Here is a 144,179-nt window from a genome sequence, read left to right as displayed (position 1 = left end):
ACAGCACCTGCACTCCCCCACAGAGCATGCGCACGCATTCGAACCGAACATCCGCCAGATGTCAACGAACCCCCACAGAGTATTATCTTTCATCACGTCCACATATCACGCAGAGCAAAAAATTCAATACTCACAGATGTCGACGCTCCCACGCAGAACCACACAGCTGCCGACAGCACCTGCACTCCCCCACAGAGCATGCGCACGCATTCATCCCCCACCACAAACACACCGCTACTATATAAACCACAAACACGCACACACCAAGCACAGAGCAGCAACGACAACACAACCAGAGACATCACCCAGTACAATCGATGATGACGTCACCAATCACCTATACAAACAATCGATCAATCAATCTATATTATTATCAATAATATTAACAACTATAATAAGGTTTAACAATACAACAATCTACAAACATATCATTTACCCCACCCACATCAATCACTATATTATTAGAACACCCACAACCCCTCCTTATTTGGAAACACCCAGTACAATCGATGACGTCACCTATAGAAACAATCGATCAATCTATATTATTATCAATAATATTAACAACTATAATAAGGTTTAACAATACAACAATCTACAAACATATCAATTACTATATTATTAGGACACCCTACATCTCCTTATTTGGAAAAAATATAAATAAATATGACACCTGTCAATCAATCAATCACTATCTTAGGTTAACAACACCCACATACCCTTACATACAACTCCTTATTTGGAAACACCCCCACCCACACCTAATTTAAAAAAAATCGATTTTCACCCAAAAAAAATGTATTGATCACTTATCGATTATTGGAAATCGATTAAGGTAATCGATACTGATTGGTTATCGTGCTATGGCTACCCCTTAACTACTATTACTGCACGTACTGTGAAGAATGAAGTTGTGAAGCGAGCACAAATAACAAGAAATAACTTGTCATCAGAGTTCATGGGGAAGATACTCCCTTTAAAGAGGATTTCTTGGAATTAACGTGCAATTTATTACAGATATGACAGTACAGCTAAGGACGCTCACCGTTAAAGAAATACTTGTATCTCACACAGGTGAGAATATTAGAAGACTCATAAATTGTGTGTTACATGATTATCACATTGATGTGTCACAGATATACTTCCTGACCTGTGATAATGGCAGTAATATGGTGAAAGTCGCCACCCTGCTCCATGATGATCAGTTGCAAGGAGGGGAAATAGTAATGGAATTTGAAGAAGAAAATAACTCAAAGGGCCAAGACCTAGATGAGGAAAACATCAACAATGGGTCAGTCCTTGACGAAAATGAAACTCAGGAGGAAATCATTATGTCGGGATTGGAGGAATGTGCCACAAGTGGCTTCGCCCTGAGTTGCATTCGTTGTGCTGCACATACGTTACATCTTGATGTGGCTGACACCTTGAAATCAACCGAAGTGTCAGGACTAATACAAAAAATTAGGGTCCTATGCAAACGACTGCACACATCAAAAAATATCAAATTGATTCACGCGTACAAACTCAATATTCCTGCACTTGACTGCCCCACAAGATGGAACTCATGCAAACTCAATGCTCGAGTTTTTGCTGCTACTGCAGAATTTTTGTCTGGACAACTGGAATCCACATGAGATAGACATATCCAAGGATGATTTCTGTGCCACCAAAACACTCGTTGACTCTTTACCCAGTCAAGGTGGCTATGGCTTCCTTACAGCGTGAACAGCTCCTCATGGGACACCTTTTTGGAACTTGGGTACAATGTAAACTCCGTACAAAGCGCGTTGGTTCCAAAATCGCCAAACGGCTTGTGCTGCACATGGAAGAAAGGGAAGTTAAGCTGTTCCAGAATCCTGCTTTTGTGGCGTCTGTTTATATGGACCCAAGATATCTCTGTCTTCGTTCTGAATCAGCCTGTCTTACTGCAGAAAAACAAACAATGGAATTGTGGTTGCAATTAGAGAAATGCAATACTAAAGGCAATACTCTAGAAGCTGATACTAGAGACACCGAAGATGTGACGGCAGATATGGACGAGGAGGATGAACAGGAGTTTCTTTTAATGAAAAAGATTCGAATCGAATTACTGCAGACGGAGGTCAGTCGAAGAAGAATATTCTTCTCTTGTTGAAGGTTTTTCGAGCTACGACCCCACGATTGCCAAGAAACAACAAAGTATTAGAATTCTGGGATAGGAGAAAGCATTCCATGACAGAACTTTATTCTGTTGCCATGGTGGTTTTGGCTGCACCAGTTACCCAGGTAAGCGTGGAGCGATTGTTCTGAAGTGTGAAGTTTGTAATGTCAGATTTGAGGTACAACCTTTCCTTTCCAACACTGGATGATCTCATGGTCTTGGGGACGAATGCTTTATTCCAAAAGCGTTCTGATCAGCACTTGCCAGCCTTAAACCAAGATGAAAATTCTTTCAGTTCCTCTATTAGCTCCAGTAGTGTTTACGAGTTCGTCGAGGAGGAAGGTGAATAGTCGTTGTCTTTCATGCTCCTCACATGTTTGCTGTCGTTTTTCATAATTCTCGTTTGGAAAGACATTTAAAAGATTAACATTGTAAGATTTATGTATGACCTAATTTCCTTTTTTATTCAAAATTTAAATAATAGCTGTTAAAGTGCAAATACTATGTTACATATGAAGAGGAGGAACTCGTACTACAAAATTATGACATATATCATTTACAATCAACCAAAGTTTGTGAAGCATATTTTTAAGTGCTTTTTCTTTAATCCATGGTTATTTGTAGGTGTGAAGATATCCATCGAGGATAGATGCTTATTGCTTTTTTCATAAATTAACAGTTCATACACTATTTTATTTTAATTTTCTATTTTCAGGAATTCAGAAAACCAAACAAAATTATGTAATTACATACAAAAGAGTAAATGCCATTTTCCATGAATTGGAAAATTTGCTCCCATAGCAAAATCTAATGTGTATTAATCTTATTGATGTTGTAGTTTTGCGGGAAAATGGACACACTAATGAAGCTAGCCACAGCTCACATAGAATTGTATCTGTTTTATTAACTACAATTTGGTTGCTGTACTGTGATGACATACGCTACTTTCATAAATGTATTTGTTTAACTACAATTTGGTTACTGTACTGTGATGTCATACGCTACTTTCAGAAATGTATGTTTGATTAACTACAATTTGGTTACTGTAATGAAGATAAGTAATTATTTTCACAGTTAATTTTCATCCCATTGTTTGATGCCATTTTGAACTGAATCAACTGCGGTAAAAGTGACGCGGCGGATTCATATAAACTTTTCGTTTTCATTTCACAGATAATTACAAAAAAGTACAATTGTCAGTACAATGTGAGATACAGTTCTTAAATGAAGAAAATGTAAAAGTTACTCAGTATTTTTCTCGATTTCAAACATAGCAAAACGCGCCCAGATCCTTAACATTTGGGTCTGGAAACGGTTTAAGTTCGAGAACTGAAACTGAACTGAAAACTTTCATTCCTGGCCAAACTGGAAGTGACAGTTCAGACCATCCAATTACAGTTCGGATAGATATACTCCGGTCTCGTTCCAATTTTAGTTCGAGAACTGAAAATGAACAGAATGGTTTCATTCCGGGCCGAACTGAATGTAAAACATCAGATCATTCCAGTTCTGGTTCGGACATATATACTCCGGTTCCATTCCAGTTTCAGTTCGAGAACTGAAAGTGAACCGCAATGTTTCATTCCGGGACGAACTGAAACTGAAACTGAAAGTAGGTTTCAACTGCAGTCCCTGCTTAAAACAAGCTTTTACATGTTTGGGTCTCAATATAAATGTTTGTCATAAAATATGAAACAAATGTTAATATCAAAATATTCAATGTTTCTGTACAATTAAAAATCTTTAGTGTTCACAACACTATGCAGAAGCATACGACGAATTACGTGAATTTGTGTTTATATCCTGTTTAACAGAGCTTTGAGATGGAAGCGACACGTAGCTCTTGGAAACCAACCCTTAGAAGTACATGCAACCTATCGAATCGAAGCAACATAAGCTGCAAATGTCGCTTGTCACTTGGCCTGTACCGTTTTCTCAGGGAACTTTCAGACCAAAGCAACAAGTGACATGTGTCACTTGGAAGCAGACCCTCAGTAATCCATTCAACCTTTTGAACTGAAGCACGACAACAAGCTAAACATGTCACTTGCATGTTGTTCAGACTATACTGTTTTCTCAGTGGCGTGCATCGTGCCGCTTCGGTCTGTTATTCTTACATGCACGGTGAATGTTTCGCTTTATACTGAAGGAGACTGTGTCGCTTGTCATGTGTGACTTCAGTCTGAAAGCTCCTTCATTGGCACGCATCATGTAATCTTGGTCTTGTTTGTGCATGTGTGGTGGATGTTTGCTTAGAATGAAGGGGTCTTTGTCTCGTCAATGTGACACCCTCCACTGTCATGTGTTGCTTCGTTCTGAATGTTCTCTATACTTAACAAGATTGTTAACTACTTCATCAGAGATTAAGATCTAATTTAACCTGTAAATCACAAGAGAACAAATTGCAAGTACTGTTGATGGTAAAAGGCCGGCTTTTTGATAGAAGGTTCCTTTTATAATCATGAATGACGACCCTGGAGTGGAATAAAGTAATGCTGTTGCCTTGTAATAAGAAGAGGTCCGAGGCTGAATTCTCTGTGGAGGCAGAGTGCTTCGGATCTCATTTCAAACTTTAGGTCTAGTCCACATATCTTTAATAGATTATTTTTCGCCATTTCCGCCATCTTATTTGCTTCTACTTCAGTTTTAGTGGAAGTGTTTTTCAACCGCCAGGTCGCAAATGGTCCGTTGCACCCAGGGGTTGACGACTAATTTTTTAAATCTAATTTTATATTTCAGAGCAAGTCTATACATAATTGAACTATGATTATGGCATACTTGATATATTAATATTAATTAAGGTTGAATATTAATTTTCATATATACTTGAAAGATCAGAAATGTATTTATGAGTGAAATTGTTGGGATCAGGGTTTCGACATGTAAGAAATAAATTTACTGGGCTGTGGTCTCACAAAGGTTGAGAACCAGTGCAACAAGCAGCCAAAATACATCACTAGTTGCTCCGTTACTAGGTTTAGCCGCCATTTAACCAAATTATACATGTTGTTCTGAAAGCCAGAACACAAATATACAGGGTGAGCACAAAACCAGTCCCTGGATTTAATACCAAAAGTAGTTTTCTGCGGAAACATTCACACAAGTTGCATAAACTCATAAAGTTCTTGGTGGTGTTCATTGGAATTACAAACACCCAATGTGCGTGCCAACTGTTACGCGAGAAACATCGAGACGGTAATCCAGCTCCAACCCCACCTTCTCAAGCGTATCCGGTGTAATGAAGTTGACAGCTGCACTGATGCGTTCTTGAAGATCATTCAGGGTTGTGGGTAGTGAAGGTACATAGACCTGGTCCTTCACGAACCCCAAAGGAAAAAGTCACACACTGACATGTGCGGTAATCGTGGGGGCCAGTTGCACAGATTTTGATCTTTGGGTCCAGCTCGTCCTATCGATCGGTGTGGGAGGTTGTTGTTCAGAAAGCTGTGTACAGATTGATGCCAGTGTGGGGGCGCTCCACCTTGTTGTACAATGCAGTCACCTCTCTCCGCAGCAAGTTGAGGAATTAACCAGTCACGTAGCATTGTCAAGTAGCTTTCACCTGTGATTGTTAGCTCCTCAAAGAAGAACGGACCGTACACTCGACGCTCTGACACTACACAAAAAACATTCACCTTGGGTGAGTCACGTTGCACATCGAGAGTGGCATGCGGAAGCTCGCTTCCCCAGATCCTAACATTATTTCTGTTCACTTTTCCACTCAAGTGGAAGTTCGCCTCATGACTAAAAATATCTTTCTCAGAAAGGTGTCCTCGTCCTCCATTAAAGTGTGAATAGTTTCGCAAAACTCAAGTCGATTTACCTTGTCTTGTGGATACAACTTTTGAACCAATTGCAGCCGGTACGGGTGAAACCGCAAACGCTTCTGCAAAATCTTGCATACGGTTGTTTGTGGCACCTGCAACTGCCTGCTAGCTTGACGAATTGATTTCCTCAGGCTGCGTACAAAGGCTTCTCGCACACGCTACACAATTTCCTCAGAGACGGACGATCGGTCAGAATGTTCTTTTGTTCGATCACAAATGCACCCTTTCTCCACAAATGTTTTATGCCACTTCAAAATGGATCAATGTGTGTTGGTGGATCAACATCAAAATTCCTTTTAAATGCACGCTGCACTCTCACAACACTGCTTGTTTTGGCAAGTTCTAACACATACCAGCTTCTTTGCTGTGGGGTGAACGACATTTTCGATGTCACTGCCCTCTAGCTGCCAATGTCACAACTAGCGATTCTGAAAAGAAAGATATGAAAATATTTTGAGTTAACTGAGCTTTGGATATCAATTTTATCAATATATTCAAGTAACTATTAATTTTATGACATCTTGAAATCAGGGAGTGTTTTTATGCTCACGCTGTATATTTTACTGAACACAAAATTTAGTGTAAAGAGATTTGATACTAGTTTTTCAAAAGGTAGAGCAGTATTTCCTTTTTTGCTTCATGTAGAGGAGAAGGTCTAAATATGGGCGAATGTTTAAATATGGGTTTTGGAGTTATCAGCGCTCCCGGGTGCTGCAGCCTGGCAGAGGCTATGGAAACTGGTTATCTGTCAAGGACAAAGGTTGCGACGCCAATTCGCAAGAGAAAGTGGTGGTTAGTTTATGCCTTGGACCCTGTTATAGAATTGTGACCTCCGAAAACTTTGTGCAGGTATGTTTTAACTCAGCGTTTTCTGAATGATCATCTGCTTTGTATAGTAGCATGTATGTATGTATGTAGCAGTACATAAAACAAATGTGGGCTTTTATAATGCCATGATTTGTTTGTGAAATATATCCCACAGAGAGTGAAAATGAATTGAAGAAGAAAAATAGCGTGATGGTCTAAATATGGGCTATGACATGAGGTCTAATGTTGAGATCATATTTTGAACAAATATTTGGATGATTTTCTTAATTTCGATTTTTCCATTCCGCTTGATTTTCAAAACAACAGATTATTCATAAATATGAATTTTATAATGTTTTAGCGATAAATGACTGTTCTTTTAAATTTTAATTGCTTTTTGTGATATTGCCACTAGTAGCCCATATTTAGACCACAATTTTGAAATACATCATTTTACCACTTTTTGGAAATTACTTTTTTTTTTAAAAAAAAATGAAGACCTTCTATAATTTAGCATGCTATTACATTTAAGTACATATTTCATATATATGCATTTTAAAGGCAGGTGCTTGATATATTAATTTTCTTCCTCCAAAAATTACAACATATTTCATATTGTAAATTGTATTTTATATTTAGAAATGAGTGTCTATTTTATAGCAGGGAGATAAACGGAAACCATGGAACAGGAAATATACTGGCAACTTCTGTATTTTCATTGATTTGAGACACTTTTGTGAAAAATGTTGAGAAAAGCTCAACCAAAAAGGCCGAGAAAAAAACTACGTTTTTTTCCAAAAAAGTCGGTTTTTTCCGACCTCTTCCAACTCTACATGTGAGGAACTACAAGAAGTACTCATCAGACTTCTACGTGTGCATTCTACAAACTGCATAAGGATGCAGGGACGTCGCAACTTATTTTGGAGTGGGGGGCAGGTTTTTAAAATTGATCAACCAGTTTTTACAATATCTCTCCCCACATACCCCATATATATGTATTAATTATTATTAAATAGCTTATTATATTTTATTGTTATATTTATGTATTTATTACATAAATAATAAATATATGGTTATTGAATATATGAAATTCCACAGTGGCGAAGATTCATAAGAGATAAGAAAAGGCCCAGAGGTCTCTATTACAGATTATTTTATTTCTTACAATTCCATTAAACGGCGCTTAATACAAGAAAACTAAAATATTATGTCTTACGATAATTACTGCAAATTTCCATCCTTGCCTGGTACTAGATCTTCGCATGCAGTGTTTAATGATTAGTAGACTAACATAACTGAAAACACGCTAATTTAAAAAGGGGACAAAGTACACGTGAAAACGTATTGAGAAATACCATGTTTCTGAAACTTTCTGATCGATGTGTTGCAAAGAAAGTTGCCAGTGTTCTCATTTACCATTTCATAATTTTATAAAGAAGAATTACATGAACGAAACAGTTAGAGAGAAATAATTTAATGATAGATTTATATCATTTTACTTCACATTTCTGCCTTTTTGACTAATCGCGAAGGCAGTCGAGGAGATTGAGGCAATATGGTATCTCTTATTTTGTAGGATCTATATTTTTCATATTTTAGCATATAAAACATTTCTGCTTCTAAAATGACGTACAAAAACGATTATTTCACCTTTTACTTATATTTTCAAATATCAGACTGCTATTCAGAGATTGAGATTAAGAAATGAAACTATCAGCGATTTGAGAGCATTTGCTAGGCTAAAGTTCTGCAACGAAAAGTTTCAAATATAGTGCATGGCTGAAGAGGGCCGAGGTGTCAAATATGGGGCAAGTCCCACGCTACGCCAACAGCTTTAAAATTAGATATTTTTATCAGTAATTATCAAAGCTGCTAGGTACCTGGTATTACATTTGAATGAAATCAGTCTGAACTTTACATGTCTTTTCAGATCAATGATCCTTCTCAGATGTTTCAGATTTGAGAGAATACCCTAAAACTGAAGACGAGAGGGGCGATCGTCCCCCCCCCCAAAGTCTAAAATATCGATCATGCCTCGACCTTGCCACCTAAAACTAAACAATTAGGCTACTCCTCCCAACGTAAAAATAAATCGCCCGTGAACATAAGGATAAATGGTGTTACCTCTCTCTGAGGCGTAAAACTATGCCATCAGCCTTGCAAATGACGTTTAAAACAAAGAGTAAACTTTTAATAAATCTAAATGGTCAAGTTCCTCCTTTTCCACAAGAGAAGGTGGTTTCGTACCATACCCGTTCGATTAAGAAATATTGACCCTGGCAGACCTTGTCAGCTCCTGCTCAGAAATGTGTTGGGTAAGCCTTTCACAGGAAATGGTAAGAACACTGGCCTTTGGCAAGAAGTGACGAGAGGCCAAGCGAGGGTTTAAATAGGTGCGCATGAGAGCGACACGAGGTCTTTTAATCTGGAATCATCGGAGAAGCAGGAGCTGCTGGTCTTATTTCTAAACCGAACAGGGTAAGCTAGTCTACACCCATTCTGCCATTCGCATTGCTCACTTCAGTCTAAACCGAATCATGAGTCTATTTTAATGATAAGTTAGATATTTGTATCTGCCCGTTCAGGGCTGTCTCTACCATCAACAAGTATTAATCGGGAGGGGCAAGTTATATCCCTATTTAAGATCCCCGCTTTCATGTTGGAACGCTACGTGGTGGATTGATGCGGTCCTTTTCATTTTCTTTTGGAAATGAAAAGCGTCACGCCTTGTTTTCTTAAACAGACATAAAAATTGAAAGGATAGGCATCGCTAAATGTTGGAGTTGCGGAATTTTTCATTTATATCATTCGAAATAAATGAAAATTGAAATTTGTTAAATAGTGACATGTCAGAATTGTTTTTTTCTCCGCGAATCTTTATTTTTGGGGCAAGCTTCGTAGTACGCAGCTTTAATGTTAATGATGGTTAATGTCGACACTCGGCTTTAATTCAGAGTCCTTTCTCACCACACCCACTCAATAGGCTAATCACCCGCTGCATTAAAGCACATTACAATGCGGAGGAAACGAAAATAGAATGTTTATTTTGGTAGCCACGGGCAATGAGGCAACAGCTCTGCGCCCTTGCTTCATCGCGGTTTTCCGCGTCGGTGCGATGTGGCATAAGGTACGTCCGTCATTCCGCGCGCCGGAAGGTTCGATGTCGGACATTCGAGTGTCATATTCCGCCCAGAATTTGGCCGGCCCGGGCACGTCTACCGACTAGTCCTTGTAATTTCGCTCCTAGTAACGCCGTGGTTCGCTCGAACCCGGTACCTTTGGTCAGGCCCTGATGGTTTTGGTTTGAGTTGCTGTTTTAAGTCCACTTTATGCACAGTAAGGCTAATCGGGACTGGACCTACAGTTTAAAGTGGGATCCGAACCACTTGTGCCTCCACCGGGTATCGAACCCGGGACCCCTTCAGGCCCTATGGCTATGACAGAACTACCACCTGGGAAATTTTCATCAATTCACAGGATTTTATCTAAATTTTGAAAGTGGCATTTTATTTTGATGACCCTTGTCCTTGCAGTAGTCTCTTGAAATACAATTTGGTATTTTTTTACATGAATTTGGTGCGTGACTTATGATAGTTCGGCTATAAACGATACGACTCAATCACATCACACCATGGTGTGTGTACTTAGTGGGTCACAGCAGAGAGTATTGCTGAAGTAAATTGTGTTTTTTTTTAATTAATTAAAGTCCTTTCAAGTTTCAATTTCATTTTTATTTATAAACAGACCGTAACTTGTTAATGATCCGAAAAGTAACGCCAGTTGTGTTTATGTGTTTTAAGTTTAAACTGTTAAAGATTATCGCAAGGAGGATATTTAATTTTATCACGTATAGTTTTGAAATGCACAAGGTTCAGTGGTCGACTCACTCGTAATTAAAATGACTGAAATCTCCTCGCCCCGAAGATGGGAGCCTTGGTACTAATAATTGTAGTGCAAATTGATAAGGAGATAGTCGAGAGAATACATGAGGCAGTCGCAGTGCATTTATATTTTACCTTATTTAAGGATTTTTTTTTTACTAAAGTAAAGTTAATATGTGAAAAAACGAAACGCTAATTATATTTCTAGGAATAGAGTAGCAATTATATGTCCGCTACTATACGCTGGCGTAAGTACTCAGAGTGACGCTACCATTCGTTTAGAGTATAACCCGCTCGTTGATTCAATGTTCTAGCTAAGGAATAGTAATAGGTGTTTTTAGTTGTACGCGCAGAAATACCGGTAGTGAAATATAAAAGAGTGCGCAAGTGTTTATATATATGTTTTAAGGAATAGAGGAGCAATGATGTCCGCTACTAAATGTAGTAAGTGTGACGCTCCCTTCCATTAGATTTAAGGTTAATTATGTCTTCCCCTACGAATTAATTGTGTACAGAGGTGCCCGTAGCAAGAGGAATGACACTGTCATTGTAGAGCAATGACATAAGAATGACTTAGTCTGCATGACTTTTAGTTTGTTAAAACACCATAGTTAGGCGTAAGCCAACTTGTAATGAAAAGTAGAACCAAACGTAAGCGGTATTCAAGGCGTGGAGTATTTCACATATTAACGAGATTTTCTTTTGTTATTATTAGAGCCCGGAAGTTCAGGCATTTATTTTCGTTAAAATAGGTAGGCAAAAAGGCATTTATACTGTGGAAAATAGGCACTAAAATGAAAAAAGGCACTAAAAATGAAAAAAAGGCAAAATAAAGCGAAGAAAGGCACATTTGGAAGTCACTTACTTTTATCTATAATCTCTGGCAAAATGTTAAATCTACATTGGGAAGGGCATTTAAATTTTCTCCGTCTTGATTACACATAACTACAAGTTGTTTTTTTAAGTTCTCAACATTCATTGATAGTCGTCTGTCAGAAAGAATGCTCTTCATAATAGAAAATGATCTTTCTACTTCGACAGAAGTTATTGGAGCATACATAAAACAAGCTAATGTAGCTGGACTCATTTTGGTAACAGCATTTTCACCTTTTAGAATATCACAAATTGTTTTCAATTTTTTTAAAGTCCTTATTTGCACTCACTACACGTTTGTACTTTTCCGCAACAGCTGACCCCTTTTCTCCTGGCACTTCCATCATCTGCTGCATAGATTCCTCGAAGATTTTCATGGATGCTACAAGAGTCTCACCTCTTTTTTCTAGCTTTGTAATTGTCTCTGGCAATGCACAATAATGTGAAAAAATAAACGATAGTTCATTCTTCAGTTCGGAATAGAACAGGGGTTTTTCACTTCACGAATTGAAGCCGCTTCATTTTCTGGAAGAGCATCGATCACCTCACTGATTTTTTCAAGGTTGTTAGCATAATATATAGCTGCTGATATCCAGGTTCCCCATCTTGTCAAGACTGGTTGCGGAGTAAACTAAGCTCAGGCGCAACTTCCTGAAATTTTCGGGTTCGAGAGGGAGATTTCAGAAATATCTTCTTTGTGTTCGAAATCAACCTCTCCACTTCAGCAGACAATCATGCACAAGGAAATGTTAACCGAAAGGCAATATTCTATCTCAGCAGGAAATACTTTTTTCTCACACTTTTCTCCTTCAGCAATGTTGAAACATGCGTGAGTTCAATATTACTTAAATAAAGCGAAAATTATTCACATAATAAACGGAAGAAAAATAAATGCCAACATATTTTTTAAAAAAATGGTCAAATTTCATTGAAAAAGGCAAAAAAAGGCATTATAATTAAAAATAGGCAGTGGGGTCCCAAATAGGCAAAATAGGCAAAATGAAAAGGCTTCTAAAACATTGGAAACAATATAAAAAACGTATATCCGGAAAATTTTTATCAATATATGCAGTAGATAAAAAGAGGCATTTTGCCAAACTTCCGGGCTCTAGTTATTATCCATATATTGTCTCTCTCAGCTATTTATTAAAGGATAGCTTAATATTCCTCCTTTTGCATTTTCTAGCTCTGAATTTTAAATACCTTAAATTTCATGTGTATTTATATTATGATATTTATATTTCAAGTTACGGCATTCCTTAATGTTTAAATAAACACTCTTTAGCGTTATTCAACAGATTTCGTGTGGTTACTTAATCGCATCGCAAATCACTAAATCGCGATAAAAGTTAAAAGTTTTGGAAAATAATTGCCCAAGGGAAATGGAACGAGTAAATATGTCTTCAAGTGTACAATTTTTAAATATATCCCAGTCGGATAGCGACTCTTGGCACAGTGGTCCCAACCAACCCGTTACATGTCGAAATCTTGAGTCAGTTTCTACTTTTGAAGACCCTTTTTATGACGAAGCAGGTACTCCAAACGAAATTTTTCCCACTTGAAATTCCCCCGTCCGTCTAGATACATTTAATGTTGCATGTCAAATTCTTAATCCATTAAAGTTAGATGTTAACACCTCATCTCGCTCTGTTCAAACTAATCCTGTTAAAGTAAAGAAAGTTAAAGGAGTTACGGTGAAAACACAAAACGTAGATGTGTCTCGAACCGACGACCCCCAGCCCCACTCTGAACCAATTGTCCCCTTCATTCAAAACATGTTTTACGACGACATATAATCAAGCTGCTTTTTCCACGCACTCCCCTAGCAGTTATGCAACCGAGTTCGTAGCAGCTTGGGGCGCCGAGCAAACTTCTCCCCCCTTTTTATTTCCCTCCGCTTTTATCTCGACGAAATCCAGGTACATCAAGAAACAAAAGTTCATGAAAGGTACTCTCTTCCTCTTCCTATTTGCTCCTTGGCACCGCCTCCCTCGTTACCAGTCCTAAGTTTCTATCGTCGTGTTCCTTGCAGAGAAAGAACACGTTCCTGTTATTGGTCATCACTCACGGGAGCTCCGCCCATCCAGAACGGCCGCCACATACCTTCCCCCCTTCCCCCTCTTTCCCCCCGACTGAGATCAAACCTCCAGCAGAGTTGAAAGATGTCTTTAGCTAGACTCCTCGAGTTCCTGTTTTACGCTGAATTGCACTTCCCTCGCAGTTATCATCGTCGAGGCCACTTCGGTGCTCAGTTTCTACTCCAGATTCGAGTTAGCGGAAGAAACATATCCTATTTCAGTCTCAGAGAGAGAGAGAATTTGATGACACCTTTCTTTTTGTCAAGTGTCGGGATGGATGCGGAATTTGTTGTAGATGAACTTTACACTCAGGTGGCTTCGACACTAAAATTCCTAGCCTCCAAACGAGGTGTTAATAAGAGCCTCTTCAAGGGCGCTTATTTATGCGATTTTTTTTCTCGTTCCTTCAGAATTTTCAAAAGTTTCTCGAATGAAATTAATTACTTCTTACAGATTAATTTCGTGTTAATCTTCGTAAAGTAGGTAATAGTGAGTAATTGTGTTTATATTTTAATCTCCCACACGTCATAGACTTTAGTTCAAGTAATATCATACGAAAGGAACGTGATTCCCAGGTTATTTGTAGGGGTGAGGAAATCGTCGCACAACATCAACCCGGCTAATTGTGACTGCCCATGCCAAATCCTATACCTTTTCTCCCGGTTCCGGAGTCATGATGCTTCATTTACGGTTCCGTTTCAATTTTTTTTCCTAAAGCGACCATAAAAAGTAGTTTTTTTGTTTACCTTATTAGGCTAAAAACTCAAAAGACTGGATTTAGATGCCTACAGTTGTCATGGGTCAAGTGTAATCTCTTACGCGGCGAGCATTTATGCTAAGTGACAAAGAAAATACACGGCGGGCTATAGTATGACGTAGAGTAGTTTTTTCCTCTTTTCTGTTTAACGCAATGCCTTATATTTTTTTTCCTTTATTCTCAGAACCGTAAATTTACTTCACAGATAGCCAAGAAATGTTTTGTAAATCAATAACCCAGTTTAGTTTCAGTTTTGAATTTACATTTATCCTATTACTAATTTGGAACTTCCTTTTAACTGTTTATTTATGCTATACGTCAGGCATATGCAAGCTCAAACCAACCTTGACTAGTGAGCGTTAACAATGCGTCACTATGTCGTCTTGATTTATTCATCAATTTTATTATGTATCTTTCGTAACTAATGATCCTAACTTCATTGGAGCCATATCATCTACTCTTTTATTATATCTTAATCATCCCGAATCTACTTGTGGCTAGGTCCGTTTTAACAGTTGTGACGTTACCAAATTTTGGGTTAATTATTTTTTTCGTCAGTTCCTTATTTTTTACAATGCTTTGACATTTCTGACATGATATTAATGGATTTCGTCGGGTTACTTTTCTGATACCACGGGGTATATTTTATACCATCTACATATTACTTTTATATATTTATCAATATTTAATCCTAGATATTTTCGTTTATTTCATTGTATATTGATCATGTGCCAACAAAGGGCATTTAGTGCCATGTCATAACTTCAGTTTATTTTGCATATTATTCTATATTTTGGGAGAAGCCAGGGGCTATATAATTTAGTCAATATATACATATATTACTTTTGATGAAGTCATATTTTAATTTTAATGGTGTTCCAGGGTTAAGGCGTCAAACTATATTTTCCGCCATTTATTTTATTTAGCCTTCATTCAAATTTTGTTTTATAATTTATATCACTTATTGGGCAGTTTATTTTTTGTTTATTTATTTCTACTCATGATTTTCACTTGCCTATAAAAGACGATTACTTTACACATTTTTTATATATTTAAATATTGACTGACTGAGAGCAATGTACTTTTCCAATGTCCTACCTGTTTCCTACCCTGTTCGGAAATTCCACGAGTTCAAGGAATTTCGAAAGTAGTCAGGCGACTTTTATTGAGGCCGGAAGAAGAACGCATTCCTGAAGGCTTTGGAGCTCACCAGCCTCCTTTGGACTTCAGCAGTGTATGTCACCGGTGTGAGAGCTGAAATCGCCAGGGATTTTCACCTCAAGACGCCCCTGCTGCTGTTATGCATCTTGGATAATCACGGCAATCAGAACGACCTATCCCCTTTTTTGGTCGTCTCCGCCCGTTCCTATTATCTACCACCAATTGGGACCAGCGTAGCAGCAACGGAAATCCTATCCCAAATGACATCCCAGGATCGGAACATCGTCAGAAACATCAGAAGAAATTTCATCTTACAGAGCAACAACCCCCACACGACTATAACCCCCTTAAGAAGAAGCATGAGCATTTTTCATGTACATCGTCCCTTTTGCTCTGTAAGGCCAGGCAGTGTACTTCACGGGCATACTGGAACTTTCCGGGTACAGTCAACGACCCAAATGTGTTGAGACACCCCCTGTGGATCAGCAACCTGCCAGGCCACCTGTGAACAGTTTCATCCTACCAGTGGCCATGTTTAGTGTTCCCCTTCCTGGGATGACCGACGCGTCGCAACCCCCGGACACTTCGCATACTGTATGCAAAGGCACGGTACACCTCCGTTTTCGTATGCACCCAGTGTACGACATGTGTCGCCATACGATGTGTGCCGGAAATATGGAATGGCGTCTACTGCAAACTTTCGGGGGCCTATCATAACCCCCCCCCCCCCAGTGTTCGCCATTGGACAACGCATATTTTGGGGCTTGCAAACGCTACTTGGAGTGGTTCTCCATGGACTACCCTGTGTTCACCCGCCACTGCCAACGTGTTTCATCTGACCTGTGCTGAACAGTATTCCTGAACTTTCCACACCAGGATTCGAACCCGGTCCCCCAGTGCAACTGTGATCGGTCCAGGACCGTGCATCTCCCGGAACAATGCTCCGTACCCCAGGAGTCTGGGGTTTGCATGTGTCTGGATTGCCCTGCCTTCTGATTGCGCAGGCCATAGTGTGCACGCATAGTGTGCTACGAACGTCAATAGCCAGTGAAAATTTATTCTTCAATTATATTCTTCTCTTCGTGTGGTTGCGGATAGCCCATACTGCTTGTGTTGTTTCTTTTATTGGCTTCATTGCATCCATGTCAATGCCGCGCAGTCCAGTGGAGATTGGTGTTTACCACGGTTTTTTTTTTTCTCTCGCCTCGAAAGATCAATCTGATGAGGCAGAAGACTGCGACCATACGGCCTCAAGGTTTCTCACGGCTTACGTTCGGCGCTTAGTTAGCAGTTGTTCAGATGCCATTACCAATCTCTCCGAGTTGTTATGCGAAACGCAGAAGCCATTCGCATGTCTCGGGTTACGATCCAGTGTGATGAACTTTCTGCTGACTCTGCGGACCTGCGAACAACACTTGCTATTGCATGTTGATATACCGTCAGCATCTCTCATACGAAAGACTCTTCCAGCGTGTGGCTAATGAAAACAAAGGACTTTATTTCAGCAGCCAAGCTTGAGCTTAATTCTGTTCCATTTAATTTTCGGTGAAGGGTCTCCGACATTTTTTTTATTCTTTTTATTTTATGTAATCTTTTTTCATGTAATAAAAAAAACTTTTAAATTTTGGTGAATGGCAGAAGGTTCAATTTAAACTTTTAATGATTACAATTTCAATTTTAGAAATTGTCTCGCAAAAGGAGTGTCGTAGCATACCCGTTCAATTAAGAAATATTGACCCTGTCAGACCTTGTCAGCTCCTGCTCAGAAATGTGTTGGGTAAGCCTTTCACAGGAAATGGTAAGAACACTGGCCTTTGGCAAGAGGTGACGAGAGGCCAAGCGAGGGTTTAAATAGGTGCGCATGAGAGCGACACGAGGTCTTTTAATCTGGAATCATCGGAGAAGCAGGAGCTTCTGGTCTTATTTCTAAACTGAACAGGGTAAGCTAGTCTACACCCATTCTGCCATTCGCATTGCTCACTTCAGTCTAAATCGAATCATGAGTATATTTTAATGATAAGTTAGATATTTGTACCTGCCCGTTCAGGGCTGTCTCTACCATCAACAAGTATTAATCTGGAGGGGCAAGTTACATCCCTATTTAAGATTCATGTTGGAACGCTACGGTCTATACACTCCAAAGTTTGCAGCATTTAAATCCGAATGGGCAGAGAACTGATGGTATATCGAGACGAAACTTGTCTGTCTCTAGTCTCGTCTTTTTCTGTCCTTTCACACAGAAAATATAAATTAGTAAAGAAAACGGAGAGAAGTAAAATTTACAAGTCTTTTATTCTACAGGGTTAGTCAAAAGTATCGGCGCAGGCCAGATATAACGAGATGCGTGGACGAGGAAAAGCACATGTTGCAAGTGGGTATTGGTGCGGAAACTACATTGAATTGGGGTGTGGCCATCATGACAGCCATCTTGGATTCCGCCATATTGGATATCACACAATATTTTCAAATGGAAAGGGGTATGTATGACACATCAATTTAGGCTAGAATCGTCCCACAAACGACAACCCGAACTCATTTTGGACCTATCGCCATTCTTGGAAGAGATAGGGTGTGCTATGTTTGACTGCAAGAAATGAGATTTTTCTGAAATAATTGTTTACTGTATTCCTGTGAGTAACTGTACACTGCAAATTACAGAGGGTATGAACAAGAAAACATAACACTGACTTACAGAATGCCTCAAAGCAAGTGCTCAAACTGCTTCCCGTCGGCTGTCTGACAATATGCCGACGGATCGTAAAAACTGCAAGGTGCACATTGTAGCATATCCAGAGAAAGTCCTCTTGTTTCGTCCATAATGTGATTCCGTAGATCATTCAGGGAGTGTGGTTTGGTGCGATACATTTTGTCCTTCATGTGCCCCCATAGAAAGTAATCCAGGGGTAATAGATCGGAGGATCTTGCAGGCCATTCGATCATACCTAGTCTTCCAATCCATCGTTGTGGAAAGGTTTCATGTATGTATTGTCGAACATAGTGTGGCCGCGCTCCGTCCTGTTGGAACCAAAAGGTCCTGTGTGCACACTTGCATGGCAGGGACAATCTGTTCACGAAGCATTGTCAAATACTTCTCACCTGTCAGATTGCCGTCAATGAAGAAAGGACTAAGAATGATGCCTCCCATCATTCCTACCCAAACATTCAGTTTCTGTGGATACTGGGTATGATGTTCCATCATCCAATGCAGGTTTTCATCGCTCCAATAGTGACAGTTATGTCGGTTCACCTGCCCGTTTAACGTAAATGTCGCTTCATCAGAGAATACAATGTGAGTGAGGCGAATACTATCGTTATAGATATTTCGCATCATTACTTCGCAAAATTCAATACGGCGATCAAAGTTATGTTCCGTTAGTTCGTGCACTAAACTCACTTCGTAAGATTAAAACTTACTGCGCACTAAAATTCGTTGCACTGAACTCTTTGAAATGTCCAGCGTGTTGGAAACGCTGGTTGTTGATGTACGCGGATTTTCCACAAAAGATTGCAACACACCCAAAGAAACTGCCTCGTTGCTACACGATTTCTGTCTTCCTGATCGCACACGGTCTTTAACATTTCCACTTGCTGTAAAACATAGAATGGTTCTTTTGACCGTTGACTTCGAAATTGGGTTACGTTCAGGGAATGTAACATTAAATAACTGTTGCACCTCGGTATACGATCGCTTGCGATCTCCATAGCCACGCATCATTAATAACGTAATACGTTCTCGTTCACTGAGCTCCATTTTGACCACTGACATGGACACAAAGCTCCTTCCTTGGCACAATACTCACCAACATGAGCAACATGCAGAACGTTCGCAAGGACGATAACAAATGCAACTGACCTTCAAGGAAGTTGACTACAATCTACAAGGGATATGTAGTTGCGTCCATATCCAGACGAACACTGTTATTGTTGTCCGTGGAAGGGAAAGTAAAACAAATACGTACATGATGCTATTCATTCGTCGAATACGATTGTTAGCTACAAAAGAGTATGTTACTATGTTGTAAGGAACAATTGTTTCGAATGGCATTCTTTAATTCGGTAATTTGCGATATTATGTTGTTTTCAACAAACTATCAAAACAACCCGGGAAAAGGACTAGAGGCAGGAAAGGAAGAAACGAAGAGAAGTAGAAGTCACGGCCTCGAACAAAGGTACCATCCCGGCATTCGCCTGGGGGAACTGAGGAAAACATATCTCCCGAACTATCACCCCTGGATTACTTTATTCGGGCATATGAAGGACAAGGTGTATCGCACCAAACCACACCCCCTGAATGATTACGGAATCGCATTGCAGACTAAACAAGAGGACTCTCTGGATATGCTACAACGTGCACTTTACAGTTCTTACGATCGGTTGGCATATTGTCAGACAGTCGACGGGAAGCAGTTTGAGCACTTGCTTTGAGGTATTCTGTAAGTCAATGTCATGTTTTCTTGTTCATGCTCTCTGTAATTTGCAATGTACAGTTACCCACAGGAATACAGTAAACAATTCTTTCAGACAAATCTAATTTCTTGCAGTCAAACGTAGCGCACCCTATCTCTGCCACGAATGGCGATAGGTCCAAAATGAGTTTGGATTGCCGTTTGTGAGACGATTCTAGCCTAAATTGATGTGTCATACATACCCCTTTTCATTTGAAAATATTGTGTGATATCCAATATGGCGGAATCCAAGATGGCTGTCATGATGGTCACACCCCCATTCAATGCAGTTTCTGCACCAATACCCATTTGCAACATGTGATTTTCCTCCGTCCACGCGTCTCGTTATTACTGGCCTGTCCCAATACTTTTGACTAACCCTGTATATCAGGTGATTAAGTGCAGTGCACTGATCTTCCGAGGTGACCTTGCAGTCGGTCTACTTTCTGCAAATCATTTACACGTAGCCTATATATGCACAGTTGTATCGCTTGGTGCGGAAGGAAATCCAAACTCATCACTACAATTTCCAGAGTAACTGCAGAAACACAACTTCTGCTGTTATTCTACTCTGAACAATGAATGTGTCGTCTGACCAAGTCTAAATTTTGAAAAGAAAGGGCAGATTAGCGTAGACTTGCATTTCCAAGAACCTCCAAGGTGCACCTTTTCTCATGGCCGATGGCCTTTTGACAGCAAAGGGTTCCGTGTTCGGAAAGTGCACAGGAAGATTTAAAGTTAAGCTATCCTCTGTCTCCCTACCCCGGTGTATTGTCATATGTAAGGACACTTGTAGGTACAAAACCTGGCAGGAAGTCTGGAAACAGAAGCAACGAATTCGTACGGGGAGATTGATTGCAGAGACCTGACTGCGATGTCACGTGCTTCTTGCTGTTAACGGAAATTTGAGTGCACGTTCACAAATCTAATGCAAAAATATTTTTCCAAATATTCTTCAAAACCAAGATAACTTGAAATAGATATAGTTTAATTCTTTAGGGCGTGACTGGGGGAAGGGGGGCAAAAAGACAATCGTGCCCTTCCTCTGTGGTCTCTTCACATACTGATAGGACTTGTGGGTAGAGGCGGGAAGAACCCAAGGAGGAACTTTTGTTTCTTGGCCATTTAGATTTATTAAAAGTTTACTCTTTGTTTTAAACGTCATGTTCAGGCCTGATGGTTTAGTTTTAGACCTCAGAAAGAGCTAATACCATTTATTCTTATGTTCACGTGTGATTATTTTTTTTACCCGTACATATAGCACAGTACCATGAAGGCACATGTAAGGGTTGTGAGGGAAGGGCCCACACATTCTCAATCTAGGACATTTTGGTGGTGATGTGATCAGCACCATGCTCCAGATGCCTTGCCGAGTACCCCGGTACCCATTGATTTGAGGTTCGATGAGCCCTGGAACCGCTTTATGCAGGGACAAGGATGAAAAAATTCCGACCTTAGATCACCCACCCTGGAAATCGAAACCGGGTTTCAGCGTGGCAGTCAGCCGCCCTACCGACTAGACCACCCCGTCGTCTCGAATTTTTTTTACCTACAACTTCTTACCTAGAAAGCTCAAGCTTCACCTGCCCCTGGTTTGGAGTCCTTGCATCCGTATAATGTAGTTGTAGGTGGAAAAGAAAATATTTAAAATTAAGCAGTTATCTGCTCCCTCCTCCCTTCCAATCGGGGTACGCTAGATTTATTGTTTCACACCGATCGCACCTGGACGTACAAAACCTGGTAGATACAAAGAAAAGAGGATATTTCCACCTTACACTTGATTTGCGGAGACGTTGATGCAATTGTTATCTGCACGTAATTCTTCCTGGTAGCAACTGAGTCCACCTTCATTTAACTAGTGCAAAAATATTTTTTTCCAATTTTTTCCAAAACGAAACATAAGATGGAAAAAATATAGTCTCAATTTTAGCATGCGACCGGGTACGGGGGGGAGGGGAGGGGGCAAAAAGACTATCTTGCCCCCCTCGATGATGAGTGGGGGCAAGTCGCCCCCCCCCCCGCCCCCCGGTTCCGACGTCCCTGTAAGGATGTATACCTTGTGAATTGTAACGCAGAAGCTGACCCAAGATAGTGCAAATAAGGAATTTAAAAATCCCAAAACTCTCAGTGTGACAATTTAAATGAGACAGAACTTCACACTGTTCACCTTCACCTTCATTAAATAAACTTATTTTTATACATCAAATCCCTGTGTAATCTGCAGTGGCTTTTCACGCTCAAGACCATTATAACCAAGCACGAGGTACCATACTCTGTCCCTGGAATCTATGGAGCAAGCAAACGAAAGCAAGTCTCGACGCAAGTAGTAACTCAAGAGGGCTCGACCAATGAAAACTTGAGAGTAAACGGGATTGCGTGGAGGGGGAAAAGGGACTGCCTTTAACAGCTGTTTGCATCACAGTGTGCAGATTTGCTCTGCCCTCTCGCTTTCTCCCCATCTCTACAGTTATGCGCGGCCATGCTCCAGAGATTCCCGGGATAGAGTATAGGTGTTTGGTATTGAATGGGAAATCTTGCCTGTACTACTACATTATCCAAATGTATGATTTGAATTGAAGTCCCGATCAAAAAAGGAACATATATTAAGAAATACATATCAAAATATTTTGTAGAACAAATTTCAGTATTTTCGTATATCAAATAGAGTAAGGTGGGGCAAGACTGCGTAGTTTGAGTTCATAATTTTATATTCAAGCTATGAAACTACAGACACACATGAAAAATGCAATACACATTGCACTATCCTTTGCTGACTCACAGTAAATTTCCGAAAGCTGAATGAACAATATTTCTGCATGAAACAATTACAAAACCGTGACCATGCAAATGCACAGTCTTACCCGCACCGCGGGGTAAGACTGCGCACTTTCTACACAGAGTCACATTTGTATAAAAAGAAACACAAATCACCTAAAAAAGTTCTTCTATCATATGGGACACATTTCTCGTGGCATTCTCACAGTAGGCACAGTGAATCCCATCCTTCACTTGGGTTAGGAATCGCTAACACAAATCACAAATAAAGGTTCCTGTTTCATACGAGGTGCAATTTTCATGCCACCACTCGTCACATGTGGAACACTGGATCCAATCCTCTACTGGAGGATCGCTGTACTTCTCATTACAACCTGGGCAATTGTACTCTTTCTTCTGGCGTTTTCTGCTTGCTACATTAGTTCAACAACGATGTTCCGTTTCTGTTTCCCCTGAACTTTCTTCTTACTCTTCTCAGCCAACGAGGCTTCCAAGTTGACTTTGAATGGAGATCCAGTTAACACCTGAGACTGTCTTCCCTTTCGTCGGCGGTGCTGAATATGCTCTGCATGTGGAAGTGGTGATATTTGGTTAACGGAAATGTGCCCGTATGATCCAGTATTGTTAACCCCACTTGTTGAAGCTGCTCAAATGGAGTTGGAGCTGATACATTTGTCACAGTAGAGGGAAGAAACTCGTCCTCAGTGAAGATGTCTTGATTGAAAGAGCATAATCCAGTCACTTCAAAGCCCTTCATGGCATTCCCAACTGTGGCTGCCTTCCCATATTCCTTTGTAAAAATGGATGCCACTTGGAAAACTGTGATTGGGCGACCCGGATGGTTACTCATCCACTTATCACACTCAGATGAATGAAACGACTTCAGTGGACCAAAAAATGATCTAATGGCTGGGCCTTGCAAGCCACACACTTGTGGGGTAAAATTGTGCACGTGCGCAGTCGTTCCCCGTGCTGCTTTCCTGAACAAATCACGTGATGTTGCCCAGCCATTGCACAAAGCAATGGAAACTAATACACAGGTGGACTCGGCATTAACACAGCTTCTTCTATCCATCAACATCGTAATATTGTATACATTCACAGTGACGTAGTACTCAAAACACGAAGTACCAAAATAAATAGCAAACACCCTCAAAATCTTTTCACTTACCTCTCTCAGCACAACGAATTTCAAACGTATCTTCACCACTGTCCACAGCTAACTACCATCTTGGACGAAGTAACGGTGGCGTAGTGGTGCAAACTGTGTGTGATTTTCACCTCGAAAAACCGGTGCGCAGTCTTACCCGCCGTGCAGTCTTACCCCACCTTACTCTACAATGAATGTGTTTTTCTTTCAAATAATAAAACAATTTAATACAGTATAAAATTCAATAACTCCTACGTTCAGAAATCAAATTGGGCTGTATAAAAATTGTATTTCTTTTTAAAATGTTATTAAATATAAATTAATAAATACAAAAAATCGTATAATAAGGGTTCAGTTCATCTAAAGTCTTCTAACAAACATCTCGTAACCTTACAAGATATAAAATACTATTGTTCACTTCGAGAATTTAATAAGACTTTCAACTTGCCGTTATTCACATCAACTATTATAAATAGAACGTTTTTTCTACAAAACTACTATTTCTTATTTTTCAAAAATAGATTTATTAATATATTATTGAAGTTTGCACTATTTGGACCATTAAAAACTGAAGTTGATAGGTGCCACACTGTTCCCGAGATATATCAAATCAAAAATATCCAATATGGTGGACTCTTTTCAAGATGGCGGCCGTCAGAACACAGATGGTGATTGGCTACTTTACTGAACATATCTTAAGTGGTACAACAATTAATTATACCAAGTCTCTTGCTTTTATTAAAAAGTCAATGATTCCGGACTGCCGGACTGTGATAAAGACACACATTCTTGGTACTATCCTCCATTTGAAGACAAATTTTATGGTGTACCCTTCATTAAAATACATTAAAACTTATATAATTTTAAAGCTTATAAAATAGGCTACAACTTTTATTCGAAAGAATTTCCATGCATTTAATTGGTTCAAAAGTTAAAAGGCAAAAATTTCATAAAGTACAAGAATAATTCACTTTTTGAAGACCATTTTTTAAATTACGGAAAAACCACCGACATTATCGAAAAATTAAACAGAATCTTTTTCGTAGCGCATTTAAATAGGATTCAGACCGAAAACAGGTGACATGCCTACGACGATTGGTTACGGAGATATAGGTCAATAACTGAGTGTCTGCGAAATTGATGTTTGGGAGGCACGGGGGTGGGGGGAAGCACCGCGAGGAGGGATTCTGTACTACTAGTAGTGTTCTAACAACTGACCAAAATTCAGCTTTTATGGAATTATTCCCGACATGAAACCCTTTATGACTGGGCTAAAAATACTTTCTGTTGAATTATGACAAGTTTAGGTATTTTTCGATCCAACTTGATGAAAGTTCTTATTGTGTTTTAAAGAAAATAATAAAAATAATTGCTTAGAGTGAATGGCAATAATAATTAAGAATATATTTTCTAAATTAGTTTGAAAATAATTGCAGACTTTTTAGATCATGCCTATATTGAGTGGAAATTGATTGATTTGCTTTATTTTACTTCGCTTCTTGTGCCACTTTTGGCTCATTTGCGAAGATGGGGATGAGTGATGATAGGTATGATGAAATTGATGAATGGACACCCACAAATATCCATGCCCAGGCCAGGATTCGAACCCGGGACCACTGGCGTTGTAGCACGATGTGCTAACCACTCCGCCACGAGGGCCGGCAGATTGAGTGGAAAGTTAGTGCTTTGAAATAATTCTCATTTCTGAATTGTATACCTTAGTGCCAAAAAAAAAAATGGAAACATTCGTCGAATTCTACACCGAATTAATTATTGTGAAAATTCTGAAACAAATTTATTCAACTTAATTACGAAACACCATGCTCAATGCCATACTTACAAAAAAAATGTAGAATTTGGGATTTGAACCTGCAACCTTTAATTTCTAAGAAAAAGGATATCCTACTTTACTAAATACTCTACAACATCGCCGGTAGCAAACGTCTTGAAACCTGTTTATGATTTCGCTGAAAATTCAGAGAATTATTAATTTTCGCTCATTACAGAGAAGTTTGCAAAGTATTGTTTTATTTATTTTGCATAAACTACTCATAATTACGCCCCTTTGTGTTAAAACTTGACAGAGATTTCTTCCAGGTGGACCACTAGCGAGTGCAGTGTTTCCAACCTTGCAAAAGTTCCTCTGATTACAATTTTAACATGCCGAAAAGCAAGTATTCCCTAAAATTCTAAATTCTAAAATAAACAAGTTTATTTTAGAATTTATTTTAGAAAACAAACAATTTTATACCTCAGTGTTTCTCGTCTAGTAAAGGAACCTATAGTAAAGTTGGCTACTCTCTGCTGGTTCTCAAGAGCTATGTTGCCAAATTAACGATTTCCGGACTTAGAAATCTTTCAGAACAGTCAGATAACATTTGGAAAAGTGTACATAAAATGTGGTCATGACATATAAAAGCCTCCTCTAAAGCATGATGGGTTATGTCATTGTGTTGTATTCAAAGTATCCCAGGTTTAATTGCTTCCTAGGTCTACAGTCTTTTGGATTCCTCTAAAAATCATAGACTCAATTTCTAATTAGTCTATCTGGGCATGTAGTGAACTTCAACATTGACAAATATTTTGAGAACTACACATAAGACACAAACACATTTAGAAACTACCCCATCAAAAAAAGAAAACAGAAAAAAACCTTGTAGTTTAGCATAGGTACCCAGTTTTGATTCCAAGTGCATGCTCATTTCAGAGGTTTATATTGCACCATGAACTTTACAATCCATCCTGATTTGCTTATTCCTGCATCAAGTCCATTTACAATAAACTGCAAAATTCTCTTATAAGCATATGTGCGAATCTCACAAGATTTGCATGTAGTTTGTTTTTATCGACAAATAATATAAAGAAGCATAAGAATATTTCATTTTCCCAAGCTGAGTAAATGGAAATGGTATATTTTCAGGATGGTTGATCAGACAAAATGGACCTCTCTCTCTTGGTTCACAAGAGTCGTATTTCGTTAAAATTGCTTGTGTAGTCATACTAAGACACATTGCAAGATCTCAGAATTGGTCCACCTCAAGGAAAACATGAATAAGGCTATTGCAGCAATTATTTCAATCTTATGAACTAGTAGCATGGCATAAATGTGCCAAACATGGTTGTTGTTTGCATTGTTTCTGACAAGTAATTCCTACCAAAAGTCCACAGAAATTGTCCTATTTCTCTTTTTTCTTCATTCCGTAGTTCATTGCTTCACAAATAGGTTTGTTGTAACTGCCAATTGAGAGCTATTATCACTTTTTACTACTCATAATGCATTTAACCAATGGAGTTTTTACTTTAATGCACATTCATTTTCTTTCCCTATCATTGGATTTCCTTGGAGTTAACCCCACAGAACAAATACACAATTTTAAAAAGGTCAGTAACAATACTACAATTAACTTTCAAATATTATAATACATCACATTTGAATACATATTTTTTCCATTTACATTTTTCTTTGGGATACTTCTTCACTTTATGTTTTGAATATGTTTAACATATAATTTTCAATATAAATTCAATATATGGTAAATACAATACAATAATAAAGTCCAGCAACAAAAATAAAACAACAGTGAATTTATATGCATGAATTATATGCTAAGCCAATACAGAAATATGAAATTGATAGTTTGTCCATTTTGGCATACTCATGTAAATGAATGATCTATTCTACCAGAATTATATACAGAGTGGTTCTTGTGTTTTATTACTTGAGAGTTAGGGTAGGAGTAGATAAAATCCAGTACATAATAGGCAATGTAGCCTGGTGATATGAAAAATAAATTTGTGAAACATCACCACTTGCGATGACTGAATCCCATTACTATCTGAAGGTACCCTACAAAAAATTCACAATTCAGTCCAACAGACTAGTCAGTCAGTCGTTACAAGAAAAACTTAACACAACAGAAATACACAGCTACAACATTATTTAATATTTAAGAGATGAGATCATTATCCACTCAAATGTCAGAAAACTTGCACATGCATGTTTCACCATATCATAACCAATTCAATCTCCATTTAAAACTCCAACTGATACTTTCTGGAATGAGCGTACTAAGAGTTTATATACATATCAGCTCTGGCTCAGCACTTGCAGAAATATAAGACACTACAACAGATTTCTCATTTGCCTTCTAACCTGTAGAGCAGTGAAATCTTCTATATCACAAATTCTGCAAGAGAAACAAAACATTTCATTAAGTTGTTAACAATTGAAAGTAGGAATTTAGTTCACATATCCAAGGGTGTACAATATCAACAGAAAAAGTTGAACTATAATTGGAATTGACCTAAAGAGTTTGTAGAGAAATCTAAAGTTGTAAATGGTAGGGATCAGACTTTAACTCAGTGGTAGAACATTGGTGTGAAATGTCAAAAACAAAGGTTTCATCACAATTTTCACATATTTCTAATTTATCACAGGATGTTAAAAAAGTGCCTACTTTATCTTCTAAACTAATTACGAATAGAAATAAATTTGTGTACTGGTATTTATTTGTATTTCTGGCATATGTTTAGTTATAACACAATATTTCAACTGTTGCAGTTAGCAATAGCAAGTATGTAAAGTCTAATGTTGGAATGTGCACAAGTTGGTTTGACTGTTCACATTTTGCTAATCCAATTGATTTGGATTTTCTACTTCCCGAATGGCACATGTGTGTATTCTTTGCAACTTCTTACTTGACCGCCCCGAAATAATTTTAGAGTCCAGAATTCGTTAACTTAGCAACATTGCGCTTCAGAGCCAGCTGAGAGTAGCCAACTTCGAGTTGGTTCCTCCACTAGACGAAAATTGCTGCAGTGAGAGGTTTTCAACTTCTTACATTCCATGAACTTAAAAACTATAACCTGCTATTATAATACACAATCAAACAGAAATAATAAATTTGATAAATAACTTTGAGGAATATTTATGACTGCTTGCTCGACTTGAAATCAGAGGGGTTTGAAACACTGAATAGAGTTCTTCTCCACCTGGAGGAATTCACCATTAAGCTTGTGCAGAAAGAAGCAAATTTACGAGGAGTTTATTCGTCATTTTATTTGCAATGCCTTGCGTAATATCGAACAGTTTTCAAAACAATAATATTTTTCACGACTTGTCGAGAAAATGTGCTTGGAACATACGAAAGTGGATGTTTTCGTAAACGTCAACATGTTTTTAATGGTGTTTTCGGTAAGTTAACATAAAGCAGTTGGACATTAGACTCATGTGGCTTCGACACTGAATTTCTAGCCTCAAACCGAGGTGTTAATAAGAGCCTCCTCAAGGGCACCTATTTATGTGATTTCGTTCCTTCAGAATTGTAAAAGTTTCATGAATGAAATTAATTATTTCTTACAGTTTAATTGCGTGTAATTGTGCCTATATTTAAATCTCCCACACATCACAGAAACTAGTTGCAAGCCTATCATACGAAAGGAACGTGTTTCACAGGTTATTTTTAGGGGTCAGGAAACCGTCGCATAACATAAACCCGGCTAATTGTGACTGCCCATGCCAAATTCTATACTTTCTTTTCCCGGTCCGGCGTCATTATGTTTCGTTTATGGTTCCGTTTATATGTTTTGAATCCACAAGATGACCACAAAGAGCAGTATTATTTTTCGTTTAACCTGTTAGGCTAAAAACTCAAAAAGACTGGATCTAGACACCTACAGTTGTCATGGGTCAAGTGTAATATTTTACGTGCATTTATGCTAAGTGAAAAGAAAATACACGGCAGGCTATAGCATGACGTAGAGTAGTCTTTTCCTCTTTTCTGTTTAACGTACTGCCTTAAAATTTGGATATTTTCTTTCCTTTTGTTCTCAGATCCGTAAATTTACTTCAAGGATAGCGAAGAAATGTTTTCTAAATACTTATTTTCTTCATATTCACGATTAACCCAGATTAGTTTCACCTTAGAATTTACATTTTACCTAGGGGTGACACATGTGCCCCCACACACCATTTTTGCCGACAGTTTTCAGACCGGCCAAGGCAACCTCCTAGGGTCACACCTTGCGATGTTTGTGGTTTGCTTTAAGATATTTTCAAATGATTTTTCTTTAATTATTATTTTTTTATCATTTTTTCTTTCTCAAATTCTTCTCCACCCTCCTTTTTACATTTTATTTTTGCTTTTCCCACATTTACAAATATAACATACCATGATCACAATTTACATATTTAAAACACTTCATTCACAGCAGAGTGATACCGTAATCCTGACACCCAAATTAAGAGTTCAATTTTTTCGTCCATGAGCTGAGACAGCGCTTGATAGGGCTTGCAACGACGAGAATGATACCTATTTCTGACATTACAAGCCATGGCCACATCCTTGGCAGCAGCAGCACTGATGCCATCTAAATATTCAATATACAGTTGCAAATGAAAATGAGGATATTTTTGTAAGTCGGTTGGGTTTATTTCACGAACAACAAGGTCTTATGGTTCACAGTTCCGATTACATATATACCACCCCCAATATTTATATTGACCGATTCGGACCGATAACCACTCAGGCTGTGTTAACCCATGATCGTATTCAAACATAACTGCATGAAACTTCACTTTATATCCTTTGTCGTTTTAAAACCAGCGATAGCCGGCCGAACTGCCATGGGGTGTGGAAAAATGTGTCTGGGAGCACCGGAGGGGAAAAGATCAATTTTCTTTAATTTGATGAATTTATTTTCGGCAGGCCTCTTAATTTACAATTCCTTTTCAATTCATCACCTTAGCTCCACTGTTCAAGCTCTAAAACATAATCAAGATCAGATTCAGGCAGAATTGACGGAAATGAAAAAAGACGAAATCCAGGCTTTCCGAGTTAATAACATTTTGGTAATATTCAAACTTTCTCTTATTGCTCTTAAAGTGGATTTAGTAGCAACATTTTGTACTATCTATATGGAGGAAAAACATCTAATGGCACTCCTGCGTGCATCAGAATTGTTTACCCGCATCAATTTTATGATCGCCGATCTATCAATGAATAAATTATCTTACCATATGATTTCTTCAGATTGGCTCCATGTTTTTCTGAGTCTTCCTTCTGACTTTAAGGACACCCTGTACCAGACAGATAATGGTCTCTTTTACGCCCTGACCAATGTATACCTTGTCAATTATGATTTATCCACTAATTCCTTTTATATTTTGTTAGAAACTTCAAATTTACCTCAACGCTATTTCTCCCATTTTTAGGACTATCATCGTGGGCACTTTTGTTGATAATAAATGGTTCCGGGTTAAGGTTCCCCAATTATCATATAAAATGGAACATAATGGTCAAACTCAAATCGTAGAAATTATTGATAGTCATTGTAAATTCAATTCCTTTATTCACGTTTGTATTCATACAGAGCTCTCAATTCACGAAAATATCAAATGCTTAACAAATATTCTCTTTTATAATTCCACTATTTCCTGTTCCAAAGAAATAAAATCCAACGTCGGGGGCCACCTCACAAAAGTCCGAACAGGAGTGATAGTCTCCAGCACAGGAAAATTCCTCCTTTCGCAAACTATAAATGGCAATTTAAATACACACAGTACAATAACAGTGTCTGAAGGTACATCTTTTTTTCTGTAATTATAAGAATTTTGATCAATTGATTTTTGATGATGAAATTATCCGTACTCATAGGGCTTTAGATACAGAAATAGCTCTCCGTGCAATTTTTCCCCTTTTTAATACCTCCGTGAATTTTTCAAATGTAATTCTGACTGATTGGACTGACCTTTCGCCTGGCCATGGAAAAATTAAATCAGTCAATCGTGAATGAACCAAAATTTCATGAAATATTTTTGTCACATTTTCGCATTACTGTTATTTTATTACTCATTTGGAACTTCATTTTAACTGTTTATTTATGCAATTCTTCAGGAGTATGCAGGCGCAAACCAACCTTGACTAGTGAGAGTTAAAAATGCGTCACTATGTTGCTATTGTTTTATTAATCCATTTTTATTATGTATATTTAGTCAATATTGACTCTTATTTCATTGGAGCTATGTCATCTACTATTTACTATATCTGAAGGATCCAGAACTTGCTTTCTTGGCTTGGTTCACTTTAACAGCTGTGATGTTACCAAATTTTGGGTCATTATTTTTTCCCGTCAGTTCCTAATTTTTACAATGCTTCGACTTTTCTGGCATGACGTTAATGGATTTTGTTGGGTTACTGTTCTGATACCACGGGTTATATGTTATAACACCCATATTTTATTCTCTATATTTATCAATATTTAATCCCAGATATTTTCGTTTATTTTCTTATTGCCCTTCCTTTTATTGTATATTGATCACATGCCAACAAAGGGTATTTAGTGCCATATAATCACTTAAGTTTTATTGACACATTCTTCTATATTCTTGGGAGAAGCCAGGGGCTATATAATTTAGTCAACTTATATTAACTCTCAAGATGTCATATTTTCATATTACTAGTGTTACAAGGTTAAGGCAACAAAGTACACTTTCCGCCTTTTTATTTTATTTTTCCTCATTTCAATTCTGTTTTATAATCTATTTCAGTTATTGGGTAGTTTATTTCATTTTATTTTACTCATGGTTTTCACGTGTCTATAAAATGACAATAATTTTATACCCCCTTTACATAAATATTTCTGACTGAGTAATGCATTTTAACGCTTCTTTACCTATGTTTCCTTTACCCTGTTCGGAAGTCTACATCAGTTATGGCAGCATCGCACAAAGTGCTCCTGAAAGTTGGCTACACAAGGAACAGTCTCCTTTCATACTGGATCAAGAAGCACTCAGCCTCTCCATGGATATCAGTTACTCTAGCCGGTGGTTCTCTAGTCCAAGGAATCCAGAAATCCAGGATCTGTCCCTACATCGCTTTGAGGCTAGTCCAGAATCCACCAGAAAAGGACAACGAATGACCTAGCCCTGTGGTCGTCTCTGCCCCTGTTCCCAATTACCTCTCATCAATTGGGATAGCAGCTACAAACATCCTACCTCAAGTGCCAACCTAGAAACGGAACATACTAAACATCAGACCACACGTAGATTTACAGAGCAAACCTCCCCCCAACACAGCTCTGACCCCCTTTAGAAGAAACATCACCATCTTTCATGTCCATCTTCCCTTTTTGCTCTGTCCTGCCAGGCAGTGTATCTTAACGACATATTGGAACTTTCCAGGTACAGTCAAAGACCCAAATGTGTTGAGACACCACCCCTGTGGATATGCAACCTGCCAGGCCACCTTTGCACAGTTTCACCCCAGCAGTGGCCATGTTTAGTATTCCCCTTCTTGGAATGGCTGAGGCGTCGCAACCCCTGGATACTTTGCATACTGTATGCAATGGCAACGTACAGTTCCATTCTCGTATGCAACCAGCAACATTTTTCTCTCTCTCCAGTGTCAGCATAAGATGTGTGCCGGAAATATGGAATGGCGTGTGCTTTGAACTTTCGGGGGCATGTCATACCCCCCACCCCCACCCCCCAGTGACCGCCATTGGACATCGCATATTTTGGGGCCTGCTAACACTACTTGAACTGTTTTTTCTTGGATTGCTCTGTGTTCGCCCGCCCCACTGCCAACGTGCTTTTCATCTACTGAACTGTATTCCTGAACTTTCCACACAGAGCTTCGAACCCGGTCCCCCAGTGCAATTGTGTTCGGCCCAGGACTGTGCCTCTCCCGGAACAGTGCATCGTACCCCAGGACTCCGGGGTTCGCGTGTGTCTGGATTGCTCTGCCTTCTGACTTCGCATGTATTGCAACAAAAACTCATATGTTTCCCGATATCCTAAACATAGTGTGCTACGAACGTCAATGGCACGTGAAAATATAATCTTCAACTATTTTATTATCTTCGTGAGGTTGTGGGTAGCCAATACTGAGTGTGTTGTTTATTTTATTGGCTTCAGTGCGTCCGCATCAATGCTGTGCAATCCAAGTGGAGATTGGTGTTTACCACGGTCATTTTCTCTCGCCTCTTGAACTTTCGTCCTAACAAGGGGGAAGACCTCGAACATAACGCCTCAAGGTTTCTCACGGATTACGTTCGGCGCTTAGTTAGCACCTGTTCAGATGCCAGTATTCATCTCTCCGTGTTGTTATGTGAAACGCAGAAGCCATTACCATGTCTCGAGTTACGATACAATGTGTTGAACTGTCAGCTGACTCCTCGGGCCTGCGAACAACACTTGCTATCACATGTTGATCAAACGTCAGCATTTCTCATTACGAAAGACTCTCCCAGCGTGTGGATAATGAAAACAAAAGACTTTATTTCTGCAGTCAAGCTTTGAGCTTCAATTTTGTTCAACCAATTTTAATTTTTAGGTGAGGGTTTTCGACATTATTATTTTATTTTATGTAACCTTTTTTTCATGTAATAAAATACCTTTTAAATTTTGGTGAATGGCAGAAGGTTCACTTTAACATTTTAATGATTACAATTTCAATTCGGGAAATTGTTTTGCAAGAGGGAAATCCTAGCATATTCGCTCGGTTTAAGAAATATTGACCCTGGCAGACCTTGCCAGAGCCTGCTTAGAAATGTGTACCATAAAACTTTTACAGGAAATGGTAAGAACACTGGCCTTTGGCTAGAGGTGACGGGAGGCCAAGCATAGGTTTAAATAGTCGAAGAAGCAGGAGCTATTGGTCTATTTCCTAAACCGATCAGGGTAAGCTATCCTCCTCTCTCATCTGCCATTCACATTGCTCAGTTCAGTATAAAACCTAACCATGAGTTTATATTAATGTTCATTTAGATATTTGTACCTGCCCTTTCAGGGCTGTATCTACCATAACTGTATTAATTGGGAGGGCAAGTTACATCCCTATTTAAGATCCCCGCATTCATGATGGAATGCTACGATATTACTTCCATACAATTTCACTCCATATTTGTACCAAAAACTTTCGGTCAGGATTCATTTATATGAAAAAAGTTGGTGGTCTTCTGGTAGGGACTGTATGAACCTGATTTTTTTTCTGTATTATAAAGTGGAGATATGATACGATCCCTGAGGCAGGAAAATTTACGTAAGCCACCTCCTTCCCTCCTACTTTTTTAAAGATTATAATTAGTAATTATGGTCTCGAAGTTCATGAAAGATCAATTTTTTTTCTGAGCCTTAAAAACAATGATAAACCTGATACCATGTCTATTTACCTTCCGTTAAAACCAGAAAACACTTCTAATTTTGCATTTTTTTTTTCCGGCCTTTTTTGGATTTTAGGTTATTTTTCAGTATTTTTAGCAGTTTGTGTTGCATTTTCCTTTATTTTTTAGGTTTATTTTTCTCCTCCCCTGTTGTTTCATGATTTATAAATGCATTTACTATCAAAACTTACATATTTAAATTTCCTGGCATGGTCCTTTTAGCAAATTCACCATGAAATGAAAATACGGTCAATGGAAAAGCACAATGGTATTCTTAACTGAAATGTTTGGCAGTGGTCTAAATACTTTGTGTGAAGCCTACTTTCAGGTTCTTTTGCTTGACACTATTGTCGCTTTAATTTGTGGTTTTAAAGCAAAATTAGTCACAATTTTAAGTGAAATTATACTCTTGTAACACAGCTGTATTTCGGATGCTGGCTAACTACAGTACCGTAGAAGGCCCATTCTGAAAGGAGATGAATGATTTATACAGAAAAACTTTGTTGTGTATTTTATGTAACCTTGAAATAAGAATAAAAGAAACTACATTAGCACTTAATTGCTTCAGTAGTTTAAACCACCAAACAACCGGCTTATCAAATTATTCAACTACTCTTGTAATCTATGAAGAAAATAAGCTTTCACTATCAGAGCGAAAATTATTTTCGGGTAATTTTTTACCATTTCTATAGATCATTTTTTTGACATTTTTTAGGTCATCAACTTCCGAGTTCTAGTCACAATTTTTAATGATACAAGCATTGTCCCGTTATCCAAAAGGCTCAGCAAATATTCCCCACCTAAAACTTTCCCTTCACACTACACTACACCTCTACAGAAATGTGTATGTCTTCATCTCTCAAACTGAATGCTTACAATAATGTGAGAGGTGTGGTGTTTGCTTAACGAATGGAAGGTCATGGGTTCAAATCTACTTCTATGTGGAAACTTTTTCGGAAAGAAAGCAGCCTTGGACGAGAATGTTTATCTACATTTCTTGGAATTTGGATATTTATGCAATTTATGTCCAGCATTTCCGGATGACATTTTAATCACAGTAACGAAAATGTAACTTGAAATGTACAGAAACATCCCTTGCAAAGTCTGAGGTGGGTAATTTCAAACTTTGAGTATAGCATAAAATTTTTGGTTGTATCATGGAAAATCTGACGTATGTTTTAGGTCCGCAGTGAAGAGCACAAACAAAGAACATCGTGTGTGTGTGTTTATTTGTATTGTTGTTTTAAGCCTACTATATGCACATATAGGTTAATCGAGACGACCTACAGTTTAAACAGAAATCCGAACCACTGTGCTATGAGCCTCCAACGGATATCAAAACATTGATTACAGCAATGAATGAAAAGAAAGGTCTTGCCAAAAATCCTGCCAATCACTGAAAAATCAATAAAATGAGCAAGAGGTATGCATCACATGAATATTTACAGTAATTTAATATAATCTTATTCTTATATTACATTATTACAACACTTCATACTCGGTAAATAACAATAAAAAAAAAGAATAAGAATAAAGTAGGATTTAAACCTATGATGTTTCGTTCTTGGCAAAAAAGTATAACAAGACAACTGTCTAACCAACTGCTCCAGGAGATTACTAACGTTAATTCTGTAAAACAAGTTGATCTCAGTTGAAAGAACATTGTCTCGGAGTTCTCAATCATTTTTCGCCACAAATCAAGGAAAAGATGCACTTTGCAGAATTGTCCGGTATTGTGCAAGGTATTTTTACTGTAATTTCACCTAAAATCATAAAAAAATTTGCCTCATTGCATTCAAATGTGATGGGAATTCTCTCCAGGTGGAGGAAAACCAGTTCAGCATTTCAAATGGCACATAAATTCCCCTATCTTCAATTTCAAAACAAAGAATCGTAATGAAATTCAACATTTGTTGAAGATTGTAAATAGTATTGCTTTCAGCTCCTCATTTGCTTTTATTTTACTCCCGCTGGGAGCTTCTTGCAAGAACGCGGAATTCTGGGAGCATGATATTCTAACACAGCGGCATGGTGCAAGTCGGCTCGCAGCAACGGGAAGAACATTTTTCAGCTAGACTATCGGATGTGGGCTTTAGTGTATCTTATCAGTGTGCAAACGTATTTAATTACTGTATAATGCTAAGTGAATTAAAGGACTTGTATGATATGCAAATTTGTTGCTGTATCCGTAGTTCCAGCCCTATGGTAAGGTATTCAATATGGCATCATCCCCCGAGGTGCTAGTTTTGTTTCATGGTGATACCTGGAAGGAATCTACAGACAACATTCGTATTTCCAATTTACGATTTTGTTTAATTATGAATTGTATTACTGGATTAGGGTTTCTAATTTCATGGAATGTGAAAGAATGAAAAAAGTTCACAAGACCTTTTTCATTTAGAAAGAAAAACTGTTGCAAAGTTGGATACTATTTGTTGGCTTTGAAGTGCTATGTTGCCAAATTTACGAAGTAAGGACTTTGAATTTTTTCAGGGTGGACAAATAAAGTGTTGCGAAGAGTACATCATATGCCTACTGTAAATGGCCTTTGGAAAGATTGCAGACAGGAGTGAGAAAAAATAACCTTCCCTCAGTTGCTTGATAAACTGATCTGAAACATTTGGCTATATTGATAAAGTACCAATATAAAATTTACTAATAACTTATATTCTACTAATTCATTATAAATTGTAAATACCCATGAAGCCTGATTAGATTATTTGCCTTTTTAATGTAACCAGATTGTGTTAAAAGGTTTGCCCTAGAAAACAAATTTCTGATTTTGACATTTTATTTTTCAAAACCAGAGTGCATGAATTATATATTTATTATTTGGAAAGTTTGATGCATACAATAGCTCAGAGCAGGGTCCCAGATCAGCACAACTGATAGACGTGATATAGCATGCAGTAGGTACATAACCAATCAAACTCATGTGGGTGGGTACCAACCAACCACTGTATTGAAAAGTTTCTCTTTTATTCAGTCTTGCACCTTGTGTTGGAAAGTATGTTTCTATTCACTATTTAATATTTAAAACAGCACATTTCTTTTTTAAACAACAGGTGACATTCCAAAAACATCTTGTTAAGTCTACTTATCTAGCAGACAGCTGGCCCCCATGGCGGAGTGGTTAGCACATCGCGCTACGATGCCAGGTGTCCCGGGTTCTAATCCTGGCTTGGGCATGGATGTTTGTGATGTCTATTCATCAATTTCATCATATCATCACTCATCCCCATCTTTGCAAATTAGCCAAAAGTGGCACAAGAAGCGAAGTAAAATAAATCAAATCAAATCAAATTATCTAGCAGACAGTTGTACACTTCTGTTCAGAGAAAGTGGCACACTCGTTTGAGTTGAAGTCTGAGAGAGACAAAATTCCCTGCATGTGGTTAAAATGATTGATAGTAAGCAACACTGCTGCTTTCCGAACACTTACTTTGGCTGTACTGCCAGACATGATCGCCTACGAAGCTGGACTTCAACTCAAACGAATGTGCCACTTTCTCTGAACAGAAGTGTACCATCAAAGGAACACGTGTTATATGTTAAAGTGCATAAAATGTCAACTGTGTTAACATGAACAATTGCAAAGAATTTCTAAATATGGATGGGTTAAAGTTACAGTGGTGTAAGTCACTTTTTTTTTAAAAAAAGACAGACACAGAAACCAGATCTACAGCGTGTCCGTAAAGTCATGGCGCACTTTTGACCAGTCACAGGAAAGCAACAAAACAAGATAGACCTGTGACATGTCAAAAGTGCACCATGACTATGGACACACTGTATATAAGTCAATCTGTTAACAGAGAATGTGAAGAAAATCAGAGATTCATTCAACTGTCAACAGATGACAGTTAAAGGTCTAGTGATAAAGGAAACAGCTGTTGTGTTGATCGGCAAAGTGCTGTGAGTCAGACTTTTTTTTTTATTTTTAAGAAAGTGACTTATAGCGTAAATGTGAAGGATCTTGAGAATATACTGATGCATATATACATCGAACTGTTTATAGAATCAAGAGACATGCCTACATTCAATATATTTATTCTTGGCTCAAAAATTGTTTTAAATTTCCTCATTATAGGGCTCAATTTCTTTTGAGTCTAATTCATAGAGCGAGGGATCCAAGACAGTTTGCAATGCACCTCCCGTGGAGAAAGAATATTGGAGTACCATAGCAAGTTTTGGTGCATTTTGATTTACCTGATTAAACAATTGTGAACTTTCATATTTAAAGATACTTTTCTGGATCTTAAAGATTACATTGATATTTATCACAAATAAACTGATCTGAAACATTTGACTATATTGATAAAGTACCAATATAAAATTTACTAATAACTTAATTCTACTAATTCACTATAAATTGTAAATGCTCATGAAGCCTGATTTGATTATATGCCTCTTTAATGTAGCCAGATTGTGTTAAAACGTTTGCCCTTTAGAAAACAAATTTCTGATTTTGACATTTATTTTTCAAAACCAGAATGCATGAATTATATATTTAAATAATAATAATAATATTGCAGGATTTAGCACCAAGTTAGAGCCAATCTACATATTCCCGATAAACCACTAATGTCCATATCAGCTGATACTGTGATTGATAGAGCATCTCCCCATCCCTTAGATTGTTTTTGTAATTTTCTAATTTAACTTCTAGCATGTGCTTTTAAAGCCACTTCAAATGGGAACTTTTCAAGCTAATGCATTTCAAACTTGGTGCAAATTACAAAAAAAATTGAAACTCAAGAACTGTATTAGAGGACTGAAATAGTTTTCTTTTTTTCCAGAATGACAGGGCTTTTAGCAGAGATGAAATTTATACATTGAACCTCTGAATAATGAAAGTTAAAGGAAGAAGAAAATTAATTATATTTTTTTAAAAAAATGGTGTTTGGCATGCCCCTGTGGCCACCACGATATACCCAAGTGAACAAAAACTTCAGAATATAGCAGTGGTACACCAGAATTTCGCTTCTGGCATTGGTTCTATGGATGCAGAGAAGCACAACAAAAGACCAGTCTTTGAAGACACGTAATGTAATGCCCATCCCCAATTTTGAAAATATAGAAAATTACGCAAGATTTTCAGAAGTCGTTCGTCATTTATATACCTTCATATGTATACAAATCAAAAAAACAGACAGAAGAAATTGCATGTTAATTGCTATCATGTAGTACTGGTAAATATAGCCATCACCTACTCTAAGCACAACAGTGGCAGTGGTACGACTTGCTACCAATTATTCTAAAAATGTCAACATCATTTTTCTGCCTCTTTATGATAATTGCAATGATGGGGATAAATAGTTATTAACTGAAATTGATGAAGAGACATACCTGGAACTTTAAGACAGATCAAGTTGACTGTCAAATGCACTCAGTTACTGAACAGCTCGTTTAACCTGATACAGTACAGAGAAAATTGCTGTTATGGAATCATTTAAACACACCTTCAATTCCTATATCCCCCCGCTCCCTTTAATTTTCAGCAGACAAGCCAGATAATGGTAAAATTCAAGAGACAATACATGATGGATAGGGTGTAAGTAGTAGGAATTTCAGCTTGTTTTTCACCAAGTCCCTTTAATGGTACCTTTCTCTCAACTAAAAATACATTGGTGATTTATGGGAGAATGCATGAATTCTGAAAAATCAGCAAAACTCTGAGATTGTGTGATGTGAATAAAGAAAAAGAAAAGTAATATTTCTTACTTCTGTCGTCTCACTTCATCCACTGCACATTGTCTCAGCACAGCATGTGCAAGAGTTTTCCAGAGATCAACTAGAGAATCTGAATTCCCTGCACATGCAGAATCAAATAGTTCTTGCTCTCTTTCATAAAACGTTTTACCTAGAAAACAAATAGATATGATAGTAAATTAAATTTTTAACCAAAATGCAATAATGATGAAAATCTTTCTGATTTATTGAGGTTCCAAGTTTTTGAGATCTATGTTTACTTTTATCGTCAAGAATTGAAGTGCAGTATACAATCCATTTGGTTTAGAAATACATGGTTCACTGTGGGAGGAGTCTGGTAGGCCAATCAAGTGTTCCATCTCAGTATCTACTCATTCACAAGTGCCTCTCCACTGAGAATAGTGATCTAAGTAGGTTTTAGATGTAACCCAACAACAAGGATGGCAGGCAGAGGTTACACCCCATTGGCCTAATTACAAATCTACATGGTCTTCTCCCCCCTGGGAGAATAGGACATAAAATAAGACAAATAAAATATCAAATTATTTAATGCAATAAAACCTAAATCTGTGTAGCCAGAGTCTTGGAACAGTATTTGCAGTAACTGTACAAACATCTTGAAGTACAAGTTTTGACATATTGTATGTGTCTCCAAGAATTATAAACAGAATGCAGTTTAGTTGCTGCAAGTACATGTTTATTGTTATAATACTTGAAATAAATGTTAGTATTTAGTGCAAAAATAACTGCAGGAAAGCTCTTCCTGTGTATTGACCATGTCATAAAGATGCATCCAGAGTAGGGGAGTAGGGACGCACACATTATTTTCTCATTCACAGTGATGTGGTCAGTACAAGGCTCCAAGTTACCACCTTTGCTTCCAGTCACTCCAAAGGTACTCACTGATGAGAGGCTGGGTAAGCCCAAGAGATGCTTCATGCAGACACACTGCTGGAAAAAATTCCCAAATGAACTAGGATGGCTTAATAAATAGCTACAATGATGTTAAAAACACCCAAAATAGAACTAATGAATATATGCAATTGGTATTGGGACTTGATAATACTTACTACTCTTTCAATATTTTATTATAGTAGTAAAGAATCAAAATTTTTAATGACAACTAGAGACAGACAAGTATCGTCCCGATACACCATCATTTCCCTGCCATATCAGGTTTGAACGCTGTGAACTTTGGAGTGCATGAACCATCTCCTCTCGTGGGAAGGGAGGAACGTTTATTTCTTGGCCATTTAGATTTACTGTTTGTTTTTAAGCGCCGTGTTCAGGGCTGATGGCTTAGTTTTAGACCTCAGAGAAAGGTAACACCGTTCATTCTTATGTTCGCGAGTGATTTATTTTTACGTTGGAGGTTAGTTTTAGGTGGCAAGCTCGAGGCATTATCGATATTTTCGACTTCTCGGGAAGGGATGAGTGAGGAGGATCGCCCCTCTCACCTTCGGTCTTAGTTTCTTCTCTCAAATCTGAAACATCTAAGAGAGGCCATTGATCTGAAAAGTTCAGACTGATTTCATTCAAATGAAATACCAGGTACCTAGCTGCTATGATAATTACAAATGAAAATATCAAATTTTAAAGCTGTTGGCATAGGGTGGCGACTTGCCCCATATTTGACACCTCGGCGCTCTCCAACCACGCACTATATTTGAAAGTCTTCATTGCAAAACTTTAGCCTAGAAATGCTCTAAAATTACTGATAGTTTCATTTCTTAAACTTAATCTCTAAATAGCAGTCTCGGATTTGAAAATATCAGTAAAAGGTGAAAGAATAGTTTTTGTAAGCAATTTTAGAAGCATAAATGTATTATATGTTGAAATATGAAAAATATAGCACTTAGAAAATTAAATATACCATATTGCCCATCAACTGCCTTCGCGATTAGCCAAAAATGGTAGAAAAGTGAAGTAAAATCAACTAAATCTCTCATTAAATTATTTCCTTAAATAACTCTTTAATTAATGTAATTTTTCTTTAGTATGCGACGTTCTTGTTAAAATATACTAAAAATTATGAAATGGTAAACGAGAACACTGCCACGGGCAACTCTTATTGCAACACATTGATCAGAAATATGGATTTTCTCAATACGTTTGCATGTGAACTTCGCCCCCTTTTAAAAGTAGCACGTTTTCAGGTATGTTACTACCTAGGTAATCATGAAAGGAATGCCTCAATACCATCATGCCTCACTGCATGCGAAGGTCGAGTACCAGGTTGGGATGGAAATTTGTGGAATTATTGTAAGACATAAAATTTCAGTTTTCATGTATCAAGCACCATTTAATGGAATTATAAGTAATAAAATACTCTGTAATAGAGGTCTCTGGACTTCCTCTGATCTCTTATTAGTCTTCTGCACTGTGGATATTCCTATATTCAATAAGTATATATTTATTATATATGTAATAAATATAATAATAAAAGAAAATAAGCTATTTAATAATAATTTTTATATATAATATGGGGGAAGAGGTTGTAAAACCTGTTGATGGATTTGAAAACCTGTATTAAAACTGTAGGTTCCATCTCGATTAGCCTATCTGAGCATAAAATGGACTTAAAACACATTTTCACGTGTTTGTGCTTCTTACAATTTGTTAACAAATGTTAGTATCAAACTATTAGATGTTTCAGGATAATAAAAAATCTTACTATTGATAATACATATGCAGAAGTACACCTATTACATTTTACATTCTATTACATTTTACATACACTCCATTTAAGCGGCCCCGGCGCCTACCCAGCGTCGAATAACATGGGTACCTGGGGGAAACCCTGGGGGGTAAAGGCGGTCAGGGGCGTGATGCTGATCACATCACCCCCACTCACGACCGGATCAAGAAAGTGTGGGGCGTTACCCCCACACCCCCTATACGCCTTCATGGCGTGGTGCTATGCACAGGGGAACACTTTACTTTTTACTTTTTTTACTTTACTTTTACCATTTAATACCAAGATAAGTATGTTACTACGAGGAAGATTAAGAAGTAATTTAGGCTGTAGAGACAAAAGTTTCTTATAATTGTGAGTATTAATGTTTGAAAAAGGCTGGAATTTTGATTGAATGTTACATGGATATGAATTAGGATCCCCCAATGGCATAAAGTATTGCTGCTACCTTATAATCAAAGGGATCCAGGTTCAATCACCAATGGAGGCACAGTAGTTCATATCCCAGTTTGAACTGTATGTCCAATCCCAATTAGCATGTCTGAGCAATGCACTTTTACTGAGCAAAAACATAACTTTTGTACTTCTCTAATTCCATATTACTTTTCTGCATGTTTAGGTAATCTCTATGATGGCAATGAATGATGACTAGATGAAATTGATGATGGGACACTCACAAAGGAAAACACATGAGAGTGCCATGACTCAAACCTGGAACCACTGGTCCAGCACACAACAGGGTGTTGGCGAGTTCTGGATACTTTCAGACTTAGTAAGCAGCACCGGGAAGGGGCCACTTTCACTTTACAAGATATGAAATTTCTCTAATGATGCACACATACATACTTTGCAAACAGGAATCTGTCAACTTGAATGCCTCCCCTTCAGCCTTGTACTGTCACAAAAGCTCCCCGCACACATCCATTCACCTGTCTTTCATTTCTGGTGTCAAATGTTTTGGAACCCACCTCGCATAAACTTTCTTGAACATCAGTATGTCATGAACAATATGGTGGGCTGATCCGACTCTTTGATGCAATCTCACTCAAGGTAATATGCCTGTTTTCCCGTATCAACTCGTCAACTCTCACAATGTTGTTCTCCGTGACTGCAGAGACAGTGCATCCTGGACGTGGTGAACCTTGAACACTTGTTACACCCTGTTTGAACTTCTCTGCCCACTCGTACACTTGTGTTCGACTCAAACAGCTTTCACCATATTGTACTGCCATCCGACACAACCCTTCAGCTAACAGAAATCTAATGACACTTCCCTGCTCCAAGTTGGTGCATACCTGCAAGGGTGCTGCCATCTTGTTTAACTGATTCCCAGCACCCCGTTCGCAAGGCAGGCGTGCCAGGCCTATCTGTTAATAGTTCTAGGATGCCACAACAAAATAACAAAGAAACACCAAACATGGTGGTATTTTCGATTTTTTATACAACTTTTCCGGTTATATATTGAATGTACCTTGTATGTTAGTTGCAAAAAAGCCTGCTTTTTAAATGGACTTCTTTTTATATAAAAATCCAGCTTTCTTGAAGAAAAAAACAGGAAAGTTTGGCTTTTTACCAATTACGGTTAACCTATTTCACTCGTTGTATCAGTTAAGGGTTTAGAGGTTCGTAATGTCATATTTGGAACTAGCTAAATAATTTTACATGTTGTGGCAGAAGACACATATTGACCATTTCTTTTGAAGGTGTTTGAAAAGTCAGTCAATCTAGTTTTTGAATGTAGGGTGGAGGCATTAGTTTTGGCCACTACCTTACTTATGGCCACTTTGCTGTTCATATTCAATTGGTAGCTACCTAAGTGATCTAAAGCCAATCAGTGAACAGCTTACATAAATCAGTGTAAAATAAGCTTTCCAATTTGATATTCATGTTTTCTCTTTGTAGTTCCTGTAGGAAGTAAGCTTGTTGTAAGGAAGAAGCTGTTTGTTATAGTAGAATTTCTTATGCATTTTCGTAAGAAAAGAGAGAGCTACAATAATGTTTTCCACAGTTGTTATATATATCAGGAACATATAATTTGTTCAGAGGTGAGTTTAAATGTTAGAATTGCAGTATGTATATCCTGAAATATGGTTGGTTGATTTGGTGATTTAAGTCCACTTTGTGCACAGTAAGGCTAATCGGGACTGGACCTACAGTTTAAAGTGGGATCCGAACCACTATGTGCCTCCACCGGGTATCGAACCCGGGACCCCTTGATTACAAGGCAAGTATCCTGAAATAGAAATAACCACAAAACAGTATGTGTAGACCACATGGCCATTACTAGATGCAGGTTTGCAAAGATTCTTTGATTATGGCCACTGAAGAAAATTATTGCAGTTTATTAATGTATGTATGCATGTGTTGATAACAGTACTCCAGTGCAGCAACCATTGGCATCTGCATCGCAGTTGACTCCTAGAACTACCATCCAGGTGACACCAATAAGTTTTCAATGATGTTGCCATTTGGCCACAACCAAAACAATCAACCAGCAGAAGGAAGAAGGAATTCACTCCTAGTGTAGTAACCTGTGACAAATGGGTTGAATATCATGAACAAAAGGAGAGATAGAAACAAGAGAAAGAAAAACAGAAACAAGAACATAAAGCAAACATGGAGCTAAAGAGAAAACAAAGCCGGTCCAAATCATCTAGTTCCGTTGTGACAAAAAAAGACACAAGTTCATCTGAAAAAGACTGGATGGAAACTGGAAGTTCTGTTGATGTTACAGAAGAGTCTGACGAAGACTTAGAGGAGTGTACATTATCTTCAACAGAAAATTTGAAAACTGGAGATTTTATTCTCGTTAAATTCAGTTGCAAAGGGTAAAAATCTCCTCTTTCCACCATATTTTGGTATGTGGCTGTTATTTTAAAGGTTTTGAAAAAAGTGAATATGAAATACAGTGCCTGAAGATTGCAAATGTGCAGAAGACATGTTTTGATTATGTAGAAAATTATTTTTCAACAATAAATGTGAATGACATTATGGGAAAATTGCCGGAGCCTATCCTAATACAAGAGGGGCGACACTTGATAACAAAAATTCCTGGTCCTGTTAACACACTGGAAAAAGTAATTTTCTGTATAACATTATTGCCAGTGAACTGGCATTAGACATATAATTTCCTTGTGATATGAAGCTACTATCTAATGTGTGAAAACTTTTTTCTCTCCTTACTTTCATTTTTCGAACTGACATTTTGTTTTTTTGTTTACTACGGAGTGACAGGAGAAGTCTGGATATGTTAATTTATGTTGTTCAACTACATTTACACTACGTTCATCCATTGAAAACTATGTTATTTACCCTTAACATATTGAGTTTCGTCTGTATTACTTCATTATTTGTTCATAGACAAGGTGGCCTAAGCGGGGAAAATCAGTGGCCATAAGTGAATTTAAGTGGCCATAACTAAAGAATAGTGTCACGTTTGATTAATATTTTTAAAACTTTTTTTCTGACTAACTTCTTTGTATTTATTAATGCTTAGTCATAATGTACTTACTCTGTACCAGTGATCATAATTTTTGTAAGCTATCAGTAAAATTATCATCATGTTAAAATTTGTATACTATTGTACCGTGCGTCCATTTCGATCTGCAGCCGAGAGATCGCGAGAAGCGTGGCGGGTGGCACTGACGGAGATGCCGACATTTGCGGCCTGAAATGCCCGCTTATTTTTATGGACATATGCAGACATTTATATAAATATTGCAAAACGAGCACTAACCTGTGTTATAAGAGTATGGTTTTAATTTTAGTAGCTTAGTGACTGTATGTGCCGATGATTTTGACACGCCCACCTCTTGTGAAACACGGCGTAGAGGTTTGTTTGGAGAACGTTCTAACGCTGCATCAATATCATCGAGTTTTGCTTCGGTTAGAATCCGTCGTTTTTGCTTAGGTGTTTCAAAATTTAACGATAGTTTCTCGTAATTTAAGGACAAGATATCTAACTGTATCTCTGTGTGGAGTTGAAACGCATGGGAATTTCTGTACAAATTACCTACACACGTCTCGACACGAGTTTGTTTTCACGTAGGTACGTGTCATACATAAAAAATCTTTGTTCTAACATGAATCTTGCGGCTGGCATTCCAATCGTCTCACTGACACGTCACACATACACACTACAATAACACAAACAAGTAACTGCAAGTAACCAAGAATAACACTCTTGCGCACAGTACGAAATTAACACGCTCTTCGTTTACATTGCTCGCCACTATATTTACAACTCTGTCTTCATCTAGTCGCGAAGGAACAAAAAACTCGAGCTCGGATATTTCGGATTGCGAGGAAGCTCACGAAAACCATTCACTTTTATTGGTTTCGTCTGCAGTGAAACTCTTTCAAGGATATAAACTTAAGCAGGACGTTACTGATCAAAACCATGATTAAAATGCTTTTTTATCTGTGGCTCTTAACATCGTTTCTATAGCGTATTTATTTGTGTATATAAGAGCAGAACTTGGATGAATTACAGAAGAACTTTTGCGTGTTATAACACAGGTTAGTGATCGTTTTGCAATATTTATATAAATGTCTGCATATGTCTATAAAAATAAGCGGGCATTACAGGCCGCAAATGTCGGCTTCTCCGTCAGCGCCGCCCGCCACGCTTCTCCCGATCTCTCGGCTGCAGATCGAAATGGACGCACGGTACATTTCCCTTAAGATGTCCATAACTAGTGCCTCCACCCTACATAACTTTTGTACAAAAAGTGATAGGGTATTAACTTTCTATGTGGATATTTTAAAAACATGAAACAAGAAAATGATTCTCTACATGAACATTCAGTATGAAGAAAAAGTTACTAAGGTGTAAAAAAAAGTATTTGTGCAAAGGAAAAATAAACATGGATAGAAGTAAGATATGGAGTCGCTTCCAAAAAAGCATTTCAGGGAAAAAAGCCAGTTTCTTTTCCAACCACTTCCAACTCTAATACATTGTACATAAGCTGGCAGTAGCAAAGAAAAAATGTTTATGTTTGGAGGCAGTCACATTTAACGCATGCATGAATGTCATAAGAAATGTTTATCTGATCTAAAAAAAAAGCATATTCAGTCTAGTTTTTCTTGTTTGCTGGGGATAAAATCAGACTAATCACAAGAACTATATGACTTAGTTCTATGATCAATTATTTCTCTTAATTACAATCATATGTTACAAAAAATAACAGGTTTGCTATATGTGTGAATTAGAAGAAGCACATGAGTCAATGTCTGGCAAGAGGAAAGAAGTTCAACTGATATCTTTGTTGGCACTGAAGACAGCAACTTGTACCTCAACTCATGCCCATAATGTAAATAAATGCAGGGTGGGTGGCCACTGGAGGAAGGGGCAGTTTAACTGCATTTTCTTGGAAATAAATACTTTTATTTTCCTTTCTTCAACAGCAGCAGTCCAAATGAAACAATAATCAAGTACTGCATGATTTGCTTGAAACAAAAATGCACACATGTTGTAAACACTTCTTTTTAAGGAATAAAAAATGTTGAATATTGATTGTATCATATTCGTACACAAGGTTAGCAAAAATTGGGATTCATTTGCAAGGTCAAATTAATTGTTTTCAGTCTAAAAATACAAAATGTCTCAATTATTTCCTTGGCCAGACAGATTGGTTACTCTAGTAACCAATGTCTGATCAGCTAATACGTTATGTGTGAATAGAGAGCAACCTATTTCTTTCCTTTTCGGGACAGCATGCCTTACATTTACATGTCTGAATAGAAATTTACTTTGAAGTTCAATAGTGACTGAAAAGCCCTAACTTTTCAAAAAGTCATTAGCAGAAAAGAACATCTGTGAAGTACATTCAAGAAAAGACAAATGAAACCACATAATAATATGTCTAGGAGCATGAAATTCTATTGGATTTATGATTTTCCAACTTTCACTAGCAATCCATTCCTTCTGAGGAAAATTTTCAATGTCAAATTAAAAACATCGAAATTTTTCTGGGGATCATGAGCAATTGTGAATTAACTGTACAAGCTTTAAAATGAGTCCATGACCAGCCCTGTAGTTGAAACAGGTCTCTTGCAGATTGTCTTTAAAGTTTCAGTGGTGAGCAGTTTTTGGGCAATTTTGTCAATTTGCAAATTTCAATATCTTACAAACTGGCAACATGAAAAATAAAAAAATAAAATGTTTTCTATATTTCAGATGATAAGATACATGTATACCAAAAATTAATCAAATCCATAACATCAAATTCCAAAATTTATTTTTCCTTGGTTGATTTGACTTGGAATTACCTGGACATGAGTGTATGTTAGATACTAGTATGGAAGGATTGATTCACATTTAATCTCTAACACTAGTGAACAACTTTCTGGAATCTGGGTACCTCGAATGAGGTGTTGGGTCTGCAAATTCATGTGCGGTACATTTAGAGATTCTAAATAGTCTCAAAATTATGCAAGATTCAAAATTTTCATTAACTTTCAAGTATTCTCTGAATGTGAAGGTATTCCCTTATTTAAAACGTATGCCAAGTTAGGAAAGCATAGAGATGATGGTGGGTTATGAACATAACAGATGGTTGGTTGATTGAGATTAAAATCAAACAGGTCAGATCTTGTGATGTAAAAAAAAAAGTGTCTGGATTAACGCTTGTTTTTGAATTTTTTGAATTTGAATTAAAAATTTTTGGGTACTATTTTGGGGCTATTTTGCACCCATCACACTATACGGTGTCCAGCCCCTTATCATAACAAAAATAAAAGCTTGTCTGAAAACTAAAATTCCCTTACCTTGGTTTAAAGCTGAGGCTAAAAGAGTGCTCAGCACAAATAAAGACAAAACACAGGATGCCGCAGAATTATACTGGCCATGTGTCAGTCGCCAGAGCCTCGTGAGTCTGCAGTCCAGTGGAAGTGAGGTTGACTATTGGGTGCACTATGTGGAAGGAGCACCCCTTACACCCCGATTAACGCTTGTCTTGGGAAAATAAACTCCTTATCATAACTTAAATTAAGCCACGTATGTCAAATGAAAACATATACTGATGTCTAGAACCTCCATACCTGTGCCAAGAGCTGGAAATTTTAAGACACACTCAGCACACATAAGGACACAAGAATGTCACCATGTTACTTTTGTGACCATTACAGTCTCTCCCTTCTTCCTCACACATAAGGATGCATGCACACACACACACTCATGTAAGAACATTTACTACTCGCATAATATAAAACTTGAGTATATCCCACATATTCATCTGAATATTGAATTTATTCAAGTAGTAAATTTTACAATATAATATTAAAATGTAATTCTGATGGTCACAAGAGTATTGTGGGCATGCCCAAAACACAACACTACACAGGAATATTAATTAGGCTGTGCTTCCAGACACCAGTGTCTTGTATACCTGCACAAATACAGTATGTACTACATGCATTATGAGGGAGAAGGGTTGACATGTGATCAAGTTCTTCCCCACTAAATTCAATATTACTATATGTAGTTTAACAATGTGCGATGAAACTAAGAGTAAAACTGAAAATCTACTCACCATAATTTGAAACATTAATATTGACTTCAGACATCATTTTCTGTTCCAGACTATTGTATATGATTCTCCATGTCATACCAAAGTATTCTTTTAATTCTGTGCTTAATGCCAAAATTGAAAATCCTCCTTCTCCCAATGGTCTTACACCTATGCATGCTGCATAATCCCTTAGCATTTCAATCACTTCTTTTCTGCGTTGGCTGAGAGTCCAGAAGTCATTCAATCCTTTGAAGAACAGAGACAAATCCTTCTTTTGCTCAGATATTTCTATAAGTTCTTTCAACTCATTCAAATTATCATAGTCACTCACAATAATCTTCAATGGTATCATTTTTATTTCACCTGCCTGCATTAAAATCAAAAGAAAAAAAATATGAAAAACTACACTGTAATGAAGGTGCATTTAAGTTAATAAATTATTGGATAATAGACCAAACACTTAATGGTACATGTAAGTATCTCCTCTTCATTGAAAAGAAAATTTGGTACAAGCATGTTAAGAAATGCCAATTCTAAGATTTATATAGAAGTGAAAAATGAAAGAGGCTGGAAAGAAATCAGAAAAATTCAAGTTTGTGACATATAATTGTAGTGCAGAATATGACAGGTCACCTCAAAAAGTGTTATTACCTATTAAACCAGTGGTAATACTGTTGTCTTGTAATCAAGGTGCACTGGGTTCCATACCTGGTGGAGACACAGAGTGGTTCAGATACATATTTAAACTGTAGTTCCAGTAGCAAGTAGCCTTTCTGTTCATAAAGTGGATTTAAAATCAAAACAAACAACAAAAAAAGGCTATTGAATCAGCAATGTAGACTGTTGCAGATTCAAAATAACATTAAAAATGTCACACCCCTTGGCCACAATAAGGACACTCAGTAACACTTCCAACTGAACCCCATTTCCAACACTCAACTATCTCTGCTCTGAAACTGGCAATTTTGAAAGTTGAACACTCGCTTTCATTACCACCATCCTTTATCTACAACTGAAGATGCAGCATGCAGATGCAAAAATTCAAAACTTTCTAGTGCCTGGTGAGTGTTTCCTACTTCCTTCTCATTTACGACACACACACAAACAAACACAGAGGCAGGGGGGAGGGGTTGCTGTATACATTTTGGCAAATTTTCATAGCATGTAAAACACATCAACTTTACTAAGTGAGCCCTCATTTTGGTATGGGGCATTATACAGGGTTTTCTATAGAAATATGGTGAATTGTTTCGATTCCAAGAAATATTGTCAGCAGTGACATCTTTACTGATGCGCTCATGCAAGTTGCAATCTGCTCTGCTTATTTGTGTTTTGTTCAGGGGGTTTCATTTGTTCCTGTCTGTGTGGCATCAGTCGCCTGCAGCTATGGAGCTGGAAACAGAGCACTTTCATATGATGATTTTCTATGATTTTAAAAGTGGGCTAAATGAGTCCCAAAAACTTGGATTTAGCAGTTTGATCCAGAGAATAAGTGTCGGTCGACAGTGTGGATTTTTTCCATGAAATTCCAAAAACAAAATTGAAGCAGCCCTGAAGTGTCGAAAAGAAAATTGCTCCAACTTTGTTCTCCAAAGGATCAGATGTGATCCTTTGGAGGAACAAAAGACTTTTACCGCTTAGTGGTATGCAATAGTTTGCATACCAAAAATTTTCGAGAAGTTTCAAGAACGACGACCAACGACAGGACTATGAGTGATCCTCTTGCACCATGAGAATGCATCTGCCCACACAGCCAAAATACTCATTCAGTTCCCGGAGCCCACAGAGTAGGACTCATCCACCACACAGTCCTGAATTGGCCCCATGTGATTATATCCTGTTCCCTACAGTAAAAAATCATATGCATGGAAGACGTTCTCCAGTCCTGAAGAAGCTGTTCATGCCAATGAATGCCAACTTACAACCCCTGGTTGCCTTTAACCCCCAGAGTATGTGTAATATGGTCATTAGATGCTTTTAAAAAAACAATGAGAGAAATGTTGATATATTGCCAGAACAAGGAAATGTGGTGCTTGTTCAAAGTAATTGTAATGCTCTATTTAGGTAATCTGCTATCATAAATGTCCAACTTTATAATTTTACTTAAATACTTTTGATTGCAGCCATGAAATGCCACAAGCCTGTTTTGTAACACAGGCTGGTCACAAATTAATAGGCATTTTTCAGTGATGAATAGGACAACTACATTATGCATCAAATCAAAACAAGTTATAACAGTCTTTTTTCACATGCACAAACTGTTATCAGAATTGAAAATACATCAAATTTCAAACTAATTCCATAGGTACTTGATTCGTGCAATATCCAGTCTATTCTTCGAATGCTGCATTATGGCCATCAAGTGGTGTATGCAACAACTGGAAACAGTTTCAGCTTATTGATGTGATGTGTAACAGAAATGTTCTTTCATTCCTTTACTATTCAACACCTAATAATTTGTGACAACATTGAGTTTCAATATATGTACATTCACTCACACATGTGTAATTTATAAATGTTACTTCTTACATTACTTACAAGGGAGGTTATCTAAGTGTCCCCCTCCGATTTCCATGAAACTTGGCAGGTGTATAAAGGGGCCCAAAGGAAGAAATATGTGTTTTTTTTGTTTCAGCTAAAAAACTGTTTTAGGGGGCAAAACCCCCCCTCAAATGTCAAGATGAGGGCAAATTGAAGTGGGATCTGACCCCCGTGTCGCCCTCCGATTTCCATAAAACCTGGGAGGTGTATAGAAGGGCCCAAAGGAAGAAATAAGTGTTTTTTTGTTTCAGCTAAAATATGGTTTTAGGTTGCAAAACCTCCCCTCTAATGTCAAGGTGAGAACAAATTGAAGTGTGGATCTGACCCCCGTGTCCCCCTTCGATTTCCATGAAACTTGGCAGGTGTATAGAGGGGCCCAAAGGAAGAAATATGTGTTTTTTTTTGTTTCGGCTAAAAAACGGTTTTAGGGGGCAAAACCTCCCCTCAAATGTCAAGATGAGAACAAATTGAAGTGGGGATCTGACCCCTATGTCCCCCACAGATTTCCATGAAACTTGGCAGGTGTATAGAGGGGCCCAAAGGAAGAAATACATGTTTTTTTTTTTTGTTTCGGCTAAAAACTGTTTTAGGGGGCAAAGGCAACCCCACCCCCTCAAATGTCACTGACAAATTGAAGTGGGGATCTGACCCCGAAACCACATAAATCTGGCATACGAAGAACACACTCATATAATTGGAACACACACAGCACAGAACTGTAGGATTGTCGGTACCAAACGCAGTGTAATTGTAGGGAGATGCCGAATTCATAGACACCGTTGTTCCCGGATAGGGATGGGCATAACAATAGATGGACCAGAGCAGGGTAACGGAGCATAAAAATAGCCGCACACGGGAACCATAACCCTATCAAGCATGGCCTAGGTATCATATAGGTGATATCCATAGCCAAGGACACAAGAGGATAGTTCCACAGATGAATACACAGCATGTATAAAACATTTATTACCATCAGAAAGTAACACGAAACAATGTTATGGTAACCGATCTGCCAACACAAAGTAAAGACAAGCACCCATGCATCACATTGAAAACCGCCCCCATTGTTGCTTCCACGGTGTCAATGTACATACTTGTCACAGTAATGGTACTCCTAAAAAAAATGATTTCAACATAATGTTCGGTTACACCATGCCCATCTGATTACTGCACTGCACCACAAACATCACATATCGCATTACTGTCACCCCCAAAACAGAATGCCACCGGATTCTCAAATGGAGGCCTTTCAGGAAGATACCCACTCTTACACCGTGCGTATTGGAAGACATGTCGAAACCTGGTGACCTTCTGGGAAACGATGTGATGTGCTTTCTTGAATTGCCAAAGCCAAAACCGTGATGCTATAAACCGAGGAACGTCCAATTCAGCTTTAGCTTGCAGAGCCCATCTCCGAATATCAATATCATGAATTGGAACCTGTGCTTGCATGGCATCACTAAAGTTTTCTAAAACGTATTTGGAAACCTGACACAGCTTTTCTTTCTGTGTTCCTCCTGCCCCTGCTCTTCCCATCTTCGTAGTTGCCATGTTGAGGTAACCTTCTTATACTGATTTTGCACGGTGGTCAGAGACAAACGTCACTTCTGTCCACTCCTCCAAAAGTCAACTGCTCTTCGTTTATATCCAATTGATACAGTATGTGGTGAACAATGGTCGGTATAGTCTTCTTCTGTGTGATCATCTGTACCTTCCAAAGCATGTGCATACGTATCATCATCTGTACCTTCCAAAGCATGTGCATATGTATCGTCTTGCTGGTCAAAGTCCAAGGAAGTAGCAAATTCAACGATGTACGCAGGATGTTCGGTACATCTTTCAATGATGTCCTTCACAACGTCTGTGACATATCCCTCCTCTGCTATTAAAGGAGATGGGCTACTGGTATTAAATGCCTGTATTAAAAGTGTGACCACATTCACTACATTCAACATGGTACCTCCATACAGAACGATTGTCCTTATATACGGGGTCACACATATGGAATTTGGATTCATGATGTCTTATCGTACATACCATCCCACTACAGCACACCTGATAATTGTAACTGTAGCCTCCTGGCACCATTTCATGTTTCTTTACTCTTATCTCCTCTGCTTGTGAGGTATTTCCTGACAGACTGCCCTGCCCATAGGTGATACATCGTGGTGGGTGCGTTGCACATGATTTGTGTCAAGCATGTATCGTGTGTTATGTAATGCATTTTGTCACATTGTATGCTCTCACGTGGCATATTTGCCTTTCTTCGTCTCGTCTGTGATAGCTGTGTTTCCCAGTGACATGCACTTCATATCTCAAATGCTCCACTTGTGTAACTGCCAGTTTTTAGCTGAAACAAAAAAACACGTATTTCTTCCTTTGGGCCCCTCTATACACCTGCAACGTTTCATGAAAATCGGAGTGGGACACAGGGGTCAGATCCACACTTCAATTTGTCCTCATCTTGACATTTGAAGGGGTTTTGCCCCTAAAACAGTATTTTAGCCGAATCAAAAAAAACACGTATTTCTTCCTTTGGGCCCCTCTATACACCTGCCAAGTTTCATAAAAATCGGAGGGGACACAGGGGTCAGATCCCCACTTCAATTTGTTCTCATCGTGACATTTGAGGGGAGGTTTTGCCCCCTAAAACCGTTTTATAGCCAAATAAAAGAACACATATTTCTTTCTTTGGGCCCCTCTATACAAATGCCAAGTTTCATGGAAATCGGAGGGGGACACAGGGGTCACATCCCTACCTCAATTTGTCCTCATTTTGACATTTGAGGGGGGTTTTTGCCTCCTAATACAGTTTTTAGCCAAAACAAAAAATATGCATTTCTTCCTTTGGCCCTTCTATACACCTGCCAAGTTTCATGGGAATCTGTGGGGGACACAGGGGTTAGATCCCCACTGCAATTTGTCCTCATCTTGACATTTGAGGGGTTTTTGCCCCTAAAATAGTTTTTTAGCCGAAACAAAAAAAAATCACATATTTCTTCCTTTGGGCCCCTCTATACACCTGACAAATTTCATGGAAATCTGAGCGGGACACAGGGGTCAGATCCCTACTTCAATTTGTTCTCATCTTGACACCTGAGGGGACGTTTTGCCCCCTAAAACAGTTTTTTAGCCAAAAACAAAAAAAACAAAAAAAAACACATATTTCTTCCTTTGGGTCCCTCTATACACCTGCCAAGTTTCATGGAAATTGGAGGGGGACACTTAGATAACCTCCCTTGTTAGTTCATATGAACTGTATAAATTCACAAACCTCTGATCCTAGTTTAAAGTTCACATGAAACATCACATGGCCAATCTCTCCAAATACCCAATATGCATCTAATTTACATTTATCTTCATCAATTACATGTTTAATTCCTATTTCCTTCCGAAAGTTTGTGAATTTAATACCATTCACTATTTCATAATGCTTCATCATTTCCCTCACATCTGTGAAGTTGGGTCCAAAAGAAGGATCTGGTTCTTCAAAACTTCCACTAGAAGAAACCCAACGAATGCAATTAATTACCAGTTAAAAATAAATAAAAACTAATCGCACAAACACAGACATAAATACTTATGTATTCATAAATTTTAATTTCAAATGCTGAAAAACCTGATTGCCTAAATGCATCATTAGGAGTCAATAATGAAATAAATAACACAGATCAAGAATTGGATGAGTTCCATTTTGCATCAGCTCAAGAAAATATTTTAAATGAATATTTACATACAGTAATTCTACTGTTCATAAAAAACATTTATCTAGCATTCTACTTTGTGACACTTTCCAGGATTTTCTTTCTAATTTACACTTCTTTTCTGATTCTACTAGCTAATCATGGTAGAGTGAATGATGCTTAGATGAAATTCATGAAGGGACATTCACCATGGAACACTCACATCCTGGCAAGAACTCAAACCAGTAAGATTCAGTGGAGGAATCTTGAGTTCATCACTCAAGGTGCTTGGCCAGTGAGGCAGTGGTTTTAATTTCAGACCTGATTTATTAAGTATAAGTAATTAATTTTTTTGTTACTTGTGAAGCCTTTTGTCACATGAGCACTCACTTGCTTGTTGGGGGGGGGGGGGAGAATAGAAGTAAATAATACATTTCACAATATGACCTACTGCTAAAAGCAGCTGTTACGTTTCTGCAACCAGTATGGCTATTCCACCAGTTAAGACAAAATTCAAGAATAATTCCAGATTTTACAGAATACATTCCAAAATTTCAAGAATATTTTTAATAATGTACAGAAGCCCTTCCCCATATTTTTTGAGAATATTTATCGGAAAAATATTATTAGACACTCAATGCTACAACGAATACAATGATATCAAACCTTTGACTTATGATTTCACTTCTTTGTTTGTATAGATCTCATCCAGCCCCATGAGAGGGGAGGAGGAGTGGAGAGGGTATAAGAAATAAGGAGTCCCTTTCAGCACAATGTGTTCCAAACATTTATCGGCAAACGCAGCACACCTATGATGTGACACAAGATAATGTATTATACTATGCACTGCAAAATGCATTTTTTTCACTATACAGGGTAAGTCAAAATGAAGGACCCGATTTCAGACATTTACATGAAAATATGTAAGTCAAACTAAACCACCTGCAAGAGAAAGAAATTTGGATTTTTTTTGATGCATTAGGAAAACAGGCCTTGCAGGACATTTAATAGAAACATGGTTTAATCTGAAAAAGTTAAACTGAATTTGCCACCACTAGCAAATTGAAATGTTACAGATTTGTTTGTGTTGAAAAACAAAACAATATTGTCAGCACTGAGACTATTTGCAACCTTCTCTTATTCTACTTAGGAAAACATGTAAGCGAGTACATGGAAGGAACAACATTTTTTGGAGATGAATTCCTTATCAAGAACAAATAATAACAATAATCAACATTGAACAGCTAAAATAACTATGAACATTATACAAGCTGGTCTCATTAAGAACAAACATGAAGCATCTAAGAACTCTAATCACCATTGTGAAGTGGCACTCAGCAGACATATAGACAAGAGACAGGATCATACACAACCATGCATGTGATTACTCTGACTGTGGACCCTGGAGTCATCTCTTTGTTAGCCTTCTAGCATGTAGTTTTCAGATTGTACCATGTGGAGAGAGGTTAGCCCCCTTACACACAACATAAAAGAAGTAATTTTATAAATAAGAAACGAATAACTCAAATGAAAATGAAATTAGAGCTATTATTTCATTTGGGTACCATCAGTAAATAATGTCATGGCAGTAACATCTGTAGTAAACAGCATGAAAGTAGTCCAGTCAAGATCATGCCACCTATCTACAGTTTTGCAAATAAACAACAATTTCAACTTTCAAAAATAATTTTAAAAAATGCTAGAAAATAGTCTTAACATAAAGAATATCATGAGGTATTAAAATCTGAATACTTTCTTTGCCATTCAATCAAATTCACAAGGATGTTTTTTTTTTACTTCAAAGTTTACAAAAAGTATAGAATCAAGTTCATTCCATGCCGAATCATCACAACTCCCAAACGACCATCTCAGATTGTAATGAAATTTGGTAGGATGGTAGAGAACATGAAGTAACTAGCATGTGTACAATTTTAGCCTTCAGTGATACATGGTGCTCATACAGGAGGGTTGCCAAATGTCAAATTTATGTCAAGGTCAATTCACAACTTTTCTTCTAATTATGGTATAACTTTCATATTGGGCTTATTTTGAAGATAAGGGAGCATAGTTTTTATAAAAATAGTTTCATATGAAAACATTGAAATTTTCATTAGGTCGTCACATGATGTGACCTTTGACCTTGAATACCTAAAAATGGTACTTTCAATTTTTGTGGAAATAAGTTATGTTATTCAGTTAAATGTAATCTTTCTTTGCTGTAAGTTTCATTTTGGGATGGCTTGGGAACAGAAATTAAAAGAATCTGACATTTGTAAATGCTACATTCAGTGAACACCTTACAGTCTAGAAATGTCCAGGGCCCCGAAAGTGGGGGACCAGGGGTGCCCGGGAACCTCAGTTCTCATTTGGGACCCCTGTATAATGGTCCCAATGTTTAACTTTCAACACGATTTCTTTTTGTAACAGAATATTGTTTGTGCGATGGAAATTTCATACATTATTTGAGGACTCTGTGGGAAATTAGTCAGGATTCTGCTCTGAAATGGGCATTTTACTCTATTAGTATTTCATTTCCCAAATACACAGTTAATTAAGGAAAATGCATGGTATATTATGATTATGTGCAAGAATAGAGGAAGATACATGGGAATACTCTAGTCCTCGTGATCTTGAATGAGTCAGTTCATCAAAAAATATGTAGATGCCTTTGTTTTCCACATGAATGTAAGCTACTTTTAACTTCCATTGTCTGTTGTCGATGTATTGGTTACCTCACCTTATGAACTTCTAAACCACCAAAATTTGGAATACTATCAGATGCATTCGAAAAAGTCAAAAGAAAGGAATGATTATCATTATTATTACACATAATATGCTTGGCTCTGACCCATCCCAAAAATTAGTTCTGCATATGTGCCTGGGATGGGGTATATAACTACAATAAAAAAAAGGGATGTCTTAGCCCAGGGTGACCAGGTGCATGGTTTCGAAACTGTAAATGGCATTCGAGTGGCCTAATCTTGTCCCTATTTCATATGAACTAAAAGTACTTTGATAAGATAACAATTTGGTGGAACATTAATTACCTATATTCAACTATTATCGAACTATGATGGTAAAATGAATAACAAAATATATATGTTTTTAATTTATTTGATATTATCCTCAGTAGTAAGTTCATAAAATATCTATAAACAATATGCTATAGATATTCTATGTTCTGATCAGTACTCATGGTGCATAGTTAGGACTAGTACCAGGCCCATATCCAGGGGAGGTGCCATGAAGCCCGCTGCCCCCCCTCCTTGAGCTCTCAAATATTTCAATGTAAATCTATAAAAAGCTACGAAAATAACATCGAAGATATTTTCAAATTTGCAAAAATTTCGATTTTGTCCTTGCATAAATTAATGTGTGTGTTGTGGAAAGAGGCAGGCTCCAGAAGTATGCAGTTTGCCATATTTGGTAGTTTAAGTTTTATAACCACTGATGCCAGGCTACTAGATGTCCGGATTTAGTCTGAACAATCCATTCCTTTTAACTCCTGTCTCGACATTTCTTTGAAGAATTTGTGATGCGAAAATGTCTCATATTCTCATGTCTCATATTCTTTGGATAACTCACACTTATGATAATTGTTAATATGTATAATTTAATTTATAAATATATTATTTTCTAAACATGGAATTATAATAGCTGTTCAATGGTGCTGCTGTAAGAAAATTGAAGGAAATTTGAAATCATTGTTAATTTGTGGAACACAGTACTATTCGAGCACTAAGTTATGTGTCCTATGACATCCTTGCCTGTAAGCAACTCTGTTGCTGATCACTGGGTCGTAGGGGAGAGGGGGGCAAGTGAGACCCATTAAGAAAAAAAAGGTCATAGTGTGCACATTATTTATTTGAAAGGAAATAAACTTTTTACCACTCTACACATAGAACAGTTATGAACATTTTATCTAGTTCAAATACAAAAAAAAAATATTAACTCCACTGTTAAAAAATTTAAATAATTCAAGTCTGCATGTGGACTCACTTGCCCCACAGGGTGGGGCAAATGAGAGAAGCCAGATACAGAAATTGGACACTGAAACTTGACAAATAACTTTAACCAGACAAACGTTCTAAATCACTTAAATTATGTGTTCAGATTAATGGAAATATAACTGTCACATAACCCTTGTAGTCCTGGCAATTTGCACTTTGACCTGGGCAAAATTGCTTCAGAAGGATTTTAAAGAGTTTCTACTCAAAAATCATTGCTGAATAACATATCCAAAATCAAACAAAATCGGACAACGGGAAAGCCCCCAAAAACGAATTCCAAAGTCGCGGACTGACTGTTTTCTACTAAAGGCAAAAATAAAGTAATTTATGCTTTATTATTTACATTTAATAATATTTAAACTAAAACTATATTTCAACAATATACTATTTCTTACATAATTTTGATATTAAAAAGATATTTATAGAAGTTAGAAATAGAGAAAGAGAAAATTACAATTACTTCTAATAAAATTATTTGTTAAGTTCTCTTAATTATAAAGTCAACTTCTTAAGATGGACAAAGTTTAATTAATCATTTTCATCACTGCAAACACTGGTGTACACATGTGGGAGGAGGTGCAGATGGTACAGTCCCTCCCGAAATTTTGAGGAAAATCAAAATTTTTAAATGAATGCAGGAAAGAACTTGGGAAAGTGCTAAATGCAAATGCCTTTTAAAGTAATCCTCAGAATACAATTTTGAGTGAAAGTTCCAAATATACTAAATATTTATTGTGTATCCCCCAATAGTAGAGCGTAGGTTTGACTATTTTTACAATTCCAACACTTGCTCTCCCTCCCCCCCCCCCAAAAAAAACAGAATCCTACATATGCTAGTGACTGTCATCATATTATTATTGTGACCACTTGCCACCAGCTGTTGAAGAGGACAATGATTACGCTTGCATCCACATCATGCAGGAACAGCAAAGCATCTGAAGTAGGAAATCTGGATTTAGTGGATACAGCAAAGCAGCTATTATTCTTTACATACCAACCCCACCCTTCTGCATCGATCATCTCTTCTGTATACTTCCACATTCTCATTGAAAGTGTGTGCGAAACCTATGGTACTTTGTGGATGAATTGGTAGGTGAGTAACAATGATGTACCTGCAGCTATCTTCGATGAATAGTTTGTTTGTGGATTCCAATGACTCGCAGTCATACAACAGAAGCATTCGTTTTCTTCCAACAGTTTCAATAGCTGAATGTTGGCAAGAATGTAAACAAAATGAATTTGCAGCTGAACGGAGCTCAGTTACCTTCATCAGTTTGTTTAATGCTGAGGATTTTCCAATTGAACACATTCTGGATGTGGTTTTGAGTTTTTGTTTTAAGTCTACTTTATTTAGATACGCTAATCAAGACTGGACATTCAGTTGAAAGTGGGATCCTAATCACTATGTGCCTCCACCGGGTATCGAACCCTCAACCCATTGAATACAAGGTGACAGATGTTATCACAATGCCATCGGAGAGGCCAGAAACACTCTGGGTGTGGTGTTACAGCCCGTGGAAACATACAGAAAGAGGAGCAGTTTGTGGATGTCACGACCCAACAATGATTGAATTCCAAGGATATGGGAACACATTATTGGGAGATGTTCCCCACCTTATATTACTGCGATAGTATGATTTGAAACCATTGTCCTTGGCCTGGTACAGAAGCAAGTCAGCCTCCTGCCTCTATTACTGTTGTACAAATACTTGCATTTTGTTATGACACTGCAGAACAAACAATGTCCACATGAGCATTCTCACCTGTGTTGTACACAGCACACCATTGCTTCTTCAACATCTCACATCTAAGGGAAATAATTGCTTGGTTGTTGTCTTCATTAGCTTGGGAGTGTAATTTCTTGCCCACACTGAAATAACATTCCTACTGGAGTTGATGCAGATACTTCTGAGGTTATGCCCTTGATCACAGGAAAGTCACTGTATCCATCAGAAACAATGATAGTCCTTCCACCTGTCTTCAGAGTGATATCTACACAAGAGCAATGAGCTTGTGTGTTTCTTTGTTACGTGAAACTCAATGTAGGATAGATCAAACCATGATCCAGAACTCACTGGCTTGCACACTGAATTTCTTCCATTCGCAAATTGTTGGTTTATTTTAGTATTGCATGACCTAACTGAGATTTGTTGGCTCTCCTAAACATACTTTGTCATTCGAATAATGCATGAGGATATGCACGAAGCTCATTAGGCATGACATCTTCTGGTGGCAAAAGTCGTCATTCTCTGAAAGAGAGCTGCATCTACTTGTTATCATGTCCGACAGGGCTCACAACAGCAGCAGCAGAAGAAAACCCTACAGTTTTTCACTTTGTCAACCTTTTGGCAGAATATTTAAATACCTCTTTCTCAATCATTTTGAAGATGATGTCCATAACAATGTATTGCAATTAATCAAAATTAACTCCTGGATCAGCTGTGACTGCTGTACTAGTGTTGCAGAAACTTGAGTCAAAATGGAATGAGGATATGGATTCCAGTCATTCGATTACTTTTTAAATATCACTATTGTCCCTTGTTTGTGCATTCTCGCATTTCATTGTGTTGTTCACTACTCTTCAACTAAACTCTGATATATTCTTGCTTTGCTAAGTTGTAAGTGGAACACAGGTGCATGGAAACCAGCCATGTCTCCTTCCGGATTTCTGCAAATCCACTTCCTCTTGTCAGTCCTCCCTTGCTTTGCAGGGAATGCAGTAGTGCTTGTTCTATTACATGGTCTGATCAGAGTTTGACCCAAGGTCCCAGATTCAATACCTGGTGGAGGAACATAGTGGTTCGGATCCCACTTTAAACTATAGGTCCAGCCCCAGTTAGCCTTTCTGTGCATAAAGGACTTAAAACAAAAATGCAAAACTCAATCCGAGTCTGGCCCATAATCTATCGCTTCATCTCGTCTCAAATTTACCTCCCAGGAACATTTTCTGCATGGTTGGATTTTCAGACGACAAGCAAAGTTTTCTGCAAGTACAGGTATAGGGGCATGAGGCAATTGTGATGTCTGGCTGCTGTAATGATGGAGAGAATCTTCAGCATAGCTTGCAACTGCATATTGTCCACAAACCGGTTCTATCAGCATTTACCAAGATACATTCAATGCTGGCCATTCGTGGTGATCACATTTTAACTAACATAACTGGGGGGAATAACGCCATGCTAAGCTGCTTCAATTTTTCCTGGCATTATAAAAACATCTGGCAATGTAAAAACTGGATAAGGCAATAGATGCATTTTTTCGCTAGCAACAAAAAAATTATGGTATCTTTATTTCAAATAGTAGACTGAGAGCTGTTTTCTAAGAAGGTGCATTTTGGCATTATTTCCCACTTAGCCGGGTAATAACGCCACATGTGTAGGGGTAATAATGCCATACTATAAGAATGTCCTAATAAAATAGATAAATGGTAATTACTCACTTTATACACACTTGAAGCATTATTCATTCTACAACTATTTAGAAGATGCCATAACATGCAACGTATAATATTAACATTAACATAGTATTAGTGTAATACACAAAAACAGATTCTATTTTCCACGTTTATTTATTTTCTACAGTACTGATAGATTTTTTTATCTCTTGAAATCTAACTTTAAATGAGAAAACAAAATTAAATTAAATAGAAAAAAAATGAAAGCAAACAATAAGTGCCCGTGCTGAAGATATCTCATATTAACAATAAACACAATAGCAAAGTTGGCGTTGTTACCCCAAATTGAAGTTGGCACTATTACCCATAATATGCAAGTTCTTCTTTCAGAATGCATTTTGCTTCTTCCTCAAAACAAAGAGAATTAGTTAGTAGTATGTTTGGAAAACATAACGACCCACGTACAAAAATAATACAGAGTGTGAACCTTTAACGTGAGCAAAGAACTTACCTTCTCAATTTTACATCAGCGTCTCCGAATAGCCGCTTTCACCACAAACAGCTATCTCACACTGGGAAGAATGGCGCAACATCAGAACAAAGGAATCACGTGACTTACTTGCTAGTAACGCACACACTGCATATGCCCTCTATCGAATTCACTTTCAACTTTTCGAGATATAGCCAGCCGGCATTATTACCTCAATAGACGTTATTCCCCCCAGATACCTTACCTCTTGTCCATTGTCCATTTTTTCTCACAAATTATGCATAATTTAGAGATTACCATTCTTAAAAGGCAAAATATAATTTGGCATAACAAGAAAACACAAATTGTAAGTGATAATACACAAAATATTAAAAATTATTCACAAATATACATAACATCTTAGGAAATTCACAATAGCCAGTCTGCCATTTTGAAATCCGTTTTTGAGGGTTTTCCGGTGGTCTGATTTTGTATATGTCATTCAGCAATGAATTCTGAACTAGAAATTGTTTAAAATGCGTCTGAAGCAGTTTTGTCCAGGTTGGATGGAAAAATGTTTTAAATTGCCTGAACTATTGTAGGAAGCTCATTTTATGACACACAAAATTGTATTGTCCAGTATTCTCTTCTTCCATTTCAGCTATGAATGTGAGGTTAAACCTTCCCATATTTTGTACCCTTCCAACAGTGCCTCAATCTATTCTTGAGATGAGAGTTGTCTGGGGTATACTGCATCCCACTGTTTCATTTCTCAATGACAGAAAACTATCCTTGAAACTCTGCAATGCAATGCCTGATGTCATCCTCCATCTACACCATTCCTCTCTCTGTTTCAGACACAGACAAGAACCATATCTGAATGAAGGTACAGGGATATAAGACATCACGACAACTATCATATTGGATTTTCATTAGAAGACTTGAAACTCTAAATTAGGATGTGAATTTAACAGAAGGGGAGGGGGGGCACAGAGTCCTTCCGATAGAAAAATTAACTGGCAAAAGAAATGAGTGGGCATACCCCAGAACACATACACATGGAGGCATTGTCGTCGAGAATAACCTAACGGTAGTAAAGCAATGTAAATTAACCTACTAGTGAATCAATCAACCTGGAGCATGTGCAACCCTCTAATATTCTAGGTGGATGCTCTTACCCCACCCCACATGTTTTATTTACTCGACCCCTGTATGAGAGTCTAATATGTAAGTATGTATGTATGTATGAGGTTCGTAAAGAGATATATTATGCAATAAATATATTACAAGTGTTAAAATGTATTGATGATATGTAATTGAGGTTTCTGTATACACCATAATCTTTATAAAGATAACACCGAAATATATACTATACAGAGGCTGTTCAGCGTATATTTGGCCAAACGCGATTCCTCCCCCCTGCACTCAGAATGAACTCACCCAACCTTGGTCGGGCATGTTTGTCAGTGTAGTGTGTGAGCTGTAAAAGAGTGGTTGTGTTTTCTCACTGCAGGCGAAACTTCGCAGAATGGGCATGCAAGAGAATACACCGACCCAAAGACAGATGGAAAATCATCTAAATATGTCTTTGGAAACTGTTAACCGCACACCTTGCACCTGCATACTGGTGGTGGCTTCTGTGCATGGACGTGTTCTCGTCCCCTTTGTTGGAGAACCGAATGCTGGGGCCATGCAATCCTTATACTTGCCAATCACATTCTTGAATAAAGTCAAACTAACGTCACAATTCTTGCTCTTACACTACTTCCTGATTATTGACACACTGAACTTTGCGTCATAAAAGGCTACAACATATCCTTCCCAAAAGCAACTGTTCTGGCAGCTTTTTCGGCCAAGCGAGAAAACTCAAACACTTGGAAAGTTATACAACGCACTCCTCCCAAAAAGCGGCTCAGTTTGGGCGGCATTTTTGGCCCAGTGAGAAAACACAACCACTCTTTTACAGCTCACACACTGCACTGACAAACATGCCCGACCAAGGTTGGGTGAGTTCATTCTGAGTGCAGGGGGGAGGAATCGCGTTTGGCCAAATATACGCTGAACAGCCTCTGTATATATACCTATAAAATCATCAATTTTCAAGAGTAGCGTACTGCTTCACACACAGCCTCTCCAGCTTCTATGACACCAACTATCTCTTCGCGGGGTCATTTCCTGTCGTGGTATACAATTTAGCTAGGCTGGACATACTTGCCCAACCTGTCTCACTTTACCCACCCTCCCCTACAAGTGAGTCGAATTTTTACAGTTACTTTGGACCATTATATTGCAACTCTATAATTGTACCTTTAGCTCTAGTTGAAATATTACCATATCATTTGTTGTCACATCTAATACTTCAACAGCATTCTGCTGGCCACAGTGATGCAGTGTGCTACATAGCCAAGGGTCCCGGATTCTAATCCCAGCCTGGGTGTTCTTTGTGTGTTCCTTCATCATATCATCACTCATCCTCATCATCTTGATTACACAAACTTTTCAGAAAAGCAATGCAAAATAACCTAATTGAATCAACACCACATCATTTCGGAGCTTCTCTTTGTTGCACATTTTCGGATCTGGCCAGAGGCCTGCACGAGACTTGGAAGAAACTCATCCACAAGGAGTCGCGGCAACAATCACATGCAACACACACGTCAAGCAAGGTGTTCGACATTGCGCAAACTAGCTTCCCTTCCACAGGCCTCAATGCCTGCAAAGTTTTTCTCTTTACCCGTGCACTAGAAGTCACGTGAGACCTGATGCAGTCAGACGCAAGCACCATTGTCAGTGTTTCCAATGGCCATTAAATTTCACTACACAAGGAAACATTCAAATTATTCTAGTCGCAGGTGCCTTGAGGTTATACTATTAGATTTTGTTAACCTCTCAAATTAGTTTCATTATTATTTCAAACAAACTACCACATATTTTCAAAATTTGTTTTGAAGATCTTGAAATAGGGTTGTGTGTTTTGCTCATTTTATGTCACATTTCTGGTCTTGAAATCATAAATATTCTCTCTGTTTCATTTTTACGTTGTTTGATGAAATGTCTAAATAGCATTCCCTACTATTTGCACCCATTTGAAGATACAAGCTAACAATTTCTATATATTTTGCATCGTGTTACTATCAATGTGTTCTGTAGAACTAGATTACTTGCGACAATATGAGAGAACAACTATTCATTGAACTAGATGGCAATATTCAAAAACCTTTTTAATGTAAATTCTGATTTCATGTTGCATTTTTATGGACCCCTGTGCTTAAGTGTTCAGCATCACGTGATATCAGAAATGTAATGGTTGAAAAAGAACTACATTTCACCTATATTGAGTATAAAATTCCCTTCAGAATGAAAGTTATGAAAAAAAAAAACTATCTTTGTGCCGTAGAGGGGATAATAACATTAAGCAAGCCACGAGCAGTATAAGTTTTCAAAGAGGAGGGGGATATCTTTCTCAACTAAATCGGATATTTAATTGGCAAAATTACACCAGAGAGAAAATCTGTAACAACAGTTTTCAAGGTTTTTAGAAAAAATAGTTTAATTGATTTGGTGTTGACTTTATGTACGATTAATCGGGACTGGACCAACATTTAAAGTGGTATCTGAACCACCATGTGCCTCCACCAGGTATTGAACCTGGGACCCCTTGATTACAAGGCGATGATGCTACCACTGCAACATCGGAAAGCACCCCCCCAAAAAAAAATAGTTTAATGTAAAACCATGACCAGTCACAACGTTCCAAAATATTTACAATGGCACTTTTTGTGAAACTTGGTTCGTACTCCTTTACAGGTGTCAGCAGTGGAGGTGATTAGGAGGCAGTTGACCCCCCCCCCCCCCACACACTTCTTGCCACTTTTGCCCCCGCACCATGCTAACCTTATGTACCAAGGAAAATTAGACTGTCCTTGCCCCCCCCCCACCTTTTTGCACCTTGCTAGCCAACCCCCCCTAATTTTGGAACCCAATTGCCGCTACTGGGTGTGAGTGATACAAATGTTTCCTACCACGGAATAAATCTCTGCAGTTTCAAATTGATAAATGTGATGAATATTTCAAGTCCACCTTGAACAGTTTAGAATATAAAAGTTGGCAACAGTGACTGCATGACTCATGTACCTGGAGACTGTGCAAAACCTGAAGGAGTGTTTGCTGTATATAAGCGAGCTGGGTCTTGCAAGGCCTGCCAGTTACCCGTGGGCTTTCGATGCTTGACAGTTCCAAACTTAGGCGAACAGTTTTACTCGCTCGCTCGCCACCCAAGAGGGCCAAGTAAGTGTATTTTGTGGATGTGCAGTGCTCTGGACCTGGCCTCCCTTAAAAGAATTCTGGGTTGGGGCCTGACTAGTCCACTTGCTTTTGACACTGTATTCTTCTTGCGAGGCTGAAAGTAGTTTGTGTTTTCCATCGCCTCAAGAACTAATTACAAAGTATGATAGGACAAAAGCATCTTAACTCTCTGGCACTGTGTCAACTACATAAGGAAAAACTGGATAATGTTGACACTAAAGGGGCCATGAAATTTTTCATTAATGTTGTTTCCATTCGTAAAAGTCGATTAGAAGTTGAAAATATTCTGTTTTGCAATATGCCACTATTTCATTTATTCAGGGCTTCCCCGATGGTGCAGTGGTAGAATCATCGCCTTGCAATTAAGGGAGGCACAAGTTGTTCGGATCTCACTTTAAACTGTACGTCCAGTCCCGATTAGCCTTACTGTGCATAAAGTGGACTTATAACACCAAATCAATAAATCAATCATTTATTCAGGATTAGTAGGTTTTCTTGGTTATATCTGTTAACATATGTGTGCTACTTCATAATGTATTAATGTGACTAGTGTTACATATGCATACAATGCATAACCAATGTTAAAAAAATATGTTGGTGTGAATATCTGTGAAGATATTAAACTCCCATAAAGGATTTTCTGAAAAAAATACAGTATATAAACAGATTATGATAATCAATTCCCAACCAAAACTTGCATATAAAGTATTAATTTACATAATCATATAATCACAATAAAATGAATAATTTGTCCAGTTCATGAAGTTTGATGTACCTTGATATGTCTATTTTTGTTGTCGGAGCTAGTAATTTTAACCACAATTTTTCAAATGTTAAACTCAAGTGTTTATTTTTAGGTCTCTACTATTGATTTTAATAAAAGTTAATAAATAAAAAAAAACTTGCTCGCTCATGAATTTCAAACTCATATTTACCTAATCATCCTCAAGAAATCTTATCCAGCAAAAATCTTCGATCTGTCAGATGACACTAACAAAGTAAACAGATTGGGGGAATTCTGTTTCCTCGATAAAGATAAATGCCAAACTGTGAAAAACTTGCCTCAGGGCATTTATAAATATGTACAGGGTCATCAAGCATGATTGCCGGGATTTTAAACTGTTATTATAAAAGAACTATTTAATGGATATACAGGTGTGGCATCTTAAAATGTTCAGAAAAGTTTAAAGTTTCGTGTGACCTTGTGTTACCATGAGGTTTAAAATGGCACATGCGTGGGAATACCTTAAAGAGAGTGTCACTGCAGCAATTGCAACTGTAACTCTGGACACGATTCAGAAGATGTGGCATGGGATTGAATACCGTCTAGACATCACCAGAGCTACAAATGGCGCCCATATCGAAGTGTACTAAGGTAAGTCTAAAACTTTAAAATTTGCTGAACATTTTAAGATGCCACATATGTATATTCATTAAATACTTCTTTTATAATAACAGTTTAAAATGCCGGCAATCATTCTCAATGACCCTGTATAAATTCAATGGGCTTTGGATTAATAAAGGTTGTAATTTTTCACATCTAGAGAGAAACAATCATGCATAATTCCCGGAGCCAATAATCCATGTATAATTGTTGGAATTAAGTAGCCACCCTGCCAGACACAAGTTTAAAAATGTAGAAGAGATTAGGCTGAACAATTTTCTTTACTAACCAGTGACAATCTGAGTTTGATATTTTTCCAGAGTAGTGGAAAGCAGTAAAGTTTAAATTTCTCAGTTGCAGTTGAAAGGGTGTAAATTACACAAATTTGTAAACGAAAGAAACAAGAGGCTTCTTGTGCATCTTATTTACATAGAAGACCACATCAATTCAAAAATTAAATACAACACAAAAATGGGCAAAGAAAAAACCTTAAAAGATACTTTCAATGTACACATGAAATTAAATGGTAGAATAATACTTAACCAACACACTAAACTTCCTGACATAAAGATACTACACAGACATACATACACATAGAATTAAATGTACATGCATGAATATAAAATTTGCGTTACCCCCGCACGCCCAATATGCCTTCATGGCATGGTGCTAAGCACAGGGGAACACTTTACTTTTTATCTTTTTTACCTGCAACTTAAGGAATCAAGAACAATTTCCCATGAGTCACTATTGCATTCTGTATGTTGCTCTAAAACAGCAATTTCCTCAGTTATTTTGTTGACTTCTGTTTGCAAGAGCTGTAATTGTTTATCCAACTCTTCTTGATTTGCTTCCTCTTCTTCCATTTTATTACCACTGCTTCACCTTAAAAGAAAGAATATGACACATGTATACATCAAAAATGATCCTCTCATTTTTAAGAATTAAATATATAGAGAAATTAATTAATATAGCCTCATTTGGTGAATTACATAACAGGGTGCAAAATCACTGCAGATTGGCTGGTGGGAAGGAGCAGACAGACAGACACACATGCACACTATATATATATACTCTATGTGATCAAAAGTATCCGGACACACCGCGAAACGTGTGTTTATCATAGAGGGCGACACAGTACTGCCATCTACTGCGTGGAACACATAGTCAGCGAACTCGGTAGTCTGCAGACAGTGTGAGAAAGCAGTATGGGATGGTCTGAGGAACTCACAGACTTTCAACGTGGTCAGTTGGTTGGGTGCAACTTGTGAAGGAAGAATGTGTGAGAGATTTCCACCCTCCTAAACATCCCTCTGTCCACTGTTTCCAATGTTATAGTGAAGGGATGTGTACAACCCAAAAGCGTGCCGGCCAACCTCCCATGTTGACCTCCAGAGACAATCGAGTGTTGAAGAGGGTCGTACAGCATTATCATCAATCATCCATCGCCACCATCACACAGGAATTCCGAACTGCATCAGGATCTACTCCAAGCACCATTACTGTTTGGCGCAAGGTGCAGCAACTTGGTTTCCATGGCCGAGCAGCTGCCCATAAGCCAAACATCACACAGTCAAATGCCAAACGCAGCCTCGTGTGGTGTAAGGAGCGTCGAGACTGGACCATAGAACAGTGGAAAACCGTTGTGTGGAGTGATGAATCACAGTACACAATGTGGCGATCCGATGGTAGGGTGTGGGTGTGGTGAATGCCTGGTGAATGACATCTACCAGCCTGTATAGTGCCAACAGTGAAATTCGGAGGTGGCGGGGTTACAGTGCGGTCATGTTTCTCCTGGAGGGGGCTTGGCCCCCTTGTTGCTTTACATGGCAATGTCACGGCAGAAGCTTACGTTGACATTTTAACAGTTTTCATGCTGCCTACCGTCGAAGACCAGTTCGGGGATGACCATTGTGTCTTTCAACATGACCGTGCACTCGTCCATACTGCAGGGCTTGTGGGGGAGAGGTTTGACGACAAAAACGTCCCACTAATGGACTGGTGTGTGCAGAGTCCTGGTTTGAATCCCATAGAACATCTCTGGGATGTTTTGGAATGCCTACTTCATTCTATACCACACCGATCCACATCAATACCTCTTCTCATTTTGGCACTCTGCGAGGAATGGGCTGCCATTCCTCAGGAAACCTTCCCGACACCTGATTGAAAATATGCCTGTGAGAGTGAACGCTGTCATCAAGGCTAAGGGTGGGCCAACACTGTATTGACTGCCAGTGTTCCCGATGGAGGGTTGCCCAAACTTGTACTTTATTTTCAGGTGGGTGTCCGGATACTTCTGATCACAGAGTATATATATATAAATGCATAATGCCATTAAATATATGTCAATTATTAAATAATCAAATTATGTTATAAAATATACAATATATTATATCGACTGTTATTTCATTCAAAATGTAATTGCAAATTGAAGAGTTTGATGTACTACTGATGCTATGAACAATGATTTGCATAAGGGAGGAGGGCCAAAAATAAGACACTTTAAGAAGATAATAGTTTCCTGCATAAAATTCACATGTAAGTGCTATTACATGTTTTATTAATATACATATTTATATACTTTGTGCTTGCTAACGAAAGGCAGTGAGAAATGGAGAAGAAATAAGTCAATCTAATTTCTGTGTTCTGGGGATTGCTGGCTGGATTCAGTTTCCTAAGAGATGAGGCTCTTTGTTATCAGTTATGTCATTGATATTATTCCAGTCAAGTATATTTGAATCCCAAACTAATTGTTTATGATTGTTGTTAAAACAAAAACTCTCCACCCGGAAGAGTTTGGTGGGGGGGATTTCATGACAAGACCGTTGGTGGGGGAATTCCACCCTGTCACCCCCGGGATTTCACACCATGTTATATAATATCAAAACTCAGCAGTTGACACTTTTGTCAGGAGATGAAAAATTAACAATTAACAAAAAGTATTATTTAAGTCCACAACATGCTCCAATATGCTAATCAAACCTGACATAGGCATGCAATATCTCATGTGAAATAGCCACTCAAGACCTTTCCAACATCGTCCCAATCACTTCTTAGGTGCCCTGATTGCCAAAATTTTGCAATTTACAGTTAACAAGATGTTGGAAGAAATGATCAAAATCAATCACACAGTTTGCACCACTGTAATTTCAGAAATACAAAAAATATGGATCTACAACTTATTTTCCTACCTCAAGTGCCCCTTTCAGAGTGCCAAATTCCAAATGAATTAAAATATGAAAGGTTAAAAGGTGCATCTTCGTTAGTTGATTTCACATTGAATGGTCTCTCTATGGCTGGAATCTTATCAGGTGACCACTTTTCAAATGCACTGAGATGTAGAAAATAAATCATAGCAGGAGAACTATTTATCAGGGTTTTTTTCTTTTTGTGAATGAAAGGTGTCTCAGCCATAAAATTTATACATTTTCTTACCATTAATAATAGTTAAGAAGAATAAAATATAAATTTTAGACAAAAGTTCATCTTTGGCAGTTCTATGTTGCCACCACAACATACTAAAGTGAATGAAAATATAGTAAGTAGCACTATTATGTTCCTACAATCATACACAGTCACATTGAAAATCATTATATACTTCTTGCGGGAAAATATAATCGAAATGCATAATGCACCTGAATAAAAAACAGTGTACCAATACTATTGAAAACAGGTCTGAAAAATTGGTTGTAGCTCCGGCCCTATGGACAACCATGTTTTGAAATTTGCAGTGAAGCACAAAAAAGACCACACTTGGAAGATACACCACTTTCATCCCCAACTAAAAAGGAAAATAAGCAGTAAAAAAATCATCATAATAGGAATTCTTTGAAATCTGGCATCTGCCACTGGAGGCTTTGAAGGACTTACATCTTCCATGTATAATTGGTAAAAGTTTCATCGGCTAATTATGAATAATAAAGAATGTACACTCTTGAGTGGGAAAAACTGCCCTCCTTGAAAATTTCAAAGTCAAAATCTGCACAATGTGACAAAACAGAGCAGGGCGGTGTAGCAAATCTCATGTTTGTTGCAACATTAAATCTTGATAGGCTCATTGATATATTTTCCCCCATAGTTTGTGTCCATGAAAATTTTTACATTCTTTGTGTGATTATTTTGGGAACATAAGCAGCTGCTTTCAAAACCTCCCACAAGCCAAAAGATGACTGCGGGTGCCTCCCCGATGGTGCAATGGTAACGTCATTGCCTTGTAATCAAGGGGTCCCAGGTTCGATACCTGGTGGAGGCACATATTGGTTCGGATCCCACTAAGCTGTAGGTCCAGTCCCGATTAGCCATACTGTGCATAAAGTGGACTTAAAACACCAACTCAATCAATCAAGAAGACTGCCACGATTTGATTACGGATGATAGTGTTACAAACAGTGAAGAACATACTTCAAGTTATATGCAGCTATAGTAATTTTTGACAAAAGCAGCAGGAGCAAAGTATGTGTAATATTTTGATATTGTTTTTGATCTGCTTTATTTTACTTCACTTTTTTGTGCCACTTTTGGCTAATTTGCGAAGATGGAGTTGAGTAATGACATGATGAAATTGATGAATGGACACACACAAACATCCCCGCCCAGGCCAGGATTCGAACATGGGACCCCTAGCATCCACGCCACGAGGGCCGGCGTATGTGAAGTAAAATGGATCAATGGAAAATTGTTTAATTACACAGGCCTGCATTTTGAGACTTTTTGAAAATTGTCTTAACTGATTTTAATGTTTTTAGGTGCGCTGAATCGGAAAATGACCCCCGTTTTCCTCCATCACATAAGGATTTTCCACAAAATGGAGTTAAAAGTTAAGAAAAATTGGTAAGAATTTACAATATAGAGATATTGTGTAATTAGTTTACTAGTTGTTATACTCACTAAATATGCAGTTGTACTTACGTATATGCATATAATATTTGGGGTAACGTGTTTAAATTGCACATTGAGTTGTAGAACTTGTAAAATAACGTTATTAATTATCGCGATGATTCCCCATAAAGAAACATAGGAATCATGTTTGATGATGTGAAGAAATGACGATCAACGTCCGTTCTGCTGTCTAGAGCATTGCAATGCTGTTCAGAGTGATTCTCTTTGGTTCACAGCATTGGTCGTGGAAGAATGGCGGAGAGGAATGAAAAGATTGTTAATGTGCTACAGTTATATAAGTGGAGTGTAGAAGAGGATGGTCATGGTTTGGTTAACAAATTGAAGGAATTTGGTGTTCTGCCGAAGGAGGGTAGATACATGTGCCCACATTTTGAAATTGTACAGAAACCGTGCGTGTATTGATAAGTATGCGTGGAAGTGTTTGACAAGTGTTGTGCATGGAAAGAAAAAAACTCAGCCATGCAATTACTCAGTGTCACTAAGGAAAGGGACTTTTTTCGCTAGATCCAAGTTATCCTTGTTACAAGTGTGTGTCTTCGTAAGATTGTGGGTCTCGAACTGTGCTTTGAATATTATTTGCGAGGAGGCTGAAATTTCATACAAAATGGGAGTTGACTGGTCTTCTTTCCGTAGGGAAGTTGTGGAACATTCTTTTTACAAGAACTGGCAGAAGATAAGAGGTGTTGGAAAGATCGTGGAGATTGATGAATCTAAATTTGGAAAATGAAAGTATCATGGCAGTCATCATGTGGAGGGACAGTGGGCATTCAGAGGGATAGAAAGGGGAAGTGGATGGTGTTTCTTAGTACCTGTTGATAAGAGGGATGCAGAGACTTTAATAGGTTTGATTAAAGAGTGGATTCTGCCAGGAACGACAATTACTTCAGACTTTTGGAAGGTATACGATACGCTCAAAGATGAGGGGTATGAGCACCTGAAAGTGAATCATAGTATTAACTTTGTCGATGAGGAAACTGGGGTTCATACAAACACTATACAATCTACATGGAGACAGGAAAAAGTGACAAATTCCAGTGGTACAAAGAAACTTATACTCCAGTTACCTGGCTAAGTATATGTTTCTAAAGTTGTGCATTATGTTACAATCGGACCGAACATTAGAATTTTTCAAGCTTGCAGGAATGCTGTACGATGCCACAAACGGGGATGAGGAAGAGGAAAATGAAGATATTGAACGTGAGAACCCGAAAGGACAAGAGCACGTGGAATGCAGATTTTAATTAGAGGTAAGTTTGAAAAACGGTGATTCAATTCCTTTGATTCAAAATGTCTGGTCACCAGTTACATGCTACAAAAGTGTAGAACCATGGACATATAGGTCACGCACCATTCACAGGAAGGTTAGGTTAGGCTAGGTTAGGCAGACATAGTTAAAATTTGGGGTCGTAGAACCATGCATGCATAGGTCACGCACCATTGGCAAATAGCCCCACGCACCATTCACAGTAAGGTTAGGTTAGTTGCAGTTGGGTTAGGCAAACATAGTTAAAATTTGTGGTTGTAGTATATCAGGAAGATGTATATTTTGTTGTGAAACAATAGATCTTGCAATAAATAATGAGCAATTCTACATTTTTGGTTGAGATCATGGACCTCTTTATTTTCCGATTTCTAGACGTGACCCCCAAATTTTAAGTTCAGATTCGTGGTTTTGATGCCTAAATTAGTGAGTATGCGAAATATTAACAAAATTGGAGAATATCTCTATATTGTAAATTTGCTCTGAAAAATTGTTCAAAATGTGTATTTTGACCATATTTAATGGACATAAAAAATAAAATATCCAGCGTTGTACCTGCAAATTTGAGTTTCAGTCACTTATCGAATTGCTACAAGTCCTTGTAATACTGTTTTTACATCCCTTCAAAGCTTCAAGAGCTTTTTCTTTTGTAAGTCACCTGTGACAGGTCCCTGTGAAGCATCCAGCAGTAGTCCACCATCTGGTGATGTTCCAGCTGCCCTGATACAGTTGTTCCATCTCTTTGATGTCCTGGTGGAACCTTTCACCCTGTTCTTTGCTAACAGTACCAAGGTTTTCTGGAAAGTAGTTAAGGTTAGATGCCAAGAAGTGCATTTTCAAACTCATGGAGCACCCTAAATTTTTATATTGTGTCAGCATGTTATGTACTATGCCTTTGAAGTTGGGATCTTTCTGGTTCCCTAGAAACTTCATGACCACATTCTTAAATGCAGTCCATGCTTCCTTCTCACTGTCCTTCATTGTGGAAACGAAGGGTTCATCTTTCATGAGCCTGAGAATATCCTGACCGACAAAAATTCCTACCTTCACTTTATCTTCGGACAGCCCAGGAAAGCTCTTTACCAAGTATTTAAAGTACTCTCCCTCCTTATCTAAAGCCTTTACAAACTGCTTCATCACTCCAAAATTAATATGAAGAGGAGGAAGCAGTACTTTCTTCGGGTTCACCAAGCTTTCATGTTGGACATTTTTTCTTCCGGAAAAACGGGATTTTCTTTCTGGTCACTCCATCTTGGTCGTGTCGGGCCCTGTCATGAGTGTCCCACTCACACAGGAAACAGGGTTATGTTATATAACCTCCTTGCTGTCCAAGCAACAAGCTTAGCACTTTCAAGTTTACACATGTGATCCATCCGTGGTCGTTGTAGTTGATGTTTTTCAGAAACAGATCCAAATTTTCATACCGTTCCTTCAAGTGTACAGAGTGTCGTAGTGGTACTGATGCGTATTTGTTTCCATTGTGAAGAACCACCACCTTGAGACTTCTCTTGGATGAGTCAATGAAGAACCTCCATTAGTCTGAGTTATACTGAATGTTGGACATAGACATAAGACCGCGAGGATGTCATGACAGTAAACAAGTTCTCAGTCTTGAGAAAAAAATGAGACAAAATCTTTTTCTCTGTTTCTATACCAGTAGAATGAAGTTCCGTTCCAGGAGCCAACAAGTTATTTTGCTTCAATCTGGAGCCAAGGAGCTCTGCTGACTCTTTGGATAGGCCCAAATCTCTGACCGAGTCGTTTAACTCTATTTGGGTGAAGAGTTGAGGCTCACTGGAGGTAGTATTGTCGAGGAAGTCATCCCCTGAGTCTTCACACTAGCCCACTAGCCAGGGTTTCTAGTTTCTGGAGGTGACTGAACCGGAATCCCGGGTCCATGAGGCACTGGACGCATTGCAGAGGGTAAGAATTGATATGAGATTTCCTTCCTATGTTTCAGATTGAACCCTTGTATGTTGCAAGAGCAAAAATAATAGTCATTACTATGGTTGTGGGACTCTCTCCAAACCATAGGCACACCAAAACGAAAAGATTTCTTCTTACCTTGTGACCACTGCCAAAGTTTCTCCACACAAACAGAGCAAACCTTATGTGGGGCTCACGTTTTATCTTGGTCTCACAGTCTTACTCCAAGATAAGAAAAGTAAACTTTCTTGACAAAGTCTGTAATGTTCCTTTGCTGGTTTTTTTTTACAATAAACTTGCCACAAACATACAAAAGCTGTCAGGAGAATTCTTGCAACCTCCTCCAACCATTTTGTTTCTTCTTAAAAGAACACAACGAAACACTTAAGAAAAAAACTTGTTCACCGGAACACACACAAGCGAAATGAACCACAGGGGTCGGAGGCAAGGAACAGATTGATTCATGGAGCTAAGTGGAGGAGTGGTTGAATGGGGATTTTAGGATGATGCATCGGAGAAACCTCGCCTTCAGGGTAAAAAGAAGGCTGTTTGCCAGGTTACTGACTAATATATCCTTGCCTCAATAGTATAAATTGAAAGTTATGAGGAACAGCTTATTTTAAGTTACAGAAGATGCTACTAACTGCTCATATTACTTACCATATAAGGGCCTACGTGGGGTGTCAAATCCAAAAATAGAGTTTTGCGCAAAAATGGTACATGATGGAATGTTCTTACTATTTTTCCCGTAATCAGCACAAAAAATACACAGAAATCAGCCATTCAAGTTGAAACAATTTTTTCATTGCAGACCTGTATTATCTAATTACATATCTGTTTTAACATAACTAAGTCTCCGACATAATCGCGATGTTAATTTTTGTACCAGTGTTTGGAAGTAACTAGTTACAAGTAACAGTTACCTTTTTTGAAGAAATGTAACTAACTAGTTACTTTTAAAATCAAGTAACTGCAACAGAGTTACTTTTTTCAGCAGACGTAACGTTTCAACAGTTACTTTACAACACTAAATTGTTATTGTGATGTAAATTACTGACAATTTGGCAATTTTCTTTTTCCTCTTTGCCATTCATTTGCAAGCTGTGTTTGGTGAACACAGTAGTAGTAGCCTCGAGCAATACCCTATTCTTGGAACTGCACAAGTTGCAAGCATCCCTTTCCTCTGTCCATGGAATCTGCCATAAAATAGTTTCACAATGAATGAGAGAGTTGTCATGGTGACTCTGATTCGGTCATCCACCGCAGAACCTCTATTTGCATGAATGAGTGGAACAATAAGAGTACATGGAAGATAGCCTACATTGATTTTTTTGCGTGAGCACAGTAGTCCTTTACAAAATCATTTAAGAACAGTGTGATAATTGCAACACACATGTGGCAAACCAACGAAGAAGAAGAACCTAGCCATCACACATGCTTGTTAATGTAATCTTCTGCAGGAGGAATGGAAGGGTAAGTTTAGAATGTAATTCTTGGCCTCATTGATAATGCACAAGCAATGCACAAGCACTTGAAATTTATTTCTCCCTGTCACACACTATACCTATATACCTCAACTCCACCCCTTTCCTCCTGTGAAAATATGATTTCATAGTGTTTAAGTTCTTGAAAATTTAAATATATTTAATAAGATATAAATATGTAGCTTCCTTTGTAGCAACAGTATGGCACTTTTTTATTTCTTATTCTGGACTCGTAATGGGTAACAAAAATTGAACAAACTAACAAGAAATATTACACCAAATAGATTTTTTTCTCATGACACACACAGGGCATATAAAAATGATAAATTCGTACTTGAATTATAATTGTTCGAGACTTTTGTGGGGAGGTGGAGGGTAGTGAGGTGTCTGAACCCTTGTTTACTTGTGCAATTCAAGAAACGTACTTGCCTGAGAAGGTGGTGGGGTTTCAGAGTTATTTTATCATTAAATTTCAAGAAAAAATTTTGTTATTGATTCATCACTTCCTTTATTGTTTACATGTGAGCAGATATATGAGCTACAAAAATTACCATCATTAATAACAAATAAGAACCAATTATTGCACACACAAATCTTATCATTCACTAAAGCTCAGAAAAAATATTAATGTTGAATCAATGCTTTTCTTGTTTACATAAGTGCAGGTATGTAGTAATTATATTAATTACAAAAATTACCATAATTGTTATAGGCTTGAGTGTCATGTCGGAACACACATCCTAAGGAAAGGTGGGGGGGGGGGGGTGACAGGCACACCAATTGAATTTTGCCTCTTATGTATGATGTTACCTTTGTGACTTTATGAGCAAAAGTAATACAGAAACATTGGAAAATGCACTACGGAAGCAGGCACCCCAGGTTCGAATCTGGCCTGGCTATGAGTCCTTTTTGTGAGTGACCCTTCATCAATTTTATCATATCATCACTCATCGTCGTGATTAGTCAAAAGTGGCAGAAAAGCTATGTAACATAACCTAATTCAATCATATGTGTGTGAGAGTGTGAGTGAGTAACGGTATGTTAGGTGGTATAAAATCATTATTTCATGCTATTTCCATACAGTTAGTATAATTCCCCTCACCCACTGCAAATTTCTAAAATACAATACTGATAATATAAATATATGAACACTTATAATATGTACCAGATTACTGATTGTGTGTAAATTATTTGCAAGAAAATTTCGAACAGATAGTAACTGTAAAAGTAACTGAGTTACTTTTCAAAATGAGTAACTGTAACTGTAACTAGTTACTTTTAAAAAAGTAACTTTCTGAACACTCTTTCATATGTGAGGTTTGCTATACTGCCCTGCTTTGTTGTCACATCATGCAGACTTCAAATTTGAAATTTTCAAGGGTGGGCATTTCTATCTGCTAAAGGGTGTACAGTTAAAAATATTGCAATGGGAGCACAAATAGAAATTTTGGTAATACAATGTGTATATATAGAAAAAATATTTTATTTCACTTATTATACTGGTGGTGGGGACGGGGGGCTTGAACTTACTGCACAGTGATACAAAATGCCAAAAAAAAAAAAAAAAAAAATAGGCAAAAATATGGAACTTGCTATTTGATAATCAATACTAAGATTAGCAATTTTAAGGAATAATTGACACTTTGGGACCACAGAATGGATGATATTCAGTGAAAAACTTCCCACACAATTCATTGTGTGAAATTAAGCCTGATGCCATGATTCCGACAAACATTGAGCAGCATGTTGAAAACACTTTTGATAAGTAATTCTCTCACAGCTTTTGTGGCAGTGATTCGGGGTACAAATACAACAATTATATGCCAAATGTAATCCTTTGCATTTTGCTTAGTCTTGTACCAATGACCAGAGTGTATAAAAAAATGTGATCTGCCACAAAACAAAGTTGTACAAAGGCATACAACATCTGAAAGAAATACAGAGCTAGGGAGCCTGTTCTCATGGAATTAATCTGGCCTATCCGATAGTGTAGAAGCTAATGTTATCCCATTGTAATGGAACGATCCAAAATTTAATTGGTGGTGGAGACACATTTTTAACGGTACTAGTCCATCTGAGCATAAATTGAATTAAAAACAAACTTTGTCACGTCAAAATGATAATTTATAGGTATGTTCCGAAGTGAAGAATTGTGTATTTTTTTTAAGGCAGCAACAGATAATTGTCATTTTTTGTGTGTGTATCGAGACATGCATAGAAGATGTGCTGAAAAGTGTATACAAATATGGCATACTGGGAATGCATCTGCTGATTGATAAACAACATTTCAACATTTTTTTTTTGTTTGTGAACATTATTAGATCGTACAACAATCACACATATTGCAAAGCATTAGGATGTAAAGAGTAGCATAAAATTCACAATGTGAGCCATAAACTGATACTTGCCTTTCAAACACAATTCATATTTCACCCCAGATTGATAAAAATCACGCCATCTTAACCACAGTCAAAACTGTCTGAAGATACGATTTTCTCTCACAATTAATACAAAAACAATGGTATACACACACACACACACACAACACATTAATTCACCAAAAGGAAACTTCAATTGAAAATCTACAATAATACAATTTAAAGTGTTAAACACCGGGTTGTTTTCATGCATTTGCTTTGCTTCACTCATGCCAGACTATGTGCCATTCCAGCCATATTCCCTATCATTCCTTGTGCTGCTGACATCATATTGAATATCATAGCTGGCCTCAGTGGTGAAGAGGTTAGAATAGCATGCTATGACTCTACGGTTCCCAGGTTTGAATACCAGCCTGGGCATGGGTGTTCTTTGTGAACTTCATTCATCACTATCATCTTCGTGATTAACCAAAAATGGCAGAAACGAGAAGTAAAATAAACCAAATGAATCAAAAAATATCATCCATTGATGCAAGATTGATTATTTAGGTTTTTGCACGAAAAGTATATTTAAATAAACAGTTGGAAGAACAGTAATACTAAGCAAGGCACTTGAAGACTGAAATACTTTCCCAAAAATATATTAATAATACAGTGGTTACCAAAAGTCTGGAAAATCATCAAAACTTTCAATTATTCATACTTTTTAATTCTCTCACACTTAATACAATTGATGAAATTTTATATTTTATTTTTAAAATGTATACTATAAGATTACTTGAACAAATATAGATACAAATTATCATAATTTCCATACTCTAGTATTTTGTAGCATGTCCTTTGTTTTTAATACTTCTAATATCTGTTTGGGCATAGAGTGTGCCAAGTGTTGACAGTAATCTGGCGTAATTTCAGTGACCCATACTTCCTTGATTTTTTGTACCATGTCATTGTATGATGTTGCGGACTTCTCAGAGACCTTCATCTTCATGATGGACCATGCATTTTCTATGATGTTTAGATCTGGTGAACTGCCTGGCCATGGATGGAGCAACTGGTAGTCGCGCAAGGTTAGCCAGGATTTCACTTTCTTAGTACTGTGGCAAGTAGCTCCATCTTGTTGAAAATAGGTACACTGATGAATGTCCATAACAGCTGGAAGCTTCTGTTGAAGGATCTGTAGATACACCCTTCCATTTATGGTAGTGTTCCTTGGCACTATCCATAGTGATCCACGTCCTTTTGCGGAAATACAACCATAGACCATCACTTTTTCTGCTTGCTTCACAGCAGGGACGACATAACGTTGGTCATACCTTTTGTTTTTGTGGCGTCTTACACATTTATAATGCAAAACTGAGTAAATGTTGATTCATCAGAAAACATCACTGATTTCCAGTCCTCTGCTGTCCAAGCCATGTAATGACGACAAAATTTTATACTATCAGTGATATTTTTTTGTGATAGTTTCAGCTTCTTTGCTGGAGTGTAGGATTTCAGACCTGCATCAAACAGTCTACGTCTAATGGTTCGGCAACTCGGTTTGTTGATGTCTTCTGGAAGGTTTGATCTTATTTTAGTAGAAGTAGTTTTGGGAGATTGTTTGCAAAATCTAACGATTGCTGTGTCTGTTCGATCAGACGAAACACGTGGCCTGCCATTTCGTGTGCGAAACTTGATTGAACCAATTTCTTGAATTCTATTCAGTGATTTTGTAACAGTACTTGGAGCTATCTTGAATTGGGCTGCAATTTCGGATTTTGACTTACCCTCTTGATGCAATATGCTGATCTGGGCCCTTGGCTCAGTTCAGATCCCTTTTTGCTTCTTGCCAACATTATTCCTGGAATCACAGGTGCAGGTGATGAAAATACACACTAGCTAACACACTAGCACTAGTTTATATTTGTGTAATAAACGAGCAGAGTTCAAAAAACACAGACACACAAAAAACTAAAAGGAAGTCTCTCCTTCCACTTTCAATTTTCAAATCCCACTAACAAGTGTTCAGAACACAGCTGTACTGTACCTTCTCAATTCACAGAATATCCACTGTTTCGCAACAACAATCACTGGTATTTATCAAGCAACAATGTGCTCACAGTAACAACAAATAAAGCCAAAAATGTTGCAACAGAAACTTCAACAATGTACTCAATAATAGTCTTATAATATTGTTTGCTACATCAGAATAAGCTTTGAAGTCATTGATAAAATTATATATAGTTCAAATGAGAAACCAACCTTTGCATAAGAAGAAGAAAAATATAATATTATTTACAGAAACCATTTATACAGGGTGACTGGTAATTAGATGTATTCCCTGAAAGGGGTTAAAGTAGAGACAATTTGCAATAAATTTGACCATATCATACCCCATCCGAAAATTAGTAGTTTTCGAGATAATCGAGTTTCAATTGTTTTTTTTTAAAAATGACAATTTTCCACATAAAAAGATGAATTGAGAAAAAACTGCTCATTGTATGGAACTTATTTCAGCATTTTCTGATAGCTAACAAATAAGTGGTTCATTGAAAAAAAGTTTTTCCCAAATAACAATCACATGTAATGGGTGGGTCTAAACTTACAAGTGATGATAAAAAAATGCACTCTTAGTTTACTTGGCAACGTATTAATAACAAAAATGGTATGACACGAAGTGTACAAATTACGTAAATTACTTCCTTGTGACATCTGCTATCCAACAAGGTACAAATGTTGCTAACATACACATTTGTGTTCAAGATATAATACTTCATTCATCTTCATGTGAATGGAATCAATGAACAATACAATTAAAGAACATTACATGTCTTGCTCAAAGTGGGCACCTCCGTTACGAATGCAGGCACGCAGGTTTTTACGGACATTTGTTCTCTTAACTCGTGATGTGATGGTGTCCTTGATGTGTTGACCAACTGTTAAGATCCTCTCCCTGAGCTCTTCTTGCGAGTTTACCGGTGTCTTGTCATGTGGCTCCAAATGTAAAAGTCGAAAGGCTTCAAATCGGGGGATCGAGCCGGCCAGGGAATCGGAATGCCTCGGCCAATCCATTTCTTTGGGTAATTTTCATCCAGCCACTTGCCCATATATATGCTCAAACATTTCAGTATGATATTTCAACATATTCTCTTTCTTTTCATTTTAATCAATTGCGTAATACAATAAAGATGTTCAAAATTAATAAAATTAGTTTAATAAAGGTATTGTTAATGAATTGCTTTAAAACAATTATAATTCAGACTTACAAAGTAATTTTGTTTCTGGGCAACATTTACCCAATGTGTGTCCTTAAGAAAAAACTATGAGCATTCTGTTACTTAACCTGGACTGTATTAAATGCTGTATCTTCAATATGTAACGTGTGGTGGTTGCGAACGTAAGGAAAGTAATCAAAATTTTGGAAAGCGCGTAAAGAGTCCGGGATCAATTTAATAGACGTACGCTAAAAAACAAATGAACCAACCAGTTACAAAAGTCGCGGTTTTTTGAGGCTTTTGACAAGTGTTTAGCACTGTCACCTCAGTCTCTAACGAGAACCAAACTTAATGTAGAACATGCCCGAAAATATGGGATCTATCAAAAGACACCAAGCAAAAATACATTCAAGATTACTGGAAAAATTTACACTAGATTGACGAGCCAACCTATATATATATATATATATATATATATATATATATATATATAAATCCACGTGTCCGTCTCCGAACAATATGTTGCACTACAAATCAATTAATTTACAAATTCAGATAATGCATTTTTACGTTTGTTTGGAGTAAAGGGTCAAAACATAGATCAATATTCAATTTGAGACGCTAGGTCTGAATTTATTACGCTAATCACTCATCGAAGCTCGATTAACGTTTCAATCAAACACCATATACATTGAACAATTATTAACAACCCTTCCCATTTAACTCTCACAATGAACTTTCAAATAGATTCAACAATTATCTCTTTTTTTTACTCTGAGATTTATACTTAAAATCGTAAGAGAATGAACGAAAAAATACAATCATCAAAACACGTCGGCATTCGTAACATCTAAAATTTAACAAGGTCATTCTTCAACAGTACATTAATGTTCACTCTTTTCTTTGCAACCAATTCCTCCTTTTAACTTGGTGCTCTCGTTTATCTTATCCTTTCATGTGCCAACCAATCATTATCTTTAACTGTATTCTCCCTTCCCTGAAGTAATTTACTAAATTACGCTAGTGTACGCCTTGCTTGCTCAACATTTAAAGTTTGAACGCCACCTTTACATTCCTTTATTAAGAAGCGTGACAACGACTCATTTTTGACCAACAATATATCGTTACTTGTCTGGTAATTCGAAGGTTTCGCCGTTCGTACCTTCTTCCTCCCAATATTCAAACTCGTGACTCGTTTCAGAAAGATACATGTATCCAGCACACTTCACTTTTCACAATATGTCAAAAAAGAGGGGGTTGATAAAGTACATACCTCAATCACCAGGATAAAACTCGTTCCGCTGACCAATCAAACTCCGGCACCATGGAATCAAATAGGGTTTTGGTGTCCTTCTCGCTCGGTCATCATACTCTCACGTAGTTTCTGGATACCTCGCTCAAACTTCCTTCTCTGTCAAAATCCCATCTGTAACTAAATGGTCCTAACGGCGAATGGTACCTTGAAGAATACGGCAATCGAGCTGTCCTAAGACCAGACGAAACTCTGCTCATCCCCATTCACTTCTTCACAAAAAAATACAGTTCTTCCATGTCTTTACTCCAAGAGACATAATAAAAAACGAGGCAGTTTGCGTAGTAGTCCGAATATAGAGAGAGTCCAATATCCCAGCGTGTAATCAACGGTGAATGGATAAGTCTCGTCCCGCAAGTTTCTGTTCCGCTCTAAACACGCGTCATACTCTCTTCCTCTCTTTTCCTTCAAGGCTCGCTGGCTGGTTTCGTGAGTGCCAGCTGGATCGGGACTACTGAGCTTGCACGCTCGTAATCGCAGCACTGAACAAATAACAGTGGAGACCTCTAGCGGTAACTCGCACAACCAATAACCCACAAGACAGATGCAAGGCGTACCGACGAAAGAGGAAATATGAGGCTTTTCTATGCATACTTTAAACGTAATACTTTTTATTACGACTCGCGCAGAAAAACGTCACAAATACTGGGGTCACAGAAACAATATATTATACTATACTAATATATGAGCACTTGGACAACATTACACCCCACAAAAATTATTAGTTTTAATATTGATTCATTGCCACTTTCCCTCTCTCTCCTTGAGCCTGGTACAAGCAGCTGTTGCTGGGAACATCCCCTTGAAATTAAAGTAAACTAGCCATTATGCCATGTAACCAAACAGACACCTGAAAGTGGTTGTCAGTTTGACTCACTAATTACCTTCAACGAGCTTGTTTAGTAACAACATGAAACCCAACATACCTCACTTAGAAGTACCCAGCACTCAGCATTCTTTCTTAAGAAAAAAACTTCAACAAAATATACTGCCTTGTAGAGTCAGGATCACTTCTGTGTTTTAATGGCCCCAGTGCACAGAAGTTGGCATTTTCCCCTTTTTTTTCAAAACCAACCTGAGTGGGCTTCTTCAGGTTATGTTTAAAAATTAAATAGATTTTTCCCCTAGTAGTAATGTACCAGTAACATTCAATTTGTATTGCTTCATACCCTTGTCCCAACTATCTCTGGAGAAAGCGAACGAAAACAAGTTTCTGCGCAAGTAGTAACGAGAGATGGCTCCACCAATGAACACCAGAGAGAGAAATAGATTGCCTGCAAGGGGGGGGGGGGGGGGGTAAGCAACTACTGTTACCAGCCTTCACAACAGCATGTACTGCTTCACTCTGCCCGCTCTATTTCCTCCCCTTCTCTGATGCTATGCGCACCCTTGCTCCAGAGATATCTGTGAAAGGGAATAGTTGACTGAATCAAAAGCTATTTAACACATCTGTTAACATATTCATTTCTAAAATTGTCCAACAGTTTGGTTCTACTCTTCCTGGAGGTTTGTGATGAGTTTTCACTGTTGCATTCCCTCAGGAGGCACATACTTTGGTGTATCCAAGAATCAGACTACCAGGGAGGAGGGGGGGAGGGTAAAAATATGTTATGACCAGTGTTTCTTTCTTATCTGGTAGTCAACAATGGTACTCCATAATGGCACCTTATAGGTGAGGACTAATAACATTTTATTCTAAAGCCGGCTTTAGACGAAAGCATTTCGTTTAACATTTTTGCTAGCATAAATGCTACGTAAATGCTTCCAAAAATCTTATCGCAAATGCTTCCAAAAATCTTATAACAGATAGTACTTTACACGAAAGCATTTTATGAAACATTTTGGTTAGCTGTTTCAATTACAATCTACAATACATACAGCACAAAAGGCACGTCTAGTTACACCATCTATGCTGTGTGCACGGTGTTTACAATTGAAAAAGCTAAAATATTCTTCGAAACGTATACAGTAAATGTTGTACAGTATGTATTTAATCAGCGCCATTCATCTCTACCTGAAAGAATTTAATACGAAGTCACATTCCTCTAGATTGAATAGTTACCGTCGTTTGAAGTGATATGTTGTATACATCTCACACGACCACCATTACATTTGCATTCCTGACCATGAGGTCGCTTCTGATTGGTTATGCTATGGAAATAGAGCTGGTTCTATCCTTCAGAAATGCCATGAAATATGCCATAACATTTCTCACTTTACACAGTAGCTTTTTGATCATGGCATAAATGTTAAGATAAATGCTTTCGTCTAAAGCGGGTCTCACAAGGGAAATGCCTACAATGCCAGATGTCCTGGGTTCGAATCCCAGCCTGAGCATGGGTATTCTTTGTGTGCCTTCATCAATTTCATCATATCATCACTCGTTCTGATCTTTGCGATTAGCCAAATGTGGCAGAAAAGAGGAGTAAAATAAAGCAAATCAATCAATCAACCAGTGAAAAAACAAGAGAAATGCATATGCACGTATGCGTGTGCTTGGATGCATCATCGTTTATGAACATAACACAATTTTGAGTAGTTGTTATGATAAAAACATTAACAAGCATGGTAACATAATATATCAACTTGAATAGTGCGGAACCTTTCTTCCTAGGAAAAAAAATAACTAACATTTAACACACTTATTTTATCAATCAGGTTTGCTACCTTCTTCCTCCATAATGATACTCAAATTTAGGCATGTTAAAGTATATTCTTTTCTTTTTCTTTTTAAAGCACACTTTTAGTTAACCCTTGGTCATCCGCATCCTTATTGCAGCACGAATGTCCCACGTGCGGCACTCAGTGCCACCTCATCAAAACCAACGTTATGTACGTGAATTATTGATGCAAATCGAGGTTGAATTACACTAGCACTTACTGGAAATCAGGTGAAATATACATGAACACCATCATGTCCATTTTGGAAATTTTTATCAGCTATTAAAAGAAAAGTAAAAAATAAAAATGAAAGAGTCTCATAGAATTACAAGCTTAGGCTCTTGAAGCAATTGCACCAAAATATTATTTTAAAAGAAATTAAAACTTTGCTATATAATAAAGGCACTACAAAATTAACTCACCATTCACAAAATTATCAAAGTATTTTCCAAAAACGTTCAACATATTTTTCAAATCGAATTGAAATCTTACAACTTTATATGGGTGTAGAAAGGAACTATTTGTTCCAAAACTCTTGGTCGAAATCTTACTGACTCGCAGAAAAAGCAATCAAATGTAGAAAACACACCTCGAAGAAACTTACAAAATATTTTCAAAATGTTAAAATCTCAATTTGTTTCTCGTACTCTTACGAGGTATACGTAAGAAAATACATTCTGACTCAAATACTGTGCGTTCAATTCAATCTTCAGCCGAGAGATCGGGAGAACCGTGGCGGGCGGCGCTGATGGAGATGCCGACATTTGTGGCCTGTAATGCCCTCTTATTTTTATGGACATATGCAGACATTTATATAAATACTGCAAAACGAGTACTAACCTGTGTTATAACATGCAAAAGTTATTCTGTAATTCATCCAAGTTCTGCCCTTATATACACAAATAAATACGCTTTATAAACGATGTTAAGAGCCACACATAATAAAACATTTTAATCATAGTTTTGACCAGTAACGTCCTGCTTAAGTTTATATCCTTGAAAGAGTTTTGTGTCGATGGGGATCGTTTGGAGGTTTCGAATGTGCAACACTGTATCAAGATTACGCTGCAGACGAAACCGTTAAAAGTCAATGGTGTTTGTGAGCTTCCTTGCAATCTGAAATCTTCGAGCTCGAGTTTTTTGTTCCTTCACGACTAGATGAAGACAGAGCTGTGAATATAGTAGCGAGCAGATGTAAACAAAGAGCATGTTAATTTCGTACTGTGCGCAAGAGTGTTATTCTTGGTTACTTACCGTTACTTGTTTGTGTTATTGCAGTGTGTATGTGTGTTGTGTCAGTGAGATGATTGGAATGACAGCCGCCAGGTTCACGTTAGAACAAAGAATTTTTATGTATGACACTTATGTGAAAACAGACTCGTGTCGAGACTTGTGTAGGCAATTTGTACAGAAATACCCAGGCGTTTCACCTCCACATAGAGATACGGTTAGACACCTTGTCCTTAAATTACGAGAAACTGGATTTTAAAACACCTAAGCAAAAACGACAGATTCTAACTGAAGCAAAACTCGATGAAATTGGTGCAGCGTTAGATCGTTCTCTAAACAAACCTCTACGCCGTGTTTCACAGGAGATGGATGTGTCAAAATCATCAGCACATACAGCCACTAAGCTACTAAAATTAAAACCGTACTCTTATAACACAGGTTAGTGCTCGTTTGGTAATATTTATATAAATGTCTGCATATGTCCATAAAAATAAGCGAGCATTACAGGCTGTAAATGTCAGCATCTCCGCCAGCGCCGCCCGCCACGCTTCTTCCGATCTCTCGGCCGAAGATCGAAATGAACGCACGGTATAAGGAACCAAATGTTGTCACTTTTCAATATCGTTATTTTGACAACTCCGACATTACGTATGGGTACTGCAATGGTTTCTGCATACAAATAATTTATTTTATTCTTCTTATTTCCATCGAATTCATGGCTGATGCTGTGATTTAAAATATGAAACATTCCCGCGCGTGGTACTGAGTGCCGCCAAAGGGGGGCCGGTCACTTCAGAGGCATGTAAGCAACTGAAACAATGAGAGAAAAAAGGTGCCAATGCCTCTATGTTTTCGTGGGAGTAGTGTAGATAAGTTACCTAGTGCATTCCCGACAATTATAGCGCTGGTAAGGAAAATAATTCAAATTTTTAAAAAAGACGGCACTCAGTGTGGGTTACGGAGGGTTAATACTATTAGTGAACTTTGACGGCCCCCGTGGCGGAGTGGTTAGCACATCACACTACAATGTCAGGGGTCCTGGGTTCGAATCCCGGCCTGGGCATGGATGTTTGTGAGTGTCCATTCATCAATTTCATAATATTATCACTCATCCCCATCTTCAAAAAGTAGCCAAAGTGGCACAAAAGGCAAAGTTAAATAAAGCAAATCAATCAAAACCATGCTGAACTTTAGTTTAGGAAACAAATTATTTTGCGAATGCAGTGTTGTGCATGTGTAGGAATGAATTATGCTACAACTACAAACACATTTTTCATCTCATTTATTTCATATGCCATAGACCATTAAATAATTCAAAAATACTATGTAACACAATTATTTTTCTGGATGTTTCAAGCAAAAATACCTCCTCCATGTATTAACCATGCCAAATTATAAGTTTGCCGTATTTAATTGTCTGGGTGATTTCATCCAAATGGAATAAAAAAAAGGTAAAGTGTCCCCCTGTGCTTAGCACCACGCCATGAAGGCATATAGGGGGTGTGGGGGTAACGCCCCACACTTTCTTGATCCGGTCGTGAGTGGGGGTGATGTGATCAGCATCATGCTCCTGATCGCCTTTACCCCCCAGGGTTTCCCCTAGGTACCCATGTGATTCGACGCTGGGTAGGTGCCGGGGCCGCTTCCAATGTCAGAAAAGTTCCCGGATTTGAACCGGCCGGGGATCGAACCCGGGACCTTGATCACGGTAGTCAGACGCGTTACCAACTGAGCCACTGTGGCCACCTCATCCAAATGGAATACCTTATAAATCTTCCACAATATCTGGCTGCTATGAGAATAGCAATTCCCATGGCCAAAACATTGGTGATCTCCAATTTGGTCCACAACGATCCCCAAACATGCACTATATTTCAAAACACAGTCAAATATGAGCATAATTTAAAGTTCTCGCAAGACATGTTAAAACAGTCTGTCGTCTACTATCTTTAAACATGATGACCATCTTTTTTCAAATACAATGTGAGACCAATCCTTTAAGTTATCTTGCAACTATAAAAAATGTAACTCAAAAGCTTTGCATTTATGGTGGTTTTCAAAAATGTAACGTGTGTTATCTTACCATTTACAACCGCTTATCTCCTAAGCTATTAATTGTATTTTAAAAATTTAAAAAATTAACTGGCAAAAGAAATGAGTGGGCATACCCCAGAACACATACACATGGAGGTATTGTCGTCGAGAATAACCTAACGGTAGTAAAGCAATGTAAATTAACCTACTAGTGAATCAATCAACCTGGAGCATGTGAGACCCTCTAATATTCTAGGTGGATGCTCTTACCCCACCCCACATGTTTTATTTACTCGACCTCTGTATGCGAGTCTAATAATGCTACATTCACTGTATGTAAGTATGAGGTTCGTAAAGAGATATATTATGCAATAAATATATTACAAGTGTTAAAATGTATTGATGATATGTAATTGAGGTTTCTGTATACACCATAATCTTTATAAAGATAACACCAAAATATATACTATATATATACCTATAAAATCATCAATTTTCAAGAGTAGCGTACTGCTTCACACACAGCCTCTCCAGCTTCTATGACACCAACTATCTCTTCGCGGGGTCATTTCCTGTCGTGGTATACAATTTAGCTAGGCTGGACATACTTGCCCAACCTGTCTCACTTTACCCACCCTCCCCTACAAGTGAGTCGAATTTTTACAGTTACTTTGGACCATTATATTGCAACTCTATAATTGTACCTTTAGCTCTAGTTGAAATATTACCATATCATTTGTTGTCACATCTAATACTTCAACAGCATTCCGCTGGCCACAGTGGTGCAGTGTGCTACATAGCCAAGGGTCCCGGATTCTAATCCCGGCCTGGGTGTTCTTTGTGTGTTCCTTCATCATATCATCACTCATCCTCATCATCTTGATTACACAAACTTTTCAGAAAAGCGATGCAAAATAACCTCAGTCATTTCAGATCATCTCTTCGTTGCACATTTTCGGATCTGGCCAGAGGCCTGCACGAGACCTGGAAGAAACCCATCCACAAGGAGTCGTGCCAACAATAATATGCAACACACACGTCAAGCCAGGTGTTCGACATTGCACAAAAGAGCTTCCCTTCCACAGGCCTCAATGCCTGCCAGGTTTTACTCTTCAGTTTATCACAGTTGTGTTTTCCTATTATTTTCCTGGATGTTTCAAGCAAATATACCTCCTCCATATATTAACCATGATAAATTATAAGTTTGCCATATTTAATTGTCTGGGTGTTTCATCCAAATGGAATACCTTATAAATCTTCCAAAATATCTGGTTGCTATGAGAATGGAATTCCCATGGCCAAAACATTGGTGATCTCCAATTTGGTCCACAACGATCCCCAAACATGCACTATATTTCAAAACATTTATTGTCAAATTATAGCTTAAGCGAAGCCCTAAAATTCTTAAGACACTTTTCTTAATCTCCAAAAATGTAGTTTAGGCAGAGATTTGAAAGTGTCATCAGAATTTGGAATGTACCTCAACATAAGAAAAATCCATTTCTTATCTACAATCTTGAAATACTATAAAATACTTTATAGGACCATTAGGATTTTATTGATTTGCTTTATTTTCTTGTGCCACTTTTGGCTAATTTGCGAAGATGGGGATGAGTGATGATATTGATGAATGGGCACTCACAAACATCCATACCCAGGCCAGGATTTGAACCTGGGGACCCCCTGAGGAACATTAGGGAAACTTCAGGAATAGTGGAAATGGTTGTGGAGGAAATTTAGTAGCTTTGAGAAAGTTCTTAGTAGAGTCAAAAGTTTCAGATAGCATAAATGGCTCAAGTTCCTTTTGTTTCGTTGCGATTTCATCATGCCACATGTGCATTTTTTACATGGTTCGATTTCAATATATATCTGTTAACACATACTGTGGAGTTTTAGTGATTACTTACTGCGTCATTTCTTGACACTGGTATTTTACTTCCATATACTTCTGTACTTGCCAATAACCATTCGTTTACTATCATCTTAGACATGAAATGCCCCTCCTACCTAGGTCACATGTGTGATGTATGAAGGGGTTTCTGGTATCGGTTCACGGAATATGTTCGTTTAGCATCAGGTGTTCAGATTTGCATTTCCATCTCGCCTCCAACAGCCAGTTAACTAATCCTAAGTTTGCTCTCCAAAATAGTGTGTTGGCAATGCTGAAGCATGGAAATTACAGGAAATCGACCTTCACGCCATCTCTTAGTGTAGTTTCAAACTATGTGGATTGGAACACAGCCTGGTGTTTAAATGTAGAACTACAAATACTTATGCACTAGAAAGCATGTTTCTTCATTGGAAACAACTGAAACAATGGCTATGTATTAATCCTGTATGATTTTGAAATAAAGTTATGGAAAGCAAGTGCTACAAATTGCATTAATTCTGTATGATTATGAAATAAATTTATGGAAAGCAAGCACTACAAATTTGGCTTTCTTTCAATAATGGCTAATTTCCTATATCTCAAATGCTGTTATGGAGCACAAGCATACATACTTTCTTACGGAAGGAGAGTCAGGAACTCGAAGGTTGAAACATTAATATTTTCTGTCTGTTTATGTAAACACTATGAATATAAAAAAAATGTACATGTAATTTGACTGCAAGCTTTATACCATCTCTGTGCAATATATGTTCGTTGCTCAAGAATGGGAAAAGAACCTTTTAGTGAGCATGCTTTGCAGGAAAACTTCTAAAGATATGAAAGTATACGAAGAGTAAATATAATTTTAAAATTTACTGTAAGATTTTTATGAGATAAGATCCTTCAACAATAAAGCCTGAAATGAAGGGAACATACATAATAAATAATTGACAAAAGGGAAAGGACAGAGATCAGGACTCGAACTCTTATCATAAATGTAAGGCACTTCACAAGGTGGTGCCTCTTGAACACTGAGGCAAATTACTCTATAGCACTGGTGCAATTGGTAAAGCAGATATTCTTGTCACAAATTCTCCAACACAACATTGCAAAATGAATTTTTGCAACCATACTGCTTAATTTCCTTGATTACTTGAGCTATAACTTTTTAGTGAATCACATCTTTAAGCTGATGGGGTGAAGTTGTCGAGTATGGAACTTTGATAACTCCATGGCAGGCATGTTGCTTCGCAACTTCCAGTTAGGCTGTTAACTGCAAGAAGGAGTAGCGGTTAAAATAATCGCCACAACACTTCCAGTTACGAGCTAACTGTACATTGAAAAAGCAAAATTATCACAAACTTCCAGTTATGTTCTAACATGAATCTTAATGGTAATGGTACAGTGAAAAACTGGCTTAAATGCTTTTGTTATTAGTTTAGGCAGGTCAGGTTTAATTCTCTTAGCATTTTAGTAATTTTAGTAATAATCAGAGTTATTTTTATTTTATTTCTTTGATTAGGTTAGGCAGGTTAGCATTAAAATAAGATCCCTAAATGCTTCACACTACTGACAGTGCTACAAACATGAAACCCCTTTGAGTTTCCTGCGAACATTCAGCAAGAGGGGAGTAGCAGTGGAACAGTCTGTGGAATGTGTCATGCATGCAAAATGGGGAGTTTTGTGCAGGGTATCTCAAACATCTTATTTTTGCCAATAGATTGGACTTATTGCAAATGAGAACTCTGCTGATGAGTTTCAGCAAGTTGCAAATTTACTTCTACATTCATTTCCACTATTCTATGATACTTACTGTCACTTCTATCAATGGAAAATGCCCTTGTCGATGGGAAGTGTGCATGCTTGCATAAGGGAAGTTTGTTAGTGGTTTCTTTTAACATAAACAACGGTTACTGTTCAGATTGTTTTATGATTTTTTTAAAAAAAATCTCCTAGCAGAAGAGTAATTATCATAGAATTTTGGAAATCATTGTCACACAAAATTTGAACCTTCCTTAAAGTAATGATCACCGTTTCGATTTTTTTAAAAAAAAAAAGTTATTTATGTTGAAAAAAAACAACTTAAAAATCACCTTACGCAAGCATGCATGCTTCCCATGGGCAAGGTGTCCTGTTGACAAGTGACAGTAAGTATCATAGACTAGTGGGAATGAATGTAGAAGTAAATCAGAACCTTAGTAGTATGCATTTAGAGACATTATTTTAATGCTAAGAGAACCAAACCTAACCACAAAAGCATATATAGAACAAAATCTTAAGTAATTGCTAAAACTCCGCAGTATGTTTTAACAGACATAAATTGAAATCGAGCCACATAAAAATTGCATTCATAGCATGATGAAATCACAATAAAACAAAAGGAACTTGGGCCTAAATAACTTTTTTCGAAACCCAACCAGTGTTCATTACTTCAAGGAAGGTTCAAATTCCGTGTGAAAGTGATTGCCAAAATTCTACGATAATTAGTATTCCCTTGCCCATGTTGAATATGGACTATTGCTGCATATGAAGCTTGAGGGGGTTGCGACCGTCTAGTAGATGCATTCAACAATGTTATTTTAATAAGAACAGCCACAAAAGCATTTAGGAACATTATTTTAATACTAAAAGCCCTAAACCTAAGCCGTAACATAACCCCAAGAGCATTTAGAGACATCTTTATAATGCTATAAGACTTAATCCTGACTTCCCTAACACAACTTCAAAAGCATTCAGGGGCGTTATTTTAATGTAGTCGACCACAATGCCAAGAGAACAGCACTGTCCCAAATGATTCCAAAACATTTTTGACAGTGCAATGGAAACAACGGAATAGGCCATCATGTGGTAACAGGTCTGAACCAGAAAACCTTTCTGTAACTTACACACATGACATAGATGGCAACAGCAGTCAATATCCATGACCACAGTAAATGAATGGTTGCTCACAAACAAGCATACTTATAGGAGCATATGGATAGGAAAAATATTTTTTTGAGGAAACACACAGTAAGTAATCACTAAGGTGAAGAAGTCCATGTGTACAGGCATAAATAGAAATCGAATCATGTTATAAATGTATGTACCTCATGAATAAATTTGAATGAAACAATTGGAACATGGGCTCAGCTTTGAATTGTTGATAAACTGCAAAACCGAGAAACATTTTTCTCTCTAACATGACATGTGGGTCATATTAATAAGATTGGGTAAACATTCATGATGGCCTAAGTTCCTTTTGTTTTATTGCGAAGCCATCATGCTACAAATGCAATATTTACATGGTTTGATTTCGATGTACGTCTGTTAACACATACTGCAAAGTTTTAGCAATTAGGCTTTGTTGAATATATGCTTTCGTGGTTAGGTTAGGCAGGTTAGGTTTGGTTCCCTTAGCATTAAAATAATGTACCTAAATGCATTCTACTAAGGTTCCGATTTACTTTTACATTCATTCCCACACTTCTACGATATTTACTGTCGCTTGTCGACGCAGAATATCTTGTCCATGAGAAGGGCATAAGGTAATTTTCAAGTTGTTTTTTCAACATAAATAACTTTTTTTGAGTCCAAACAGCACTCATTACTTTAAGGAAGGTTCAAATTTAGTGTTACAATGATTTCCAAAATTCTACGATAATTAGTCTTTGCGCTAGGAGAAATCATAAAACAATCGGAACTGTTGGCTAGACTCTAGTTTACGTCCTTCTTGCCCATTTACATCTTTCTGGCGCACTTCTTCTTGCCCGTTTACAAAACCATGCTCCGCCATCCGTAGGGTAAGTAAGCTTTTCTTTTTACACTTTCTGTCACTAACCATTCACGGGAACGAGGTATGCCTACAAGGTTAGTTTAGGCCTGTTAGGTTAGGTTCAATTAGCACTCATTTCACCCCTAAATATGTGCTTCATCATCGAAAAATGTCCTCAGTACGTTCAATCACGCATATCCTGACAACATCTGTTTTTCTCGATTTTTTCCTCGCCTTGGGATTTACTTTGTTGAATTCCTTATAAAATAACCGGTAAATGTTTACTATCCTTCGGACACCTATAACTTCTGAGTTTCATCAATTTTTGACATTTCTACTTACCTATCTGCTTCGCGGATCATTTTTTAATGTGTATTCACGTTTTTTTGATCAATTTTTTTTTTAAAAAAAGTGTTTTTGTAACTGCAGAACGTACGTTTCCGCAAATGGTTTGTGGGGCTATGCGAGAATGGTGTGTGGGGCTACGCATATTTTTTCGAAACCAATTTTTAACTATTGTAACCTATTGTGACCCTACCTAACCTAACCTTACCGGAAATGGTTCGTGGGGCTATGTATGAATGGTTAGTGGGGTTATGCGTCAGTGGTTGAATTTCCGCTATGAAACATTCCCACATCACACAAAACACCTTCCAGATGTTAGACAATACTACAGGAACTTATTACAGTAAGTAGTTTCTTCTGTAGAAATGAAAAAATCTGTCCGAAGAATAGTAAACTAGTACTAGGCACTCAGCACAAATAAGGACAAAACACAGGACGACACAGAATTATAGTGCCCATGGCCAGTCGCCAGAGCCTCATTAGTCTGCAGTTCAGGGTGTACTATGTGGAAGTGAGGTTGACTATTGGGTGCACTATGTGGAAGGAGCACCCCTTACACCCCAGTTTTCTATCGAGAGTTTTGTCATAGGTGTATCAGTTTTTGTTTCTTATGATCTTGCAACATACATGCATGAACACCAGCAATCATACATATCCAAAAACCTGCTAGGGGTTTAGAACTTTTTTAATTTTAGTCACATCAAAATGTAAGGATATGCTCATGACTGGAACAATGTCCATTGCGGAGTACCTGCTATATGATAAGGTGCCCATTCTTATTATTTACAGAAGTGAGTGGTGCGTGCATGGTCTGAATAGAAATCAAGTGCGCCGCTTTTCTATTCACATTACTCGATGTCCATACCCACATACACACGTGTATGTGGTAATTAGCTACGCATTCATTAACTGGATAAACAAATTTTCCGGAAGCTACATGCATCTTTGCTGCAATATTTAACACTAGAGAAATTGGTACAACAGTACACTTACATGGATACACAACTGGACAGGACGATTTAGGGTTCCATTCACTTTTAAGTTGATACTATCAACAGGTATGAGTTTGTAGTAACCACAATCAAGCAAGATAAAAAGATTTTCTACACTCCTAGACTTCGAGTGATTTGAATCATGTGAATCAAGCACAATCTATGCATGCACAGACTCAAAGTATATAGAGGCACAGAATATTAGCGATTAAAATTAGTCGCCATAGCAACGGTTGACCTGGCGTAATGGGGCTGTTCATTGCCAAACTTTTCCGCTAGAGGAAATTACATGGGAGAGCGATAGGATGGGTATTCAAACGTTATTTTCAACGAAGGTAAGAATTTCTCGTGTAAATAGGTAACAAAAATGTGTTTAGCAAACCTTTAACATTATACAGCAAGTCATAATTTTCCGAAAATTATATTCTCCTGAACCTAAGAATTAATATGTTAAAGCGCAACGGCAGGGTAGCTCAGACGGGCTAAATATAGTATATTTATACACAAAGAGCACTAAACTTGACTTCATTTGGTTGGGTCTATAATACAAAAATTTAGATTTTTACACCACGCTTTTATGTTTCCCCTTGTTGCGACCTGCGAATATGTGTAGGTAGGTGGGGGTAGAAATCGGAGAAACTCACCAAATTACAAAGATAAAATATATTAAGTGAGTAAGCGCACGATATTTAATATTTATTATTATACACTATGCCTTATCCGATAACTTAATATTAACATATGTTTTCCTTGTATTAAGCCTATGATTAAGCAGACATTTTCCCCCTATATTTTTGTCCTTTCTGTTTCGGGTTTAAACAATTTTAAAATAATTATTTCTGTAGATAAGATAGCCCTAGAGGTTGCGAGACAAGAAATAGAATATAAAATATTTTTTGTACTAACTATTCTTCTCGATAAATGTGTATGTATAAAATAGAGAACCATACTCACTAGTAGTGTGCGGGATCCCGAAAAGTCGGGACCGGGACCGGGAAAAAAATATCTGGTAAATTTCTCGTATCATACAAACGGATTTCTTCAAATTTACAGGAGAAATTACTTACCGAATGCAGTTTCTTTATACTTGTGGAAGTTCGGGGAAGTGGTTTCTCGCATCGTTCACTGAATTTTGCAAGTAAATCATCTATTTTTCGATATAAATGTGTGACCGATGCACGAAAGCTCTTGCATCCATTTACTGCCAGGTGGATGCAGCCTGTGTGTGATGACTTAATCCCGGTCAATCCCGGTCAGTGTTTCCAAACACGTGTTTTTGTAACTGAAGAAGGTACGTTTCCGCAAATGGTTTGTGGGACTATGTGTAAATGTTTCGTGGGGCTATGTGTCAATGGTTCGTGGGGCTATGCGAGAATGGTGTTTGGGGCTACACATATTTTTTTCGAAACCAATTTTTAACTATTGTAACCTATACATGACCCTATCTAACCTAACCTTACCGGATATGGTTCGTGGGGTCTATGCATGAATGGTTCGTGGGGCTCTACGTCAATGGTTTGTGGGCATTTTTGGGTGCAGTGGGGTGAAAACACTGCATGCCGAGTACGGTAGTGAAACTGTGACCGCCATTTTGCGTGTTACCAAAGGCAAAAAGAAACGAAGAAAATTACTCGATATGTCGCAAATATAGCTTATTTCCGTAAAATAATCGAAATGCTACCTTCAGCAATGTTTCTCAATGCAGAATACGTAAGTACGAATATTCAAATTAAATGAACTAGCAAATTTCAGCCGTTTGTCCGATACGAGAAACTTCCTAAATATCTCGTCCCGATCCCGACTTCGGGAAATGACTTCCCGACTCTTCGGGATCCCGAGCAGTCGAGAAATACCGAATGGTCATTTTGAAAAGTTGTTAATTCTCGACGTTTTCTGCATTGCAAGTGTCTGGAACTTATCCGAAATTGTTTGTTTTTATTCCAAAAATGCAAAAAGAATCACTTAAGTTGAAAATGACGTGTATAATTCGAGATTTTCAGAGCTTCGGGAAATTACGAATATTTCCCGTCCCGAAAATTCCCCTACTTTTCGGGAAATGGCGATTTTTTCCGTCCCTAATGTCGGGATTAAGAAAATTTCTTGTACCGATCCCGTCCCGACCAAAACAATTCTGTCCCGCACACCCCTACTTACTAGCCATGAGGAAAAGTATGATATCAAGTTTAAAAAAAAAGTTTGTTATTAATAGCAACTATAAAAATTAAAGTACAGTCGCGTAGAATTATTATGTATTATTCTTTACCAGATTCACAAGAATAAAGCACTTAAATTGTGTAAATTGCAAGTGACGTAAATAAGTGCTGTGCAAATTTTAAGGCTTTTTTAGTTCCGATATCTTTTCTGTTGTAAACAATCGTCTTATTAAAATTCTTAGTTTCACACAGTGGCGGATTAAGGACGTTCTCTCGGAGAGGGACGTACACCCATTTCGGCGCCCCCAGCCCCCTGAACTTTCGGCGCCCTCACACTTCCCTCACAAACTACGGTCCTGTCGTAACCAAAACTTTGGAGGCCCAGCCGTGTCATGTTTTTGCCCCCCCCCCACCCTCCCCTCCGCCTTCCAGCCAGCCATACTATTTCTTGCGCTATGAGGGCATTAACAATTATGAATTGCATGCTTGTAATGTTTTTAAGTCAGAAAATTCACATCGTGTGTCTGATGTTTATTGAGACAAAATTGCATTTTACAGCAAAACAAGTAATGAATGTGTAGGTAACAAATATCGAACAAACAAAATTCAAGAAGTATGTATCGATATTAAATTCAGCGTAAAAAAATAGGCTATTCAAAAAACTAAAACATTCGCTTGCGTGCTTTGGCATGAGCAATGTGTTTCACAGTGTGTTCAACGTTTAGCTGCTCTGTTCGCCTGTGCTAATTGTTCAAAACCTATATGCTTGTTTATCTTTGCTGAGGAGCACTATAAAAAGGTAAAGTGCTCCCCTGTGCTTAGCACAACGCCATGAACGCGTATAGGGGGTGTGGGGGTAACGCCCCACACTTTCTTGATCCGGTCGTGAGTGGGTGTGATGTGATTAGCATCACGCCCCTGACCGCCTTTACCCCCCAGGGTTTCCCCCAGGTACCCATGTCATTCGACGCTGGGTGGGCGCCGGGGCCGCTTCCATCGTTAGAAAAGTTCCCGGATTTGAACCGGCCGGGGATCGAACCCGGGACCTTTAGCATGGTAGTCAGACGCGTTCCACAGATAATATTTTATTGGCCGAGTCTGCTGCCACGCACGTGTCAGCAGTAAGAATAAGCGTCAAATTTGCTGCTGCCACGTAATTAGTCTGCTAAGATGATGTTACAAATCTTAAGAACAGACTAAGACGAGAGAAATGCAAGTTTATGATTAGTGGGAATGAATGTACAGGTAATTTAGAACATTTTTCTTTAGAAAGCATTTAGCGATATTATTTTAATGCTAACAGAACTTAACCTAACTACGAGAGCATTTACGTTTATTATTAGAAGAATGCTGAGGGACATAATCTTAAAACATTTTTGTGAAAGTAATCGCTACAACTTCACAGTATGTGTTACAGACGTAATTGCATACATAGCATGATGAAATCACGATAAAACAAAGACCGAGTCTACTGCCACGCGCATCTTTTTTGAGGTTCCAGCAGAAAAAGAACGTGGCAGCAGACACTGCCTATTTTATTGGCTGAAGTTTGGAATGTCCGCTTTCTGCAGAGACGAAAGTCACGGGTAAAGTAAGGAAAAATCACACAAGCAGTAAATAAATCCGGAAAAGAAGTAATAGTCTTGTTCCAGGATGAAAGTAGTGACGTGGCGAATAATCTCGAGTTTTGTTATCAGACACGTGCCAAAGGGTGGTTGATGGGAGTCATAACACCCCTTTCGAAAATCCAGGACACGCGACTGTTGTGATATCTTCCATTGTAAAGTGTCTGAATATATTAGATATACAAGATTAGAACTAACGTCGCTGGCAGTGGTGGTGATTGGGTTCCAAAACTAGAGGGCATGGTGCCAAAATTGGGGGCAAGAATAGTACCTCAGGACAAAGAAACGATTTTGTTAAAGGGCCGCAAGATCACTAGGTACTCTATCTTGCGGCGTCCTGCTGCGCGTACGTTTAGTACAAGCCTGTGTTACTTAATAAGTGATATATTATTGTTTTCTCCAATTTCATCTTTATTTAAGTGTAGAACAAAAAAAAAATAAAGGAATATTCATTCTAAATTTTTTAAAGAAAAAGCTGGATGGGGGGCCCTGCGGCCCCAAAGTTTGAAGCACCGCTTGTACCTCCAGGTTTTATTGCATTGTATAAAATAATACAACGCTTGCTGAGCACACCAATCATTCTAAGGCCGCGTCCGAATCGGCAGCAGATGTCACCTAGAGCACCGTACCATCCGGGGATTCAGCCAACCTCCGTTGTCCGAATTCGCGGCAAGCTTGGAGTCGGAGGGAAGAGCAGAGAGGCGCGACAGATGCACGCTTGAACTCGCTGTGACGCTGCGCTTGGCAGCCATATTCTAACTTTCACTTTGTACAGGCAACATATACTGATTAGAGGATGTAAAACTCAGTTATACTTTAACATTTTATCAATAATACTAAATGTAGAAAAATTGTAAATGATGAAATAGCGTGTTACATTTTTAATATGAGTAGTAAATAGGTGGAAATCATTGTCATGTTTGTTTGGCGTCTGCCTTCTGCTTCCGTGCGATGCGCCTGCGCTACAGCGCCTTGAATAACGTAGTGTGGAAAACGACCCAAGAAACTGGTTCCCCGAGACGATGACAAGTAGATGGCAGTGCGATCGACACAGCTGCTAATTTTGTTATGAAAGTAATGCGGCTTAGTTAGTTTTTGGAATATATTGTGTAGATTTGTTTCTCTAGAAAGGCGGTAAGTGAATTGATGGAAACAGTTATATTTGTGGAGTGATTTGCAGTCAAGAAATGGCATTAATTTGGAAAGAAAAGTAAAATAAAATTAATAAATAAATAGCATGCGTAACACAAGAAGAAACATCGCAATGTGATTCCGGACGTCAGGTCTTGGACTGTGTATTAGAGTTTATTTTTCTATGTTATTAGAATATAAATACTATCCTGAGATATATTTCATACCGAGGCGACAAACCACAAATGTCGCTTGAAAGCGAGCAGTCGGAAATCAATGCAGCCTTTCGAACCGTAGGGACAAAAGCTCTGACTGCACCGTTTCCTCAAGGAGATTTTACACCAAAGCGACACGCGACAAACGATACGAGGATTTCACACCAAAGCGACACGGGTCATTCGGTCCAAGGCAACTTTCACACCGAAGTGACACATGTTGCTTGGAAAGGAGCCAATCAAGAGCAACATTTCACATCGTAGCGGCATGACGGGAAGCACAGGCCAGCGTTCGGTAGGTGAAAACCTCAAGCGATAAGTGTCGCGTGCCGCTTGTCGCTTTGGTGCGCAATCTCACTAAAGCAAGACACTCATTGCATCGCGTATGCCCGAACAACAAACCACGGCAACATGTTGCAAGGTATTGAGGAAATGGCCCAGTTTGAGCGACAAAGCGACACGTGTGGCTTATCGTGTCGCCTAGATCTGTTGTTGTAATGTGCGATTTATCGTGTCGCCTATCTGTTGTTCGCAAGCAACGCTTGCTAATAGACTGAAGGCACCATGGCGCTTGTCACTTAGTTGGGACCCTCATGTCCAATGAATGCTATTTTACAATCTGGAAGTGTGTGTCACTAGTGTGACAGTGTGAACATCCCGTGTCGCTTGTCCCATTGGTTTGAAAGTTGCCTTACACTCATGTCGATGGCACTAAGAAAGTTTTGTGGGGTTCCCCTTGTAGTTTCATGCAATCATCATTATCATCATCGCCGCGATTAGTTTAAAGCAGAAGAAAAGATACAGTAAATATCCAAAATACAAATGCTTCAGTGTGTATATCTTTAAAAGAAATGATGATGATGATGATAATAATAATGAACCTAATTCATACACAAAAATTTAGTTGCCAAGAACATTCCACGCGTATTTTTTCTCCCGTATTATTAACGAAAGTATGACGATAACAGGACGTGGTCGACTGTCTAGAATGTTCGTTAATATCTTCGCGACCACTGTACCAAATATCATAGCAATTATCACATTCATAGAAATGCTTCATGTAAAAGAATCAGACGTTGCAGCAAAAACTCCATTTACTTCCATTATAAGCAGACGAATGCCTAGCACGTGTACCAACACCAGCGCCTCTAGCGGTATCATTTTCGAGTGGAACCAGCCTGAGAGCGCAGAAGCATGCCATTTTCCACACTACGTTATTCTAGAGTCGTTTTCACGTTCAGAAGACACAATGGGCTCTTATGGGCAATGCTTTTCTTATGGGAAATACGAGCGCGCTGTTGTGAAATTTCTCGATTTACAAATTTAGCTTAAGTAAAATCGGTACCTGCAGTTTTGCAGGAAATTTTGTAGAGAATACGATGGTGAACACAAAAAACTGGTAACTTGCTTACATAATTTTAGATAAATTAAAAACGCAAATTTTCTGTGAAAACACAATTTTTACATTGTTTTCATTCCTAACGTTGAAACATGCCGTAAAATTGAAGCATTCATTATTAAAAAAATTGACACTGTTTTTTAATTGTCATAGGTGATGGTGGTACTCAGAATTTATCAATATTTTAAAGCATATTTGCATTAAAAAATATTCAAATAAAGTATGTGGAGATTTTTTATATTCGTGCAGTAGAAAATGTCGTCGCTGGCCATTTCTTGTTCTGTAATTCCAAGTAAAAACTTCCAGCGACAAAGTTGTGGAGAAAATAATGAAATTATTTTTTATAACCACTCAAAGGTTCCCAGAAATATTACTTCCATGCATTTGGAGTTTCCTTTTAACCCGAACCGCGCGCGAAGTAAGGAGACGTTGTCTGGCCATTTTGAGCTGGCTCACCGCAGCATTCCGGCCAATCACCACCAAGTTTTCGAGTTGTTATTTTATTTCAATTCAGTAAAAATATGAACTTCATGCAGTTTGTTATAATAGAATTGAAATTACTTAAATTTAATAATTGAATTGACAATTATTTCCAATGCTGCTGTTGAGAGCAACATTAGTGCTGTCGCAAATACACGTTGATTTTGTTTACATTACTGTCGACATTAATACTGAAATGAAGATCACCTTTCAGTTTCCAACGTACACATAAATTCATAGACACCATATTAACCTTTGAAAGGCTTTCCAACACATGACAAAATATGGGGCTTCAAGATAGAAATATGACATGCCTTGCTCGAGTCATTCACGTCTTATCAGTTCACGTGGGCCATAACTCATTTGTTTGTTTGGGTTGCAATTTGAATCTAACCCATGTGCCAGGTTCCCCTTACTGAGTGAGAGATCTGCTTTGGTGTGTTTAGACTTTTTCCCTCTCTCGAAAAAGTGTTTTCAGTTGTGTGAGCGCTCAGGATTTTTACTTTTTTAAGTGATTTCTGAAGTGTCATATTTGTGCATTACACTCGCGTGTGTAGTGATCGCAATGGATCATTGTAAAAAGGGTAACTGTAACGTTCACAGTATAATAGTTACATATAATTATCATTATATATACAAAATATGTAACACCTTCATTGTGAAGGAAGGTCATCATTTCCCGGCGACATGAGCTAGCGCTGTATTGGCAACACTGTGCGGTTTCTCCATAAGCGCCGTTGTGTCTTCTGAATGTGAAAACGCTGCGCCCCAGAGTGCGATGGGTGAAGTTCGGGCTGACACCTAGCGGGAAAAGTGACAGCCGTACTACAAGGGGACATGTAGATTCGGACGACTTGGACGTGACTTCGACGGCACGCGAGAGCAACGGGAGAGAACGGGACGGAGCGCTTGCCAATCCGGACACAGCCTAGGTTGTTAACTTAAACAAAATAAAGACTGTAATAAATTTCTAAAAAATCACAATAAATTGATGTTTGATTACAATAGATGTGCAAAACAGAAAAATGTGCGGCAACAATCCTTTTTCGCGAGGAGAGATGCCGCACCAGTTGCTTTTTACTGGTTTTGTAGTTTCGGTGTAAAATCGTGCGAAAGGTAATCGCAATACTGTAACAAGTATTCTATAAAATATTTGTCACGTAGAAACTATTACGATCTATCACACTTACCTTTCATAAAATTTCGACGGTCAATTCACCAGGAAAGTTTCATATGAAGGCGCCCCACTCCTTTCCACTTCACTTGACTGGTCTCTACCGCACTGGCGTGGTGGAATGAACGACAGTTACACATCCATGCAGAATGTTGCTGCCATCTGATGTGTACTAGGCAAACTACAGCATGTGCAGCATCTCTCCGCCTGCGGCGTTTCTCCTCGTTTTACCCTATAGTATAGGTGATTGCATGTAAAGATAAAGTACTCCCCTCTGCTTAGCACGACGCCATGAAGACGTATAGGGGGTGTGGGGGTAACGTCCTACACTTTCTTGATCCGGTCGTGAGTGGGGGTGATGTGATCAGCATCACGCCCCTGAACGCCTTTACCCCCTAGGGTTTCCCCCAGGTACTCATGTCATTCGACGCTGGGTGGGCGCAGGGGCCGCTTCCGACTTTAGAAAAGTTCCCGGATTTGAACCGGTCGGGGATTGAACCCGGGACCTTTAGCATGGTAGTCATACGCGATACCGACTTTTTATATATTTTTTTATTTTATATAAAGGAAAGCCTCTAAGCGGAAGCTTCCCCATCACACTTCATTTACTCATATCATTTCACTCAAATTTCTCTTTCAGGACTTTCAGGATTCGAACCCGGGATCCCTGGCATAGTAGCGAGATGTGCTAACCACTCCACCACGGGGGCCGACGACTGAGCCACCACGGCCACTATAATAGGTGATTGCATGAAAAGAAGACAATATAACAAACATGAGACTTTGCTTTTTTGCGTTTGTGACTAATCGCGATGCTGAGGATTAATGGAAGGGCAATAATCTTATGGACTGGATATAACTTACTGCTGCAGAAGGTTATGTAGAAACGCTAGAGTACTGTTAGCTTTCAAAATTGAGGTCACACTGTACTGTTTGTTAACTATTTTGTTTGACAAGCTTATCAAGTTACATTTGTATCCATTTCAGGACAAATATTGTTAAAACTCAGAATTACTGTGATCGCACCAACTACTAGCTAATTTTAATAACAATTTCTTTGACTAAAGCACACGTACCAAAGAAATAGCTATATTTTATTTATAACTTAACAAAGATACTAGGAATTGAAGGGCTCGGTGCAAGAAGGAGCTAACCCACAAAAAGTTGTTTTCGAGATTTTAGCATTTGAAAGTTTGAAAAAATTCATAAATCTGAATATTGTTTGTATTGTCGTATAGTTGATTTCAAAAGCATGTCTGAAGTTTCCAGTTTACATGGACACATTCAAATGTGGTACAATGTTGGCAAAGATGATTCAATTAGTTGTTTTTTTCAGTTCATTATTTCCCATTGTTGGTTAGATCCTTATTGCATTACAATCTTCGGTGTCAGTTCTGTGGAATAACAACAAACAGGAATGCATGACCATTATATTGTGAACAAAACAATATACATAAGAATGAAAAGTCGAAGTTATTTTTATAGGGAGAAAAAAATGACATACAAGTTTAATTCATATGCTGTGTCAGCCGAAATATTCTCAGCACTGACACCAAATAGTGGCATATGAATGCAGGTCGCACAAACTATTCTGAATTCAACTAATCCAGGCCCTCCTAATGTATCAGTCATCAAGTCCATCCAGAGTTTCTGCACTCTCCGCGGCAGTTACTTCCTTCGGAACAAGGCTGAGATAAAAATTATGGTATATTGGAGGGATCCATTCCAACAGGGACATTATGTCTGAATATTTCCAGACATCTATGGGAATCTGTTCCTTGTACTTGCATGGCAAATCACTTAAGGGTACCTCTGGCAGTGGATGGTCTCTTTTCTTTAGGGTGCACCTAGCCCATACTGGCGCTTCTATCTGGTATGAATAACTCGCATGCAGAATATGGCGAGTAGCGGATTCCATCATGAACACCACAGCCTCTTTAAACTTGAGGGGCTCCTTACCAACTGTGGTGGTTTTCTTGGAAATTGATTACGCAAGTGGTGTGAGATCCGTGAAGTCGGTTTGCTGCATGCGTGTTACATGAAATTTCTTCTTTCTGTTTGAACTGCTGATCACATCTGCCCATTTATCTGTTGTATACACAATGGGATGATGCCTCCTTGCGTACAGCTCTATGCGGCCAAAATCACGATCATAGCCTTCTTGCACATATCTACACCATTAATTTTCAAATTATAGGAAAACGTGAATGACCTCCTGGAAGATTGTCCCTTTGTGTAGGAACGTTTCGTATTCTGAATTCTAATATTTTTCGGCCTCACCGATGGCGCAGTGGTAGCGTCGTCGCCTTGTAATCAAAGGGTCCCGGGTTCGATGCCCGGTGGTGGCACAAGTGGTTCGGATCCCACTTTAAACTGTAGGTCCAGTCCCGATTAGCCTTACTGTGCATAAAGTGGACTTAAAACACCAAATCAACAACAACAACAATCTAATATTTATCATGAGGTATGTGTTCTGTGTTGCATAATCAGCCAAGTCCTAGAATGTGTGAAAAATGAACTCTGCATCCCCCTTAATTTTGTTCCAGCATTTCTTTGGACAAGTACATGGCTCACCTATCTTCCTGGCTGGAACAACATCCTTTGTGTTCCTGGATGTGTACTGCTCCCCTTTATTTCTTCTTCTCATATGTTTCACTCTCTCCCAGTTATCTTGGTCGCATCATCTCTTTCTGGCTGGAGGATGTTTCACAGAAGATCGCTCTGTCGTCCTTGTGATGTGAAGGTCATTCTGAAATGGATCAGAGTAACACATTTATGTAAAAATGTAAACTAGCACGTAGCAATAACTGTCCAATCCACTCGACAAACAGAAATTTCCGAAACAAATCATTTTTGCAAATGACCAAACAATTATGATTATTAATCTTTACATTATTTCTACAATACCTTTCCTGTTGATTGATTGATTTGTTTTTTTAAGTCTACTTTATGCACAGTAAGACTAATTGGGACTGGACCTACAGTTTAAAGTGAAATCCGAACCAGTATGTGCCTCCACCGGGAATTGCACCCAGGACCCCTTGATTACAAGGCGATGACGGTACCACTGCGCCATCCGGGAGGCCACCTTTCCTATTCTATAAGATTTATCGCAATGTCCTTGATGGTATGTTGTCAGAATTTGTCATTATTAGGGAACCATGTACGTGTGTCATGTCGATTTCTTCGTGATTAATCATTTCAGCAATATGGTGCTAACCTACATTCATTATGTTAGCAGCAGTTGTCATCAGAATAAGTTCGTGATTTTACTGTACCAACTTGCACGAGGCCTGACGAATGCATAGTGAGCTGATTTGCGCATTAACATGCACATCACGACGCACACTTACCAACCGTTTTCACTGTGCCCAAGTCTGAGACAATAAGGTGTTAACCAACATTTTCAAAAAATACCAAAAATAAAAACTTATTTCTTACCTCAGAGTCGGTGCTATTGCTGCTCGACACTCCACACACATAGTCTGGGTCATCAAAGCTGTTGTCACGCACAGAGGGCCATTTTCCTCATCAGAATCACAAATATATGAGGAGGTGCTCTCCAGACCTTCCTCGTTATACGACATTTTGCTGTGGCTTGACACCTTGTTGCACTGAACTTTCCGTTCGTACATTACTTTCGAAGAAGGGTACCATGTGATTGAGCGCGAATGTGACACAGCACCATCACCACCTCTTGGTGTATGCAGCAGACGTTCATGCGGCACGTACTGCATGGTGTATCTCAATTTTGACAGAATTGAGGGTTTGCTCCTTATTGCACCGAGCTCTTCAATTAATTAGCAAAGTTAGGTAAAAAACAGTATTTTTTAAAAAAATATTGTTACTGCTTTCATAATTTTATGTTTTTATGTTATTTAGTCAGTTCTTAAGCTCTATACTTGATTATTAATTAATTAAATTAGTAATATACCAAATGGTTTACACTATCTGGCATCCTTTTGATAACAAATAAGAGGAAAATCTTTCAATATCTTTTACTACCTTATGCTTATTTTAAAGAACCAAGGTAATTACTTTTTCAGTTTAACTTAATTTTTAAGACTTTTTACTAATTTATGTGTCTAAGTTAGGTTATTTAGAATGTATAAAATTGATATGTCTGCTATCAGAGGAATTAACAAGCATATTTTACTTCAATCAGAGACTAATATTTTACAGTAATTGAAACATTCAGCCCTAGTCAATATTTTACTGCATCAGTAAGTTTGTTATTAATCTAATAAGTATGCTATTTTGAGCTATTCTAAGGCAAATTTTGTTTAATTTACAGGTTATATATAATTTATATTTCTTGTAATTAACAAACTAAACTAATTACTTTGACATGTTAAAAAGCTTATAATTACTATATCTTTTTCTATCAGTTAATTTTCAAATTAATATTATTAGGTGTAATCTTTGATTTTAACTATACTGCTATTATTATCAATTTATGTAAGGGCCGTATTCATAGTTAAATCTCAAGACACTGTGTAAGAGATTCTTAGCCAAGACGATCTTGGGAAGGTAATCTCGTCTTGAGACAGTGTCGTTTCATAGTCGTATCTTGAGAAACTCTTGGCTAAGAGCCTCTCTTCCCAAGGAAAGAAACTTTCTCTTCGCCAAGACGACGATCCTGAGATGCGATTGCCTGAAGTGATACCAACTTAAAAGAACTGCAAGAGAAATTGTCAAAAGAAACAACAAAACAAATTTTGAAATACATTAATAAATTACATGAAGTTATGAACAGAGTCGTAAAAGTACAGAAGATGAATTACTTTCCTGGCTTTGTATGTTTTTCTTCTGTTAGTGATGTTGTTGTATGTTGGTAGTAAAACAAAAGAAAATCACGCAGCGGTGTGCAGTCAAGACGCAAATTCACAGCACTGTAGGTCCATATTTTGTTGTTCATATACGTTGATGAAAGAGAAACAACAACAACAAAAGAATTATCTACTCACGGATTAAAACTTATAGATACTCGAGTTTGGACTCAAATTAAAAATTAACCAGGAATTAGTCTACATAGAAACGAGTTACATCAAAACTCAGCGTACTCAATTCTGCGTTAATCTATGCTAAGCAATTTTTTTTTGTCTTGAGAAAAAAGTGTCCCCCTTTTTTTTGCATACGATAGCTCTCTTTGAAATTCTATAAAAAAGATCTGGGTGGTCCGATTCTAATGAAATTTTATTACGGTGCAACCAGAAATAATTTCAACAATTCTTAATTTTCAGATTTTTAAAATTTGTCAAAAAAACCATTCTTAACGATTTTTACGAAACTACTTCTCTTATAATATTGTAGTCCTACAAATACAATTTTGGTCTTGCTTTGAAGGTCTTTGCATCTGTTTTTCAAATCCATTATCATTGTCAATTCACGTTGCAAAACAGAATTTTAATCAACGGAGTACAGGGTGTCTGCCAAAATAACAAATCCAAAATTCTTGACCTTTCTTCCCTTTTTCGTAACCTTATTTAATCGTTCACTACTTAGGCATAGTTGCAAATTTAGATATTTTTATTCAATGAAAAACCCTTACCAGAAGGCCAGTGAAGATGAAAACTGAAGCTGTGGTTGTCTTGCTTTAATTATTAATGCATGTAAAAATTAATGCTCCAGATTTCATCTTAGATGGGGAATGGCCACATTAAGTTATGTAATATTTTTACAAAACTGCATGCATACGAGAATGTAATTCTTAAGAACCAAAGTAAACAAATTTTAAACACAACTCAATTTAAATTTCCAAATCCCAGGACAGGTATATAACAATTTAACTCGCTACACTGTAAAAAAAAATAGCAAAAATTCTTGACCACAAGCATGATTTCTTGACTTTCTTGACTGGTAGACAGCCTGGAGTAAATATGTACATGGAAAGTGTCCAACACTGTTAGCACTAAGAGCCTGCAGTTTCTATGGTTCAACGGACATCGCTGCATTGAGATGTGCGAGAACCATTTCAATTCAACTTTTTTTGGGACACAAATTTGATACATTATATATTAGAAAAATCAATTCATTTGTGAATATACATCCATAAGCATAAGATAAAAAAAGTTTTAGTTGAGCAAAATGGGCATTTACAGCTGCAGGCATGCATTTGAGGAATCTTATGAACTTGAAGCTTACCAACCTTACCACTCTTTCACTGTACCATCAATCTGTTTGAACGTAATTTCCTTACATCAGTCTAATACTGGGATGCTTCTCCATTTTCTACCCAACTATCAAATTGCAACAAACGAGAAAGGGCTAACTAGTCCAAACTTACCTGCACATTGTCATGTTTTTTTTTTTTCCAGAAAATCATAGAACAGATGTTGTTCACTTTGTTAATATTTACAATTTTTTCCTGAAATCTACTTGATGTCCTCTTTCCACATATATAAAATAGAAGAAGTCATGAAAGAAACTAAAAACTTCTTCTATGGATTTGAAATCCGAAGCGGAATACTCATAATGAATTTCCACAATGTGCACATAAATTGTTCACTCCTATTCTCAAGTGTGGGGCGTTACCCCCGCACCCCCTATACGCCTTCATGGCGTGGTGCTAAGCACAGGGGAACACTTTACCTTTTTTTTTACCTATTCTCAAGAGTATTAGCGAAATGCAATGACATAATTCGACACAAGTACAAGTAAAATTCATCAACGAAGAAAGCGTAACATCTAGAAGTTGGAATTTGAAATGGGTGGTTACAATACACGTGAGCAAGAGATGCAGAGGGATTATAGCCTGGCATTTATGCACAATATGAGTGTATAGCAAAGGACATCAAATATTCAGAATATGTTAAGGGCTAAACTTTTAACAGAAGACAAAAGAAATCTACTGAATATCTGAGATGTATCAAAGTTAAATGCAAAAGTGTGTAACAATACACTGGGTGTGTTTTTTATTCCATCATAAAACAGAAGGTACAAGATTATGGGATTCACACATAAATGTGAGATGCACAAACATTACCAAACTAATTTATCCCACTGCCTAATCACAGCCTCTCTACCTTGCTCATTTATGCTGTACCATAGGCCATAGAAACAAAGTAAGAGTCCATGGTCACAATAAAATGTTCCAGAGAGCTATGATCAATTGAAGGGCTTAGGTGGAAAACATGGCGACATTTTGGTATTTTTGAGTTACAAAGTAAAATGTGCCATCCTTCAATTTTAGAGTGAAATTGTCATGTCATACAATTTGCATTGGACTCAGTGAAGCCTTCTGAAATTGGTAAACACAACACAAAAACAATTTATCTACTGTATAGCTTCTAATATTTTTTTTTTCATAATGAACTCAGAAATGACTAAGGTGTCACTTAGCATGTTTTACACACCGAGCCCTTCAATTGCTTCCTATGAACATTTCTCTTGCATAAGTTACTCATTACTTTTCAAATCGTATAAAAAGTATATATTTTTACCCAGTTAATTAGATTAACATTAGCTTGATGGTACACTATCATAAGGCTTTTTCCCATTAATGAATGATATCTAGAGAATTTGATGCACTTACTTACCTGAGTAACTCTAAACTGTACCAGGCTATACTGAATAGTTGAAAGCATACCATTCCTGTTGTAAATAATTTTTGGCTTGATACCACAGATTTTTATGTTACTTTTTTATCGATTGTCTGTGCATGTGTGCACATGGTGCATACATACTCCGTCCCATGGATTCCAAGAATACCCACATGTTACAAATTCATAAAATTGTTTGATTGATTGAGTTTACTTTACTTCGCGTTTTGTGCCTCTTGGCTAATTTGCGAAGATGGGGATGACTGATGAAATTGATGAATGGACATTCACAAACAACCAAGCCTGAGCGGGATTCGAACCCGGGACCCTTGGCGTCACAGCGCAATGTGCCAACAACTTTTTTTTAATTTTTTTTTTATTTACAATTTTTCTTTCATACAGTAATTTTACAGTTTTTGTGTAACAATAACTCTTTCTACTTTAACATTCAATCAGAAACTTTAAAAAATGTGCGAATAATATTTTTCTTTTATCTTGAGACACTTTATGATATTCCTGTTTAACATATATTAAAAATTGATCATGAAAATCTATACCTTTATATATGCAGACAAACAATATATAATGTCCAACCAGCCATTGCACACTACGCAATTTGGTACATGGAAAATACGAAAACGTAGGTAACATTATGTTATGCACAGTAAATGCAGTGGGATGGGTGCGACAAATTTTTCCTAATAACACACATAGATATTTCCATGTTTCACGTGTCCGTATGCATTCACTTAGCCAGTGTGAAATCGAACCATTTTGTTTACACCTACCACATAGTGGGTCTTGTAACAGTTTTAATTTATGTAATTTCTCTTCCGTCACCACTATATCCTGTACCACACAGTACCACGCAGATTTTACCAAGGGCGATAAATGTGGTGCTTGAACATTGCTCGATATCTTATGCCAGGGATAGGTTGGTTGTTTAATCATTATCTTGCAGCTAGGCAGTGTTGCCAAACAGCGTGACTTGTATAATTGGGATACTTTTGGTATTTCAAGAGTTTTCGCTGAAAGTAGTATATAACAAATTTCTAGCACTGATTCTTGTAAATATTTATAATGCAGTGGCACTGTTGCCATAGCGATCGGAGACTGCAATGGTATGGTGTCCAAAATCTGCTTAAGTATCACACCCGTTAAACTGTCTGGGAAGTTTACTAACATTGACATATCTGCTTGTACACGGAGAGCTTGGCTCTTTAACTCCACTTGAATCAGGCCAAGCCCGCAGCACCTTACCGGTAGACACACATTCTCATGACTCACCCGCAGCATTTGGTGTGCCCAGACAAACCAGTTTATCGCACTCTTTATCTGTGCAAAATCCAATTTCCTCATCGGAAGCACTCGTGCCATAAACCAGAGCTTTGAACTCGCATAAATATTTACAAAGGCTACCCTGGCAACCAAGCTAAGGGCACAAAGTTTGTTTTGTTTAAGCACACTTTTCAGGCCAGCAATACATGTTGAATAATTTTGAGCAATCATTTCTTGTAAGTGGCCGCAGTGGCTCAGTCGGTAACACGTCTGACTACCATGCTAAAGGTCCCGGGTTCAATCCCCGGCCGATTCAAATCCGGGAACTTTTCTAACGGTGGAAGCGGCCCCGGCACCCACCCAGTGTCGAATAACATGGGTACCTGGGGGAAACCCTGGGGGGTAAAGGCGGTCAGGGGCGTGATGCTGATCACATCACACCCACTCACGACCGGATCAAGAAAGTGTGGGGCGTTACCCCCACACCCCCTATACGCCTTCATGGCGTGGTGCTATGCACAGCGGAACACTTTACCTTTTTTTAAACTTTTTTTTTAATCATTTCTTGTATAGAGTGGGTAAAAATTATTCCAAGTATTTTCAGTGCATTTACTTTTTGAATTTTATCGTTTTCATATGAGTGGTTTGTAGCATCTAAGTGCATCCAATGAGTTTTATTATAGTTAAGCTTTAGACCAGCCACAGAGCTGTATTTTTCTATCACCTTTTCAAGTATTTCCATATCTGTCGGCAATTCCACAAACACAGTGACATCATCAGCATAACCTAATAATTTTATCGTTTCTGAGTGAATATTTAACCCCTGCAATTGCATTTCAAGTACCTTTAAAAATGGCATTAACGCTACACAAAAACTGATCATAGACATGGGATCAGCTTGTCTGACACCCCTTTGTATAGGAAATGTCTTAGTTAAAAAACCATTGATTTTTACACACGATTTGGCATCAGTATATAAACTCTTAATCGCATTTACAAAGTTTGGACTACAACCCATCCTTAAAAATACAGCATATAAAATTCGTGCTGTACAGTATCAAAAGCATTTTGAGAATCCAATGCCACTATACCATGGTGACCTTGTATGGTCGTATGTCTATAATTAGTTATGACATCACGAATTGTCTGTAAAACAGTAAAGATCGATCTATTATTACCATAACAGTATTGATGGACACCGATCATTCTTTCCATATAAGGCAAAAGACAATGAAGTAAACATCGTACAAAAATTTTATAATCCGTGCACAACAAAGATATAGGTCTATAGTGTTTTACTATCGTAGGGTTAGGAACTTTGGGAACCAGGACGATTACACCTGTATTGCTCGTCCTTCCCAAGCAGTGTTGATTAAATACTGCATTTATCCAGTCTGTCACAATATTACCTACAAGTGACCAAAATCTTTTATAGAATTCTATGGGAATACTATCTATTCCTGGTGATGAGTTATTCTTCATTCCTAGAATCGCTTTGTACACCTCAGCAGCTGTAAAGGTATTTTCAACACGCAAATTATCATTAACAGAAAAAATTTCCGGAACTTGTTGTAAAAATATTTGTTCCTGAGCTGGATCATAACTTGTTCCTTGAAATCTAGTTTCATAAGAGCGGTAAAAGATTTCCTTTATTTCAGTCGCATTACTATGTTCAGAATTATCTTCGTCTATTATCTTATGAATCGTTTGGCGTTTTCCGCGATTACGTTCATGTAGAACATGACTAATATTGGCCATTTCAAGAGGGTCAAAAGGTAAAAGTTTACTACGTATTTGGCACCCACCTCTTTTTGCGCGCGTGTAATTGCAACAATATTGCCTGTACTTGTTTAATGTTCTGTTGCACTTTTCCCCCCCTTACCCCTTCATCAGTTAGCTCTCTCAACACTTTATAGTAAAAATTGTATTTATTATTCCAATCCTGGTTCCGTTCCCTACTATATTGTCTACAAAATCGTGTGATAGCTGGCTTTAGATATTCATCCCACCACTTAATCATATTTATTTGTTTCGCCCTTAATCGTTCCCAATACTTCCATTTCTCTTGTAATTTGTCAGCAAAAAGTGGATCGTCAAATAAAGATATATTCATTTTTAAATATCCATACCCGTATTGTATATTTAGCATTTGCATTTTTACCGCTATTATAATTGCACTATGATCTGAGAAGCAAGTTGGCACCATATTAACATTAGTGATATTAGGGATAATTGATTGTGAAACATAAAATCGATCTAACCTTGAAGCACCCCCATCCTTTACATATGTGAAGCCTGCACTTGTTGGATGCAAAGTGTCCCATGCATCTTTCCATTGAAACCCATTTACCAACTGTTGCAGCGCATTGGATGTATTAGGGCCTCCCCCATGGCGCAGTGGTAGCGTCGTTTCCTTGTAATCAAGGGGTCCCGGGTTCGATACCCGGTGGAGGCACAAGTGGTTCGGATCCCACTTTAAACTGTAGGTCCAGTCCCGATTAACCACACTGTGCATAAAGTGGACTTAAAACACCAACCCAACTCAACAAGCATTGGATGTATTAAATCCGGGGCGCTGGTCTTTTGGCAACAAAACACAATTAAAATCGCCTCCACAAATAATATGTTGCTTATTACCTTGAAGTTCCGTCGCTACTTCAGTTGCGAAAAATTCATTGCGTTGCTGCCTTTGATTACTACCAGAAGACGCATACAGATCACATATCCACAGGTTTTCCACTTGTACAGTTGTAATTCTACCACTCGGATGGTATTCTACATTTGATACAGGTATATTGTCTCGAACTAATACCGCTGTTCCTTGCGCTGAATATGTGGAATTATTATAGACAATATAATTAGAGGGTAACTCATAATGAGTTATTGCTACTTCTTGAATGAGAGCAATATCTATAGCTGACTGAATTAGAAAGTCCAGCAATGCACTTTGTTTTGTTTTGCTTTGTAGTTTGTTTATGTTTATATTAGCAAGTCTAATAGTGGCAAACATCACTATGGATATGTAAACACTTGCTTTTACAATACTGGTAAATATATACATTGTTATACTGTTTTTTGGTCTACCTTACACACAAGGATTCTTAAAAGGAAAAAATAGCTATATGTTATACTCAGGCTATGTATGCAATATTTCACACAAATTATCAAGGTCAAACTATTTGTTAAATGAATTGTTTTGATTTACTAAACTCACCTACCCTGCACCTAGATCTTCATTTCGGTAAGTTCATGTCGCTCACTGTCCCCGCATTTTAGTCCTTTTTTTTGTTCCAGTTACATTTTCCACTACAAGTTTCATATTTACACTACTACTCTCACTATCTTCATCGGTAATCAACTCACTATCCATGTCTTCCCCCGTTGCGTCTTGTTGTTCTTCCTGTCTTTCCGCTGTCTTCTGATCCTTAATGGCATTGGTGCGTACCATGCCATCCTCTGTGACCACTTCTCTCACTGATTCCAGGTTGGAGTTTTCTTCCTCAATTACCAATGATTGTGTACCATCTTCCTCTGGGGTCTTCGAAGCCGCAACTGCAACATCCGCTTCCTTCGTCGTGTCTTCTACGGGGTTGGTAAGAGTTCCGTCCTTCTGGGGGTTAGGGTGGCTTCCTGTAGGTATTTCAGTTGATTCCAGCTTGTTTTCAAGGCTAGTAGAAGGTTTTTCACTGGATGGAACTTCGTGATATGGTCCCGAGTTTCCTACGACACCTTCTCGTTGTTGCGCCACTTGACTGTAGTTTCGTTGATGCCTGAGCGGAACTCTCAGGACAGTGGGTTGACGAAGGTCGCACATCCTACGTTCGTGACCAGGCTGGTGACAAATCTGGCACATCCGTTGCTGTCCATCATAGATAACGTGACACTGAAACGAGCGGATTACTAGAAATGAAGGTATTGGTTTTCTGACTTCCATTTTTGCCACTCGCACTCCATTATACACTGGGTATTGAAAGTTCCCCGACCATTGTTCTTTGTGTACACTATCGACAGTTCCAAATTCTCGCAGTTTCTCTTTCACGCTATCATTGTCCATTTCCAATGGAAGATTAAAGACACGCACAAATTTCACTTCCCTTCCCGCATCTTGTAATGACACTTTCACACTATTGCCATCAGCGTAACGAAACTCCATATCAGGCCCATGTTGTTCTAATAGTTTTCTCATTGTCGCTTCTCTCACAAATTTAATATACACACAACGTAAAATTGTCGGAAGTTGTATTCCCATCACTTCGTCAACATGCAGACGGAATTGTCAGGGAATAAATTCATGTATATCCGTTGCCCTCGGTTTAGGAGAATTCACTGGAAAGCTTATCTTTATCGTATTTAACCTATTCATTTCGTTATTCTTACTTGCCACTATAGTACTTACTGGTTTTTCGATTTGTCTCTTATTTTACGAGTCCAATTTTCCAGATGTAGTTGACTCACTAGCTGCACTCGGGGAACGCACTACCAGAGAACGATATGAGCACGTTCAACACCAACGGCGTCCACCGAGGAACTACCGGCCACTCGGCCACAGGGTCCGGCACAAATTCATAAAAGAACCAAAGAAATTAAGATAGTTAATTTTCCTAGACGCATGGACATCACTGAGAAGTTAATTTTCCTAGATGGATGGACATCACTGAGAAACATTAAACTGTGTAATAAATCAAAATCAAAACTAATTTACAGGTAAAGCACTAATTTATTTTGAGAATAATCTCGTTCACTGGTCTTACATAAAGGAATGTCACTTTTCATTATTTTCTTAGACTCTAAAAAAAGGGGAAAGAACATAATCAAGTTAAATGAAATTATGTTGTCCACATATACAAAATACACATGTTTTTGGTGACACTAAAACCATTTAGTAAAATGCATGGTTTTAAGGAAAATACAGTTTTGCAGGATAACTTTTTGATATTCTTAGTATCAATCAATAGTATCAATGCACACAGCACTTGGATGAATAGGAATTTAACATCATGGAAAATGCTAAAACAGTGTTCACAATAAAAGTCACAAACAAAGAGATACCCAGGTGGCATCTCATAAAACTAGGATTCGTACCACTATAATTCACTGTCACACACACATGCTGATGCAGAAAATTGTGTGCGAGAGAAAAAGAGAAACATTGAGAACTGAGTGAATAGTTTTTGATCAAAGTATAAGCTGACCACATTGTTATATTCATATTAACAGTCTATTCACAAGAAGCTCCTTTGCAGCTCACCATTGTTATGATGCACACGTGTAGGCTCTATTTCTACAGATATGTTATCTGAGGTTCCTTGAAAATTTCAACATTGTCACTGTATATGATACCAATATTGTGGAAAACTGAACATGCGATAACAATGTCTTGAAATGTTTCCAAGTCTTCTGGACAAACGTGGAAAATGTCGCTTCCATATCCCAAAGGTACTCTCCACAACATTCCTCTGCTGAGCATGGGCATAGTTGTACCTCTTTCAGGATCAGTTGGTGGGTCTTGGAATGGACTGTAGAAGTATGGTCGAGCTGAGCTGAATATCCCTTGCCATGAAGAAGTGCATTTTGTCCTTTGGAATATCTAATTATCATAAATACTTCCTGCCTGTCTAGCCACAAAGTCAAGAACTCCTTTTTGGGACCTACCACTACCTGAAAAAATAATAACAAAATATTCTTAAGACTGATCTCACAATTTAAAATAAGAACATGGATAGTTGTAAAGAAAATTCATTCCACATAAATTAATGCCTAACCACAAATTAACCCAATACACATACCTGATTATTAAAATGTCCATATTCATGCATTTTGAAATGCAGAAAATATTCATTTCTGAAGTTAATAACCCCAATACACATACCTGATTACTGAAATGTTTATATCTCATGCATTTTGAAATGCAGAAAATACTCATTTCTGAAGTTCATAACTTGAAAATAACTGTGTTTGTAAAAGTTTTTCAGTATTATTCAAATTTAAACAATTGCTTCATACTTAAAAAATATACAATTAGTTAATGTCACTATAGCACCTATCCTTACCTGCCTAAACTACTCGCATAAGTACACACGAACAGGATGGTAAAATTGTTCTTATCTGAAAACCTGTTCAGTGTTTGCTTATAGGCACATGTAGAATATGATTTATGTAAATGCATGTGTGTATTATGAGAATATCGAAATTACAAAATCAGAGTTTGGACCTGTATTAATTTATGTCAAATAAAAATTATCTGAAGGGATACAGTCCCTTCTGTGTACACCTTTGGAAAGGAAAATAGAAGAGAAATATTCATGATTTCACAATTATGCTTGTTTAAATATGTTTATGTTAAATCATATATTTTTGTGTAATCATATATACTGTAGTAATGAAATGAAATCAGTGACTACCTTCATTCACCAGGTGATGAACCAAGCTTTGGGGCTATTTCCACCAGGTCTCGTGATTTGTCACTGTGGAAATTTATTTTATGACACAAATATTTTCTTGCATTCTATCTTTTGCACTGCATGTTAGGGAGGGCAGTTAGGTATTCCATGTGTGTGTCTAAAAATAATCAGAAACTTCTATAGTGCACAGGTTAGGTAGTTTGATTAACTGTTATTGTCTTGTTTATTTTTCTAAGTTAGTGTGAGTAATTTGACATACATACATTGAAAATGTGTGAAAGATATATCTGGTCTCACCACATTGTGCCCGTAGTTGCACCCAAAATAGAAATACTAGGTACCCTTAACAATCTGTACTCCCTCAACAAAGTAAATGCCTTGCATGGTTTATAAATATTATGTAAAATGTAGATAGTTTTCACTATGTTTAGCTAGCACAAATGTGTCTGTGGAATAAAGTACGTCTGTTACCTTCCTGTGAAACAGCCTGAGGGCTTCGTGCAAGTGAATATTGCACCCAGCACGACATTCCACAACAGCAGCTGAAATTTTTCGTCGTTAAGTTAGGAGTGTTAGGTTTGGAGTTGACGTGTTCTTTCGCTATTTTTGTGTGCACATAAACGGTTTTTTACTAATAAAAGGCGACGAAAGTAACCGTAGATGGAAGGTTTTAACTTACGCCAGTCATACTTTAGGATCAAATACATCTGTTACTTGTGTTTTCCGAGAGTTGGAACCAATTTAACATTATGTAAAACATCGAAATCTGTCCATTAAAAAGAAAACAAACACAATTCTCGATGGAGTACAGTGGGTTAACGGCCCCGAAATTCTATTTTATTCCATTATTTTGCTACACAACTGAGTAACAAATCGATGCACTACTTCAGAATCAAATAATGTTCATGCAGAAGCAATATTATTATAATACAGGACTACACTTTTCTTTATGAATCAATAAACAGAAGGAAGAGAGGCAGTACAACCAATTAACAAGGTTTATGTCTCCTCAAACTAAGATCATTACGTAGAGAGTAGTTCAATTTACGTACATACCTGATGCAAAACTGAGGCATAAAAACTGGACAAAACAGCTGTTGCAATGAGAAAATCTTCAAAATATCCATCCTCTTCTTCATAGTTTTGAACTGCAACGTCCATTTTTATTTTCTCAAGAGAACTTTTTGTATCTCAAGAGACCTGTTTCGTTCTCTTGGCGAATACAGGATCTTGAGAGACCAAATATCGCTCTTACGCTGCCAAGAAGTGTCTATGAAACAGCGAATCTTAAGATGGATCTTGAGAGGGGACTATGAAATGGGAAAAAACGTCCGGAAGACTCTCTTGGCACAGACTCTTCTTATCCAAGATGGTGAAGCAAACCGTCTCTTGGGCTAAATCTCGAGAAACGTTTATGAAACAGCATGGCATCTTAAGAGAGGTCTCAAGACGCTTTCCTTTCTTGAGAAACGACTACGAATACGGGCCTAAGAGCACACTGTGGTTTATACACACATATTCTCTCTCTCTCTCTCTCTCTCTCACACACACACACACACACACACACACACACACTTATATGAACATACATGTGACTTTCTTCAATATTTTACTGGTTTTTGCTGGACAAGTACAGATGAGATCAGAGCTGGGAGACTGTTATGTGCCTTTTTTGTGAGAGCTGCATGTGAACTGTATGCATATTGAGCACTAATGAGTGTGTAGGTATGCTTCTAAGTTTTGCTGTTATTTTTCATTAATTCTGCGAGACTGTAGAGTGCTTTCCCTTTTCAAGTAGATTCTTTTCATTGATTGTATACTTTTTGGGAACTTATCAGTTTTATGTTATGAGGCAGTTGTTGTAGAATATCTTACATGGTCTTTTGAGACATTGAGTGTTCATTGTTACGGTAGTAATCATCTTTCCTTCTTGTGTAGTATATTTGTCTATTTTTTGGTCAAGTTGTAGTACTTAGAATAATCGCTATTTACTTATTGATCTATGGAGTTCTTCCTGAAAAATTATTTGCATGATTGATGCCCTATACTACAGTCTGTACTTTGTTTTAAGTGCTTTCTTTTGAAGCCTTTGTATTCAAATGTATTAAAAAAAGTATTAAAAAATAAGAAAATAAACAAATAGCAATCAACAATAAAGTTAAAAAAGGATAGCACTGAAGTCAAACAACCTAACTCAGATAACAATCAGCAACAAGAATAAACAGAAGCCAACATGGAATCCAGAAAGGGACATCAATAGCCACAGTCATAGCAAAAATAATAGATTACATAGAAGAAACCTTAGAGAAACATGAAACTGCAAACACAATAAAATGCTTAAAATGTTTGGACTTAAAAGGGATGAGAAGACAGATGAGTGGAGAAGGTTACATAATTTAGAAGTACATAATTTGTATTCATGTCCAGATATTATTAGAATGATTAAATCAAAAAGACTTAGGTGGGTAGGTCATGTGGTATGAATGGGAGAGGAGAAAAAAGTATACAGGATTCTTGTTGGGAAACCTGATGGTAAGAGACCAATAGGAAGACCAAAACAAAGATGGAGGGATAATGTTGAGATGGACCTAAAGGAAACTGGTAGGGATGGAAAGGAGTATATAGATCCTCCTCAGGACAGGGACAGATGAAAGGCATATGTTGCTGCCGCCATAAACCTTCGGGTTTAAGAAGGCTAGAGAGTTAGTTAGTAATGCATTAAATAAGCATAATATTTCAATTGTAAGTAGTGAATATAACAAATGTACATTGCATTGTGCGAAAACTGTGTCAACTTTTCATTATAAGCAGAAAATTAAACCAGTTTGCCTTAGAAATACATTTTAACAATATTGCAAAATAGCATGCGTAATAGAAAATTAAGAAAACTTTCTGATGCATAAAAGTAATGACTAGTACTGAATGAATCAATTACTGTAAAATATTATTCTCTGATTCAAGTAATTTAACTGTAAACATTATCTTTTCTGTGTAAAATATAATTGTTAGTTGCACTGATAGGTACAAATATTAACATTATACGCCTTCATACACACTAAATAACATAACTTTGATATATAAATTAGTAACAATTTGTTAAAAGTTAAGTTAAACTGTAGAATTGTTTGCTTAAATAAATATAAAGTAGTAAATATACTAAACAAATAATTCCTTCTTTTGTTATTTAAAGGATGCCAAACAGTGTAAACCAGTTGTTATATTACACATTTAATTCATCATTTATCAAGTATAGAGCTTAAGACCTTGTAAATAACATAAAAAAACATAAAATTAGAAGGCAGTAACAATATTTTTTTAAAAAATACTGTTTTTTTTTACCTAACTTTGTGAATTAAAGACTAGTACTGTTACTAAAACTAGGCTAGTAGTTCATGCGTTCACAGTAAATCTGAGAGTTTTAGCTTCATTTGTCCGTAACTTGATATAAGTGTAACTTGTTAGCTCACCAAACACAATCTTTACCAATTTTGAGAGCTAGCTGAACTCTAGCATTTCGAATTACATATAGTAAAGACCTCTATAGTGGTAAAATACACAGTCTGTAAAAATTTGGAAATGTTGTCTCCTTCTCTGTCGATCCAGGCCAAGAGTATTCTCAAGTGTTTCAATATATTTCTTAACATAACTAACTTTTCAAGAAAAAATAATACCTTGTGCCCAGATAGCTTAGTTGGTATAGCATTAGGCTTTTAACCTATCTGTCCAGGGTTCGAGTCCCTGTCTGGGCTTTTACAATTTTTAAATTTTGTCATCGGATCTTGTGCAGACTTCAAATTATAAGCAATCTAGGTTAATTTTGGGAGTGGGCCAAATTGGTTCCTCATATAAGAAGCAATGACCAAATTGGTCCTAGCGCCTATGACCCTACTTGTGTTGCTTCGAGTCTTCGATGCCCTGGTGGAGCCCGTTCAGGTTCTACCTCCCACAAGTGCATTCCTTCACCAATGCAGCGAAGGTGAGAATAATAGAGAGTGACCCTCTATATATACACGTTCAGCTCACTGTTGGTCACCCCTTGACCTAGTTATTTTCATGCAATCAATATAGAACTACATTTAGTGAATTTTGCCGTCTTTCTGTTTGATCTGTTAAACAAAGAAATCAATAAAAAATATACTTACATAGAAAAATCTGCTTTTGAGACACTTAAGATACTTATATAGAAAAAAATTATTTTGCGTAATTTCTCAGAAATATAGACAATCATAGTTCTTGATACATTTAGCACCTGATATAATACAGTCAAAATCTAGTTAGTGTAGGCTTGTGTGCATCTGGTACATATAGTTACTTGAAAAAGCAAATATTGGGTGTGTAAAGGATAGTCTTCTTATGAAACAATAAAAAATCAACCTTATTTCCTCGTAACATTAGCTGTAAGTGCTTCCTGCAGTCTAATAAGACTCTGGCGTGTGGTCCTACATCACCTACAATCCTCTGTAAGGTTCGTGTTGTCCTATAAATTGTCGATATACATGCTAAGTGCCTAGTTACAGCATAAGCTGTAATCAGAAGATTTTAGTCCTCAGATAGTGATTGTAGCCTCGTATAATAAACCAAATGGAAATAACCAGTGATCGGAACGCTACATTTTAAAAGTAGCTTCGCTACAGCTACAGCTACTCTTCCAAAATGTAGCTTCGCTACAGCTACAGCTACATTTACCTAAAAGTAGCTCGCTACGCTACTCCTGTGCGCTACTCGCTACTTCGCTACTTTTTCGCTACTTCTGCATGAACAAAAAAGTCATGAAGATATTTGAAACTTCCCAGCTGTTAGTTAGATAATAGGCAGTTATCACAATACCAGTCAATTGATATATTTTTTGAGTTACCATCTGACTTGTTTTAACATTTTTGGTGGCAACAATTAATTTTTTAATGAAAAATATAAAGGAAGGATTTTGAACAAAAAGTTTCAATTGCATCTTTTCATAAACTCCTAAGAGAATTATCAGGAGCATGAACCCAGAGAACTATGACAAGCAATATCTAAATTTCCTACACATCAATCATTTAATTAATAAATAAATTTTTAGTAATTTGAATAGTGGAAATCCAATATCCTCAATTTGGATGTCTAGGTACCTTTGTATAGTCATTGGATTACCTGACAGCATTAGTCACATTTCGGCACCATGAATGTATAGTAGGAATGAACTGATACAGAGTCCCATACATTGAATGGTATCATAGATGCTGACTGATACTTTTTCCAGAGTCTGCAGAGGGTAAATATCCAGAGACATTGGGAGTAAAATGAATGAGGTGATCAAACGATCATCTTGCGTGAAAATCAATATTCAAGACAATAGCCTAGTTCCACTGGGGCAGTATCATAAAAAATATTACACATTCTGACCTACTTTGAATTATTACATCTTTTCAAGTATCGCCATTATGATGTATGTTGGCACTGATATTGATTCGAAGTAGTATTGGCTTAGCCCTAATATATAGATAATAAAATTATTCAGGTACTTGGTAAACTATACACCTGGATGTATAATATCCAAATACAGTACTTGATTATACATCCTCTACATACTTATTTGTCAATGTATCCAGATATCAAATAACTAAAGTGTGCATACATACATTATCTGTAATATCATTACATCTATCATCTGGATGTCCTTATCTTGATACTAGCCTTCAGCACAACTAAGCATTATTGTCCACTTTTTTTCTCTACCTATTGGGCTGCACCCTCACTCATGGCATTCTATATCAACTCAAGTTAATGATTCTGTATTACTGTTCTATATACTAAACTTTCACAATAGATATTTGGGGAAAAAAAAAATAAAGTTTTAAGGAAAACCTGTCCTGAAGCTAGTTGCTGACAAACTTTTGGTATGAGATAAGATATTAATTTTATAACACTATTGAAAGTCCTATTGCGAATGTACAAACCACTTTATTAACTGTGTATAACATGCATGTTTGGTTTGTCCAATACAAGTTTTTTAAACCAAATTCAACTGTCTGTTGAACTTTAGCAACAGCTACATTTCGAAGTTCTGGTCGGTCAGCCGTGTCCTTCTGCTAGAAAACAAGTTTCCGCCAACACTGAACAAACGCTCAACAGCTCCACTTGACGGCATAACAGTGTTCAATTTTGTGAAAATTTCTTTGAAGTTGTTACTGTAACTGCAGTGTCTCCACGGGTTTGGGACCATCCTTTAGAAATCTGCACAGTTCTTGTAGTTCGGTTTCCGATTGCGTTTGCTCAAACTTGAAAAAATCTTCAAAATCATCTAGTTGATTCTCTTCACTGTGACAAGCTGAACTTTCCTTCGTATCATGAGATACAGCTTTCTCCATCCATCTCCGTGCCTCACTCTTTTTTTCCGATTCAAGCCATGACAATTTGAATCTGAAATACAATAAAAGTGCTATATCAGGGTATTGGTTAACTACACTGAAGACAAAAAAAAAAAAAAACTTTGATGTCCACTTTGGGGCAACAATTTCAAGTTTATTGCAGGTTTACATTGAACTAATTGATTTTGTTTATTTTGAATGAGAGGGAGATATTTGAAAAGTACAGCACGGGACACAATAAGTGAGACAATAAATGACATATTGAGAGAGAGAGAGAGAGCTAATCGCAATCACAAAGATGAGGATGGGTGAAATTGATGAATGGACAATCACAAAAAACACACAATCCCAGGCTGGGCTTTGAACCCAAGACTCCTGGGTATCATTGATAACTACTACTGCACCATGGAAGACAGCTGGTTTACATTTGAACACTGAAATAATAATAACCATGTTATCAAGTTCTGAAAACTATAAAAGAAAACCTCTTAGGCTATTGAGAAACTGCATAAAATAACATATTTATAAAAACAAATGAGTATGAGACAAATGTTAAAAAAAATAGTGAAAAGAAACAGCTGAAATGTATACTTCACATAACAAGGTATCATTGGCCAAGACTAGATATCCGCCTCTCAACCAAAGACAAGTTTAACATTGGCATGCACTAAATAAAATACAGGTTGCCAAGAAATTATTTTGAACATCAAATAAAGCAACTATATTCTGATTTGTGCACATATGAAAGCATGTAATTGTTATCTTATAAGAGAAGTTAACAATGTTGATGTTTTGTTATGTAAAGTAAAACATCATGCATCTTTCATGTGAATAATCAAGATATAAAAGACACTGCAGTGAATTAATTCCAGATAACTTCTTACCTTGGATGGAAACAAGCAGCTAGCACTGTATCCTTATCCCACAAAATGCCTGCAAACCTTTGCTTGACACCATCAACAATAGCTCTGGCAAGGGCATCACAATGAGCTACATCTCCAGAATCCAATTTCAAACCAAGGATCCGAAGAAGTTGGTGGAGTGTGGGAAGGAGATATCCAATGGACACCTTCTTGTCTCCCTGGAGAATGTCAATTGCTTTGGCTAGTGGTTGTGTAACCTCAGCATATTCCTTCAAAAATAAAATGTACATTACTTTAAAACATTGTAGGAATTAATTTATTCATTTGTAAATATAATGTTAGTTATAGCAATAAACAATGGTGAAAATATTAAAAACAATTCATAAGCGTGATTCCTTCATGTACTTTAAATGTAGCATATCATTCAAAGGAAATCCATTTTGGAAAAACACAGCAAACAGTTTCTAATCTCCACAATAAAAATGTACGTTAATAATTTCTTCTGATTCCAGCACATAAGTGTATGCATCACTTAAAATTTATGAGAAAAATATTATGCAAATTCTGCACTTTGGAATCTTAAAAAGTACACTACAATAATTGAAGGCAAAAATTAAGAATATTATAGCAGTTTGTAAGTACAGCTTGCAATGACTGAATAAGTTAAGAGTATGAAATGAGTGCCAACTACATAAGTAATTTTATCATATCGGACCTACCTTCAAAAATTCAATCTCAAGTGGAGAAAATCTGCACAGGCCAACTGCATCAGAAATTGCATGCACTTTCTCCTCATGCTTTGTAAAATGCTCACATAGTGCCAATACAGCAGAATGCACTGAATTCCACCGTGTTGCATTTGGTACAATCAGACATGCACCAAGCTGTTTTTTCACTATGTCAGCAACCTGGGAAGACTGCCTGGATTTATTCCACAATGCCTGTGCTTTAGCGAAGGCACTTCGGAAGAGCCTTTTGTAATTTGCATCTGATGATGCAGCCTTTTCTGAATCTTTCACTGCAACAAGATGTAAAGTGTGTGCTGCACAGCGAATGTGTGGTGGCAAAGTGCAATCTCCTGTGGCAAGAATTTCTGTAATTTCTTCTTCCACCACATCCGACTCTAGGCTGTCCTCCGGCTCACTTGCAGAAAACTCCTTGAAGGCTTTCACGAAGTTTGATCCATTATCAGTCACCACACCCACTACTTTATTATGAATGTGGTACCTGATAAATATGTCCTGCAGCTCTTTTGCCAAAACATCGTAAGTATGGCTTCCTATGAGATGCCGACATGCAAGAGCAGCAGATTTCCTCTCTAGAGACAGTGGATCCAACCAGTGGCAGGTTACGCCTAAGAAGGACCTATGATGTGCAGTCCAACAATCTGCTGTGGCTGAGACAAAACTGACCTTTTCAAATTCGTCTAACATTGAAGATTTCATTCTTTCATATTGCTCCCCCAACTTTTTCTTTAAGGTCGCAGAGCACATCAACTTCTTCTTTGTTAAAGACTGCCATAAGTCATTGAACGATGGTCTGTCCACCTCAGAGAATGGATGCAACCCATCTACTATCCACTCAAGCAACTTATTGTCTATACTCTCTTGATTTTCCCCTACAAATGAAAGGATATGAAATTTGATTAATGCCATGAAAGATTAAGAATTAATTAAAAGTTTCAATATATAATTGTAATTATCAGTATTCAACTAACATGCATGCAATCTTTCAAAAATAAAGGGGGGGTGTGTGTGTGACAAGAACAGTTTACTTTCTCTTGGTAGATAAGGTTTAGCATAGTAACTAGCATAAATAGCGAAAAGTGGGGGGCAACTACACCCCTAATCGCCTCCACTGATTAACAAATTACTGACTGAAATGAAATTATATATCTTTAGATTGACATCCATTTTCACGAGAAGCTGTGCCCCCCTCCCCCCAGCTTGCACTCCCCCTGGACGTCCATGATGATACTTATACTCCAAGAAATTTGTCACACAGTGTAAACATTCAGATACACGTTGCAGTCTCATTGAACTATGTAGTGAAATACAAAATGAAATTATCCTGACCTTTAAAAACACAATTCTTGAACCTTTTTAATGTAACCAGTGGAGTTACAAAATACGAGTGCATAGTACATTGTACCTTCCGTCTGCCACTTCAGGATAAAATCCCATCCCCAATAACTTATTCCAAAATATTTTCGTGAACATTGGGCCTCTTCGTAACAGTTTCTGAAAAAGCCTGAAATGGTACGTTTACTAGACTTGTAATGTGGAACAAATACATAGAATGTATTAACAAGAAAACTACCCTTCACATTACAACTTGCTTAAATAACTTCCTGAGCACGACTTGGTGATACCTTGAAAGCAGCTGCAATTTTTGCTCCAGTAAGAGGAAGAACAAGTAGGTGAAAAATAAACCATTTATCAACAATAAAAAAAAATTAAAAAAACATAACTCACACCAAGCTATAGGGCAGTGGTTACCAAACAGTTCACTGCGGCACACTGGATGGCTTACAGGCGCACCGCGAAATGTTCTATTTTAGTGAAATGACACTCCAATGTATGTGCTTATTTTTTTTACTTGAGGCAAGCAACCTAACCACACTAACTGAGCGTTGCAAGTGTTAGATAGGCCTACATTCTGACTTGGGCACCTCGGAAAAATTTTGAAACACTAAGGGTGCCGTGAAACAAAAAAAGTTTGGGAATCTCTGCTATAGGCGATTATTGAAAACCGCATACAGAGCACTTAATGAAACAAAGGAAGAAAACAATCATAACAACAATGCTGACTGAAGAAAAAAATCTGCCGCTGATCTTTATAGAGGCTGCCGCTGCATCTCTTTACGTGCTTGCCCGTTGCATACAATAATAATGGTCTTACTTCATTCAGTACCTGACATTCGGTGCTCAATGTGACATGACATAATATACACTCTAACAGTTAGGGTTTTCAGTTGAACGTAGGGGATGCAGAAGAAAATTAAGGGGCACGCAAGCACCCCCTCGCACTGCCCATGGTTGAAGACAAAAGAATTGTAAAATGAAAATTATGAAATTGCCAGTCCCTATGGTGGATTTGCTAGCATTAGCATGTTACTTCACAGGGTGGCCACTCTAAGACCATGAAAAAATTCAAGTATAATTCCCGGTTTTCAAGGCAAACCTTCCAAAAATTCAAGGATGCAAGCAGAGGTTTTCTCTATTCCAACCTTACATACTACCGCCCCTCAATAAAAATATTAACAATATGAAGAGTGTGCGATTCCAATGAATCCAAAATTCCACATAATTCCCAGAATTTCCGGTGAGTAGCCACTGTCCTTCATCAATTGGTTTGGATCGTGGGTAAAGTATGGATGTGACTGTCTCTTTCATTCTCTCCATTCATCACAGTCACAGTTCACTCATGAGTGGTATAAGAACGATGAAAACCAAAATAGAAATCCCAAACATCAATATGCTCTCACAAATAACTCACCTGAAAAAGAGAATCTTCCATCTTTGAGGCTGCTTAATTTTAACTGCTTCTGCCGTTGGTTGCTATCGCAGATCTCTCTTTTTCTCTTTCTGCTTGATTCGATGGATTTATTCAACTCTCCCAACTTCTGCTCGTGTTTTCTCTAAAGAAAAAAACATTATGACTATAGGTGCACAAATGAAAGTGCAGTGATACAGTAACAAGATTTAATCTCTGAAATTTTGAACTTCTTACAAAATACTTGGGATTTAAAATAATCACAGGAAATCTTGCACATGTTACCATACAGTAAAATGCCACGGGACCATTTATAAGGTTCTAATAAGAATAAAACTTGCCGAGACTGTCATGCATAAATACTGTGGAATTCCATGGCAACTTTCTCCCATGTTACCTCAGAAACGAAAGACGTGAAGTTGTCTTGAGATAAATAATTCTGCAATGGAAACAATATATACAATTTTGGTCCCTAGTGTTTGTGGGAAAACACTTCCCTTAATGTGAATAGCATGTCATGAGAGAAGACATTGGGTATTGCTTCTAGGAATTAATTTGTTTTTGCCTCATGTGTGTGCCTACTAGGGCTGAGCTGATACAAGTGGTATCTGTATCAGAAAGCATCTTTTCTATTTATCAATACTGGCAGATACTTTTTTGTTGTTTGATTGTATGCAGGATCCACATAAATGGCACAAAACACTTTCGCAGAGGCTAATTATCCTGGGAATTATGCAAAATTGGAAGTCGTGCCCGATTTATGTGCAAAAATATTGAATTTTGTATTAGCATAACATAAAATATTCATGAATATTTTAAAGCAAAAACTTTGGTAAATTTATGCAAATAATTAGAGCAGTATAATTTCTGATATCAATCAATATTTCAAAAAGCTTTTATCATTGCAATTCCCAAGCATCCAAGTGATATTGGCTCAGCCTTAGTGCTTACCCAATGGCAAAGTGGTAACATAAATGTTATGTTTGTTTTTACGTTAACGTCAAGTTTTACTGGGTTTGAACACTAGAGGATATCTGTATGGATATATTCTAGCTCTATGAATGTGCACACATTCCATTTAATAACGGAACTGAAATTTGAAGAATGCACTGAAGAAACTGATTAGTCAGTTTCATTTTTTGTCTAGCTATGAATTCCATATCAAAGCAGTATGTAAAATTTTGAAATAAGTGTTTAATTACACTAGAAAGAATGAAAGCTGTGAATAAGAATAATAACTAATAATTTTTTTATTCATTTCCAACCCTTGTGGGGAGGGGGGGGGGTGGCAGGACGAGGGTCAAGAATTTTGATTCACACCTTCTACAGCTCTACTCTTTCATAACATGTCAAAACACCTTATTCCACGATGAAAATCCAGGACCCCAGATTCATAAAGTAATGCAAATGTCTCCAAGTTTGTGAAATCAGATAATGAGAAAATGTCACTTCCAACATCATTCCAGGCTATGGCTACTCGGATACCTATCTGTACACTTTACTCACAGTCTCAACATTTTCAATACAAAAAAGTTATTCTCTATACATTTTTTTTATTTTTTATGGAGTAACTATTTTCACCAGGTGGTGAAGCTAGCTTTGGAGGTATTTTCACGAGAATTTAAATTCTCATGTGTATGATCTCCAACCTGGCCTACTACATGTATGCGGGCATTCCTTAATTGTTGATGTGTAAGAAACTTATGTCGGTGTGCATTTATTTTCGTATGGACAACAAGTAATTTTTCTTCACACTATGAAGTTTGAAAAATATCACAAGGTGTTCTAATATGAATTGGTACTGCTAATATGTCACATGATGTAGTATGAAAGGGGCATTGCATTCCTTGTACTTTCATTGTTAGGTTAGGCAGGTCACTTCCAGCATTAAAATTATTTGTAAATACTTCCCAACACCAGATCATGTGATTTCTGGTCTTAACACTTTCTGCTATTCTCACTACTTTGTGACAGTAGTAGTTGCACCAATTTTACTTTAAATTAACTCCTTAGCAGTAACTTAAGTACTACTGCCCAATGAGATTTTAAGTCCACTTTATGCACAGTTTGGCTAATCGGGAGTGGGCCTACATTTTAAAATCTGAACTACAATGTACCTCCACTGGGTATCAAACATGGATGTGGGTAACGGTTTAGATTATTTTATGATTTTTTGTTGTTTTTTCAAATTATCCTAGCAGTAAGACTAATCGTAGAATTTTGGCAATTATTATCACACAAAATTTGAACCTTTGTTGGATTTCGGTAAAAGTTATAAATGTTGAAAAAAACACTTAAAAATTACCTTAGGCGAGCATGCGTGCTTCCCACGGACAATGCATTTTCCATTGTGAAGCAACTTAAGTATTGTAGACTAGTAGAAGTAAATCGGAAGTTTAGTAGAATGCATTTAGGGACTTTATTTTAATGCTAAGAAAACCAAACCTGGCCCACCTAACATAACTATGAAAGCACACATATTTAAGTAATCACTAAAACTCCGCAGTATGTGTTAACAGACTTAAATCTAAGCATATAAAAATTGCATTCGTAGCATGATGAAATCGCAACATAACAAAAGAAACTTGCGCCAAATACAATGCTATGGTCAAGTATTTACATTTGTTGGTGAAAATAGCCTCGTATGCTATTGCCACCACCTGGTGAAAATAGTCACTTCCATTTTGTTATGTCTTTTGTGGTCATATCACACGTGCATGATATTAAATGACAATGAACACCACACTGACTTAAGAACTCCACATTGCAGTAGCTCCTGATTAGTGAAAAAGGTATTAAATTCATTATAACTCTAAATTTCAATTTTCGCACTGTGAAATTCTCTGCAATCCCTTTGAAAATTCTTATTTAAGCGGGGGAAAAAATTACTTCGATTGAAGACGTCGATCAAAATTCCAAGCAACAAACATTTCGTCTACAATATTTTTTGCTCTTCCAAAAGGGTTGAAATAACAGTACGTTGGACAATTTGCAAAACGGCAGATTAGGCCCAAAATATTACTATATTCATGAGAAAATGATTCGGCCAAGCAAGAAGGTTAGATAATACCGAACTTTGTATTCGGGTCTTGCTATTTACGGGCGAATGTTTCAAAGTTGAGGTTAACACACACACCTCAATTTTATGGGCACGGAAACTTTGGAAATTACTTTCCAGTACGAAATTGGCGCACAGTTGGAGGTTTCTTCGACTAAAACTAGGTGCACGTTCTGCACAATTTTAAAAACTTATTTCGGAAACTTTCGCATGCTTCAATTAATCCTTCTGAGCACTATCTACATGCCTTTGTTCGAAAGACTGTCCAAATAGCACACAGGAGAAAAACTGTGTAAAATGTACAATTGTATGATAAATGTTAATGGTTACCAACTGGCAGGTAAACAACGTGGCATGTAATTGCATTATTTCTACATTTACACACTTTCAAGAAATTGTAATGAAACATGTGACCGAGTTTATATCTCCCCTTTCATTATTATTATATCCTTTAATTTTACACTTACCTGTAAGTGAATTTTCATATTGTATGTGCTGGTCTTCGTCACCGACAATTCGTTTCCTATGCAGCAAAGATTACAGCTTACAATGTAATTTCCATTTTTCCCTGTCCTCTTGAAAGTAAAAAACTTATTGTATTCTTCCCATGGCAACTTCTCGCGTGGTTTGCTTCCACAATCGTCGCTGTCGATATCACTCATTATTAAAACACGTGGTACTATAAAACAAAGGCGACGCACAAAATTAACGGGCTCACGAGCTTCCACTACTTCTAACAAACAAAATACAAATGAGATCGAGAGACCAAATACGAAGGTATTTATACTTTTTCCTTTAGGAACAAACAACAAAGTTAACGCGCTACACAGTTGCATGGCAACCTTTCTTCTTCTTCTTCTCTGGTAAACACTGTTGCCACGTAAACATTTACCTCAAAACTCCAACAAGAAAAGTAGCGGTAGCGAGGTGATTTTCGCTACAAACTACAAGAATTTTGTAGCGACGCTACAGCTACAGCTACAATTTATAAAATGTAGCGCCGCTACAGCTACAGCTACAAATTTTGTAGCTAGCTACAGTAGCGCCGCTACAAGTAGCGCACTACTTCCGACCTCTGGAAATAACCCAAATGTCGATGCACCCAAAAATCACAGTAATACTTGAAAAAGGCTATAAGGCTAAATTATTCTTGTAGCATAGAGGTATCTTGTCTGATGTGAAAGTGGACCTAGGTCCCCGAAGCCGTCTGTGAACTTCGTCTTGTCCTGTGAATTGTCAATATATTGATAGATGGTTATATTTAAGGGAAAAAACAATGTTGGTAAGCGTTCAGTTGCTGTTTTAAGTCCACTTTATGAACAGTAAGGCTAACCGGGACTGGACCTACAGTTTAAAGTGGGATCCGAACCACTTGTGCTTCCACCGGGTATCAAACCCGGAAACCCTTGATTACAAGACAATGACGCTACCACTGCGCCATGGGGGAGGCCCTGGTAAGCGTTCAGTTATGGACCCTTCGGTAAAGGTATTTCAACTTCAGTCCTCAGAGACATAATTATTTTAGTTACAGTAATACGTAATTTGGCCTCGTATAAGGGCAAATAGTCGAAATGTTAAACTTTTCCTGTACTTTATCCAGTAAGCATTAGCTAAATATACAATAACAGCGTTACAGACATAAAAATTAAGTAAGTTTTGATATTCTAGTGGCACATACGTATTAAATATAAAATATCCTTAAAATACTCTGACAGATAGTCATGGGTTATTTGAGATCGAAATTTTCAAGCCCTCCTTCCTGCATAAATAGGCTCTAGAATTCACTAAGCCTCATTAATATTGGGTACCTGAGATGAAAAGGTGGAGAGTGGTGCTCATCGCATCATCTCCAAAATATATAGAACCCTTTCACTTGAGTGGAAAAGTGAACAGGAATAATGTTAGGATCTGGGGAAGCGAGCATCCGCATGTCACTCTTGATGTGGAACGTGACTCACCCAAGGTGAATGTTTTTTGTGCAGTGTCAGAGCGTCGAGTGTACGGTCCGTTCTTCTTTGAGGGGCCAACAATCACAGGTGAAAGCTACTTAACAACGCTACGTGACTGGTTAATTCCTCAACTTACTGCAGAGAGAGGTGACTACATTCTACAACAAAATGGAGCGCCCCCACACTGGCATCATGAAGCTTTCTGAATGACAACCTCCCACACCGTTGGATAGGACGAGCTGGACCCAATGATCAAAATCTATGCAAGTGGCCCCCACGGTCACCGGACATGACAGTTTGTAACTTTTTTCTTTTGGGGGTTCGTGAAGGACCAGGTCTATGTACCTCCACTACCCACAACCTTGAATCATCTTCAGGAACGCATCAGTACAGCTGTCAACTTCATCACACCGGATATGCTTGGGAAGGTGTGGTTGGAGCTGGATTATCGTCTCGATGTTTCCCACGTAACAGGTGGCGCGCACATTGAGCATTTGTAATTCCAATGAACACCACGAAAACTTTATGAGTTTTTACAACTACTGTGAACATTTCTGTAAAATACTACTTTTGGTATTAAAGTTATACCCTTTCAAAACCAGGGAGTGTTTTTGTGCTCATGCTGTATTTTCCTGAGGATCTTATTTTCAAATACTCTCAATTTATGTTCCTCTTTCAATGTAAGGGACCAAGTTTCACATCCATATAATACTACAGGCAAAATTACTGTTTTGTATATTTTAACTTTTAATTTCTTAGATATTAAACGAGAAGACAAAAGTTATGAAGAGAGAAGTAACATGCATTTCCTGAATTAAGCCTACTTTTTATTTCCTCTTTAATATAATTTTCATTTGTTAATATTACTCCTAAGTATTTGAATTTGGAAACTGGTTCAAACGAGTTGTTATCAATAATTAGATTTTGATTATTACCTAACACTTGGTTTCGGCCTGTAAGCATATATTTAGTTTTCTCTTTGTTAACTTCCAAACCTATCTCTTTAGCTGTTTTGAAAAATATTTTAGCATTATTCTTAATTGTATTTATATCATCCCCTAATAAGTCTACATCATCTGCACATGCTAACAACTGAGTCACACCATTTAATTCTAGTCCTTCTTTAGTTTCTTTTACCTTCCTAATAGCATGTTCTAAGGCAAAAATAAGAGCAATGGAGATAATGCATCTCCTTGTTTTAACCCATCATGAATTGTAAATTTGTCAGACACGAATTTTACTTTCTGTTTCACTGGTGCATACTTTTATCATATTAACAAGCTTCTTAGGTATTCCAAACTCTACTAATATATTATATAATTTATCTCTTTTGACCAAATCATATGCTTTTTTGAAATCAATGAATAGCTGAAGGACATTTTGATTATATTCCCACTTTTTTTCAAGTGTCTGTCTGATGTTAAAAATTTGATCTGTAGTTGATCTGTTACGTTTAAATCCACATTCATAATCACCTATAATTTCATTAGCATATGGGGTTAGTCTTGTTAAAAGAATGTTAGATAATATTTTATATGTTGTGGAGAGTAGAGAAATTCCACGGTAATTATTGCAGTTCATTTTATCACCTTTTTAAATACGGGAACAATTATGGATTCTTTCCACTGTTGAGGGATTTCTTCGTTATTCCATATTAAACAAATTAATTTTTGAATTTGACATATTAATGAATTTCAACCATATTTAATTAACTCAGCTGGTATTAAATCTATGCCAGGTGCTTTGTTATTCTTTAGCCTTTTAATAGCATATTTAACTTCAGTCAAGTTAGGTTCTGGAACTAAAGGTTCTGCTGTGTGTACTTCACTTACTTCTGATTTATCTCCTACATCAACATTTAAAAATTCATTAAAATAGTTCTTCCATCTATTTAGAATATTGCTTGGTCAGCTAGAAAATCACCATTTTTATCTTTTATCAAGTTTACTTTAGGTTGCCATCCCTTTCTAAATTCGTTTACACCTTTATATAAATCTCTGATATTTTTGTTTTTGCTGTTTGTTTCAATTTCATTAATTTTGCTTTGCAAGTAATCTCTTTTTTTACGTCTAAACGTGCGGTTAACTTCTTGCTTTATTCTATTATAATTGCTTAGATTTGTATCATCAGAGTTATTTAACCACCTAAGTCTAGCCTGATTTCTTATTTCTATTAGATTATGACATTCATTATCAAACCATGGCTTACTTTTTCTTGCAATTCCCTTCTCCTGGCCACCTAACTTCCTGTAGAGCTACTACATCTAATTTATACTTTACTATCTCATTAACTGTACACTGAAAAGCCCCAGGCCGGTAAAGGCTCAGAACATTCCAGGTGCCTAATTTAATATCCTTATTCCTAATGTAGATCTTATCCTTAGTCCAGGGACCTCCCAAAGTAGTCCCAACCCGGAGATCCGAATGGGGGACTATTTTACCTCTGGAATATTTTACTTTGGGAACATCCATGGCATCATATTGCTGCTTATTGACATGTCTTTTTACAGTGCAGAGTTGTCAGCTCTACGCCTAACCTCCAATATGAATATAGGACCACACCTGTCATTGGTCAGCGGATCCCTTGGATCTAGCTGGGAGGATAACATTAGAAATTATAGAAATACAAAACTAAAAATAGCATAGTAAAAATCTGAAAACCGTAAACTATAAAATAATCTTTAGCCAAAACAACTTTCTCTTCAGAGTTTTTGAAAAGATTTAAATAAAAAACAAAACTCTAAATTAAAAATTAGTGAATGTTGGATACAAAACGCAATAAATAGAAAATAATTCAAACACTTGTAAAATAAAATTAAAACTTGAGGAAACACCTTTTGTGCGTCCAAAATATAATAAAAGATCTTTCCTGAATGTGTTAAATTGTGTTATTTGAGTAAAAATATGTATAAACTTGTAAAATAAATAGACAAAACTTGACAAGACACACTTTGTGCGTCGAAATGTAATAAGAAACACGTTCAAATCGTGTTATTTGAGTAAAAATAAGGATAAGCTGGGAAAATGTTTGACATAAAGTCAAAGTTTAGTAAAAAGAAACTCAATATTATATTAAAAATCACACAGTAACAGAGATTCACTGGTTAAACAAACATCCTGTTGGTTATAAACCAATAATCAAATTGCCCGAGGTTCAACACCCAGTGATAAAAGTAAATAGTGAAAACTTTAGGTACATAAACTTCTAAAATAATAAATTAAAAGTTGAAAAATTTCTTTGTGAGTCTAAAATATAATAATAAATGTTGCCTAAATAGATGAAATTTTGTTATTTGAGTAAAAATAGGTCTAAACTTGTAAAATAATAAGTTAAAAGTTGAAAAAATTTGTCTGTGAGTCTAATACATAATAAAAAATTTTCCTGAATAGATGATATTGCGTTATTTTGGTAAAATTAAACATAAACTTTTAAAATAATAAGTTAAAAGTTTAAAAAATATCTGTGAGTCTAAAACATAATAAAAAATGTTTCCTGAATAGATGAAATTGCGTTATTTTGGTAAAAATAAGCATGAACTTGTAAAATAATAAGTTAAAAGTTGAAAAAAATGTCTGCGAGTCTAAAAGAAAATAAAAAATGTTGCCTGAATAGTTGAAATTGTGTTATTTGAGTAAAAATACAAAAAAAAACTTGTAAAATATTTGACATAAAGTCAAAGGTTGGTAAAAATAAACATAAATTTACTAACTAAATCAATAATCAAAGGGTCCTAGGTTCGTTACCCCGTGATAAAAGCAAATAGTGAAAACTTTAGGCGCCTTCCCAGATAGCTTTCCCTTCTTCCAAGTACAGATAAAATACCCTTACGCTTCGTTCTCCATGTTCAAAGTAAAGTTCTCGCTCCAATCTAAATGTGTATCCCAAAATCCTTTTTTCTTGTGTTCTCGGTAACCTTGGGCCACTTTGACAGAAACCTGTTTTGACATGTAAGTGTTCTACCCTAAAACCTGCGCTACAGCATCCTCTGCCTTGGGGCAACCCTGAGCGGAATATTAATTGGTGACGGGAACCGGTTCTACAAGGGAAGCATAGCTTCATTGCTTTGACCTTGACCGCTCAGTCCCAGACATCATTTGGTGTCTGGTTCAGTCCCTCCCCTGCCCTACGGCGTTGCATACTATTCCTCTATTCTTGCGTTCTAGTTGACCTTGGAAAAACCGGTTCTGGAAATCTGCCGACGCGTTTTCTAATTGGTAAAACAGGTTCTTTCTTTGTTCTGGAGTTCTGACGTTATTTGACCTTGACCGCACATCCCCCAAATTTCTTTCTCGTCTACCTGCGTGGAGTTCACCGTCTCCTGTCTAGGGTCTCGGACCACCGTCCTTCATAACATATAACATTCATTATTATTCCTTAGTGCACTATAATTATTACCGTTTCATATCGTGGGTTCGAGTACCGGGACCGGTACCGTCTTCTTTCGTACCATTACAATTTCCCATTACCAACATTCATAGCGATTCATAAACCGTAAAATCTTATTTTCAATATTATAAACATTAATTATTATCGTTTCATACATTACATACTTTACAGTAATGAATATACTTGTAAAATCATATGCATAACATTTAGTACCTCTAATTACCTTCTATTTAGATATTTTTCATAAAATAAATAATTAAAAATTCATAAAAGTTATAAATATGCAAATACATAAATGTAAATTTTTCTAATGATATGTAAATTTATTCTAAATACATGCAAATAAATTTTAAGTACATGGAAATTAATTATGAATATTAAACAGCAACAGGCCTTAGCGCGTTCTCCTACTACTATCATTTTTTTAAAATTATGGTAAAGCTACTGGCATTAGCAAAAAACTAAACAGAATCTTTTTCGTTGTCCATCTAATGAGATTAAAAAGAGATTTTCTGTGTATGACCATTGGTTACCGAGATATAGGTCATCAACTGGAAAGTCCGCCATATTAGACGCCATCTTGAAT

The 144,179-nt window shown here is 37.5% G+C and overlaps 2 protein-coding genes across 2 annotated transcripts; both read right to left on the bottom strand.

The window, feature by feature from the left end:
- Window positions 1–27,457: 27,457 nt before the first annotated feature.
- Window positions 27,458–100,211, bottom strand: LOC145982483 (uncharacterized). Its single transcript, XM_083115941.1, has 6 exons — window positions 100,183–100,211; window positions 71,467–71,643; window positions 56,788–57,013; window positions 50,994–51,339; window positions 40,779–40,917; window positions 27,458–28,081 (listed from the first exon to the last, which is right to left on the bottom strand). The coding sequence occupies exons 2-6, from the start codon at window positions 71,622–71,624 to the stop codon at window positions 28,018–28,020; spliced, it is 933 nt and encodes a 310-aa protein (XP_082972067.1). The 5' UTR covers window positions 71,625–71,643; window positions 100,183–100,211; the 3' UTR covers window positions 27,458–28,017.
- A 29,448-nt stretch (window positions 100,212–129,659) lies between these two features.
- LOC145982487 (uncharacterized) lies at window positions 129,660–130,995 on the bottom strand. The gene is made up of 2 exons (XM_083115945.1): window positions 130,727–130,995; window positions 129,660–129,894 (listed from the first exon to the last, which is right to left on the bottom strand). The coding sequence occupies exons 1-2, from the start codon at window positions 130,993–130,995 to the stop codon at window positions 129,660–129,662; spliced, it is 504 nt and encodes a 167-aa protein (XP_082972071.1).
- Window positions 130,996–144,179: the final 13,184 nt, after the last annotated feature.

Source organism: Lepisma saccharinum, unplaced genomic scaffold, assembly GCF_977018435.1.
Source record: "Lepisma saccharinum unplaced genomic scaffold, izLepSacc3.1 HAP1_SCAFFOLD_188, whole genome shotgun sequence".
Taxonomy (NCBI): domain Eukaryota; kingdom Metazoa; phylum Arthropoda; class Insecta; order Zygentoma; family Lepismatidae; genus Lepisma; species Lepisma saccharinum.
This window is presented reverse-complemented; position numbering and strand designations above follow the sequence as displayed.

Bases quoted from the DNA above. Each gene is read 5' to 3' on its own strand.
- LOC145982483 (XM_083115941.1), bottom strand. From the start codon at position 71,624: ATGGAAGAAGAGGAAGCAAATCAAGAAGAGTTGGATAAACAATTACAG. The intron at 51,340-56,787 runs GTTTGTGAATTT...ATTTTAATGCAG, and splicing joins ACTTTAAACTAGGATCAGAG to GCAGGTGAAATAAAAATGAT. The intron at 28,082-40,778 runs GTAAGAAATATT...TTTCTCTTGCAG, and splicing joins GATGAAGTGAGACGACAGAA to AATTTGTGATATAGAAGATT.
- LOC145982487 (XM_083115945.1), bottom strand. From the start codon at position 130,995: ATGTACATTTTATTTTTGAAGGAATATGCTGAGGTTACACAACCACTA. The intron at 129,895-130,726 runs GTAAGAAGTTAT...ATTGTATTTCAG, and splicing joins GCTGCTTGTTTCCATCCAAG to ATTCAAATTGTCATGGCTTG.